Consider the following 115,993-nt stretch of genomic DNA (forward strand, 5'->3'; position numbering starts at 1 on the left):
CCGCAAGCAAGGGCCTTTACAAGGGAGCCTCCTAGACTGGGAAACTGAGGCCCGGAGAGGCCACACAATTTGAGAGCAGAATGCGGGCTCCCAGCCACGGCCACAGGCTGTTTTCCTGCAGTGTGGAGTGCCCCCCACACCCTGCTCCAGTAGGCCCAGGCCTCCCCCCAGCTGGGAACCTGGCTGTGCTGAGACCCCCAGAGGGAGCTGGCAGGGCCTCCTGTCCACAGCTGGGGTCCACATGCCGGTTGAGGGGGTGATTGGGTCAACAGCCAAACATCAGCTCACAGCGTGGGTCACAGCTGAAATGTCTCCCCAGGGAGATGGAGACAGAGGGTCCCCACCCTCTGAGGGCCCAGGCCAGGATGCCATGGGGGCGGCCCCTGTACAAGCACCCCTAGCCAGTTCCTAGTGCCTGTTGCACCCAAGGAGGTGGGGCCCTGGCCCTGGGAGGAGGAGCCTAAGACCCAGGGAGGGAGGGGCCGGGGTTCTCCAGGAGAGCCTGCAGAGCCCGCAGGCAGGGTGGGCCGGCCAGTGCCTGCCTCCCCATGTAGCCCTTTGCCCGATGCCAGGTCAGGCCCACCCTGCGAGGAGGCATGTATGTGCTGGGGGGATGGGGACAGGGTGGCAGTGTTCTTGGTCCCTGGGTCCTTCTCGCACCGACTCAAGAGGCTGACCCGCCTCCCTTCCAGGGATGAGATGAGGAGAGGAGAGGTTCTAGGACACCCCAGAAGCCCTAGAAGCCTGAGAGAGCCCCAGGAAAGGGCTGAGGGGACCTGTCCTCAGCCTGCTGTGTGGGCTGGCCCAGGGCCTCCCCTCTCTGCTGTCCCCCAGGTCTGCAGGCCACTATCACCGTCCGAGGGCTCAGGTAAGTTGAAATCTTTTCAGTGTCCAGGGCCTCTGATTCTGAGGGTAGGGGTCTGGGGTGGGAGGAGATGCAGCTGTGGGAGGCAAAGACGGGGACCGTAGGGAGACCGACTCACTTGCCCTGAAAGAACCCCTCAGCTTCATCGCCCCTTTGGGCCTCTCCTGTGGCTCTCCTGCCCCTAGACCAGGCCGGGGGTGGGGTGGGAACGCCACACCTCCACCTGCACCCCGGAGGATCTAATGTGTGGGGCTTGCCAGCCGCGGGGAACTCTGGGAGGAACGCCCCGCTCACCTGGTGCCACTCTGGGCCGTGGGCCTCTGGTAGGACTGGAGGGCTGAGGGAGGCAGGGGGGTTTCCTGACACTGTGGATCCTGTCCCCTGCCCCAGTGGGCTGGGATGGGGCCTGGAGGCCAGACAGGGACAGGCCTGGGTGGAGGAGGCTGGGCAGCCATCGCTTGGCAATCCCAGTTCTATGAAGTGGGGCCAGACTTCAAGCCTCCGCCCAAAACATGGAGCGCCTGGAGCTGGAATGACTCCTCCCAGGCAACTTGGGCCCTGCCAGGGGAGCTGGGGAGCCAGGCCAGGGAATCAGGGGGCTGGGCCCTCGTAGTATCGGGGACCCAGGCCCAGAGTCGGTGTGTGGAGGTCTCTGCCATGGGCACTGGAGGGGCAGGGAGCAAAGGAGAGCAAAGGAGAGCTCAGCCAGACCCCTGCCCAGCCCACCAACCTCTGAGCTCTGACCTGTGACCTCCCTTCCAGGCTACCTCCCCCCTTGACTTTTTGCTGGAACCTAAGGACTGGGTCTGTGGACATTTGCATGTAGGCCACCCGTACCCCATGTGGGAAAGGGTCTCCCCAAGGGGGGACCTGCCAGTTCCACACAGAGGGAGAGGCCGCAGGTGGACGGCGGGCCCTCGCCCCCTCCCTCCGCCTCCCTGCCTTCCTGGCCCTGGGCGGGGTGGAGCCCGGCCTTATAAGTGGCGGGCCTGGCGGCAAGCGAGCAGACCACAGCTGGTGACCGCAGACAGAGGGCGCCTCCGCAGGCAGCGTGTGCCCTGGGCTCCGCGGCATGGCCTCCTCGGTCTGGGCCATCTGCTGCCTCCTGGGGGGTCTCCTGCTCCGACCCGGCAGCCCCGGCCCCGGCCCCAGCGTGCCCCGCCTGCGGCTCTCCTACCGAGGTACTGGCCACCCTGTCGTGTGTATACCTGTGGGGCAAAGGCCAGCCGGGCAGTCTGCTCTGCCAGCCAGAGGGATGCAGTCCCTCCCCAGCAGCCCGGGGGGACAACTTCATGGCTGTGCCCAGGATGGGCTTGGCCCCAGCCAGCGGCAGGAGCCAGGGAGGAGGGCAGAGGTGGGCAGGTCCTGGAGGACACGGCCAGGGTTGAGGGGAGAATCAAAGAGACAGAGGGTGAGAGGCTGCAGAGAAAAGGAGAGATGGGCTGGACAGAGAGGGTGGGTCAGGAGGGCCGCCCACACGCAGGTGCATCCCGCGGTGCCCTCACCTGTCCCCACAGCCGTGCCCCCCTTCCTGGTGCGGCCCGCTTTACGATGCTGGCCTTCTCTCTGCCCTCTCCATCCCACAAGCTCCTCACAGCGCAGGGCATCCCCGCCCCCCCTCCACCCAGCCCCCCAGGTCTCCCCTGACGGGCTGAGCTGCAGTGGCTGGCCTCCTCTGAAGCTGTGGGGATGGTCTGTGGGGTAGGTCCCTGAGGCAGGCTTTCCACGGACTCTCCTTGGGGAAATTACTGTCATCTTCCTCGGGGAAGAGACCCAGGCCTGCTTTGGACAGGAGAGTCTGAGGGGGAGAGACATGGCCCCACTCTGTGTGGCATGGGGGACAATGTGGTCTCGCACTAGGAGTGTGGTTTTGGGGGCGAAGTCAGGCTACCAGAAAAAACCCAAATAGGGCAAATCCTCTCCACACTGCTGTCAGTCTTGGAGGGCTTCCTGGAGGAGGCCTTTGATGAGTGTTGGGGATGGAGTGGGTGCAGGGCCAATGATGAGCCTCTGGGAAGTGGAGGACACTCGGCCTTCCCAAGGGTGGCCAGCCCTCTTCCCCCCAGGCCCTGCTGCCAGCCATCACCTCCACCTCCCGAGGACCTATTTCAGGATCCTTGACACCTGGGACCAGCATCCCCAGACAGTCACCTTCTGTCCCTGGAGCCTGAGTGCATGGCATCTATGAAGGAGAAAGGTCACTTTAGCTACGTCCCTGGACCAGAGCAGCTCTGCCTGGCCGCCCCGGCCTCCCCTGCGCGCAGGCCTCTGCCAGGCGCGCTCTCTGCCGTCCGCGGAGGCAGCCTAGCGTGCTGCTCAGACCCACCCCCTTCCCTGGACTCTGCCAGCCCTGTGCCCAGACTGCAGTCCTAAGTCCTGTTAAGTGAGGAATGGGCAGAGGGTGGGGGGCCCAGGCCCCTGTCCCCCCCCCCAGGAGCCTTTTCCCTTCAGCAGCTCTGAGGATGGAAACACTTTCCAGACGTGGGGGGGGGTGAACACACAGCTGGGCCCCCCCCCCCCACACCTCGCCACGCCAGCGGGCTGAGCGAGGCTCTCACTGCTCCTCGCTGCCTCCTAGACCTGCTGTCTGCCAACCGCTCTGCTGTCTTTCTGGGCCCCCGGGGCTCCCTGGACCTGCGCGCCCTGTACCTGGATGAGTACCGGGACCGCCTCTTCCTGGGGGGCCGCGATGCCCTCTACTCCCTGAGGCTGGACCAGGCATGGCCGGATCCCCGGGAGGTGCGCTGGGCCGATGCAGGGGAGGGTCTGTTTGAGAGCTGGGCGACTCCAGATGGGGAAACTGAGGCTGTGAGGTCAGGGGTCAGCCACGCTGTGTTTCAGGTCCTGTGGCCGCCGCCGCCAGGACAGCGGGAGGAGTGTGTCCACAAGGGACGGGACCCTTCGGTGAGTGCCGTCAGCGGTGACCGCCTCCCAGCCCTGAGCAGCTCCGGCCTCAGCCAGGCCGCTCGGCTCCGTGCCTGCACTAGGGGCCTGCGGAGCAGATCCTGAGGTCTTGAAGGTCCCCGGCCCCTGCGACCCCTCATCCCCGGAGCTGGTTGGCCGGGCAGGGAAGGTGATGTCCCTCCTCCCCTGCACTCCTCCTCCCCCGGTAGATGGAGTGTGCCAACTTCGTGCGGGTGCTGCAGCCCCACAACCGGACCCACCTGCTGGCATGCGGCACCGGGGCCTTCCAGCCCACCTGCGCCCTCATCGCAGTTGGGCACCGTGGGGAGGTGAGCCTTGGGGGACCCCACGAGGGGCGGGAAGCAGTGGCATTTCCTCCCCGAGCCCGAGCCCGGGGCGGGGGCCTGAAAGGGGCCTTTGTGCCCTGCTCTGACCTCACTGGAGAGGCCCTGAGTGAGGGCTCCGTCCTCCCACCCCGACTCTGCGGCGGCACGCGATGGCCCCTGCCAGGCTGGGGGGCTGGGGTTGCTTCCCCAGGTAACACCCCCCTCCTCCCGCCCCCTCCCCAGCATGTGCTCCTCCTGGAGCCCGGCAGCGTGGAAGGCGGGCGGGGGCGGTGTCCGCACGAGCCCAGCCGACCCTTTGCCAGTGCCTTTGTAGGTGGGTAATGCCCAGGCCGGGGCGGGCACGGGGAGGGTGGGAGCTGGTCGGTGCCACTGGGGAGGGAGGGGGCCCGGCTGTGGGGCCCTGGCCCGACCATGCCCCCGCCCTGTCCCCAGGCGGGGAGCTGTATACTGGCCTCACTGCTGACTTCCTGGGGCATGAGGCCATGATCTTCCGGAGTGGGGGTCCCCGACCAGCCTTGCGTTCCGACTCTGACCAGAACCTCCTGCATGGTGAGCCCAGGGCCTGCTGAGGGCAGGGCTGGCAGGGAGGCGGGGAGCTGATGCTGGCTGGGGAGGGCTCTTCCAGCCTATCCCCACTCTGCTCCGTGTCTCCAGCCTCCAGGGGGGTCCCTGCACCTCTTCCCCATCTCCCTCCTCCCTTGTGAGCCCTCCAGCTTCACCTTGTCACCTCCCAGACCCCCGGTTTGTGAAGGCCGCCCGGATCGCGGACAGCTCTGACCAAGATGATGACAAGGTGTACTTCTTCTTCTCGGAGACTGTCCCCTCGCCTGACGGCAGCCCAGGCCGCGTCACCGTTAGCCGCGTGGGTCGTGTCTGCGTGGTGAGAGCTGTGAAGGGGCGGTGAAGCTCAACTCCTCACCCAGACGTGTCCCCGCCCACGGCAGTAGGGAAACTGAGGCGGGGTGTGCCACCCGCATCCGTGCCTCTCCCCCCGAGGATGGGGATGGCGGGGCAGGAGGGGCCTGTGTCTGGAGCCCAAAGCCAACTCTATCCCCACCTGCCCCAGAACGATGCCGGTGGCCAGAGGGTGCTGGTGAACAAATGGAGCACCTTTCTCAAGGCCCGGCTGGTCTGCTCGGTGCCCGGCTCCGATGGTGCCGAGACCCACTTCGATCAGCTGGGTAAAGGCTCAGCCGGGGCAGGCCTGGGTGTGGGGTGCAGAGGGCTCAGAGCCTGGCGGCGGGGCGCTGGTGATGGCCTTCTGTCTTGCAGAGGACGTGTTCCTGCTGCAGACCAACGCGGTGAAGAGTGTCGAGCTGTACGCTCTGTTCAGCACTGTCAGGTGGGCACGCAGGCCCCTCTCAGCCCCCGACCAGGGCCAGGCTTGCACCTCCAGCCTCCTTTGTTGAGCCTCTGCTCCATGTCCCAGCCTCACCATGGGCCCCTGCCTGTCCCTGTCTCGGAGGCTCAGTGGCTGTGTTCTCTGCCTCCCTCTCTCTGCCTGGTGTCGGTTTGGGGTCTCTACCAGCTATAGGCACCCTCCCCTCGGTCTTGCCCATGGAGTCAGGCTGCCTCCTTCCCACCCAATGGTCACCCCAGCCTGACTGTCCCTGTCTGCCCCTGGCAGTGCCGTGTTCCAGGGATTTGCCGTCTGTGTGTACCACATGGCAGATATCTGGGAGGTCTTCAAGGGGCCCTTTGCCCACCAAGATGGTCCTCAGCACCAGTGGGGGCCCTATGGGGGCAAGGTGCCCTTCCCACGCCCCGGCATGGTGAGTATCTGCCCGGAGCCAGGGCAGGCAAGAGGGCTGAGCAGGTGGCAGGAGGAACAGTGCCTGGCACAGGCTTTTGTCTGCACGCAGCCCCACAGGCTTCCCAGGGACAGGGTAGGGTGAGGCAGGGAGCAGAGCCCTGAACCACATTAAGGGGCCTCTCCCACAGCGAGTCATCCCTCAGAGGTTGGTGTGTCTGGCCAGCGCCTGGTGGTGGGCCTGGCGATGGGCCTGGAGGGAGCGTGCGGCCCCAAGATGCTTCAGCACACCCACTGCTGCTGCCCACAGTGCCCCAGCAAGATGACCGCGCAGCCGGGGCGGCCCTTCGGCAGCACCAAGCACTACCCGGACGAGGTGCTGCAGTTCGCCCGAGCCCACCCACTCATGTTCCGGCCCGTGCGGCCACGGCAGGGCCGCCCTGTCCTCGTCAAAACCCAGCCGGCCCAGCAGCTGCGCCAGATAGTGGTGGACCGCGTGGAGGCCGAGGATGGAACCTACGACGTCATCTTCCTGGGGACCGGTGGGTGGGCGGAGTGGGGTGGCCAGGCGGGGAGGTGAGCGGAGGCCCGGCCCTCCGCCTGACCCCTCCTGCCCTGCCTCAGACTCAGGCTCCGTGCTCAAGGTCATTGCCCTCCAGGTGGAGGGCGCCACCGAGCCCGAGGAGGTGGTCCTGGAGGAGCTCCAGGTGTTTAAGGTGAGGGGGTGACTGACGGGAGGGTCCCCTGGGTCTAGGCCTGGCTCTGGGGAAGGCCAGGGGGAGAGAGGGCTGCCTTCGCTGAGCTGGCAGGCAGGGCAGTAGGTGCTGCCCTCACGCCGCAGGGGCCTTGCTGAGGCTTCGAATGACTGTGGGGCCTGGAGACAGGCTGTGAGCTGAAAGCTGGGGAGCCAGGGCTGGGGGCCCGGGGCGATCATCCCCTGAAAGGCCCTTTGGGCTCAAGGCGCAGTGCGGGGGCGGCTGAGATCCCAAGTCCCTGAGTTGGTCCCTCTACAGAGACAAGCAGGGGATCATCTGGGGGGGGGGGGGGCTGTCGTGCCTCCTGACATGGGATGAGCGATTTGGGACAGCTGTCTCATTGCTGGGATGGGGCCGAGGGAGGGGACACCGGCGCTCTGTGCCTTCAGCCAAGCCTCCTGCTTGGAGGCCAGCCAAGGTGAGGGGACTTTTCTAGTGCCCCAGTGTCTGGGAAAAACTGGCTGGCCTCAGTGGTCAGGGAGTGCACGGGCCCAGGCTGGGAGACAGGTGGCTCCCAGTCAGGGGCTAGAGGAGGCAAAAAGCAGGGGTGCAGGGGAGGCCTCTCCCAGCCCACCCTGGCTGAGACCCTGCTCCTTCCCCAGGTGCCCACACCGGTCACTGAGATGGAGATCTCCGTCAAAAGGGTAGGAGCAGCCACCCCCTCCAGCACTCCCCCCTCCGCACCCCGCACCCCCTTGCACCAGCTGGGCTGCCTGCTCAGGCCCCGCAATGAGGGGAGCTGAGGTTCCCTAGCAGGAAACCCACATTCCAGGGAGGCCCTGAGCAGGCGAGGCTGTGTTCAGATGAGGGGAGACCTGCAAAGGCTGGCTCCTCAGGGGAGACAAGAACATGCTTGAAAACAAAACTCAGATTATACATCAAATAGGGAGCTACTTTTTAGAGGCTGGCTCTTTGTCCTTTTGCAAGTAGCAGAATCTCCCCAAGTTTTCCACCCCAGTTTACCTTTGGGTAAATCCTGACATTTGTACTGGGATTGCTGAAAGCAGAGTACACTAAGGTCAGAGGCAAGTCAGCATAAAGGCCATGGGGCTGAGGGCAAAGGTCAGCTGCAGGGAGGGCCTGGAGAAGTGCCTTAGAGAAAACCCACGGTCTGTACCATCCCTTCCAGGTCTTAGCACAGGGTCTGGTGTAGATCAGGTAGAGGATAAACGTTGCTACTGGAAGGCACCCGAAGGGTCCTGGAAGACTACTTGCAAACAGCAGAGGTCTCAGGAAACCCGAGGGAACTGAGGGCCTAGCCGGTTCTAGGTGGAGCCGGGCTCACCCGGCTCTATTTTGTCCTTCCCAGCAAACGCTGTATGTGGGCTCGAGGCTGGGCGTGGCCCGGGTGCGGCTGCACCAGTGTGAAACCTACGGCAGTGCCTGTGCGGAGTGCTGCCTGGCCCGGGACCCGTACTGCGCCTGGGACGGTGTCTCCTGCACCCGCTACAGGCCTGGCACCAGCAAGCGCAGGTTCCGCCGGCAGGACATCTGGCATGGCAACCCCACCCTGCAGTGCCTGGGCCAGAGCCCGGAAGGTGAGTGAGCAGGCCTGCAGCCCTCCGTTACCCTAGTGCGCAGCTCCCGTCCGTGTGTGCGTGTGGGCTCTCTGGACAGAGTGACTGGCTTCTGACTGGCCCATACATAGGCCCCTAGGTCACTGAGTTGGCGGCCCTGGGGGCTGCTGGTCCCTGAGCTGAGGCCACCTCCCTCACCTGCAGAGGAAGCTGTGGGACCGACTGTGACCCGCACGGTCTACGGCACGGAGCACAACAGTACTTTCCTGGAGTGCCTGCCCAAGTCTCCCCAGGCTGCTGTGCGCTGGTTCCTGCAGAGGCCCGGAGACGAGGGGCCCGACCAGGTGAGCAAGGATCCTGTCTCCTGCCTGCATGTGTCCTGAGGTCACCCTCCTCCCTGAGCCCCAAGTCCTGAGCCCTAGGAAGGGACTCCAGAGGGATCGTGCCAAGAACAACTGCAGAAAAGTGTGTATTAGGCCCCTGGGTCCCTAGAAGGAGGTACCCTTTTCTTGCCATCTGGGAACCCCCAGGCCACATGTGGCTGGAACTCATCCAATGGCAGGGAGTCCACCAACTCCCAGGCATGGGCTGGGCTCTGAGAAGTGGGCAGCAGAGAGGGAAGAGAGGGAAGGGGGTCTGGGTGGGCCAGGAAGCCCCTCATGCTTACATAGGGTTCATCTTTGAAGGAGTCTCTTCCCCCAGGAGTTCTTGGTCCTCCTCTGCCCTAGACCTGGACCCTTGATCGGTGGCCCTTGTACACTCCCACCTGCACACTGCCTGGCCCCACTCTCTCCCTGGAGCCCAGCTGTCTGTCCTGGCCCTCCCCTCCCCCATCCGGAAAGGTCTGTCAGCCCCAGAGATGGCTTCAGGCTGGGGCCTGGGGCAGCCGTGGGAGCGGAGGGGTGAGGAACCAATCTCCAGCTGCTCGGTCCAGGGCAGGGGAGGGAGTGGTTGATTATGGCAGGGGCTCTCCTTCCAGTCCGGGACTGGGGGAGGCCAGTCTGGGGCCAGCTGTTGGACGGGGCACTAAGGAGACTCCCCAGGGCCAGAGGCAGGGGGGCAACGAGATGGAGCCAGCCCAGCCTCGGGTGCAGATGTGCAGGCTGGGGCCCAGACAGGGTCCCACCTGGAGACACCCTCCTCTCCTGTGATGGGCACTCAGCCCACCCCTGGCTGGGGCTGTGGGCTCTGCACTGTCGGGGGGTGGGGGGTGGGAACAATGCAGACCAGGAGTAAGACAAGGAAGGTGTGTGTGCATGCATGCGTGCATGTGTATGTGTGGAGACTGGGGGGGAGTTCTAGTCCTGGAGCTGGGGGTATAGCTGCTCAAGAAAAAGCCCATAAATGTCCCTTCACCCCCTCCATTCCCTGGGAATGTGTGCCAGGGCCCCCCCAAGGCCAAGGTAGGTGGCTCAGAGCCTACCCAAAGCAGTCAGTCAACTCCCCAGCAGCTCCCTTAGCACGTGCTGCCCTGGCCTATGGGAAGGCAGTGCCCTGCCCGCTCTAGCTCACAGCCTCTCTGAGACCGAGCCTGCCCAGCTGCAGGGCCCCTCCTGGGATGGGGAGAGTGAGTGGCAAGTCTGGAAAAGCAGGGGGCAGAGAAGCTGGTAGTGGGTGCCCTGCTCCACACCCCCTCACACCCCCCACACCCCCAGCAGGTGAAGACTGACGAGCGGGTCCTGCAGACAGAGCAGGGGCTGCTGTTCCGCAGGCTCAGCCGCGGGGATGCGGGGACCTACACGTGCAGGACGCTAGAGCACGGCTTCTCCCAGACGGTGGTCTCCCTGACTCTGGGGGTGATCGCCGCCCGGCAGCTCAAAAGCCTGATGCCCCGGGAGCTGCGGCCGGAGGAGCCCCCAGCCCGGGGGGGCCTGGTCCCCACCCCTCCCAAGGCCTGGTATAAGGACATCCTGCAGCTCATCGGCTTGGCCAACCTGCCCCGGGTGGATGAGTACTGTGAGCGTGTGTGGTGCACCTCCCGGAGGGGCAAACAGGCCAAGGGTAAGGGCTGGGCGGGCCTGGAGCTGGGCAAGAAGGCGACGAGCCGGGTGCAGGCGGAGCGCAATCGGACGCCCCGGGAGGTGGGGGCTGCGTAGAGCAGGGCGGGGGAGCGGTGGTCGGGCAGCGTCCAGCATTGCCTACCCACCCAGCTAGGGCAGAGGGGCCCACATGCCCAGCTGCCTCTTTGAAATGGAAGTGTGTGCCCCCCATACCCCTATCAGGCCACCCACAGCAAAGGCTGGAGCCCAGTGGAGGGCCCTGTGTCTGAGGCCTTTTCCCCGACCCCTTGGTGCTGTCACTCCCAGGCTGGGGCCAGCGCCCTCTGGCCACTGGCAGTCTCAGTGGGCCTGCTGTTTGTTCTCAGAGATGGCCCCCAGACACATTTCCGGTTGTGCCCAGAGGCCAGAGGGCTGGGTGGTTCTTTCCCAGCCTGAAGAACAATGGCCCTTCTGTGTGGGTGTGTGGGTGCGCCTGAGGAGGTGTCTGGCAGGAGCCCCCACGCAGCCAGAGGAGGGTGGACATTGCCTCTAAGGTAGCACCCTTTAAGAGGACCCCCCTTGAGTTGGGAGGGAAGGTGGTGGTGCTGAGGAGGTAGAAGAGCAAGACATCCCCCGCTGAGCCCCGGGACTGGGGGCAGTTCCCGCCACTGCCCACCGCCTCTACTCTGTCTCAGGCTGCTAGCGCTCCCTGGGACCTGGGGGCAGTCTGGGCCTGAGGCCCTGCTTCTTAAACCAGAGGTGGGGGGGGTGGGGGTGGTCCCACAGCCTGACTCCCCTTCCCAGGTCCCCCAGTTGCCAGGCCAGGTTTCCTTGGGTGCCCACATTTCATGAGGGGATCCTCCCTCCCCACCATCAGGGTCTCCATGCAGGGAGCAGGGAGGGGTGGCTTGTAGAAGAATGCCTCTCCATCTCTGTGGACTAGAGCTGGGGAGAGGGGAGCTGGATGCGGCCGGCGGTGTCCTTCGCAGGGCAATGCAAGCACGCCCCCAGCCTGGCAGGTGGGAATGTGGCAGCTCCACGACCTTGCCTGGGGCCACAGGCATGGAGAAGCTTTGAGATGGGGAGACCCTGGGGCGGCTGTGGGGCTCAGGAGCAGGCCTTCTCAAGGACCCAAGATGTATCGATCAGCTTAGGAGCCACCGGGCTGGCCAGATGTTTCTCACCCTGGAATCCTTGGTTCCTGCTAAAGGGTGGGTCATGAACGGTTCATTTATGAAGACTTTTTTCTTTTAAGAGAAAAACACGTCGGGAAAAAAGCTGCTAAGTGCTGCAGGTTCTCGGGGTGAGGCTCAGGTGGCCAGGCACGTTCTGTCCGCACGGGTAGGGAGCTGTTTTCTGCCGTCAGCAGAAATGTGTTTCTCGGGCTGGGAGCACAGGAGGAGGAGGAGGACTAGTGTAGAGCTCCTCCCAGACTGCACGCGGAAGGGCAGGTCTGTGACGCACGAGCCGGCAGCAGGGACACAAGGGCATCAAGTCGAGATTCCCTCTCATCAAAAAAAACAAGAAGAAGAAAGGAGGGGAAACAAAAAAAAAATTAAAAGCAAAACGGGGCGTTCTGCCCACTGAACCCAAACCCAGACTGCGTCTGCCTTGGATCTTACCCGAGCCCCCATCCCACCCCTGCCAGGGAACTGGGATCTGAAGTAGGCCCCCTGCCCCCTTGACTGCGCAATAATTGACCCAGAGAACCCGACAACTCTTTGGGAAACCTGTGGCCCACGTCACGGTAGCTGGGATGTGAGCAGGTAAAAGCAGAGGAGGCAGGGCGTGGGGAGGCGCCGGAAAAGAGATGGAGGGGACCGTGGCCAGTGGGGAGAGCGCAAAGGCCGGGGCCTGTGTCAGAGCCGTGGCCAGTGCTGCCCCCGTGCCAGGGAAGACCAGGCCCTCGGCGGCCCCTAGGCCGGGCCCCGGTGTGGCCGTCCCAGGGCAGCGTCCTCTGGGGAAGTTACCCTGGAAAATGGGGAGAGGAGGAGCTCAAAATCCTGAACGGGCACCTGCACTGGGAGAATCATGGCCGGCTTCTGCCAACCACCCCCCGCATGGTACTGAGGGTTATTAATGCTGGAAATGCCTGTGTGTGTGAGTTCTGTTTTACTCATATGTTGAGATGTGGTTTCTCTGTCTTTACAAGCACACTTCTTGTAATTATTGTTGTTATTTTATTGTCACGACTGCCCTGAGCGCCAGTGAGAGGAGCAGAGTGTCTACTGCGCAGAACCCACAAGGACGGGGGTGAAGTTAACACTTACACATGTGATTCTGTCATCGTCTCTGTGTATTTCTGTACTAAGTTGACCGATTCCATCTGTGTGAGCCTTCCCTCCATTCCAGGAGGGAGAACCACCCGCCCTGGTATCTCCTAGACGGGGGGAGGTGGCACCAGGGAGGACAGAATCTGAGGGCTTCCTCTGTGAAGCTGAGATTAAGTCAGGAAAATCCTGCCCTGCGGGCTTCTGAGACTGACCTCGGAACCTCAGAAGGATCTCGAGCCAGAAAAAAAAAGTGCTGGCAAAGGGCAGCTGGGCACGTCGGCAGCCCTGCGCCTTTTCCACAATAATGCTTGACATTTGTAACAGCAACACTTGGCCTGGCGCCTGTCTCCATTCCCGAGCCACATACCAACATGTATTAAGGCACTGAGCTCTCCCTGGGGGCTGTGCTGTGCTGGGGGGGCTGCAGCTTCCGGGGAGGGGGCCAGGCCCTGGGAGTCGGGCCCACTGGACCTGCTGTGGAGGGCACCCCTGCCATGGCTCCTACTCCCCAGGACTTCACACTCCTGCCCATAGGGCAGGACCCCTGGTGCTGCGGGGAGACGGGAGGGACTCAACCCACTTCCCACAGAGATTAGCCTCTTGTTTGGATGGGCCCCTAAATCCATGCCACGGACTGGGGGCTTCACAGAACAGTCAGGCGTCAGCCCCATCTTGCAGCCCAGGCCCTGCTGTGGGGGCTCCTCCTCTTGCCCCCCGGCCCCTCTGCAAACACCCGGCCTGACCCAGCCTCAGACCCTCCAACCCTGCTGCAGGCCATCAGCACCACCAGAGCGGCCACGAGGCCAGAGTGCTGGGCTGGGAGGATGGGTGAGGCCCCCTCAGCCCCTCCCCGCGGGGCACAGAGGCTCTACCCCCATGCCTGGAGTCCCCTGGGGCCTGGACTTCTCTCCACTACTCCTCTCCCGCCTCCCATCTGAACACGGCTTCATGCCTTGGGGATATCACTGTCCTCTCCCCCAGCTCTGGAAGGGGCTCTGAGGAAGGGATGAGTGTCCCGTGGGGCAGTGTCCCAGGAGACCCTCGTGACGATGGTCAAGTGACGGCAGGATCCCACCCCAGCCCCGGAGGGGCCCGCCACGAGCTCTCACTAGCACTAGACTGCATGCCCACTGTGTGCCTCACCATTCTCTCAAGCTAGTCCTCTGTCCCTTTTTCCCACGAAGCACTTACCAGCTCATGTTTCTAATGTTTGAAGAGCGTACTTTGGGAAAACTCTGATTAATCCCCTCCCTTGGCACATGGGATAAATTTAATCTATTAATCTCTGCCTTCGAAACCAGTACACTCCCCAGCCTCCCAGATGGAACAGCCACATCTCAGCCTCCCGTGGCCAGCTAAGGCCTGGACCTGCCACCCAGGCGGGGCTGCCAAGACTCCAGCCTGCTGACCCTTGGGCCTGGACTCTGCCCTGCTTCTGGCCCCCCAGCCCACTTCCTGCTCCCTGTGTCTGGCATGGTGGTCCTCTGTGGAGGGCTAGGATTCACCCCAAGCCTGTGGCTGTCCTGCAACCCAATAGACTAGTTTCTGAGAAAGGGCCAGGGGTACGGAGAGGCAGAATAAGGGCAGAAACCTGCCCTTGTCACTTTCCCAAATGGCTCTGTGCTTCCCCGTCACTCAGTTAAGCCCAGGTCAGGCCTCAGACACCCCTAGAATCCCTCACTGGAGGAGGAGTCAGGCAGCAACCTTTAGGAGTCCGGCCTGCCCCCCGCCAGGCTGTCCTCTCGGAGCTGACGGGGGCCCCAGAGAACTCACTCACATGCCCCCGCCAGCACAGCTGACTGAGGCTCCCCAGCAGGCTACAGCTCCTCCTGAGAACCTGGAGACAGGTGCTCAGGAACAGCCCCATTCCTGTGCAAGCCGAGTGTCTGCTCCAGCCTCGCCCAAGGCCTGGTGTGCAGGGGCTCCACAAGGAGGAAGTCCACCCTGCACTGCGAGCAGATCCGCACGGTGTTCTGAGACAACAAACCAGGGCCTGGTGACAAGAGAGAATGGGTGGGGGTGGGTTAGGGGACAGTACCTGACAAGGAGCTCAGGGACTGCTGGGCCCCTCCCGGCCCCTCGTCAGGACTGCCCAGCCCCTGGTGCCCAGGTGAGGCCCCTGTCCCACTTCCCAGTGCCCAGCGTTTGCCCTGGTGCCTCTGCTGGGCCCCCCTCCCTTCGAGGCTGCGTCCTCATGAAGCCTCTCACTTTCCTTACTGGATTTCATTAAGGAAACTCCTGGTTCCTCGACACAGCCTTTTAAAAACCATTCTCCCAAGGATGGGAAATGCTGTGTCTCCAGGGAGGCCTTGCAAGGGCTGTCCACCCTGTCCCCACGCCAGGTCTCCAGAGCTAGCTTGTAGTTTGCACTCAGGGACTCTGCCCAGGGGGCCTCAGATGGCCAGTCGTGACCCCTTTTCCCAGGAGGAAGATGACTGGGATGTACCCCACTTCATTCCGAGGGCTCGTGTTTCATGCCATGACCACCTGTCATGCAGAGAGGCCAGTGACAGTTGGGGGCTGGGGAGAACCCCAAAGTGAATCAACAGAGGCCTGGAGCAGAGTCCAGGTGTCCACCATTAGGTGGAGGTGACCGCCGTGGGGACACCGGGAGCCCAGACTGGCCTGTCAGGAGGACAAGGGGGCTCTGCTCTCGCAGATAAAGGACAGGGTGACGTGGCAGACCAGCAGCTTGTTTTATGGACATGACTTCATCTGTTCAGCCCCAGCTGATAAGGATCCGGTGTGGTTTCCTGTGGTCCAAGGGTCTCAGACAATGGTGTGAACGGCTGGCCCCACTGGAAAGGACATTGTTAAGGGAAGAAAAAACAACCCTCCAGCACAAAGCCAGGGCAGGGCTGTCTAAACCTAAGGGCCTGTTTACAAATCCACGATTTCCAAGGGGCGAAGACAATGGGGAATTGTTTCTGCCGAGGCTGGAGTGCCCTCCAGAAGGCTCCTGGGGGCTGGGGATGCCTTTGATGGCCCGGACAGCTCTCAGATGCTCTCAGAGGGATGGACACTGATGGCGCAGAGGCCTTCCTGTTTACCAGAGGTGCAGGTCAGGGGCGACCAAAGACGAGGAGCAGGAGCTCATGCTGTCACGCTGCTCAGGGACCCCATGGGGGCCTGGAGGCGGTTCGCTGGGACCAGGTTTTGGTTTTTGTCTTCTAAAAAAATGTCAACTTTTTGGCTTATGGCCTCCAATTGCCAGGCAGCTTTTTGGGAAAAATGTACAAGGCATGAGACCCTTGCGAACAGCCAACTCCTCTGGAATGGGGCTCCCTGGCTTAGTCAATAGGGCGCCTTCTCACCCCCGGGGCCCCCTGATGCTGCCGCTCGCCTCCAGCCAGCCCGGGGGCCAAGGGGACATGCCGCCGCACCGCTGGGGCCCTGGCCAATGGAGGTACCACTTCTTACAGCAACCTCGTGCTCGCCACCAGGAGGGTGGCGCCTTTGACCTGCTAACCGGACGCCCTTGGGTGTGTGTGTGTGTTTGGGGGGCCCCTTGGGACTGGCAGTCCCCATATTTGGAGGTAGGACAATCCCTGGTATGGAGAGACTATTTGACTATGATATGTCATTAGTAACTTTTACAGTATCCCTAAACCCAACAGGGGGACACTTCATGAATAAACTCAAACGGAAGTATCAAGAACAAGTACAGTGCGGTAAGCTCAGTGTGATCCGCAAACAGAAGCAAGCCTGCCTAGGCCTTCTCCTCACGTGCTCGCAGTACCCTCTGCTGTTCGACAGGGACACAACAGGCTCGTGAGCTCAGGGGCGTGTGATCAGCTCACTAGACACCAGACTGCCCCTGACTTGGGGTCCCAAGCCAGCCCCGTGAGCGGAGAGAGGCGACTAAGACAGATGGTCCCTGGCCTTAAGGAGCGTCCACACTGCAGATGCAGGGCTAGCTGGAGAAGGTCGCGGGATATCGCAGGGCCCCATGAGAGCATCTAGGGAGGAAGAAGTGGCCTGTATGTTGAGGATGGAGGCCACAGCCGTCCAGCCTGCAAGGCCGTGCAGAGAGGCTTTGCTGTGGTCCCGGTAGGCACTGGGGTTGGAGCTGAGCACTGGATGGAGATGAAGGCAAACATTTGTAAAATAGTCACTTTGGCAAGAAAGATGGTAGTTGAACACAAAAGGGAGCAACAGGAGATGCTGAAGTTTCTGACCCTGGTTTCTGGCTCCTACAAAGATAAGGATTACAGGACAGAAAGCAGGTACTCTGGGGACTTTTTATTTAACATGGATTTCTACCCCTTCAAGGTGAGCTGTTTGTTCTAGGCCCTAAGTGATAAAACAATAAGTAATTCTAATAGACATCATTTGTGAACACAGATACTTAAAATACACAAGGTGAGCCTGGTACATCTTAAAATGCCAAAAAGCAACAAAGTGCTCAAAAAACAAAACAATACACACAATAATAGGGGTGTGTGAAAAGGACACAGGAGCTCCCAATGGCCAAAGCTGAGACAATTTGAGCAAGAAGATAAAGCAATGTTGGATTATAACCCAAGCATACCAGCCATATCCACAAGTCCACACTGATGCAAAGGAGTGAAAGAATGAGTGGCAAAGAATTAGCAACCGTCCCATACAGATGAGTTCCAAATAAGGCAGGTACTCTGTTCTCAGGGAGGGAGGGGACATCAATCCCCACTTACTAACTGTGGGCCACCCACAGCAGCTACCTTCCAAAGACACATATGGAAAAGGGCAAACGAGTAACTTTCCAGCAGAGAGATCTGGCAAAGACGACCTTGGCCGTCGATCAAGGCCACCATTAAAGGGATAAGTCTGGTAATGGTACATGACTTTGGTATGTTGTAACAAGCAGAGCATCTCACCTGCGTGCTCTTCCTGTCCCAAACCCACATGCCTGGTAAAAACATCAGACACATTCCAAGAGATGGGTACCCCAAGAAATGCCTGTCCAGCACTCCTCAAAACTGCCACAGTCATGGGAAACAAGGAAAACCTATTAGACTGTCAGGCCAAGAGGCACCTAGGGAGACATGACGCCTCAAAGCAAAGTGGTGTCCTGGATGGGGTCCTAGAACAGGAAAAAACTCTAGGAAAAAACTAAGGGACTCTGAATAAAGTATGGATCTTACTAATGGGAGACACTGGGTATGCAAGATAGGGGCACTCCCTGCACTATCTTCATAATTTTCCTGTAAATCTAAAACTATCCTCAGTTGAAAATTTATTTTAAGAAACAATCCCAGTCATTTAGTGGAGAATGACTGATTAGGGCCAGATGAAGAACAGATGTTTCAAAGTTGGATTTCCAGCCTACAAGGAGGGGGTTGGCTGTTAACATCAACGGAGAGTAAAGCTACAAAGACTAAGAAATAGTTAAGAGGGGGTGTGCGTGCATGCGTGCGTGCGCGTGCCCCGTTCTGCTAGGTGCCCACAGGGCCCACCGCACACAGAGGTCAGGCAGCTGAACGTCTGCGTGACAAAGCATCCCCCCTCCACACCCCCGTCACCAGCTCCTCTTCCCACCAACTGGGGCTGGAGCCCAGAGGGACTGTTAGGGGACCATTACTTCAAGTTAAGATGGCATTTCTAACCCTTGATTATAGACAAGTTCAAATCTCTTTAAAGGGAAAGATACTATCCTGGATGTCTGAGAGTATATATGCCTGGTGACCCAAGTTATAGAAACTCTAGATGAAGAAACTAAATTCTCGATCTTGGAATTATCTTTCAGTTATGAATTATCAGTGCTAGAGTTGAGACCTTAGGTAGATAAAACATTAGTGTTTGAAATGAAAACCCACAATTTAAAAACTCTCTTCACTTGCAGAGCTCTGGCAAAGTGTCCCTGGACCCCAGGTCAGGAAGCACGGCACTGAGTCATCAAACCCCAGAAGAGAAAATAAAGACAAAAGGCACAGTGGTGGGAAGGCACAGGTGACTGCCGCGCTGCAGGCCCTGTGAGCAGCCTGCTCAGGAGGGCTGGGCTCTAGAAGGCAGGCCTTCCAGAAAAGAAGTGCACCTCAGGGGGTCTGACACTGGATGCTGAAAACTGTATTTTGAGACAATTGATTATGTGGTACGTTTGGGGAGAATTAGCCACAGCTATACAGTAATTGAGCAGATAAAAAAGAGTCGGGTATTTGCTTCAGGGAAAAACAATTATACAGGAGACACAAAATAGACACAACACACTGCCTGGCTCAGTGGTAAACAGCATTACGTAGTCATAATAATGTAAACACTGAAGGCTAATTTAACAAGAATCGTGAAGCGATTATATCAGATGAAGGGAATGAGAATGGGGAAGTTCAAAGTGCTAGATCTTCATGTAACAGGAAGTCAGTGATGTCTAATAAATCAAGAAATTACCAAAAAAGTGGACAGTACTTGCCTTTAGGGAGTAGGATTGGGGGTAGGGAGCAGGGAGTCAAGACTATTTTCCTTTTAATCCGTTAACTACTTTCTGACTTAAGACTTTTTAAATTCTGTATTACTTTGCCTATACACTTTGACAAAAACAAAGACACAGATCTCCCTACCCCACGGTTCCGAATGCACTTGGCCACCTCGGGAGGAGATCACTGTATACACACCCAGACGTAAGCTGCCGTGGTAAGGAGCATTTGAACAGAGAACCCCATCCTCAGCCGTTACTGATGACAACGCAGTGAGACCCTGAGAAGTCACATCTGGCAATGGTCCTGAATTTACCCCACTAATCCAAACCCCACAAAGTCATTAAAAGGAAACGCATGTGAGGTTCTGTTCAACTTCCCACAAGACCTTCAGCCACACCTGTCCTAGCTGCCTTGCCTGACTGACTGACCTGGCATGGCTCTTACCAAGATGGAAACGCCCGGGCCACCAGGCAGCAAGGGGCTGAGAGGCGTGGGGCAGATCATGCTGCCTGGGGTGACCCGCGGTCCCCAGCCTGAGCCCAGAGCCCCCAGCCTTGCAGCAGAGGCCTATTCTCTGTCTGGTGTCTCCTCTGCTAGTCCCCCTCCCTGATGAGAGCCTGTGTGTTTATTTGCATGATGATGAAATCTGCGCCTGTGAAGTCAGTTTCCCTGCAACCTGCTTTCCTTCAAAGCAACATGTCTAAGTCGAAAGTTCTCCACTTAATTCACTGAATTTTATAGATTAGAAGGGTCAGTTTTCCTATTCCCTTATTCTACAGTCCAGGTTCCTTGGTATGCCAGATAAATCCCAGAATTTATGGGGAGACAGTAATGGAGAGAAAACTTTTATTTGCAGAATGACATACGTGGGTGGAATAAGAGGCACCTGAGAACCTCAGAGGTGGAATCCCGAGTCGGGAAAGGCAAAGAAAAGAGCGGCTGGGGATCAGGCGCGCTCCCGCAGCCGGCGTCGTTCTCTGCTCCCCTGGACCTCCCTGGCCTCGGCTCAGGCTCACTGCTGGCCCCTTCCCTCGTCTCACATCCCAAAGTGCCTCCTCCCTCAAAGCCGGTGGAGGAGTCCAGCTTTGGACCCAGATGTGCTTAGCAGCGATACTCAGAAGCCCTTACTTGGATTTTTTGTAGCTCTTGGTCATTCTGGCACCCTTGGGCTGCCCGGAGCGGCCCCGCCGGCCACTGGAGGACTCTGGTTTTTCTAACAAGGAAGGTCCCGGCCGATCAGTGCAAGGGCCTAGATGCTCATCCGGGCTGGTGCCTGTGCAGAAATGCCCAGAGCTGAAGGTGCTGCTGCAGCAGGGGGTGTCCCCCGAGTTTTCAGCTGTGCAGTCTGCGGTGAAAGAGGCGGGAGAGGAAAGCTCAGTCCCTGCCTCTGCCAGGCGCGGGCCCCGAAGCCCCTGCCTAGCCACGTGCAGTCCCAAACTAAAGGCCCCACGAGCCCCACGCTTAGGCCACACCATCCCGCCAGGCCCACCTGCGGCTTCTGCGGAAGGCGCGCAGTCCTCACACTCCCACGTCTTGCTGCAGGATCTGAGGGAGGAGCAGTGCCTGTGGGTCCCTCGGGATCCGCATGTAGCACACAGAGTGAGGCACCACCTCCTGCAGGAAGAGCCCAGGAAAGGTTGTGGGGACAGTGTGACGGTTCCCACTCTCGGGATGTTTGCTACGGGCCAGGCCCTTGCTGAGGGCTTCCCAGGCGTCTTCTGCTTTGCAGTTCAGCCACGACCAATGTGCGGCTGAGTACTACTCCCAGGACCCCACAGGCAGGCAGCCACTCGGAAGGTGGATTCGGGGAAGGAATTGGCCCTGAGTGTCTCTCCACTGGGCACAAGGAGAGGCAGACCCTGCAGAGAAACCGGTGCACCTGCACGTGAATGAGTCCTGGGTCGGTCAAGAACAGGACTCAGCATTGTGCTCACCCAGTCTGCACACGAGGGACCTTCTTGCTCCTAATAACTGTCAAGGTCTAACTCTAAGATGGTAATGACGAGAGACCTCTCTAGCCAGGAGCCTTTCCTACCCTTCATCCTCAAAGCTGTCTCTGCCTTGTTCATAGAGACAGACGGGGGCATCACAATGCTGATAGTGCTGATACAGCTCTGAGAAAGCCCCTGGCTCGAGTTCCCAGGCAGCATCTCTGCAGCGGAAGAAGAAACAGTGAGTATGGGACACAGGACCCGCCGGTGGGGACTTTGTTCACCTGGGAGGAACAAGGAGGAACTCAGGCTGGACGGCGAGAGCGCCACGGGCCGTGGCCGGGCAGCAGAGTGGCTGCAGGGCACGTGGAACACAGGGGGGCTCCTCAGTTCCCCACCGAAATTCAAGAACCAGCCCCCCGAGGAATTCCGATCCCCAAAGCACCCTTTCCAGAAACACGCCTGCCTACCCCCCTCGCTTGTTCCCTCCTTCCCCTCCGCCCTCCCTCTTCACCGGGTCTCGCTGCCTCGGCTGCTGCTTTGCTCCCTGAGCTCTCCTTGCACTCGTGTCCTCTAGAAAGCCCGGCAACCCACTCCCCAGCTCAGCTCCTGCTGCACAGTGTCCACTACCTGTCTGGAATATGAATCCCCATTCTTAGCATTTCTTGAGGAAACTCTTCTCGGTTGTTGCACTGTGGACATTTGAAGAAATGCTTTGCTGATGTGTGGGCATACTTCTGTAAGAGAAACACGGCAGCCCATTGCATTTGTAAAAACTCTACCTCTGATCACCTTTCCAGCCCACCCTCACCTCACAAAGAGGATGTTGCTAAGAGGGCTTGACAGGGGATTCCGGGCAGAGGGGTTCGAATGGGCTAGGAGAGCTGCAAATCCAGTTGTCGGACCAGGGACCGAAAGCTCAAGAACTCCCAGGAGTGCCTCGCTGTCAGCTCTGGCCAGGGGCTTGGCAGTGCCGGCCCAGCAGGGGCCAGGGGCCTGGGAACGCGCTTCCCCTTCCTTCTGCGGAAGAAGCAAGGCTGATCTTGAAGCTACTTGATTCACTCTAGGATCGGCTTGTTCGCTCTGGTCATCCTGAGGATTCTGGCCTAAATCTTGTCATGAATAAGGTACTCCAGGTCAAGAGTGGCCAGAGATGGAGCTTCTCTGCCCGCCCGGTCCCCGCCGTGTGGACAGCACCCAGCATGGAGCACAGAAGCCCAGGCTGCCTGTGCGTCCCCGTGGCGCTCTGACCTGGCAGCCGGGCCGGGCCCAGGGCGGGGCCCCACCTGTATGCACTCGCGGTGGTAGACAGGCCGACTGCAGCACGGGCTCTGGATGTTCTCAACGCTCGCTTGGGATAAGTCTTCACAGCACAAGACGCAGCTCTGCTCCCCCACCTGCCCCCGTTGGATGTCCTGTGTTGGACGATGTTTCCCACAAAACGACCTGTGGCAGGGCGAACAGACTTGATTTCTGGTTTGTCACTGATGCCGTTTTCCGGCTGTCGGGCCCCAGCGGACAGTCAACCACTCAGGCCTGTGCCCAGCAACCCTGTGCGTTTGTCGGTGGGGGGGAAGCCGGGTGAGGACCACCACATGCCTTCCCACAGCTGCTCTCCGCCGAGCGCAGCCTCCCGTGCCTCAAGCCCCACTCTCTGCTGAGCAGCCGAGAACCCAGCTGTTTGCAATCTAAGACGGGGCTGGGAAGCAAGGACCGACCCCTGTGAATTCGCCAAGGCACTGTTTCTCATTACTGGACAGAGGGACAGACTCACTGGTGAATAAACACAGGCCGGTGAGAACTGGGCTCTGATTTCTGGTGGCTAATTAGTAGCAAGTTGCCAAGGGCAGCTGCTCCCCTGCACCACTCACTTGTACTCTCCATAGAACTGTGAAAGGCAGCCCCTCTCCTGGCCACAAGGCAGATGGAAGTTTCTGGCGCACTGACCCTCCTGGCAGTTGATGGCAGCTCCCTTTTCCTTGCACACAAAGCAGGTCTGCAAATGAGATCCTGGGCAGTGATCAGGGCCCCGAGAAGGACAGACGGCCGTGGCACGGCACACCCCTCTGCGGAACGCGAATTCCGGGAAGAACGCCATTCCCTTTCCTCGGGGAGCCTGGGGCCCAGAGCCGAGCTTCCTGCAGCACCAAGTCCTTGTTTGCCCAGAATGCTGCCCCCTCTCCTCACTTAGGACACTACCCTCCAGGGAAGTGTGGAACTTAAGAGAAGGAACAGTTGGGAAACCCGAAAGCCCTTTGACTTCTAGACGAGCAATTAGGGGGCAGCTCTGAGATGGACGACGAGAAGGGTGTGAGAAGAGGCCGCCGCTGAGGCCCCCAGTTCAGAGGATTCCAACCTTCCTAGAAGCCCGGGCTGCCTCCTCTCTGATGTCTTCAGGCAGGAATCCATAGAAACCTCTGTTGGACCGGCCCCTCTGAAGCAGCTTGCTAGACAGTATCTGGGGGGCAGCAGAACCAGGCCATCAACACCGACGGCCAGGGAAGCAGCACGGTGGGGGGAGGACGTGACAGGGCAGGAGGGCTAAGGAGGAGTTTGTGGGTACATCCGCCTTTACAGGTGACATGCTTAACAAGGCTCACAGAACATTAACTATGTGTTGGGTGCTGGGCGGGCTTTTCAAATATTTAACTTTATCCTGTAAGAGCCTGAAGAGGTGGGTACTGTCATCGTCCCCATTTCACAGGAGAGAACCCGTGACTTGCTCAAGGCCGCAGAACTCCAGAACCCGGGCTGCACTTGCCCTTGTGCTCGGCTGCCCCCCACGGAGGACCGCCTCTCCGTGCTGGGCACTTCAGGGGACTCTCCCTGTGACCTTCGCCTCACAGAGGCGGCCACGGAGGTGCGGCACACTGAGCGACACAGCTGGGGTCACGCAGCGAGGGCGCAGAGCCGGCACTCACTTCCAGGCTCACAGAACCCACACTCTTACCGTGCCGAGGCAGTGCCCCTCGGTGCAGAATAAACTCTCTCCTCAGAGTGTATTCTCTGCAGGAAGGGACCCGCCTTGAAAATCTCCTGACTATAGTCATTCTGCCTTACAGGGAAAGGGAGAAATAGAACTTTTCGTAAAAACACACTTAAAAGGGCCTTTTGTTTCTGACAAGCCCCCAAAGCAGAGTCTAGAATGGAAACCAAGGAAAAAGAAGGTAAACTGTTAGGTCCCTACAAACACTGTATGCACACCAACTTGAGAAGGATGCCAGCACCCCAACCTCACCCTGCGACTCTTCCAAAAATATTGGGGAGGGTGCTGGATTTCCTGCAGCAATAACATGCGGTGTATTACGGGGGCTCTGGTTATTTTAACATTCTAGGAAGGTGACCCTTCAAGGTGAGATGACCTGATGACACTTGGATTACAGCCGTTATGTCCCCAGTTAGGCTTAAAATATTTTAATATTATTTTTAACACTATCTCAGGGCTTTAGGACCATATGAGTGATTTCTGTTTTATTTATGCCTTTGGGTATTATTAATGTTTTTTACAACAAGCATGTATAATTTCTATAAACAGAAAAATCAATAGTGAAAGATTAAAAACAACCTAAATGTCCTTTAATAGGAATGTATTTTAATACTTTTTGGCACACCCATAACATGGAATACCAATTAGCTATTAAAAAGAAAAAACTAAGCAATATGTTCTCTGTGGAAAGATCTTCATAAGTACATAAGATAAAAAAACCAAAATACAAAACACTGTGTACAGTATGTTTATTTTTATGTTGAAGTATATATACTTGTAAATGCACTGAAATTAACCAAAAACGGAACCCAAAACCAGACAAGACTTAGCAGAGAGGAGAATCACAGACCAGTCTTTCTCATGATCGTGGACGCAGAAATGAAATGAAGTATTTACAAATCGAATCTAGCTCCATATCCAAGGATAATACATCATGGGCAAGCATGGTTTACACCAGCACTGCAGGCCTAGCTTAGGGAATTCAACAGATATGATAATCACATTAACAAAGGCAAAAAAATCATGATTTCCTCAACAAATTTTTTTAAAATTGATAAAACTCAACACACATTCATGATACCTTCAGCAAAGTAGAAATAAAAGCGAACTTCTTCAATCTGATGAAGAGTGTCTATGAAAAACCTACTGCTAACACCATATCAGATGGTGAAAAACTGGATACTGTTCTCTGATGCTGCAAACAAGACAAGGATATTAAGTCACATGGCTTCTGTCCAACTCTAGATCGGAAGTCCTGGCTAGCAGAGGCGAGAAGAGGAGCTAGAGCATTAAGGGACTGAGAAGGAAAAAGCGGAGCTGTCTTTATTCACATGAGTGAGTGTGTGCACAGGAAATCCTCAGCCAGTTACAAAAAAACAAAAGAAGAAAAACAGCTACTGAACTAATATGCAAATTTAGTAAGACTGCAGGTTAAAAAAATGTGGGCAAAAATTGCACTTTTTCAATATACCAGCAATAAACTTGAAAATAAAATTTAGAAATACCGTTTATAATAGCATAAAAATCACAAAATACTTAGGCATACATTTAACAAAAGATGAGTAAGGCTTCTTCACTAAACAAATTGCTGAGATCAATATTGAAAGATCCAAATAAACAGGGAAATAGATCATGTCTATGGATAGGAAGACTCAATGTTGGAATTATCTGTAAATTCAATGCAATCCCAATCCCTATCCCAATGAGGCTTTTTCTTTTTTCTTCAAGAAAAACTGACAGGCTAAAGTTTACGTGGGGAAGGAAAAGACCTGACAGCCAAAATAATCTTGGGAAAGACTGCAGAACTTACAATACTTAAAGACACCATAAAGCCACTGTAATCAAGACAACACAGTATTTTTGTGGGGACTGATACACAGAGCAATGAGATGAAATACATCATCGAGACACACACATACACAGTCAATTGATTTTGACAAAGGCAAACTGATTTGAGGTAATTTAATGGATAGGCAAAGATTTCCTAGGATATAGTTACTAACCATAAAAAAAAACTGATAAACTAGATTTCATCAAAATTAAAACTTTTGTTCTTCAAAAGACATCATTTAAAAAAATGAACAGCAAGCCACAGACCAGCAGAAAACAGTCATCATAAACACATCTGAACAAGAATTTGTATCCAGAATATATAAATAACCTTTACAACTTGGTAAGACAAAACCACCCAACTTTTAAAATGGACACAATGAGTGTAGACACTGAACAAAAGAAAATGTGTGAATGGCTCGTAAGTACCCAAAAAGCAGCTCAACATCTGAAGAATTAGAGAAATGTAAATTAAAACCGTGAGATGCCAGTACACACTTAATAGAATGGCAAAAATAAGAAAGACTGACCAAGTCAAGTGTCGGCAAGACTACTGTGCAAGTGGAACGAACTCTCATAAATTGCAGTGGGAGTGTAAACTAGTATAATCACTTTGGAAAGCGATTTGGCAACTTCACATAAAGTTAAGCATATAGTTAGCATACAACCAATAACTCCACTCTTAGGCACTTACTTGCCCAGGAGAAGTGAAAACACGTGTTTACAAGAAGACTTGTATGTGAATATTCAGGGCAGCTTGATTCATAATACCTCCAAATGCCAACTACTCAAATGTCCATCAACAAGATAAATAAGCAAATTATAATATATTCATACAACAGACTACTACTAGGCAATAAGAAGGCAAATGCTACGGACACATGCAACAACGTGGATGAGTCTCCAAAACATTGTGTTGAGTGAACGAAGCCAAACACGAAAAGGGTACAAACCATTTGATTCCATTCACATCGAGTACAAAAACGAGTACAGATCAGAACAGTGATATCTCTGATGGGCCTAATGGAAGAAGGCTGGGGGGAACTTCCTGGGGTGATGGAAATGCTTATTTTGAATGTAACAGTGTTTATATGGGGATATGCATTATAGGTTCATCTAAATTTATCAAACTGTGCACTTAACTTGGTGCACTCTTATACCTAATAAAAAAAGAATATTGGGGAAAAAACTGGATGGATTGTTGACAGCATTTGCTTCTGGGTAGAGGACTGGGAATTCTGGATTGGGGAGAGACTTTTTATTGTACATACTTTATACTACCAGGATTTTATGGCAGGTTACATACAGTACTTTAAAAAAATTAGATTAGGAAAAAAAGCTATTAAGAAATATAAATAAACAGGATTACGGATCTGAAACTGGACTCAAAATCAGAGACCAACAGACTGAATGGCAAAAGTCAAGGGATAGTCAAAGCAAAGGAAGCCATATACTCACAAGACAGAAATAATGCACACTCAGATTGTCTTTCTGAAGAAATTCCCCTAATTTTTCGGGATCCCCAGGTTCTCGAAGGCATAGCAGGCAAACTAGAAGGGAGAATGTTCAGGGATCATTTTGGGGGTGTAACCATCTGTCCAAGCACGAGGAGTGGCATTCATTCTGACTAGCAGTGAGAACAGACGAAGTGTTATCTGATGACAGTCAGGCCTTTACATAAGTTTGGCCACATTTGAAGGCTTGGCTGCAACTGCTCACTTCGTATATTTTGCATTAAATAACTTGTTTCTGGAACTTTGAACATGACATTTAAAAATTACAGACCCTGAGCACTTCAGGATCTTAGTCTGGGAAGGAAGGACGATCAACAGTGAGGTGAGCAAGTCTGCTGCCACATGGGTGGCCTCCACTGAGGCCAGGAGGCAGCAGCCAAACAGACCTCCAGGCTTTCTTACCGGGCCCTGAGGACAGCTTCCTCCGGGTCGCCCTCCTTGTCTTGGCAGACTTTCTGTACAAAAGAAAGAAGAACAAGATGGTCTTTAAGGATCCTGTCAACACCCTTGGCAACATTTCCCTCAAAATGCCATCTATGGATCTGATGATAGATCAAAATAGCAAAAGGCTAACATATCAGGTTCTTTTTCCATTTCATATTGTTTGAATGTACAAAACACACCCACTGCACTGAATTATAGGAGATTGTAACCATTTTTCTATTCCCGTGCCTGTGTTGCCTATTGACTAAATGAATGAAAAAGCAAAACCCCTTTTATTCTCAAACTGTTTCTACCACCCTGAATCTCAGGTGGTGCCATGTTTACAAAACATATTAGACACTAACGGTGATTTTAAAATTAATTAATAATTTTCTATTGCTAGGCCCTATACTCTTGGCTTTTATATGCATTAGCTCAAGGAATCTACAGAATGCTCTTAAAAAGTGGGTACTCTTATGCACATTTTCCAGAAGAGGAAACATAAAGAAATAAAGTAACCTGTTCCAGGTCACCTAGCTAGCAGGCGTGAGCAGCAGGAAATGACTCTAGGCAGTAGGGCTCTCGAGGCAGCACTTTTGCTACTAGGGACCTGGGAGGAGAGGGCCCAGGGCAGCTTCCAGAGGACCACTAGTGCATGCTTCCATGCTACCCAACCCCAACCCCACAAAGTGCAGCATATATCACTGGCCAGCGAACAATTTCTCCCAAAACTCCCTTACATCATCTACTATACCTCAATACTTGACATTCCTTCTGGTCTTTTACAGTCTTCATTCGCTGCTGCCTCTCTCCCTCCTATCTTGAATTCTTCTACAATATTATGAGGACACAGGCTCTTCCAACTATAAATATAAACAGGGCTTGGTCAGCAACTTAATTCCATATTTGGTTTTCAAGTTCCACACGGACAGAGCAATGGTGCACTTCACCTCACAACCCATGTGAGAACAGATGGGACTCACCCAGGATCGATGCTAATAATGGCCAATAATTATATCGTGTCCAGACCTGTTCTAGGCATTTCCCATGGGTTAACTCACAAAAACTCCATGCAGTGGGTACCACTATTATCCCCATTTTCATGGTGAGGAGTCCGAGGCACAGAGAGGCACTTAACAAGGTCAGTTACTGCTATCACACAGCAGAAGAAGAACTTAGAATCATTGACTCACCTGGATAAATGGTTGTTTTCTTTGGTCCTTCGAAATGAATAAGGTGGCATTCAGGAAAAAGGGCTCCTTTTGCCCTCAAGTACAGATGCCTTAATTCTACCCAGTAAAAGCTAGGGAAGATAGCTTTTTCCTAGGAAAAAGGCGTTTGTGGGACTTTGGCTGCCTGACGCAATAACTCCCTCTAGCGGGAGACCAAAGGGTAACACTGACAAACCGGACCTCGGCTCCAACACCTTCCACCAGGCTCAGGTGGCCACTGAGGTTGGCCTGTTCCCAGCCTTGGTCTAGATCGGAGATGAGTAAAATGGCCAGAAGTGGAGGAGAAGACACCCTAACATGCCTTCGCCCACCACCGTCAGAAGACTGCAAATTCACAGTTCGCACTGATTACGTGGGAAACCCGTGAAAGTGAGGTGGTGGGGGGGAATAAAATCCATTCCTGAGAAGGAAGGACTGTGTCTAGTTGGGGAGAAGAGGACAGCATTTCTTAGAAGGGGAGACGACTGAGTCAGGTCACCCCAGGGGCATATGCTTCAGCACTCCTGTCCTAAGAGCACAGCGTGTGAACGCCTGCAGGGGCTGATGCAAACAACTACTGGGGTACTGGGTGTTCTGAAACCAAGGCTGCTCGTGTTCGCTCGCCTCCTCTTCTAACCCGGTTGCCCTTGCAGAAGTAATGCCCCTGGATGGCTTCTTACTCAACCAAACACCCGGCAGGCTGGAGGAGGAGAGACAGACGGCAGCCCGGCGAGCTGACCACTGAGCGGTTCCCCCTGTCGGGGCCATCCCCACCCTTAGCAACAGAAAAGAAACCTTGAAACGTCAGTTCTTCGCATCGCTGTACCACGACGATCCTTGAGCGGGTTCTGTGCACACTGGTAGTTACAGGAAGGCGCGACAATCTTCACAGCGGCTCGGTCCCAGATTTCCTGACCGAACGGATGCTCCCTTGAAACGGTTACCAAATTGTTTCACTGGATAAGCGCTGGGTAAAAGCTTGTTGAGAAAATTAAAAATGAATAAGCGTGTTCGGCCCCGCCGCCCCAAGAATAAACAATAGTATTTGGAAAATACCTGCCGGTGTGGCCGCAACAGTCCCCCGGAGGTAACAGTTGGAGAAGGGGCTCAAGGAGCATCCCGCGGATGGCGGACCAGGCTCAAGTCGCGCCTGCCGGGCGGGGGATGCGCGGCCGGGCCGGAGGGCGCCGCTGTCCCGGAGCTTTATCCGTTGTCACAAGCCGTGATGGCTACCTTCCGGGCGACCGCCCCGCGCGGCGACTGCGCCGGTGAAGGGGGCGAGCGCGCAAGGGAGAGATGGGTCACGCGCACTGGGACCCAGGGAGAATGCGGCCGCGGGGATCTGGGCAACGACGACCGTTGGCGGAGCCGGAGCACTAACGGCGGCGCGCCCGCCCCGCCTCTTCCTTTCGCGACACTGTGCCCAACATCGCGCTCGCCCCGCCCCTTCCTCTCGCGCCACCCACGCCCAACACCTCCTCCCCGCCCCTTCCCCTCGCCCCGCCTCTCGCGCGAGCGCGCGGGCGTCTGGAGTCCAACCCGCGGAAGACAAGCCCAGAGGCGGGGCGGGGGCCGTCGCGCCGTGGTGACGTATGCTGCTGGCGCGCGCGAGTGACGCTAGGGGCCCGTTGTCTGTGTGTGGGGCTAGGGGCCCCGGGGCGGCGGGGGCTCCCGGCGGGGGCGACGGTGGGTCGGGAGGGCCTGGACATGGCGCTGAGGGGCTGCCCCGCGGGAAGATGAATAAGGGCTGGCTGGAGCTGGAGAGCGACCCTGGTGAGGAGGGGGCCGGGCGGGCCGGGCGCGGGCTGGGGAGGTCGGGTGGGCCCAAGAAGCGCCTGCCTGACCACCACTCGCTCCTCTTGTCGCCCCATCCAGGCCTCTTCACCCTCCTGGTGGAAGATTTCGGTAAGAGCCTCTCCAAGCCCCCGGGTCCGGGCTGTAGTGGGGCCACTCCTGTACCCGTCCACGGCCGGGGGCTGCCCTTCCCGACTTCTTTCCTTCCCTAATGGCAGGTGTCAAAGGTGTGCAGGTGGAGGAGATCTATGATCTTCAGAGCAAATGCCAGGGGTGAGTGGCTTGGCCCCGGGTCAGCCCCTTACACCCCCAGGGCTAGGGAAGGGTGCCCCTCAAGAGAGGTAGTACGAGGAACCGCAGGTTGTAAAATCTCATAAGGAGGCCTCCTTCCCCTTTGGGTGCCCTCCTGGTCAGGCCGATGTTTTTGCTGTCTCCAGTCTTAACCTCAGAACTTCCCTTTATGTAGTAGTCCTCCGTCCCCTCCAGTACAAATCCTAACCATCCTTTGGAGAACAGTTCAGCTGCTTCTTCTGGTCGTGGGTCAGGCAGCCAACCCCTTCTCTTGACCCAGGTCACAGTGTCTTGTGCAGCTGTAATTTATTAAACCACTGCTTTAATGTGCCTGTGTGCCAGGGCTTTAATCTCCACGCAGAAGTCCTGTGTTGATTGGTTGGTGTTTGGCATCTGACAAGGCCCCTCCTGGGTGACCAGCCTCAGGGTCTTGCCTTGGTGATTCTGCAGAATAGAGGTATAAGGGGACTGCTAAGTGACTGAGCCAGGAAATCTGCTTTTGTTTCCCAGGAAAGAGGGACTGACAAGGGTGTTCATTTGCTTCACTGGGGCCCAGCCTTGGGGCCCAAAAGCGAGAACTAGTATTTACCTTCTGTTCCTACCCTGTCTTGAGCCATTAGTTCAGCTTTTCTTCTCTCATCCCCAAACCATAGATTCCATAAGGACACTGGGTAGACTCCCGGAGTGCCACAGCCAGAAGCTGATGCTTGACTGCCTGCGGCAGGCTTCTGGGGCTTGAGGGCTTAGGGCCGCTTGGGGCAGTGTTGAGAGGAAGCTGGGAAAGGTGCAGTCATGGGAAGGGCACCTGAGTGGTAACACAGAGCAAGGGAATAGGGGGAGAAAGGGGACGCTGTTTGCTCCCCACACTGGGCTTGTCTAGCTCTGCCACTTACTTTCCCCAGCCCTGTGTACGGGTTCATCTTCCTGTTCAAATGGATCGAAGAGCGCCGATCTCGTCGCAAGGTCTCTACCTTGGTGGATGACACATCTGTGATTGATGACGATATCGTGAATAACATGTTCTTTGCCCACCAGGTCTGCTGGGCTCTGTGTTCTGTCTGGTGGGTGGGATGATGCCACTGTCTGCCTGGAAAGTGGAAGTGGGAGAAGGAGGAGGAGGAGATAGGCAGATACCAAGGGCGATGGTTATAGAAGTCCCTCAGCAGAAGGAACTGAGCTCTTATTTACAAAAAAAAAGGGGGAGTATCTTCAGAGCAGGATGGCATGAGTCAGACTCCTGGTATTTAGTCAAATGAAGAAATGTTGGGCAGACATGTAAGGAGCTGATGAGGGTCATCCAGATATGACTGTCCCTCTCTGGGTCCCCATTCCCAATGAGAAAGGGCTTGTGGTGAGGGATGCTGTGTATGGGTAACTGTTCTTGGTTTCACAGCTGATTCCCAACTCTTGTGCCACTCATGCCCTGCTGAGCGTGCTCCTGAACTGCAGCAGTGTGGACCTGGGGCCTACCCTGAGTCGCATGAAGGACTTCACCAAAGGCTTCAGCCCTGAGGTAGGCTGCAGTGCCTTGATCCTGACCCTAGGGCCCCTGGCAGTGCCACCACATGGCATTTGGCAGCAGGAGGCTTTTCCTTTTCAGCTAATTGTTTACATTGTGGCCTTGAAGTTAATCATGTAAGACAACTGATTTTTAAGTCCAATTGTCAGAACACAGACCTAGAGAGGGAAAGATTGCTTATGTGACACCATGTTAGGCCTTTCTTTGCTAGGACTTTATCAGGCCGTGTTGCTCCCCAGTGTCCACTGATTACCATGCAAGACCACTGCAGCCCATCTCTTCGGGGCTCCAGAGCTCACTTCTGCCCCCTCTTGCCTTTCAGGAGAGCCATCTTGTTGCTTCAGGTTCCTGGAATGCCCCAGGCCTGCTCTCTTGAGCTTTGCTTCCCAGTGGTCTGCCTGAGAAATGTTTCAATGTGCCCTATTTTCTTCCCTTAGAGTAAAGGATATGCGATTGGTAATGCCCCGGAGTTGGCCAAGGCACATAACAGCCATGCCAGGTCTGTGGGACTTGGTGGGAGGTGATCAGGGTTGGAGTGAGGAAGGGAAGGGTTGCCCGTTCTGGGCCTTGACTATGTCCTTCCCTAGGCCTGAACCACGCCACCTCCCCGAGAAGCAGAACGGGCTGAGCGCAGTGCGAACCATGGAGGCATTCCACTTTGTCAGCTACGTGCCCATCACAGGCCGGCTCTTCGAGCTGGATGGGCTGAAGGTCTACCCCATTGATCACGGTAGGCACTCTGAACAGGGCCCATTAGGTGTCTCTGCTGCCTTGCTAGGGCTGAGGTCCTCAGGTGCTTGGGACCCAGTGGTGGGGCGGTGGGTGGGTAGGGGAATTGAGGACACCTGGCTCTGGCCAGATGGCACTGTGCAGACTAGCCCCTGACTGACTCTCTGGCTCAACTGCTTTTCATCCTCCTTCCCAAACTCAGGGCCTCCCACCTGCTGACTCCTCATCTTGGTCTTCCCTAGGGCCCTGGGGGGAGGATGAGGAGTGGACAGACAAGGCCCGGAGGGTCATCATGGAGCGTATTGGCCTCGCCACTGCAGGGTAAGGACCCAGTGCTTGCTCTGCCCTCTGGAGCTGTGCCCCTCTGGGAGGGGCAAAGAAAGGGAAACCAAGGCAGAGCGAGACCAGATGATTTGTGCAAGGCAAGGTCAAGATTAGTTCTTGGGCTTCCAACTCCTTGCCCTAATTCCCCACCCAAATGGCCTGTTTCAGGATAGGCTGAGGAGGGGCAGCCCTTAGGGGAGCCCTGGGCGCCCCGAGTGTGGTGGCTCGCTTCCTGACAGGCCACTCACACAGCTCCTTGGAAGGCACTAGCTCAGGTACCCAGTGTGAATGGCTAGCTGCTGCCTGCCTGCTGGGGTGGGGCCTGTACCTGTGGCTGCAGGCGTGACTTCAGGGCACCTTGCCGGGGTGTCTGCCTCACGTCCGGGGCTGGGGCTGTGACCGCAGGGAGCCCTACCACGACATCCGCTTCAACCTGATGGCGGTGGTGCCTGACCGCAGGATCAAGTATGAGGCCAGGCTGCACGTGCTGAAGGTGAACCGGCAGACCGTGCTGGAGGCGCTGCAGCAGGTGGGCACCCGTCCTGCGTGGCCCCTACCCAGTCCAGCCGCCCCCTCCTGGCTACTGGGGCATCGGTTTCTGGCTTCCCACGTCGCTCTGTTTTGGATCTGGGCTTCAGCTAACCACTCCTCTCCCTTTGCTCCCTTGGCAGGAGAGGGGGGACTTGGAGTGGGGAGGGAGAACAGCTTCTCCGAGGAGGTGTGGGTCCATTGGCTGTAGCCTCCCGAGAGGCAGTGAGTGGAACCGAGGCCCATAGCTGCCGGGTGGAGAGGCTTCAGTCTGCCTCTGCTCCTCTGAGCCTTGGGTTCTGTTTTCAGCTGATAAGGGTAACACAGCCAGAGCTGATTCAGACCCACAAGTCCCAAGAGTCACAGCTGCCTGACGAGTCCAAACCCGCCAGCAGCAAGTCCCCCCTGGCACTGGAGACAGCCAGGGCCCCGGCGGCTTCTGAGGGCACCCACACAGGTAACCAGGCCTGAGAGCCATCTCCTTTTAGCTTGACCTGGGAGGCCCAGGCAGAGCACATCTTCCTCTGTGAAGGCATTCAGGCAGTGGCTCCAAGGCTCCTATCGGAGGCCTGTAGCCTCTCCCCCTGGGACGAGGAGGAACAGTCCCTCCCTCCCTGAGGAAGGGCACCTGGAATGGGCTGCCGTCACCAGCGGCCCGCGCCTCCCTTGGAGTGTCTGTTCCCTTCCTGGCTTACTCGAAGGGCTCTTTTCCTCTCATCCTTCTCCTGTCTCGCCATGGGTCTTTCTGTCTCAGATGGGGTGGAGGAGGTGGCTGGTGCGTGTCCACAAGCCCCGACACACAGCCCTCCTGGCAAGCCCAAGCTGGTGGTGAAGCCTCCTGGGAGCAGCCTCAATGGGGTTCCCCCCAGCCCCTCTCCCATTGTCCAGCGGCTGCCGGCCTTCCTGGACAATCACAACTATGCCAAGTCCCCCATGCAGGTAAGCTGGAAGAGCCCTCACAGGGTCCCTCCAGGTAGCCAAGTCCCTTTGATACTCAAGAAGCCCCCATAACAACAGGGGCTTAGGAAGGCAGAGAGATCTCCTTGGGCTTTAAATCCATTCACACAGCTGTGGGGCTGAATGTGCAGGACATGTTCCTTGGCCCAACCCCATGGTTGGGTTCTGCAGGCCAAATAAAGGCACATGTTTGTGCATACTCTCTGAGAAGCTCTGTGTAGGCAGGTGGTGGGTGGTGGCGGAGGTGCGGGGACAGCAGCCTCCCCAGGAGGCCAGGGCAGACTGGGCCTGGGAGAGCGTTGTTAGTTTTCTTCCCATCTGTGAGTGCTGTGCCCAGCCTAGGCTGGCTGGCTCCCGCTCATGGCTGCCCTGGTTTCTGCCCCAGGAGGAGGAAGACCTGGCAGCAGGTGTGGGCCGCAGCCGAGTTCCAGTGCGCCCACCCCAGCAGTACTCCGATGACGAGGATGACTATGAGGATGACGAGGACGATGACGTGCAGAGCACCACCTCTGCTGTCAGGTTAGCCACAACTCTGTGCGGCTGGAAGCTCCGAGTGCCGTGATTGCTATCTGGAATATTCCAGCCTGGGTCTGAGAATAATGCCGAGCATCTACTGAGTGTAGAGCCCTGGGGAAAGGGCCGAGCACATTTAACGAGACATCAAGGCAGTAAGTTGGGAGGTAGGCTTTCAGCTAGGCCTTGAGACTGGATGCAGCAGGCCCGGAGCTGTGGTGGTGGGAGTAGCTTTGCTGGAAGATACAGCATTGGCCAAGGCCAGAAGTGAGGCAGTTGGAGTAGAGAAGGTGTCATTTGAGGACACCTGGCCGCCGCTGTTAGAACTCAGGGTGCCAGGCTCGGCATGGCTGGGTCGGGCTGCTGGGCCAAGAGGAGCCGTTGGGTCAGTCCCAAAGGCCAGGCTGTGTTGAGGCCATGCTGGGTGTGGTCACCTGGCTCATCCCCTTGGCTCGCCTCTCTTTGGGCACCCCAGGTACAAGCGGAAGGGGCCAGGGAAGCCAGGATCATTGAGTGGCTCTGGGGATGGGCAGCTGTCAGTGCTTCAGCCCAACACCATCAACGTCTTGGCCGAGAAGCTCAAAGAGTCCCAGAAAGACCTCTCGACTCCTCTGTCCATCAAGACAGGCAGCGGGGCCGGGAGTCCAGCGGTGGCCATGCCCATGCACTCGCAGCCCTCGCCCACCCCCAGCAACGAGAGCACAGACACCGCCTCCGAGATCGGCAGTGCTTTCAACTCGCCGCTGCGCTCGCCCATCCGCTCAGCCAACCCGACGCGGCCCTCCAGCCCTGTCACCTCCCACATCTCCAAGGTGCTTTTTGGAGAGGATGACAGCCTGCTGCGTGTTGACTGCATACGCTACAACCGCGCTGTACGCGACCTGGGGCCTGTCATCAGCACGGGCCTGCTGCACCTAGCTGAGGACGGGGTGCTGAGTCCCCTGGCATTGACAGGTGGGCCTGGGGCTGGCTCACTGGCCGCTTGGTATAGGGAAGAGGGAGATGGCCAAGGGACCACCGGGTGTCTTGCACTCTGATGGGTCTTCTCATGCCTTCTCTTTTCAGAGGGTGGGAAGGGTTCCTCGCCCTCCGTTAGACCGAGCCAAGGCAACCAGGCGTCCAGCGGCCTGGAGGAGAAGGAGGCAGTGGAAGCTGTGGATGGCAGAGAGAAGTCTGGGCTGGTCAGGCCCTGTGAACCCTCAAACGGGGAGAAGTACTCACCCAAGGTGAGCCCACCTTCAGCTCTCTTTGGATCCTGGCAGAGGCGAGGGCCCGGGGCACTGTGGCTGGGTGCTGGTTATCGATTGGAATTTTGGTGTGAAGTTGGTGGCTGAAGCCAGGCCAGGAAGCCTGCCTGGGTTAGGTGTTGACAGGAGCCTCCACAGGCTGCCTGGACTCCGGCAGCTCAGTCTGGCCTCTGGCTGCCCCCTGGTAGTGGGGTTTTGGTGCCGGCAGCCCCCGCCCCAGACACGATGCTGGGTTTTGGCAGGAGCTGCTGGCGCTGTTGAAGTGTGTGGAGGCTGAGATTGCAAACTATGAGGCCTGCCTCAAGGAGGAGGTGGAGAAGAGGAAGAAATTCAAGGTGGGTCCTCTCACCTGCCTGGCCCTCTGCCCAGGGCTGTCCTCCCAGAGGTGCGACCTCCTGGGGCCAGCCGGTGGCTGCTCTGGAGAGCTGGCTGCCACTCCTTCATCCTCTCTCTCAGGTCGACGACCAGCGGAGGACCCACAACTATGATGAGTTCATTTGCACCTTCATCTCCATGCTGGCTCAGGAAGGTGAGGGGCTTGCTGCTGGTGCGTGCCTAACATGCCACGCTTGGGACCACGACCCTCAGTGCCCCCTCTAGGAGCTCAGGGCAGGATGGGAGAGCCTCAGCTCCAGGCCCAGCACCGGAGCCCATCGGGGGGCGGCTGCTGGGCCTCCAGCCCTCCTCAGGGGCCTCTGCCTCTCCACAGGCATGCTGGCCAACCTGGTAGAGCAGAACATCTCGGTGCGACGGCGCCAAGGGGTCAGCATTGGCCGGCTCCACAAGCAACGGAAGCCTGACCGGCGGAAACGCTCACGCCCGTACAAGGCCAAGCGCCAGTGAGGGCTGCCGACCCTGACTGCGGCCGCTCTTGCCGCATGGCCCTCAGGAGGGCCCCCCTCTGTCCCACTCCTCCTTCCCAGTGTTACTGAACAGCTCCAGCCACAGCCCAGGCCTGGGAGTCAGGCCAGAGTTCCCTGCTCCGGGAGTTGTGCCTGGGGCCAGTTGGAGCCGGGCAGTGGGCTCGGGGGCAGCAGCTGGAGCTGGTGCACGGTGAGGTGCCACGGCCCCCTCCACAGCCGGCTGTGGAGCAGCGGGGCCTGGCCTCTCCCCTGGGCACAGAATATATATTTTACGTACAGAGACGTCTATTTTTCTGGGCTCTAACACATCTTGCCACCGCTGTGTTGACATAGCCAGCTTCCTGACTGCCTTCATTCTAACAGCTGTCATCCTGGTGGGCCCAGGTCCCTGCTTCGTGCAGGGATCATGACTGCAGGGTCACAATTGGGGGCTGGGGTCGGCATTGGGCTCTGCTGCCCTGGCCCAGCCACCACTGGTCCCAGTTGTGAGGGAGTCGGATGTGCTGTCTGTCCTCCTGGGAGAGCTCCAAACTCAGGCCTGGTGCTGGGCCGGGTTGCGAGTGGGTACCCCAGTGGGTAGGTGAGGGGGCCCGTGGTCTGAGTGAAGTGTTTGGTGGCCCTGTAGTCTCCCTTGTGGCTCCAGCTGGGCTTATCAAGACTGCTGTCTGCGATGAAGCTCTGGGCTCTTTGCCTTCAGTGTTGTGGCCCTGGCAGGGGGCCTGCCTTGGGCTCCTGGGCTGTCCCTGAAGCCTGGGGCTCAGAGGAGCCTCTGCCCAGCCCCTCAGTATTACCATGTCTCCTTGTGGGGATAGCAGAGACAGGGCTGCTTGCAGGAAGCTGGCCCCACTCAGCTCCCCCTGCCATGTCAGCTTCCCCAGCCTCTCCAGGCACTTGGGGGACAACAGGACCAAGACAACCAGTTGGAGCCCCAGTGTTCCCAGAGGGCCTGATGCCAAAGGGTAATGGGCCCAGCACTGCTTCTGGAGCTCTGGCCCCAAGCACAACCCTGTGGCCTCTGCCAGATGGCTCTGAAGGTGATCTAAGGAGACCCAATACCTGTACATAGCGACTAGGGCGGGGGAAGGCTGGCAGGCACCCTGTCTCTGTGCCAAGCATAGCTTGGCCCCTCTGGCCCCTGTAAATACTGGATCAGTGAATGAATAAAATTCTCCTAAAAACTGAGCCCTCCTGTTGTGGGCCTGAGGCTTGTAGGCTGGGCTGCAGTGGGAGTGAGGCCCCCTAACCAGACCCAGGCCCGGGGCCTTGTCACCAGAGAGGTGAGCAGCATGCATTCTTGGGCATCCAGCCTTCTGAGGCAGAGATCACTAGGACCCCAGGCCTGAGAGTGAGGACCTGAGCTGAGGGGGGGCGGTGCTCTGGTGGGCTGTGGAGCCGGGAGAGATGTGCAAGGAGCACTTTGAGAGGAGACAGTTGTGGTGGGCCTGGTGGCTGCCGGGTAGGTGCTCTGGCTCTGCACGGTGGAGGTGGGGCTGCCCCCCGCCTCACTGGTGTGCTGTCCGGGAGGGGCCTCGGACTTCGAAGGGCTCCCCCTCTAGTTGCCCCTGGGCAGTTCCAGCCAGTCAGAGCTGCCCTGTGCTCACGCTCTGGAGGCCACCACAGCCCCTCGCCCCCACCACTGCCCCTGGCAGGGAGCCCCACAGAGGGCCTGGTGTAAGCAGCTAGGCTTTAAACGCTCAGCACACTCAGCTTTAATGGCCCGAGCCTGCCTGTCTGAGTCTAGTAGTCCAGGGCACAGATGAGGGCCACGCCACGCTTTATCCAGTGTCGCTGGGGCTGGTCGGTGGGGATCTCCACAGCGACGACGTAGTTGGTGGAGTGGCCTGTGGTTGACAGTGTTCCTGGGGCAAAGAGTGGAGGTTAAGTCATCTACCACAAATAGAGCAGGAACAGGACAAAGACGAGGGACTTGGCACATAGTTGGAGACAAGGAAGGGCCCTAATTCCTGAGGAAGCCTGTCTGCTGAGTGGGTCTGCAAGGCTAAGGCTTGTCCGAGGCTGAGGGTAGGAGTGAGACGGCTGACGCATTGCTTGTCCCTGTTGGGGGCAGCTGACGTTGCTGCTCGTCCCTCCCTGCAGGTTTGCTATCCCCTCTGAACTTCCATGGGTGGGCTGGGGCCCCCAGGACCAAGGTGGGTCTGCTGAGGGAGGCGAGAGCATGGTGAACTCCCAGCCTGGGCCCAGCCCCTGGATGTCCCCTGCCTGCTGTGAACCCAGCTGTCTTGGCCAGGTTCATCTCAGGAGTGCTGACATGTCAGCCATCCTGTTCAGGTAGCCTGGGTCCAGCCTAAGTGGACCTGAGTGTGGGCTCCCCACCCTGGGCCCGTACCAGCTCGGGTCAGCGTCTTATAGATGGGGCACAGGTAGTGGTCCTGGTCCTGGGTCTTGCGGTTGGGTGTCGGCAGGAGCCAGATGACAGCCATCTCTGTGTACAGCTCCTTGGGCCGAGATTCAGCCAGCTGGAAGGCCACAGGGTCCCAGCGGGCGCCTTCCAAGAACAGTCCATGGATGTAGCTTCCCTCTCTGGGCCTCTCCTTGAGCTCCAACACTGACTGGCGCATCACCTGCGGTGGGCACACATGAAACCCAGAAGCTGGGTTGGGAGGCACAAATACCTCCTTGAGGGTTTTGCCTGCCTGTTGCTCACCCACCATTTCAGCTGGTTGCCTGCAGGCTGCGCCCTGCCCCTGGAGACTTCCCTGGGGTTTGTGGCCTCCCTGCCCCCCAAGCCCATCTCCGGTGTCTCCTGAGTGCCAGCCAGCTATGGCCTCAGTGTGCCTCCTGCCTGAGTTGTACCCCAACCTGTCACCTGACCTGGCCCTGACTGTGCACACCTTGAAATCGAATGAGATGGTGTCAATGGAGATGGCGGACTTGCGGGCAAAGTTCTGCAGCGTGCCTGTCAGGAAAGCCTGGGGGAAGAAGAAGCCACTGATCCAGAAGACAGCGGGGATGCCCTGTCTGATCCAGGCCTGTAGGAAGTCCACACGCTGCAGCAGGTCCCTGACCCATGCGGACAGCGGCTTGAGGGATGGGTAGGCCTTGGTGTTCCAAAGCTCAGGCACGGTGTTGTTGTACAGGTTGGCAGCCATCAGCTCCAGTGGGGAGGACATCACCACCAGCCCCTTGAGTGCCTTGAGCAGGTCTTTCAGTGTCCCTGTGATCACCTGCAGCAGCCGGTTGTACCTAGGGGGCCGTGGCAAGCAAGCAGGCAGTGGTTCAGGCCATGTGGCAGTGTCTACACTACCCGGCTGTAGGCCAGAGACAGAGAACTGTGGCAAAACATAGGGGCTAAGAGCATACAGCTGGGCTGGGCAGCCTGGGGACCAATCCCAACTCTGGCCCTTAGCAAATATGTGACCTTAAGTCACGTAACTGTTCAAGGCCTTGGTTTACTCATCTGCAAAATGGGAATAATAAAAATGTGGCTGAGTTAGAGGATGGATTTATTGCACTTGGCATGCGTGGCACCTGGCCCATAGTAGCTTTTGCTGTCATTTCTCTACAGTCCAAAGGCCACCAGGTTGTGGCTGGGGGAGGTGAGGGATTACCGAATGACCTCCTGTACTAGCACCGTGTTCATTGACTCCTCATACAGCACGGGGTACTTGGCCATGACCAACTTCAAATTGATGGGCTCAGGCACCTGGAGCAGAATGTTCTGGGCTACGTCCTCCACTACCTGTGGGAGCAAAGGGGCACTGGAGGTCAGGGCTGGCTCCCCTTAATCCTTGCAGGATTCCACATGCACAAAGTTCCTTCCCATAGGGGAGCAGACAGGATGGGGGTGGGACACTGGTCCTGCCCAGCTCTCAGGCCCCTTCCACCACCTGCTGCCACCCACCTCCTCTCGGCCCAGGCCGCCCACAGAGGATGATCTGGGTTGCAGCTGGATGATGGTGCCAAGCAGGGTGTACGTCTCATTCTGGGCGAAGGTGATGTTGGCATTGTCATGCAGGCCAAAGATCTCAGGCATGTCATTGAGAGGGAGGCCCTTGATGTAGGAGAGGTAGCCCTGGGGGTAGGAGGAATAGGAGGGTAGCCACTGAAGCCCCTGCCCACTCCACCCCAGCTGGGTGGGGGGGCCTCCAATTGAGCACAGCCCATTGTCACCCCTGGTTGCAACCCTTATGCATCTCCCTGGTCTTGGGACTCCAGGGCCTCTGAGGCACTGAGGGTGTCTTCTTCTCTTCCAGCCACATTCCTGCTGCCGGCCCTTTACGCTGACAACCCACACTCTGGAATGCCCGATCCAGGCCCTGACCACCTCTCCCATCTTAGCAGGAGGCTTGTTTCCTCAGGAAGCCCTCCCTGACCCCACCATCTGGGTGGGCTACTGCGGTTAGCTCAGGCAGCGGCTGGGGGGCAGGGGCAGAGGGGGGGGGGGGGCGGGAGGGGCGCTGCCCTGCCCGCGGCTACCTCTGGGGGCTCAGGAGTTCGTCCCCCAGCACCCAGGTGCTCTCGGCACCCCGGCACCCAGCCCCCAGCCTGGCCCGGGCCCCTGTGGCAGGCTGTGCGCACATGGAGGTCGTGGGTGGGTGGGATCTGGTGGTAGACGCCAGAGGTGCTGTAGCTGTGCTGCGGGAAGAGCACGGAGGGGCCGTAGAAGTCCTCCAGGATGCTCATGACACAGCGGCGGTCCCAGTCGTCGGTGACGCGGCCCCCGTAGTTGATCTCCCCCGCGGTGTACTTAAGGACCTACGGGGAGGGTGGGTGAGGGCCTGCGCGCGCCTGGCCTCCCGCCCCAGGGCTGCCCCTGGCCCACCTTGTAGGGGACGTCCTCATACTCATCCAGGAACATCCTGAGCTGGCTGATGCAGATGCGCAGGTCCCCGTCTGTGAACTCATAGGGGATGTTGAAGCCCAGCGGCCCAAACTTACGGCGCTCCAGCACGTTCCCATGGAAGAGGCACAGGGACAGCAGCAGGGACTTGAACTCCATCACCTGCCGGTGTGGGGCGGCAGTGAGGGGCGGGGTGGGCAGTGAGGGGCGGAAGGGGTGCTGTCAGGGCTGTGGCTGCCGCTCACCTGGTGACAGGAGTTGAGGAAGTCATCGCTGAGGCTGCTGTAGGACTTGAGCAGGTTGGCCTTGACGCCGCGTGGTGGCTCAATGGTCATCTTGGAGCTGTTCTGCAGGATGGACACTGGGAACTTGTTGCTGGGCAGGCTGGTCAGCCACAGGCGGAAGTCCCGGTGCACCTAGTGGCCACACCCCACGTAAGCATGCAGACCCAGGCTGGGGGCCACCCGCCCACCAGAGGCTGTGGGCCACGCCCACCCTGATCCACCCCTGGCTGGGCCTCGCTAGGAGCTTGGGGTGAGATCATAGCCTTGGGCAAGTCCAGGATCACTGTCTGTACCAGCTGGCCTTGGGCGAGTCACATCACCTCTGGCCACAGTAACTGGCCGAGGAGGTGCTGAGTGGGGGCACTGAGAAGCTTAATCTAGTGATGCGGGTTACACATGTCACTTCCGGGCGTGCCCTCCCCTGGCCCAGGGGTGGGGCGCATCAGCACTACTCCCTTCGGCAGGGGAGGCCCGGGTGGAGGCAGGCAGGGCACTGCACCTTATCAGGACTGATGTGCTCGATGAGGCGCTCCAGGGCGGGCATCCAGCTTGGAGCCAGGTGGCAGTTCTGGAAGAAGACCCACTTGCCCCTCTCTATGGAGTTGCGCATCATGGCTTCTGCCCGAGGGCCCTGTGGGGGCGGGTGCTGAGCAAGGGGAGGTGGGGGGGGTGCAGCTGGCCCCGCCCCCACCTGCCCCACCCTTACCTGGCCCTGGCCCAGGGAGATGGCAGAGAGCTTCTTGGAAAACTTCATCTCTTCTGCAAACTTGTAGAGGTCGGCAGCGGGGTCAGTGCCAGGCGACAGCACGAAGATGAGGGGTGTGGTGGAGTTGGAGTCTTTGAACACCAATGACAGGTTGGCTGTCTGCAGGGCAGGGACAAATGGTAGGGCCACCTGGGGCTGAGAGGCAGGGACCAGGGCAAGGGAGGGGGATCCTAGGGCTCCCAGACAGGGTCCCAGGGGGTCCTGGTCGGGTCTGGAACTTCCCAGAGCCTCTGGATGGGCACTGGGATCCGTGGCCTGGTCCAGGTGCAGCCAGGCCCCTGGGACCCACGGGGAACCAGCTCAGTGCTGGCTGGAAGCACTTGCCTGGGGCTCAAGGAAGCGTGGCTCCAGGTTGGTGGCTACAAAGTCCTGCATGGCATTGGTAACCTTGTCTCCACGCAGGCAGCGGAGGACCAGCAGCTTCTGGAACTGGTCCAGGTACTGGTCCCAGATGCCAGGCAAGGGCTCCCTGCAACAGTGCCCATGCGTCCCTAAGAGCCAATCTGTGGGAGGGTACTGGCCCCAAAGACTCTGCTGGCTGGAGGGCAAGAGCGAGTGGGGTGTCTGGGGTACGTGGCCGGGGACACAGAAGAGATGTGGCCACAGCTGCAGGGCAACCCTGACGGTCCCTCAGAGAAGGCTCCTGGGCTGTCACCCCTCCATGTGCCCACCCTGCTATGTATACCCTGGGGCCCACTCACCGGTGGGGTTCGAGGCTGTCAAAGATGGCCCGGAATTCTGGGAGGTGCTTCACAAAGTCAGTGGCGAAGGAGGAAAAAGTTGGCAGGTTCGAGAGCGCCAGAATATCTCGCCAGGCCCGGTCTGACAGCCAGTCCGGAGCAGGGTTCTCAGTCCCGACCTGGCTGGAGCCCCCAGACAGGAGGTAGCGCCACTCATTCTGGCAGGGAACAGGGAGAGGCTAGTGCCCAGACCCAGTGTCTGCCTCCAGCATCCCCCACCCACAGTGCCCCCCCTTCCACCCTCAGCCAGAGAAATGAGTCCTTGCTTGGTGGGGACAGCTGGATGGGTCGGGATTCGTGTCCTCTGGTCACCTTTTCCTGGCTGGGGGCCCTTAGGCAAAGGATTTGACCTCTCTGAACCTGCGTTTCCTCCCTTTGGAATGGAGGAAGAATCAGAACTCTGCTTCCCAGGGTTTCGTCGGGCTGGGTGAGAGTGCACTGGGGAGCCCGGCGCCCCGCGCGCGCAGCGAGGGCCCTACCCGGGGTGGCCGCACTCCCTCCTGGGAGCGCTCTCCAGCGCTCAGGGCTCGGGGAGGCCTGGGCCACGTTAACCCAGGGCCTCTGGGCTGCTGTGCGCAGGGGTTCCCGAGGCCTCGGCCCCTTGGCTCCCCCAGGCCCTGCAGCGGGCATTTCTCTCCGCGGGCACCTGGTCGATCTTGTCCTCATTGGTCATGATGCGGGCACACAGCAGGAAGGCGAACAGCAACTTGTGCTTCTCGAAGAGGCTGCGGCAGACGCTGCTGTACAGGCTGTAGGTCAGGTAGCGGTTGATGTTGGCAATGCGCTGCTTCAGGTTGTCTGCAGGGCAGAGGTGAGGGCAGCAACATGCTGGCCTGGCCCAGCCCGACTCCCTGAAGCCACGGGGCGGCCTGGGCATCCCCTTGGGGCGTTCGCGCTTCCCGGGAAAGGGGCCCTGGGTGGGGGCAGAGCAGGGGGTGTTCTTCTGTAGTGAGAGTCTGATGTGAGCATGTGGGCCAGGGAGCACGTGTGTGTCTACGTGTATGTGCCCACAGTGGCGACACGCCCATGGGTGTCCCATCTGTGCCGGGTGGCAGCCCAGCGTCTGTGTCACCAAGTCCGTGTGTGCCAGGGCTACCTGCCCTCTCTGAGTTGGCGATGCCCGAGAGGAAGATGCCGAGGAACCATTCGAGGGAGTACTGGTACATGGGGTCCACGTTGGCCAGGTCGGACACACAGAAGAAGAGGATCTGGGTGCGGACGGCCACGGGTATGTACTCCATTCGCATGAGGTCAATGTCCTTCTCCGTCTGCTCTGCGATCCTGACCTTGGCCTGGGGTGCAGGGTAGGGAGAGGCATCAGACCCTGGGAGGCTGGCAAAGAGCAGCTGCAGAGGCAGGAAGGGGCCCACCTGGATCTCGGCAGCCTTTGTCTTGGACGCCTCCAGCACCTTGATGAGCTCCGTGTCATCCACGGGGTTGCCCTGGGAGGAGCTGAGCCGGTACAGGATCTGGTCTTCAATGTCCTTCAGCTCCTGGCGCATCTTGGCATTACTGACAATCAGCTGGTTCCTGGCTTCTTCCAGGTCAGGCCGCTCCTCAGCCACTACCTGGCCCAGCAGCTGGTCTTTGAGGCCGCTGCCAGGGGCAAGGGACACCGTGTCTGCATCAGCTGATGGGCCCCGGGGGGCCAGCCTCACACCTGCTCCCCTATCCACATGGGGCTGCAAGCACATAGCATCCATGCCAGTGGCAGCCTGCCCTCTATTTCAGGCCGCAAGGCTAACACAGAACCTGCCTCAAAGTGACCTTTTCTCTCTGGGAACTTGGGCGGCAACCTGGAATCCCAGCAGAGGCCAGGCAGTTGCATGTGTGAGCTGCTGGGGTCTCTGAAAAACTCTGTATCAGCAGGAGGAGGCTGTGGGTGGCTGGGAAGGACAGGCCTTAAGGGCGGTTTCACGGCCTGGCCTGTGGAGAGCTTTGTGGTGGCCACCAGCGTGGAGGCCTTAGCACAGAGCAGGCCTGTGGGGCCTGTGGGTGCCTAGCAAAAGCCACTGGGCTGGGCTCCTGGCAGCAAGGGCAGGGACAGGACTTGGGTGCAGGAGCCAGTGTGTCCCACACTCAGGGCTCCAGGGCAGTCTGGGATGAGCTGCGGGAAGGGGGCCTAGATAAGGTACGGCTAGTGCCCAGGGAGGCCAGGGTGTCCCGGCCAAGGATCAGGACAAGTTGAGACGGTGTTCTTACGTGGAAATAGTGGCAAACGAGGGGAGTGGGTGGAGGGGCTAGAGATGGCCGGGGGTGCCGGAGCACCTGGGAGGAAGCTGGCCGAGGCTCTGAGTGGGGAAGACCCAGTGAGCCCCAGCCTGGAGGTGGGAGAGGTGCCGCCGGACAGGCCCGGGGCTGGGGCCGTACCTGGGCGACAGGGTGAAGTTGATGAGGGTGAGTTTGGTGGCGACCTCGGGCGTGTAGTGTGGGTTGGGCAGTTTGGTGGTGATGTACATCCTGAAGTCCTCGTGGTAAGGGATCGCCGTGTCCCCCAGCTTTAGCATCGTGCTCCCCTGCTGCTTGTACGTCTGTGGCAGATGGGGCGGGCACGGCTGTGGCCTGGGCTCTGCCAGTGCGGCAGGGGGAGGCACTGTCCTCCCCCCCGTCCAGGCCGCAGGCCACCCCCAGCCCCCCGGCCTCTGCAGGGGGCCCACCTGCTTGAGCAGCACGGGCTCCAGGGCCGGGTCCAGCTCCTCGCCCACATTCTCCAGAAGGCAAGGCTTTCCAAAGCGGATGGCGTTCTCCATGCTGCGCAGGAAGTCTCGGTCACTCAGCTTGAACACATCCAGCCCACTGTCCTTCTCCTGTGGGCACAGGGGACGAGTGGAGGCCCTGGGGGCTGAAAGCCAGCCTGAGGCTCAGCTCCTCGCCTCGCACGGCTAAGTCCAGCAGGGTCGGGCAGCGGCACCAGGCAGAGGGGCTCACCATGTTCTTGATCCATTTGTTGGCCTGGCCCTGAGGGTCGATGAAGTGGGTCCAGCGCTGGGAGAACTGGTTGATGACCCCGTTCTCCACTGACAGTGTGTCATTGGGGAGGCCAGCGATCTGTGGGGCACCGGGCACCAGACTGGGTCAAGCTCTCACATGAGAGGCAGAGAGTGCAGGGCCAGCTTCTCTTTCCCTTGGAGGTGGGGGCAGGTGGTGGCGGGTGCAGGGCCCAGCCCCCGGGACCTGGCCGTCCTCCTGCCCCTAGGCCGGCTCCTGACATCCTTCCTTGCTGGGCCTTCCTGCCCTCCCGGCCCCCGAGTGCCCACTCACTCGGCCCCTTGGTCCTCCTGGCCCCTGCTCACCCTTGCTGCTGCCCACAGCCTCTTGGTTCTCTCCCGGGCCAAGTCTACCTATCCTTCAGGGTTGACATCAGATGTGACTTCTTTGAGGGAAGCTTTCTTAAGTCCCACCCCAGCTGACTCACAGGCAGCTCTGCCCGGTTAGCTCACTGGGCCTGTGCTGCTCTCTGCCCACATCTCCTCTCTGACCCACCACCCTTACTGCTGGGTTCAGGGAAGGCAGCTCTGAGCAGACCCGGGAAAGAGGGCTTTAGGGAGGCAAGAGGCTCCGGCCAGCCGGGCCCATGCTGCAGGTCCAGCCCAGTCACCCCCACCCCTGGGGCTGCACCTGCCACGAGCGGATCTTCACGGGGTTCCCCAGCGTCCCCATGAGCGTGGACTCCGGGGTATGTGGGACCTGGTGGACCATGAGCTGCCTGACCCAGTGGTCGTAGAGCACTGTGCGGTACTGGCCCTGGAGAGATGCCGGACTCAGGGCCACCCCACCATGACGCCCGCAATGCCCACCCACCGTGCCCTGCCACCCAGCAGCTGGGAGATGTACACAGAGGCCAGGGCTCAGGTGGGAAGCCGCTGCCTCCGTAAGCCTCAGCCCCTCATCTGGGAAACAGGGTAATGACAGCAATGCCCACCTGTCAGGGAGGCTGTGCGGACTGAGGGATGCCCCCAGCCAGCACAGAATTGCGAGCTCCTATTTCCCACTAGTCCAGCCCTGTCAGGACGGGTTGCCTGGCTGTTTTGTGCACTGCTGTATCCCATGCTTGGAATGGCACCTGGCTCAGTCAGGGCGCCTTGAATGAGTGAGGGAAGAGCCACCCACAGGCTGCCCCTCATGGAGGTAAGGCCTAAGGCAGGGCCTCTTTGGGAGGTGAGGCTATCCCAGACAGGGCTGGGGCTCCTTACCGTGAAGGGGCCCAGATAGGCCACGAAACCGGCGGCCACCAGGACGTCACCAGAAATATTGTCAAGCATGTGCTCCAGATTCTCCACCGTTTCCTGCCAGCGCACCCTCTCTTCCGACAGCCCACTGATGAGCTGCAGAGGCAGCCCCACGGGGGGGGGCTCTGGGACGCTGGGCTGGGGGTCTGTGCACCCCTGCCCAGGAGAGCCCCAGGCTGCAGGGGAGGGGGTGCAGCCAGCCACCCCAGGACCACCTGACCCATACAGTCCCTGTCAGGGGCACCCACAGGCCCTCCCGAGAGGGCTATGCACACCTTGTCAGCACGGCCCAGCCGCTGCTCACACTGCTCACACTTGAGCTCCAGCTCCTCCTTCTTGGCTATGCATTCTCGGTACTTGGCCTGCAACGTGGCGATGCCATCCTCCACCTCGTGTAGGCGCTGCTTTGCCTCCCCCAGAACCTTCCGTGTCACCTCCAGGTCGTCCTGGGCCTCCCGCAAGGCTTGCTGCAGGCAACAGCATGGGGCCAGCTTATCAGGTGCTCCTGGGGAGCCCTCGCCTCCCCTGCCCACAGCTGTACCCAGCCCTCACCCGCTTGGGCTCCACAGCCTTGGCCACGAAGTGGTACTTGTGCATGGCGCGCACCCACTGGCAGATGGAGGTGCAGGCCTTGGACACCTTGGCGATGGCGGCCGGCTGGAACTCCTCATTGTCAATGTATGGCTGGATGGCTTTGATCACAGCCTCCCCGATGTTGTCCTGGGGATGGGAACCGGGGGCTTCAGGGGATGCTTCCCAGGGAGGATGGGGGCAGGGGTCCTGGTAAGGAGCACCCAGTCCTGCTTCTGTGCCCCATGCAAGCCTCAATACAGGTGTCCTCCTCAGAGAGTAAACATGACCCAGCAAGGCCGGCCGAAAGAGCAACTTATGTGTTCCATGATTTCAGATAATACGATTGGAGAGTTATTCCTCGAGAAACAGCCAGTTTCAATCTGATCCTATACAGGCCCCATTCAAAACTCATTGAGAGGTAAGGGCTGCTTCCCAGCAGTTGTGGATATGAGTGCGTAGGTCAAGGGTAATACTCCCCACCCTGAGAGCTCACCACACCCCGGGGCTCTTGCCCCACCCTGCGAACGTCCAGACCCATAGTTCAGGATGAGCCCAGGAATCTGCATTACTCATGAGCTCCCAGAGAGCTCAGAGCCTGGGACTGTGGGCACCTGAGCACTGGCTGTGAGCACTCCTGATTTGGGCTTAATCAGGCCTATGGGCCTCTGGTTTCTAGTGTGTTGGAAGAGGAAGAAGGATGGGGGATCTATAGGAATTCCAGCGGCCTATTGGCCATTGTCTTCAACCTCTCAGTACAGCCTGGGAAGTGCCCGGTGTCCCGATATTGACACATGGTGGTAGTGGGTGGCCTGTGTGGGACATGCAGTCGCTCCCTAGCCAATTTCTGGGCCAAAGAAGGTCCCTCCAAGAGGGTTGTGGGCTCCAGGCTGACTAGTCATGAAGCAGCCTCTAAGAGAGCACATGCCCGTGGACACTGAGAGCTCCAGATAGACAAAGAAACCCAGAGACAGACAGCCGGAGCTGAACTCTGGAGCTGAAGCCAAGGGAGAGGCGATGGTCAAGGCTGAGATGGTGATCTAGGCCGAGAACGTGGGGGCCGCAGGGGGGTAAGGGCACAAGAGGTAATCTCCAGGCTGCAGAGCCGTGGAGCGATGTATGGAAGCCTGCCTGTCCTGACTTCCTCAGTGCCCATCTGTTGACAGGTCTGTTGTCGCCCCACCAGCCGGACGGCTCCTCTGGGCCAGGGTCTGGCCCAGGCAGCATGGCCTCAGGACTGAGTGTGCTGCAGGCAGAGAGGCAGGACCAAGCCCCCACTGCTGGGCCCTGCCCTCTCTCGCTGGCTGGCCAGGGCCCTGGTGTGCTCACCTTGTCGAACTTGAAGAGGTTCTCGAGGAAGCGGCCAGGGTCCTGCAGCAGCCCCTTCCCAGGCTCCCAGTAGTCGTCCACCTTGGAGCCAGGCTTCTCTCCAGGCACTTTCTTGGGCTTGATGCCCTTCATGATGCACACAGCTTCTATGACTAGCTTCACACCTGGAGGCGGCCGCTGCATGGCACGTACCTGGGGGCCAGGCCGAGCGTGGGCAAGGGAAAGGCCCATCGCCGAGGACCCTGGGCAGCGTCAGCTGCCAATAGGGTGGGCTGCCCCAGCCAAGTCCCTAGCACACAGGCAAAGGGCATACCCAGAGACCCCCTGAGGTCTGCCTTGGCCTGCGGCTCCTACTGCTCCCCTACACACCCAGCCTGACCATGAGGTCTGGCTGCTCATTTCTCTGGTTCAGAGCTCTCCCTGGGTGCCTGCCTGGGCCCTGTGGCTGGTGCAAGGAGGTAGGGATAGGCGGATAGGGAGGGCCTGAGGGCCGGGGCTCGAGAGGCACCAGAGAGCAATACCGGGGGAGCTCACCCACCTCAGTCACGTCATTCTTGTTGAGGTTGCGCAGGCTGGCCAGGGCAGCGTCCAGAGCAGGCAGCGCTTCATCCAGATCCTTCTGTGCGTCGTCGGCGATAGCTTGTGCCTTCCTGGCCTTCTTGTTGGCCTTGATCTCCTCTGCCTGCACTGAATTCCGGGTCTCCTCGGCAATGGCGGTGTCCACCTGGGGAGTGGAGGCAGGGAGGGCCCCCCTGGTAGCCAATGTCAGGGACAGGTGTGGCCTCCTCCCCTTTGTCCTCCGCATCTCAGTTTCCCCAGGAGGAAGGGAATGCGGGTTGGGATGCCCCATTCTCCACAGGCCCTCGCGGCTGTGACAGGCCGTGGAGCTGGGGCATGAGGAGCCCCTTCCAGGCCCATTGCTCCCTGTGGACCTGGCATGGGGCTCAGGGCTTTTCATGCTTGAGCATAACTGCTCCACGGGGCAGGATGCCATGAGCCCACAGGACATCTCCCCACAAGACAAAAAGGCGCTCCCTCCGTGAGCTACTTTCTGTCCATCGGCTGGAAGAATTTTCAATACACTGACTTTGTAGCGCAGGCTGTGACTACTTCTGCCAGAAACCTCTCATAACGAGTGTGCAAATCTGTGATGTCTGCTGTGAGGACCAGGCCCTTGACTGCCGGGCCCTCATGCAGACTCAGAGGATCTCCAGGGAGACCCAGGCAAGTTCTGCAAGGCTCCCCGTGGCCGCCCCGCCACCTGGCCTGCGCCGAGAGTGTCAGGGTTCAGATTTGCCTTGCTGTTCACCACAGCCCTGCCAGTGTAGAACTGGGCACAGACAGGCTCGGAGCGAGCATTTGTTGAATAAACAAATGACTAGTGAATGAGGAAACCGGGCACAGGGAGGCTTAGCAACCCAGAGAGGTCGGGTAGCTAGTGATCCCAAGATTGCAGGGCAATGCCGAGCCCTCACACGTGGCCAGACATCACGGAGGCGGCCACAACCTTGATCTGCTCCATGGTGAGCATGGTGTCCTTGGCAGCCTCCTCCAGCAGGGGGCGCATGATCTCCAGCTCCTCCTGCATCTTGGCCACGTCTTCCGAAGTGCGCAGCAGCTGGGCAGGGGGGCACAAAGAGGAACTCAGTGTGACAGGGACCTGAGCGGGAGTTGGGCCTGCAGGGGCCAGGGAGAAAGCCCTACAGGCTCCCTCATTCATGATAGAGGCTGTGCCTGGCAGCTTCAGAGCCCCAGGTTGCTCAGCGGACCCACTCTGGCCTTGCGCTTGGCTGGCAGCTTTTGCTCATCTGGAGAGGGAGGAAGCCATCCATTTATACACTGTGGGCTGCCAGCTGAAAGGCTGGGCTGGGCCTCCCCAGGCTGAGGCTAAGATGAGCAGGACGGCGGGCAGCCTGCCATTGCCCCCAAGGCCCCACCCTGGCCCACCTTATCCAGGCCACTTTCCATGCGGTTCTTGGCGGTTTTCAGCTCCTGTTTCTTCTGCCTAATAAGGATGGTGAAAATATTGAGCAGCTCCAGGTAGCTCTTGGGAGTCACGTAGTTGTGGCGGGCCAGCTCGGCCACGTACTCAATGCACTTCTTGGCCACCGACTGGTGGATAAACACACAAACCTGGATCTGTGGGGCAGGAGACCACTGATGTCAGCCTTGCAGAGGCCCCGTCAAAGATGGGGGGCAGGGTGCACTGGGGCCCTCAAAGCTACTACAGCCTGGTTCCGAGGAGGCTGCCACATGCAGGGACCTCAATATCCCTCATACTCCCTTTCTCCTGTGACCCTAGTAACCTCCAGGTCAAGTCACCCATTCTGCAGATGAAAAGCTCATGACCCAGAGAAGTCAAGGGCCTTTCTCAAGTTCACGCAGCTGTCAAGGGCAGAGCTGGCTTAGAACACGGACTCAGGTGTCTCCCTGCTCTTGGCCCAGGGCCCTTGTCACGGCCCCCAGGACATGCCTTTCTCTGAAAGTCCTAAGGGGGCGCCCCCTCGGAGGCTGGATCTGGGGTTGGGAGGGTCTAAGGCCTCAACCCAGCCGGGCAGGGAAATGGGCCCCCAAGTGAGCGTCACGCTCAGGTTGGACCAGACAAATCTAGCCCCCATCCGCAGTCTCTGGGTTGTGCTAGGGCGCTCTCTGAAGAATGCTGCCGTGAAGCTCTTGGAATAAAACAAACAGTGACTATGTGACTTGCGTGTCTGATCTCCTGTGTCACTATGATGACCGCGTGGCACTCCCATTATACAGATGATGGAACTGAGGCTTAGACAGGTGAAGCTCTGCCCAAAGGCTTTTTGGCAGCGTCGGGCCCCAGAGAACCCCAGCCCAAACCTGAACTGCTCCCCCGATGGCTTGCTCCTCACAAGACACCTACCAGTCCTTCAACTACTTCAGGAGTTACTTCCAGTTCTGGGATCTCGTTCAGGAATGTGGTGGCCACAGACTCCAGGGCCTCTGCTGGCCACTCGTTAAACCAGTCGATGGTACAGCAATTGACCAGGGAGGGGAACTGCCTCAGGCGAGCTCGGAAGACCTCTCCAATGGGGCTGAGGGGGCAGGAGGTCAAAATGAGGCCCTGGGATACTGATTGACACCCCAGCGGCGTAGCAGCCAGGCCCAGGCCACTCATCCTCATAGCAGGCCACCGTGCACCCCACCCAGCCCCGCTGCCCCATGTGGCCTACAGCCATCTTACCTCATGCACAGCACCATGTGGATATTGCTGCGCACACACCCAGTGTAGGCAGCCATGAGGTTGGCTTTGGTGGGCTGCAGGCCCTGCTCCTGGATATAGGGACGCATGGTCTTGACAATCTGGTCCTGCTCATCCAAGGTGTAGAGATTGGGAATGTCACCCGAGCTCAAGACGTTGTTGATGTCCTCCAGGAAGGACTCATTCTTGATCTGGGGAGGGATGGGGTGCAGGAGTTGAGACCTGACGGTGGCCCCAGGGTGTGGAGTTTCATTCATGGCCACAGTCTTACTGGACCTCACAGCAACCCCGTTATAGACCAAGAGGCCCAGGGTCACACAAGTGAGATCACAAGTCCTGCTCTAGGACTCATACTCAGGCCTATGCTACTGCATGCTCTGAATGTCCCCATGGGGCTGTGGGAGGGCCCTGGGCCCTAGGGGGTGGCATCTTCCTCACTTTCCAGGCCTGTTCCCTAAACCAGGCCACAGGCAGAAAAGGTCCTCACCCATCTATGTGGCCAGTGCCTGCCAGTGCTAGAGGGCACCCTTACTTGCCTGACTACATGAGGGTAGCCAGGGAAGAAGCAGGGCTGGGAGCAGAGGGCCCCTGCCCAGGGTGGGGTACACTGCAGGCCTTCAGCCTTAGCCCACCCCTGACCCCCAGCCAGGTTTAAGCACTACTCTATTTGTCTTGAGGTCCCAGAGTGACAACCTCTCCTTCTCTGAGATGTGGGACAAGGCCTTGTCTAGGGAGCTCTGAAGGGAGCAGCCCAGAGAGGGGAGCCGAGGGCACAGCACCTTGGCATGAGGCCTGTGCTCCTTGAAGCAGGAAGCCAGTGAGTGTGGTGCCGCATGTGGTCATTCACACTGCTAGGAACCCTCTTCACCCTCAGGGTGCAGTAATGATCTATACCCCCCTAGCTCTGATAGGCTGGGATGGCCCCATGCACCTGACGCACCCGTCTGTGGCCTTCCTGATACTAGCCATCCCTCCAAGACCCACCCCCACTGACAGTGACCTGGGCATGAAGGGCTGGCACCTTCAGGATGCCACACTGAGATAGAGCAGTATCCAGCCCACCCTGGGTGCTGCCCTGGCTGCAGTGTTGCACCTGGGTGTCTGAGAACAAGAAGGTGATGGGCAGGCTGTGCAGGCCGGCCTTGAGCAAGACCTTCTTCACATCTTCACGCCACTCCATCATGCCGTAGTTCTTAGATAGCTCGATCTGGAAGCACTCGTACTCAGCCCTGTAAATAAATGCCAGAGGTTGAGGCCAGAGGCTGAGGGGCTGGCAGGCGCCCACGCCCCACCCCAGCCATCCGGGGTCTACTCCCATTCTGGGCAGACCTGCAAACTCTCCAGGCCCTGAATCTGCTCTCTGGCCTCCAGACCTTTGTGTGAGCTATTCCCTTGGTCTAGAAATACTCCCTTTCCATCCTCCCAGCTCTGAGTCTGAAAGCAGGCCCACAGCTGCCCCCTTCAGGAAGCCTTCCTGGATGCCTGCAACTACACCCCCTCCCTGTAGCACCACAGGGCATTGCTGCTGCTTCTCTATAAAGCCCAGGTCTTGTTCCCAGTCCTCCCACAAGCCCACGGGCTGGGTGGGTTTGTCTCGGGGTCACCCCAGGCTCCCAGCACTGTGGAAGAACATGGATGGAACCAACACAGTCTGCCACCAGCTGTCCACTGTCCACCATGCCCGGGGTCCTCACATATGTGAAGCAAGCCGTGTGAGGGAGCTGCGGCCACTGCCACCCACTCCCAGCAGGAGCGCATTGCCCAGCGCCTGGCGCAGGGTCCGGCTGATGCGGCAGATGTGACTCATGGCATCTATGAAGAGGACCAGCTTCAGCTTGGCTGTGTTAATCTGGTTGTAGTCCTCCATGAACTCCTCGATCACCTGCATCATCTGGGGGCCAGGGAGGAAAGCAAGACCAGAGTCCTCCCTCTGTCCCCATGCACCAGGGCCCCTGACAGGCATGCACCCCCACCCGTGGCCGTCCCTGCTCCTCTGTGCATGGAAGGGCGTTGGGCCTTAAGAAACCAGGTTCACCTGACTGAGGCCTGAGGGTCAGGGTCAGGGTCAGAGCCCAGCCTTTCCCTCCAGGGCTCACCAGGATGTGGTGACCTGGGAGCCTGGCAGGAGCTGCTGGAAACCAGGAGGGATGTATGTGGGGGGAAACCAGCAGGGGACAACCCCAGCCAAGAGCTCAGGCCACTGACAAAGCTGTTTCCCTGCCTCCTGGGGGTCCTGGCAGACTCTCAGTCAGGGGTGGGGGGGCTTGCCCTCTGCAGGGGTGATGACAGCCCTCAAACGGGCACAGCAAGTCCCTGTTCACAGGGCCTGTCTCTGAGGCACTACAGGCTTGCCCTCAGAGGTGGCCAAGTAGGGCCTGCTGCCCCCGTCTCACAGGCGAGGAAATGCACTTAGAGAGGCAGGTGCTGGCCTGCAGTCCCATCCCGGGGTAGCCTTCTAACTCTGGCCTACGGTCACAGTGCCGTGTCTGTGAGCAGTGGCAACAGAGGGTCTAGGTCCCCGGGCAGAGAGACGTGGGCCCAGCGGGGGCAGAGCACCAGCCAGGCCCCTCACCTTCTTCTCGCTGGTGATGAGCTCATAGGACTTGACATCGGAGCCTGGCGACATGAAGTCCCCGTAGAGGATGGGCTGGTGGGGGCAGACCTCATTGAAGGCCACTTCCCAGGGCTCCATGTGGCTTTCCAGGAGCTTGTCGAACCAGTGGCGGTCCTTGTCATTCACCAGGCGGTCGCGGAACACGCGGCAGCTCTCGTGGTACCACAGCCGCAGCAGCTGTACCTTGTCCTGTGGTCGCCTCATGTCAGCTCCCGCCCTGGCCTGCCACTCCACAAGCTCCAGGCTGGGAGGGCAGGTGGGCACCCCACCACCCAGGGCCATGGGCAGGCTGCTCCCAGGGGCACCCACCTAGGACCCAGCCTGCGAGGTGCTGCCCAGTCCTCTTCACCCCAGCCCCAGGCCCGGCCGGCCAAGTGCCTGCTGAGCACCCAGCTCCTTAGCTGGTCGTGGCCTCTCCTATCCCAGGTCCAGGAGGGATGCCTGATTCTCCTTACACCTTCCCGACACCCCACAACCGACCACTCGGTGAGCCCCAGTGACTTGACCCACAGACCCCCTGACTCTGCCCCATCTTGGCCTCTGCTGCCACTTCCAGCCCAGCTGGCCCACCTCTTCCGGGACGCTGGGCCTCGGGAAGCCCCTTGGCAAGGCCAGACCAGCTTGTCTGTCTCCCTGGCTGTGTTTGCACGCATTGACTTGCCCATCTCCCATTCCAAAGTGCACATCCATCCCACTCCCCCCATGCTCCCATGACCTCCGGAAGTCCCCACCACCACCACCACCATAGTCTGCCACAGCCGCCACACACCTGATGCCCCTCTCCCCACTCCCCTTCCTGGAGGGCCCGCGCCCACCCCGAATCCTCTCCCAGGACCTCCTTCGGGGACACCTCTCCCCCTCGCCTTGCCCTGGCTCCCTCCTCTTGCATGACCCCCATCCCAGCTGCCGTTGCAAACATGGATCTGGCCTTCGGATGGGACTCAGCTGCATGAAGGCAGGGCGCGCCATGACCCAGCCCTCCTCAGGGCCTGCCCAGATCTGTGAGGGGCCAGGGGGCACTGGGAGGCACTAGTGTGTGCCCTCCTCCACTGGACGCTGCGGAGGGGCCCACCAGATCCTCACCTCCACCTTGGCTGGGTCTGCCATGAGCATGCCCTGGAAGACCTTGGAGAGGTCCCTGAGGTTGAAGGTGTAGTGGGATTTGGCTGGGGTGGGCAGCAGCTGGGAGGTGATGGTGGAGTACACCATGATGGTGGCTTCTACCAGGGGGTCCGTGAAGTGGGCGATGTTGGGGGCCCCAGCTGCGGGGACAGGAGAGTAGCCTGAGCCACACAGGTGGGAGCGCCCGTGCAGCCTTGGAGATGTGGAGATATCACACTCCCCGCCCCCCGCCCGCCTTTGCTAGGACTGTGCTCCCCTGCAGACGCCCCTGCCCCGCCCACACAAGCTCCTCTCTGATGGCCCACCTTGGGGGGGAGGATTCTCCTGCTCTGAGCTCCCCCGCGCCCCCCCGCCGCCCGTCACATCCTTATTACCGAGTTCACCTACCTGTGCACTGCGGCTTTGGGACACAGTCATGGAACTGGGGACACTAAAGGGGTCGGTGCTGGGCGGGGGCATGACTGCCTTGCCCTATGGGGCAGTGCAGACCCTAAACGTGCCATCTCTGAGCCCCATGTGGGGAGGGTCACACGGTCCACACAGGCTACAGGAGTGCATCGTGGTGCACATGGGGACCTGGAGCTCAGCCGTGACCTTCAGCGCTTACTGCCTTTGGAGCCGTTGCAATCCCCAGCCTGTACCATTACCTCTAACGTAACCTACTTGCAGCTGCTTTGAAAACTACCCAATTCTTTGCTGGAAACTAGAATTCCATCAGCGGGGACTTGAAGCAGAGGTGGCCCCCAGAAGTGGAAGAAGGTAAAGAAGGAGCAGGAGGGCTCACAACCCCAGGGCAGCCCTCATTCTTCACTGGGGTTTTCAGTTCTGGGCACAGAGGGTGACCCCAACAGGCACACCCCTCACCCAGCAGACCCTCATTCTTGTGGGGAGGTGCGCGACTGGCAGGTGGATGCAGAGGGTGAGTGCACAGCTCACAGGTGCAGGAAAGCACTAGGGGCAGGCTGGCAGCACTGGCAGGTTCTGGGAGAGCCTAGGTCAGGAGTAGTGATGCTGGGAGGCGGGGCTACAAAGCAGAGCGTGAGCGCGCCAGAGGGGACGGCGGGGGTGGGGGAGTGGGCAGCAGGCCTGCGGCCCGAGGACCAGCAGGGAGGGGGCGCCTGGACCTTCCCACTGTGGGGACTCAGGCTCCTGCCTGCAAGAGCTCCAGCAGAGGAATGTGACATCTGATACGTTTGAATGGTCCCACTGGCTGCAAGTGGAGGGCAGACAGGGAGATGCAGGGGGTAAAAGCAGACGCAGGGCACCAAGGCAGGGCCGCTGCCGCAGGTGAGGATGGGGTGGGGGCTGGGGAGGGCCCTGGCAAGACAGCCAGCCCACCTCCTGAAAGATGATGGCAAGAGAGAGAAACAGGAGTCCGGATGACACCAGGCCTGTCCTGAGCCACTGGAGGGATGAAGTTGCCACCGCGTGGGATGAGAGCAGCCGGATGGAGGTGGGTCAGGGTCATGGGCGCGCTGATGGAAGGGCCCATGCAGAAAGGCATGTCCTCAGGTGGACAAGAGGGGTGGGATTCGGGTTGACAGGAGGGCTTGGCCTCACACAGGTGCAGGGAAGCCCATTCCCAGTAACGGGAGAGAAGACGGCCCGAGGGAGGCCTGGGCACAGGTAGCACTGGAAATGGAGGCCAAATGCGGGCACTGTCTTCCGCCTGTTTTAGCCGCGGGGGGGGGCAGAGGAGGTGGTGCGGGTGGGGGCGGCAGTTTGAAGAGGGCCGTCGCCCAGCCGCACTGACCTACAGGCCCGTAGGGCTGCTCCTGGCGGGGGCCGGCCCTCTTCAGAGCCTCCACTTCCTCACACAGGTGGGACTTTTCTGGGCTCCGTTATTCACCCACAACTCATATTCACTTTGATTCTACTACGGGTTGGATAGCAGGCCAGGCCCTGAGAGACCAGCTGCCCTACGAAGGGGCCCAAGGCCCCCATGTGAGCCTGAGAATGGGTCTCTGGGACGTGGGGGCCCAGCCCCAGCCACACCAAAGTGGAGCTCAGAGCTCACCTGGGGCCAGTGCCGCCCCCCAGGCCTGCACTTACGCACGGGCTCCCGGTAACTTCTTTCTCCAAGGAGTCCATCTAGAGGGTTGAAGAAGAGACAAGGGGCTCAGAGCTAGGGTGCGCCCACCCCCTGATGGCCACACTGGTAGAGGAAACTGCATCCTGGGGCAGACTTTCCCCCAAGCCCCATGGAAGAGCAGGGCCATGATGTCCGTTCCATCTTGTGGCTCTCCCTGATTTATAAAGGTAACATCCTTCCACCGTGCTTCTGGGCACGTTCTAGCGTATATGTGTGTACTTCTGCGGGTGAATGCATATGTGTACGTTTGTGTAACTTATGTTCAGCGACCACCACGTGCCAGGCTTCATGCACTATGCTCCACATGCAAGGTCTTATGTAACTTTCATGATTTGGGGTGGTGGGCACTAACATCATCACCCATTTTACAGATGGAGAAACTAGCCTCAGAGAGGTTCGTGTGTTTGCAGAGGTAACACGGCTGAGTAAGGGCTGAGGTCAGTGGCTTTGCAGCAGCTGCCCAGCTGGCCCTGGTGTAGCTTACCTGCCTAGGCTCTGCCTCTGCCCAGAGCCTCCCCCACCCACCCAGTGCTCACCCATCCAACTGCCCAGGATGGTGGAGAAGATGCGTTTCTTGCTGATGTCGTCCATCTCAGCAAAGGACAGGTAGTTGAAGTGGCGTGTCAGCCGCGGGGTGATGGCATTCCTGCCTCCCCCTGGGGGGCCCATGGCACAGACAAAGTTGATGTCTACCAGGTTCTTGAAGGCTCCTGGAGTCGGGGGCAGGCAGTCAGGGGAGGCCCTACCCAGGGCTTCAGTATGAATGCTGGGGGCCCTAGACACTTTCGTGGGTCTCCTCCTCCACTTTTTTTTTAATATTAAAAATTATAATCTGTGACAGTATTGGTATAAAGATACATTAACATTACACATTTAAAATATTCTTTAACTACAAGCTCATTTTCCCCTATTTTAAAAGAACGTAACTCTTTCCTGTGGCCCCTCTGAAAGCACTGTGGCCTCAGCCCGGGCCTGCCCTACCTAAGGATGAGGCGCCCGCCCTGCCCTGCACGTGCAGCCTGCACGCTGCTGGCCCAGGTGGCTGGCACGCACCGATGATCTTGCGATCATACCAGCCGCCATGATCCATCCACTGGCGCAGCAGCTCGATGGGCGGCTGGGCACCATATGTCTCCAAGGCTGGCATGTTCAGGTCATCGATGAAGAAGATGAAGTTGCGCCCCAGGGGCGGCCCGAACACACCCTTCCGCCTGCAGGGAAGGCCTGTGTTAGCCTAGGACCCACGGGTACGGCTGGGCCTCTCGACAGCCCTCGTCCCATTCTGAGGGTCCCAGATGTGCCTGGCAGCCCTGAGTCTGGGCCCCCTCAGGGTGAGTCCTGACTCCCAGGCAGATGGATAACAAGCCCCACCTGAGCACCCAGCCCAGAGCACACACCCCTGGAAGGGCTCAGTCTGAATTCCTAGTGAGAGAAGGCTCCAGGGCAGCCTGCAAAGGCCCCCAGGACGTTTCTGGCAAACCCAGGAGCCTAACTTGGTGGGGAGCTGAGGCAGGCCTGGGCCATGGGGCCCAGGGAGGATGGAGGGCCACCTGCCTCTTGTCCAGCTTGCTGTCGATGAGGTCCTGGGTTTGGTTGGCTGAGGTGCGGGCTGAGAAGGTGAGGAAGTGGCTGATATACTCTAGCGGCAGGTTCCTGAGGAGCTTGTCGGAGATGGTGAGGGTCTTCCCAGTGCCCGTTGGCCCAATGCACAGCACCTGGACAGCAGGCCATGGGTCAGAGCACATCACAGGGCCGGGCCCACAGGAGCTCCACCCTGTTAACGTGGGAGGCCAGCCGCCCCAAACAGGGCCTTAGCGTGGGGTGAGGTAGGCGTGGTGGGGCACCCACGGGCTTGTTGTTGGCGAGCAGCATGCCGAGCAGGTGGGACATTTGCATGGTGTCCGTGGTGGGCACGATGAGGCTGCAATAGCTGGTATCTGGCTTCATGGTGAACGGAGCCGAGGAGTCCATCCACTTCACCCAGGCGACCTGCAACCACAGGAGGCTCAGGGCTGGGCCTGGAACCCCTCCCCGCCCTCCCCTAGCCAAGCGCACCAGAGGACACGGCTGCACTGCTGGGCCTTGGCAAGAGCATCCAGGAGGGGCTGCTTCAGACGGAAACAGGGAGCCCCATGCCCCGCTCTCTGTACAGGGTGGGAGACTCCCAGAACAAACCACCAGGAATGGGAGGCTCTCTGTACACAGCTGCCTCTGGTGGGGTGGCAGTGGGAGGGGTTCCCTCAGGACTGCTGGTCCCTGGGTCCCTGCATGAGGGGGGTGCTCTGGGAATTGGGTGACCCAGAATACAAAGGTATTTGCTGCCTAGTTTCAGGCATCCCAAGAGTTGCGGGAGCCAGAACCATGAGTGCTGGCGTCACCTCGACGCTGACGGGTCGCCTGGCGCCATCTCCCCCCACCATCCCCACCTGCATGAATCTCCACACCCACAGCCCTGACCAGTGGGCAGGCTGCCCTTGATAGGGACTTACTATGGTCAAACCAACATGTCCCACTGAGGACAGTTCTGACACTAGGCTCAAATGTGCCCTGTGACATTGTCAGCAGGATCCTGCACAGCAACCATCTCTGCAGACACTTCCCTACCCCTCCTCCTCCTGGACGGGGGTCCTGATCCTGGACTGAGGGTGGACTCAGGGAGCCCTTGCTGGCTGACAGGAGGGAGGGGGACACGGAGGCAGGCCATGGGGACCGCTCCCCCACCTGGGGGACATCAGCCCTTGGGCTGGGGGCTTTAAGTAGAACTGAGGCGGCCGTGCCCGGGCTCAGCATCAACATGGAGAGGCAGTGTGGAAGCTTGGGAAGGGAGGCAGGCGCTCTGGCGTCTCCCGGTCCCAGACTCCAGGCCAGCTCTGCCACTGACTAGCTGAGTGTGAATATTCTGAGCCTCAGCTTCATCTGGAAAATGGGTGTAATAATAACCACCTTGCAAGGATTCATGAGATAATGCAAATAACCCCGGCCTGAAACCTGGGGCCATCACCGCAGCTCCTCTGTAGGCAGTGTCCACTGAGGACAGCCACCCCCCGAGGGGGCCTCCCCACCCTGTCCCCTCGGGCAGGCCTGCAGTCACCCTGCCCTCTTCCTCCTCATCCTCCTCGTCGCTGGCACTGCTGATGCCTGCGTCCTCCAGCCGGTAATCAAACACCAGCCCCTCCTCCGGGAAGTGCATGGTCACCTTTGAGGGACAGAGGGACACCAGGCTGTGAGGCGCAGGAGCCTGCGCGGCTGTTTGTCCCTGGGGCCTGGGCCCAGGGGATGGCCCCAGAACGCCCGGGGTTCAGCCCCGCGTCCCAGGGCTAGGAGCTCAGCCCGGCGGCAGCTGCGGCTCACATTCTCTGTCTCCATCTTGATCCTGAGCCAGTGGTTGAAGCTGATACGGCTGGCACTGTCCCCTGTGGCACCCACACTCCAGATCAGGGAGAAGATGAACCAGGGCTCGATCAGCTCTGGGACGCGGCTCAGCTTTGCAGGGGGTATTTTCTTGCTGCCCTGGGGACAGAGCGGACAGCATCGGGCCAAGGCAAGGGCAGTCCTGAGTGGCCTAAGGAAGCCAGGGGGTGGGGCACATCCCTTGGTCTCTGCTGCAGTTCTGTGCCTGCAGCAGACTGGACAGGGTGGTCCTGCGGCCCACGTGAGCCCATCTGATTCTGTCTTCCAGAAAGCTGGGCTAGGATTCAGTGCCCGTAGGTAGCCCGGCAAGGAGAGAGCTGGGCAGGAGGAACTGGCCGCCAGCCCACCTCTCTGAGCCGCACCTCTTTAGGCAGGAAGGGCTTGAAGAAGCAATCAAGTAGCTTGAGGAGACTCATGGCCAGGTTGCTGTTGGTGGAGGGGACTGCCTCCTTCACCGAGGACCGGACAAAAGTGACGGATGCCTGCAGGTGATGGGTGCCCGGCTCTTACGGCTGGTGGCCACAGCACCCTGCTGTCCCCCTCGGACTGGGCATGCTGTGGCCTCACTCACCTCCAGGAAGCTGACAAAGAGGGCCCGGAACTGCTCCTTGTGGGGCTTGAGTAAGGCTGGGAGCCTCCTCAGCCAGCACTCAACAAAGGGCATGAGCCCCAGGACGCTGGGCTCCAGGTACACCATGCCACAGCGGGACACTGTGGCCGGAGAGGCCGTCACCAGGTCCTGCACCTCGAACATCATGGTCATCGCCTGGCGCCAAGATGAACTGGGCTGAGTGGACAGCCCCTGGCCCCAGGGAGGGGCTGCCCATCCTGCCACTGGGCAGACCACAGGGCAGGCTGTGGCCCAGGAGCAGTGCTGGGGCAGCTGGGATGCGGGAACCCCTTGGCCCTCCCTGGAGCCCAGAGGAAGAGCCAAAGGCAGGCGATTCCTGGGAGCTCTCTGCCCAGCCTGGGGTCAGGGCATCTGGGGATCCCTGAGCCCTGGGGGTCAGCCAGTGTGGACGTGGTGAGTGGCTCTGATACCCAGGCGCTAGCCCTCCTCTTGAGAACTGCCCCTCACACCCCAGGCAGCTGTCCTTGTGGCCAGGTCTGTACCCCTTGTACCAGGATGCCTGACCTAGCCTGGGCCAGCATGGCTGAAAGCAGGCAGTGGCAGCTGGGGAGCAGTGGGGTGGTCGTCCTGGCCCAGGGCTCAGAGCATCCCAGAAAGTGGGTCTGCTGAGAGGATGGTGCCGAGCAGCCACACAGGACGTTGCCAAGGTGCTGGAACTGGGCGGGGAGGGGCCCAGGGAGCTGGCTCTCGGGTGGGCAGCCACCCAAGATGCCACTGTGGCCCCCAGGCCCCGGCCAAGGGGAGGCGGGGGGGTGAGGGGCAGTACCTCCGTGAGCTTGATGATCTCCCCAGAGCTGAGACACAGCTTCTTGTTGTCGTCCAGCACCGTGTTCATGCTCTCGATCCAGATGGCATCCACGGGCCCATCAAACATGTACCACTTCTTGCTGGCGTCAGAGGCAGTGGCCCCCGTCCGGATAAGGGAGGAGAAAATCCCGTCTGTCCTGCAGCCACCAGGGAGGAGAGGGCTGCAGGCGCCGGGAGGCCGGATAGTAGGCTGGCCCTGCTCTGCTTGTTTTATTTTCTTCATTATCTTCATTCACTTAAAAATTGTAATAGGCAGCACGGGACTTTTTGGTGCAACATAGTGTAATGAAAATGTGTGCTTACATACCCCCTGTGGAATACCCACCAAAGTTACATTAAAGGAAGATAAAAGGTAACATCCCAGGAAGAAAAAAAAAAGGAAATGGGGAAGGAGGTGACAGCAGAAATGGAGGTCTGGAGAGGACAAAGGTGGAGCAGGGGTAAACAACCTAGCTGAGAGAGCAGGGGCTGGGCAGGAGGGCACCTAACTCCTGCCACAAACCCGGGGGGCCCAGGCTTCTGAGGCACTGAATGCCAGGAAAGGGAGTGGGGGGGGGCATTCTGCTGACCAGGTCCCCAGGCCCCCCACCTACCCACACAGGGGCCTCGAGTGGGTGTGCATGAGACCCTTCACCAGAAATGGGGAAGCAGCACAGGCCCATATGTGGCAAGATGGGTGACTGCCCCTCTCTGGTGCCCATCCCCAGCTGGGTTCCCAGAGCACTGGAGCCAAGCAGATGCCCCAAACAGGACGGGAGACTCCCCCTGGAACAGAATCGCCTCAGAGAAAGGTCCCCAGGGGCTGAACTTTGGAACTGACCTGCCAGCTCAGTCCCCTGAAATGCCTGGCCACAGAGGCCCTGAGAGGGCCCGCCAGCCTCTCCTGGGGCAGGGATTGCGGCCCACGCTTGCTGTGCCCTTATTAAGTGCCGCCGTCGGGGCATCTCCCCGCGTTAAGCTCACTGTCTGCTTACCGCCCCAGTGGTGGCTTTATCACCCCCACTCTGCAGAGGACGGCGCCAAGGCCCGACGGGAAGGTCGCTTAGTGAGGACCTGCCGTGGTGGCCGGGGGCCAGCATCTGCTTCCAGAGGCGGAGCTGCCGACCTCCAGTGGGCTGAGGGAGGGAGAGGGGCCCACAGCCTCCAGAGGCCCGGGATCAGGGCGGTCCCCAGAGGCAGCTCAGGGGCCACTCACCACTCGTGGGTGAGCAGGTCGAACTCCCCATACAGCTGGCCCATGGTGACGGACTTGGGGTTGAGCACGTGGTAGCTGACGGCCTCGTACACGCCGCCGCTGGTGGACGGCTGCCCTGCCAGCATCGTCATGGCTGCAGCTAGGACCCTGTAACACTGGGGGAGGCAGCCTGACTGAGCCTCCCGGCTCCCTGGAGGGCAGGGCTGAAGCGGGCTGCAGGCCAAGCGGGCTGTCCGCCTGGCTCCACTTACACTACTCTTGCCCGAGCCTGTGGGCCCGACGAGCATGAGGCCGTGCCGCACCACCGTGGTCTCGTAGAGCTGGATGCACTTGGTCAGGAAGCCTGGAGGACACAGCAGAGCACCCGGGGGTCAGGGTACTGGCTTGCCAAGAGACCCCAGGAAGTGAGGACAGTGGCAGTCCTCACGGGAAGAGCAGGAGCAGCCCTCAGCACGGGAGGAGCTCTCTGCCAACAGCCAGCCAACATTTCCACTGTGACTGTCACTCCCTAACATCCACTGGGCAGGTGTCCAGCAGCACCGGCCTGCTCAGTGTCAGCTGTGCCGGGCCCCAGAAAAAACTTCAGCCCGGAGCTACTGCCCAGCCTGCCGAGAGCACCGCCCCGAGTCAGTGCTGGCCGTTGAGAGGCAGACCCCAGGCACAGGGTCCTGGGGCCAGCCAGGAGCTCTGACCGAGACCAGAGCTGCAGGGAAGGTGGCACAGACCCGCACGAGGAGGGAAGCCTGGAGTGGGGGCAGGGGGTGGGGGCTGCAGCACTGCAGGTCTAGGGGTCCTGCCACAGGGACAGGGCCCGATTATTCAGGGGAAGCAAAGCTGCCCCAAGGGCAAGGGGAGAGAAGAGTTGTTTGAGGCTTCATTCCACAAGCCTGCTGAGGCCTGCGAGGCGAGAGGTGGCCTTAGAGCCACGCAGGGAATGACGAGCAGCAGAGGACACAGGGGAGGCCTCAAAGCACAGCAGGCCTGGCCCCAAAGGAGGCTGGGGTGGCCGGAGACTCCCGCCACCCGACAAAGGACAGGCCAGGAGGCGCAGGAGAGCTAAGGGTCAGAAGGGTAAGAGCTCAGGCAGCATGGCCACGGGGCGGCTGGGCTGAGGCCCCCACCTCCTGTCTGGGAGGAGGGCTGGGAGGGTGCCCACTGGAGGGTGACTTCCCTTCCAGCAGCATGGTGGCCTTTGCAACAAGCAGTTCTGGCAAGGGTCCAAACGCTCCTGGGCACAGTGACGCTTGTCCCACAGGACATTCTGCATGTGGATGGAGCCCGTCTCCAAAGGCAGGGGCAGGGACAGGCTACACCTTGCCATCTCCTCGGCCAAGACAGAAAGCCCATTCCCGCCAAGCAAGTGAGGATAACGGGGGGCAGCAGACCCAGGGGCTGCTCCTCACCAGGGACAGGGTGGCACCTGCTTCCCCAGTGTGAAAGAATAGCCATATATAGCTGTCTCGGCCCCACTTCTGGCACAGAGCTCCCAAGACTCGGTGATTGCCTGAGTGCCAGGTCCATCTTCTATGCTAATGAGGTGGGTCTTGGTGGTGGGCTCCTGGGTGGGGGCTGGTCACCAGAAGGGCCAAATCATGATTAGAAGCTTGGCACTTTCATGCCCACTTCCCATTGTCTGGACAGGAGAGAGGGGCTGGCAGTGGAGTTAATTGCTGCTAATCCCAAAAGTACAAGCTTTGGAGAGCTGGGCACAGCCCCGTGCTAGGGGGATGCACCCCAGGCCATGAGCACAGACCAGTCCCTGCGTATCTCTTCTCCTGGCTGTTCATCGTACCCCTTACTACATAACAAGCCAGTGAACACAGGTGAGGGTCTCCCCCAGTTGTGAGAGCTGTTCTAGCAAATGATCAGGCCTGAGGAACCAAGTGGGCCAGGGGACATCTGATCTGTGGCCAGTCGTCCAGAAGCCGTGGGCACCATGGGAACCTGCCACTTGTGACTGGCATCTGAAGTGGGAGGTGTCTTCACTGCACCCTTAACCTGTGGGGTCTGGCTCATTCCAAGTAGCGTCGGAATTGAACTAAGTTACAGGACCCCCAGTGGGTGTCGGAGCAGTGGTCAGGGTGGGCAAAGGGTGCACATCTGGTGGCAGAAGTCCTGCAAGGGGGCAGGAGGACGGGTTTTCCTAGACAGCCGTCACTTGAAGGGTTCCCGTGGGCACAGGGCTGTGCCACCTGCCCTCCCCCTGGGCTGCTTGGCAAAAAGCCCAGCCGGTGGCCCACTTGCCAGCATGTGGCACCCTGAGGCTCGGCAGCCCTGCCTGCCACCTGCCCTGGAGCCAGCCCTCCTCAGTCGCCTCGGGCTCACCATCCACGTCCTGCAGGTTGCTCTTCTCGCAGGCCCCACGGATGGCCTTGTCCAGGATGCCGTAATCAGTCCCCTCCTCCTTGATGGTGGGGAACAGGTCGCAGACAATCCCCGAGAAGAGCTTGAGGTCCTCCTGCAGGAACTTGGGCACATTCACGTCTCGGATGGCCCGGAGGCAGATGAGCTCCTGCAGCAGAGGCCGTGGAGCTGTTAGACTGGCCAAGCCAGACAACTCCAGCCATGCTGGAGCCCTGCTCCCCGACATGCCCAGAGGGAGCTCACCTCGTTCATGCTGGGGTGTTCTCGCTTCAGGTTCCCGGCCGCCGAGATCACGGTCTTCACAGCCCTCATCCCGAAGTCATAGTGGTCCTGTCACCGGCATACGGGAGGAGGGGTGGGTAGACACAGTCCCTCTCGGGGCTTCTGCCTGGAACACCCTGCCTCCCACCTGGTACCTGGCCCACGGCTTCCCCTGCAGGCCTCTGCGACCACCTGCGTGCCCCCACTACCAGGGTCCTCCAGTGGCCTCTCCTTTGCCAGGTTACTTGTTCTCACCCCTGCTTGGCTCTCAGACCCTTGGGGTCGATCAGGGCTAAATCCCTGGGGCAGAGCACCAGAGTAAGGAGGTGCTCGTGCCTTGTTTCATTGCAAACATGAATGGAGGAGTTTCCTGTCTGCCCCCAGCGGGTCAGCCTCCATGGCTTTCGAGCTTCCTTCTAGCATTCTCTCAGAACATCTCCCCGGACCCGCCCTGTCGGCCCGGCCACCGGCTCTGCTGCTCTGCATTATGCAGCAGGTGTGCTGCAAACGGCCACGTCTAGTGCTCTGCTCTCTGACAGTAAGAGTCATGTCTGGACCTGACCCACAGGCCAGCACATTTCCCGGATATCCTGGACTTGGAGCTGGGTGAACAGTCTGGGCTTGACTCTAGGTCATGGCCACCTGGGAAGGGTTGAGTGCAATTCCAGAACCACATGGTGAAGGTGAAAGTGAAAGGTTGAAAGTGGAAGGTTGGGTGTGCGAGGTGCGAGCACCCTGGGCAACTGTGGTGGACAGTCACTGCTTCTCCCAGTAACAGATGGCATCCCTCCAGCCTGCGGGTTTCAGTGGCCCACCCCGCCGACCTAAGGCAGTGCGGTTTCCCTCTGGCCGTGGCAATTCGTGTTTGTGCACAGCAGGTCACCCAGAGAGGGCCCATGAGGGTGATACCAGGGACTTTTTCTGGACCTATTTGGAAAAAGAAACTAAGCTGGAAGCATGTAGTCCCAGAGGTGGGGCTCATCTCTGCCACCGCAAGACAGCGCCGGCCTGAGAATGGAGCCAAACGGGAAAGCCGTCCACCCTGCCAGCACCTATTCCAACAGTGTCTGTGCTGGAACCGGGGCTCAGCCCCGAGGGGAAGGCCCACGGTGGTGGGAGGCTCGGGGTGGGGGGACTGGTGTCCCACTCCTGCTCCCCAGCCTGAGGTTGTGTGGCTCCTGGCCTCCTAAGGGCTGACCCTCCCTCGCACCTGAACAGCCCAGGTGGACACCTGCTCCCACTCCAGCTCCAGCTCCCTCCCATGTGCTGCGTGAGCCTCGCCAGGCTCTCAGCTGCTTAGGACCTCGGTGTTCTCAGCTGAGCATGAGGATGTAATTCCTTTTCCATGGGTCACTGGGGACAGGCAGCAGCTCTGAGCCTGGAACCTGGCTGGGGCAGGGCCTCACCTGGGAGCTGAGCTGCTCGGAGGACAGCTTGAAGGTGGTTGTGATCTTCTTGGCCAGCACACTGGCCTCGTTGAAGCCAAAGGAGTAGAGGGAGATCTCGGCAATCATGGCGTAATCCGGGACCATCATGGCCACAGGCCGGAAGAGCGCCTGGGGCACGTGGTGTGCATGTGGAGGGGAGGCGGACCTCCTCTCCCAGAGCACCACCCACCCTCCGGACTGGGATGTGCAGAACGCAGCCTCTGTGCTCTCCTCCCCCACTGCTGCTCGGATTCGCCTCGGCACCACGCCTGCCATGCTGAGGCTCACACTCCCGAGCAGGACCACTCTGCCCGTTAGATTCTGTCCCTTGACTGGGCCTGCCCTCCGACTTCTCCCAAGCCCTGAGGACGAGCCTGGGGCCTCCTCTCCGTGGCTGGGCGGGCCTCCTGGACCTGAACTCACCTTCAGGTTATCGGGCAGCTCAGTGCGGCCGGCGTATCCCGGGTTCATGGTGATGAACACGGCGCAGGAAGGCACGAGCGGGATCTCAACGCCTTCGAACACAAAGCGCTCCACCTAGAGGGAAAGGTCCGGCTCACCGCCCCTCTCCGTGTGGGCCTCTGTCCCACTGCTGCCCCTGTCCTGGCTATGGCTGGCCTGCCTGCCCTGGACCCTTATCGTGGGCTGACTACCCTCTCAGGAGCTGGCCTTAGGCCTGGGGTTCCAGGGGCCCTTCAGGCCTCGGCTGCCTGAGGTGGTCTATTTCCTGATCCCCACTCCTTCCACCCCTGACATTGATTTTCCCTCAACCTGGGCAAGTTCAGCTCTGACCAGGACCCAGAGCCCTACTGGGTAGCGCTGGGGCACCTGCCAGATTCCAGCTCTTGTCCCCAGAAGAAGGTCTCTGAATACTCTGAGAGGAAGAATGAGTGGCTGGGCTTTCCATAAGGTCTGGATGTGGGGAGGAACCCCTTCACCCACCGCAGCTCAGCCTGGGCGCTGTCCCAGAGTGCGGTGAGGGTGTGGGCGCCCTGCCTGGCGACAAGAACCCCCAGGGGCAGCTGTACAAAGTGGGGGAGTGCCAGTCCCCAGTCCCCCGTGAGATGAGAGGGCCGGGCTCAGGGAAGCCTGAGAGCCTGGCTTCTCACCCTGCCGGCATGGGGTCATGTGGCAGCATGGGCACGGCGGGCACTGTGGTGAGTGGTAGCCTTGGGGAGGCATGGGGTGGCAGCCCCGAGGCTCACCCGCTGTTGCTGTGCCTTCTGAATGGTGGTGATCTGCTGAGCCACCACAGACAGCACCTCGACATCGATGCGGTTGAACTCGTCGAAGCAGGCCCAGGCCCCAGCACTAAGTGAGGGGAGGGCACCAGCAGTGTGAGCACAGAGCCCACCTGGCGCCTCCAGGCCGACTGCGGGGGAGGAAGCCCTCCACAGCGATCCCTTGCAGCTCGGCCACAACCCCACGGCCTGCCACCCCACCCAGGTGCCTGCCCGGAGCGGAGCCTCTGACTCCTGTGAGCCCGTCCTGTCTCCTCCTCCATCCTGTGAGGCTCCTCTCTGGCCATGTCCCTGGGGGAGCTCTGCCTTCCTACCCCCCTGTGCCGCCCTCGCGCCCAGCCTCACCTGGCCAGGCCCTTGAAGAACTTGCCCATGGCCATGAAGTCGAGCTGGTCAGAGCAGTTGAACACAACAGTCTGGATGGCCAGCGCCTTGCCCAGGTCTTTGGTGGTTTCAGTTTTCCCTGTGCCAGCTGGGCCAGCTGGGGCGCCCCCAAACTTGAGGTGCAGGGCCCCAGTCAGGGTCAGGTAGCACCTACAGGAGTGAGAGGAGGCAGGCATGTGTCATGCACCTTCCTCAGGATTTACACACACACAGGGAGGGAGAGCCTTCCCCCTTTAGGCCCCGTGGGTGGGGCCTCAGTGGGCAGCTCCTGGCCCTGTCTCCCCTCGGGGGTCCAGGTGTGCCCAGCACAGGCTGCTGGGGTCAGGATTGGAGCCAGCCACCTGCCAAGTGCTTCCTTCCCTAACCCCATGGCCCTGCAGAATTTTGTTCAGGAACCTGCAGGGATGGCCAACCTGAGGCCATACCACGTTCGTATTCAAAACCCAAGTTGAAAATCTAGCTGCTACTAACTATGGAAATGGGTGATTGCTGTAGAAGAGAACTGTGCACTTTATGACAGGCCTCACCCATTAGTTCTCTCAAGATCAATTCCTCTGGCACATTCAAAGAAATACCTGATAAAATTACTAAAGCTCACATCCATTAGATGCTCCCTGAGAGCTTTATGCATTAGCTCATGAAACTCTCACAACTCCAACTCCCTAAGGAGGCAGCAGAGGAAATTAAGGCACAGAGAGTTTATCCCCTGCCCATGGCTCCTCAGGGCAGGCAGAGCTGGTTTTGAACCCACAGCCCATGCTCCTAGCCCTGCACTGCTTTGCTGGACTGGCTCGTCACGGGCTGACTGCGCCCTGTGGTCCCTGGACTCCTGGGCTAGCTGGAGCTGGAGGGAGGGTCCTAGTGGGTGGGAGGTGAGGAGGGGGCCTCACCTGTCGGTGAGGGGTGTGATCACCAGCCTCCCGCTATTGCCTAGGTACTCGTAACCATAGATGAACTCAGCATTCACGGCCCGGATGGACAGGTTGTTATTCGCCCAGTAGTACCTGGCATGGCAAGGAGATCAGTTCCCAGGCTATGGGGACCCCTGGCCACTGGGTAGGGTAGGGGGCTGAGGAGAGGTGTTTCTTTTGGGTTCTCCCACCAGCTTGTCCCAAAGCCGTGGGGGCCGGGGCCAGCCTGCTGCGGACTGCCCCACCCTCGCCCCTCCTGTTGCTGCCCCAGCCCCGTTCACAGTCAGGCCAGGGACCCCTGCATCCTCACCTCAGCTGGGAGATCCATTCGAAGTCACTCACACTGGCCACACTCTCCCGGATCAGCTTGCTCACCACATCCTTGGCGTGGACCTCAATGACAATCAGTGCCGACAGCACGGCCCGCTGCATGCGAGACAGCTTCCCCCTCACGAGGGTCACCAGGTCACTGAGCTGCACAAGTCAGGGGACACCATCAGAGATCAGCATGGTCACACTCAGGTAGGCTCCCTGCCCCTTGCACAGGTGGTGGGCTTCTGCCAGGATCGACCCCTCCATCCTGGGGGTTCTGATGGTCTGGGATGCACTGAGCTCTCTCAGTGTGGAGGATGTGCAGAGAACTGATGATGACCCCCTGCCTCCCACCTGCTGGGTGAGCTGGGGGAACAGCTGGTCACTGAGGCTGCTGGCCTCCAGGGCTTCTGCCACCTCCATGGTCCAGTATGTCTGGCACCCAGCAATGGTCACCTGGCCAGGCCAGTTCAGAACCCATCGGGTCCTGGGCATCTGGGAAGAAAACACAGGCAGGTTGACCCAGGCAGCTGCCAGCCCTAACCCTGCAGCTTTGCCTGCACTTCTGGGCTCAAGTTGTTAATTCCACTTAAGCAGAGAAGCCCTTAAACTCGGCTACTGGGAACTGGGCAGTCTTCACTTCCTCAGCAGAGGAGGCCCTGAAGCAGAGGGGTGGAGGCCCAGGATGGCGGGGACACAGTGCTGGGGGTGGGGGCCCTGGGGGTGGGAGCCCAGGATCGGGGATACAGTCCAGGGTTCAAATGCCAACTGCCACAGTGGATCACACGTCTTTAGGCAGAAAACATCTCTGAGCTGACTGGCTAAGGCTGAACTCCCAGGCCAGCTGCTGAGTCTGGGCCAAGAGAGGGAATGTGGGGGAAGGCCCAGCATGGGGCTTCGGTGCACAGCGAGCCCCCGAAACATCAAAACAGGGACTGAGTGTCGTTAGGAGAAAGTCTTGCTTTCCAGAGCATGTTTGCACATTCTGCCCTGAGCAGGCCTCAAGGACTCCTGCCCCTGGAGACCCCAGCAGTCAAGGCTACAACCTGAGGAAGAGGCAGGCAGACGGCCCAGCCCCAGCGGGGCAGCGGGGGCCAGGGGGCGTGCTCACCGTGGGGTAGGCCTTAATGGCCCTCTCAATGATGTCCCGCATGCTGGCCTTCATGCCGTGCTCCACCCCCCGCAGCCAGTCCTCCATGTTGCCGGACGGGTAGATGGAGGCGGACAGCTCTACCTCCTCCCCTTCGGCTGAGTACATGTGCGTGATCTCCAGGTCCTCCTGGAACAGCAGCTGGGGGTGAGGGGAATCAGGGTTACCCCAGGCGTGCCCGCAGGCCCCACCTACTGCAGCCCAGTGCTGACCCCAACCTGCCCTCCACCTTCCGAAGGGAGCTCGCGTCAGGGGCCCCTCCAGAGCTCATGCCTTGGCTGGGCCTTCCCTCACTGTGTGCAGGCAGGGGGGTCTGCCTCTGCCTCATCCCTGCCTGTGGCCCATTCAGGCCACATGCTTGTCCCCCTCCTTCACAGGCCAGTGTGGCCTCCCTTGTAGGTGAGGATAAGGACAAGGACAGGAGTTCCTGGCCTCGAGTTGCTCAACCCATCGGGCACCTCAGTGTTCCGGGGGACAGAGCTTCCCCGGATGACTGGACGTCATCCAGTTCTGAGCTGGGCGTCCTGAAGCTGACCTTCCTCTCCAGGCCAGGAACCTCAATAACTTGCTGCCTCATTTCCTGCCACAGGGACCTGGTGAGAGGAGGGCTATCTGCTCTGGGAAGGTGCCCCTGCTCCCAGCCCTGAACCCCAGGCTGCTACCCACCCGGGCGATATTCTCGAAGCACTTGCGAAGGTGGGGCTGCACAGCTGTGGGGTCCTTCGTTTGGGACAAGATCTCGAGGAGTTCATCGTCTGACAGGAAGTAGAATCTGCCAGGGGGTGGAGGAGTGGGTCCCTGCGGCCAGCCTTGTGAGCTGGCACTGACAGAGTGGGCAAGGGCCAGGCAGCGCCCACCTGGGGAAGGCACTCCGTTTGGTCTCCAGGTACTCGCTGAGGCCCTTTTGCACCATGTCCAGCAGCTTGTTGCAGTCCCGCAGACTGTCCAGCAGCCTCTGGTCAGAGCACACATTGATTACCTGCGTGGCCCAGGCCAGAGAGAGATGGGAAGTGAGCACGGTCCAACTGGGAGGCAGCAAGGTGGGCTCAGAGGGCACCCCCACCAGCCAGAGACCCTCAGTGTGGGGCCTGGGAAGGAAGGGGGTTGGGAAAGCCAAGTGCTGCATCCAGCACTCCTGTCCCACAGAAAAAAGTCTATGGTCAAAAAAATTAGGGCAAAACAAAGCCAAGCAGTATGATTTTTTTTTTCTGCAGGACTTGTCAGGGCCTTTAAAATGCTAATATGGACTGCAAATCCAAGAGGAATACTATCAACTATTCCGTTTCTCAGGAAGGGAGAGCCCACTCAGGGACACAGGCCAAGACCAAAGCCTTAGACGTGTCCTCCAATCTTTCTCAGTCGGGAGGCTGTGCACAGTGTGGTCGGGGCCCTCAGCGGTCCCAGCCATGCGTCCCGGGGGAGCTCGCCTCCCGGCTCTCGTAGGCATTCCTCATGATCTTTCTCCAGATCCGCTCCATCGTCTGGTAGCGCTTGCTCTCCACGGGCAGCTGCTGGTTGATGTCCTCGGAGCTGAAGATGGGCTCCAGGTAGAGCCAGGACCGCTGGCAGTCCAGCCACCGCTCTAGCACCTCCTGGATGGGGCATGGATGGTCAGGGACTGGAGTCCAAACTGGGTCCTGTCCCTCACGACCCAGATGTTTCACCTCACGGGACTGCTGGCTGGAACACTGGGCACCAGAGCCAGTACCTGGGGAAATTCCCAGAATGCTGTCAGTCACAGGGCTCCAGGGCGCAAAGAGGCTGCACGGATGCCTGCCCTCCAGGGAAACCCCAAGCTCCCCACAGGACGCCCTTGCCTCCAGCAGAGCTGGGGAGCCACTCTTTCCCCGCAAGAGGCTGCACACAGACCAATGAGCTGTGAAGTAGCAGGAAAAGAGCCAGTGCACGGAGATCAAAGCAGTCTCCTTCCCGGGAGGACTTCAGGTCTGTGACCCTGGGATTCCCTAGGCTGGAGATCCCCAAAATATGCTTGAAACATCAGTCCAAGAGTGAGACAGCTTCAAAACAGGCCACTTTCCCTTCTGCCTCCAAACTCCCTTGTCAGGATTTACATTTGGTCTTTTCCTATTAAAGCAAACTCATCCATTCATTCATTTATTCAGCTTCTTCCTCAAGAGATATGTGTCATGTCCTGCTCTGTGCCAGGCACATGTGGGCACCAGGAGAAACACAGGGAATAGGATGTGGTCGCCGCCTTGAAGAGCCCACAGTCCACTAAACGTCCAGCTCTGCCTTGGAATCACCAAGCGCCTGATGTGTGCCATGCTCCGTAGGAGGCACCGCCAAGGGCCCCGACAGGCACAGCCTGCGGGCAGGTACAAGGGAAGCTGGGAGGGCTGCCTGACGCTGGGCCTTGGGGGAGAGGGAAGGTGGAAGTCTCAGGGCAGCATGAGAAAAGAGGGAGACGGGGACAACAGTGACAGTCAGGCATCTCAGGGTGATCCTGCGAGTGTGCAAACCGACTACCCATTCCTGGCATCTGGCCTTCATGGGTGGTTTCTACGCAGCTCCCAGGAAGGCCCCGGGAAGGAGCTGTCTGAATCACACATAGGCCTGACCTCAGGACAATCCTCTGCCCCTCTGCAGACCCCTGCCTGTGGCACTGAGAGCTGAAGACAGGAAATCTTCAGTGCCCTGGCCCCCTCATCCCGAGCCAGCAAGTGAGGCCCAGGGCAGAGCAGGAGAGGGCCTTGAGGAGCCCAGGGCGTGGTGGAGTCCAGCCCAAAAGTTCCGAGACTGCAGGTCCCAGTTGTCCCAAGCCCAGGCAGCCCTGCAAGGTCCATGGGCAGCTCTCACAGCCCAACTCCGCCACAGGTTGGGAAACAGTTCCAAGCTGCCCCCCAGCAGAGAGAGCATATCCCATTCTGTTGCCTCCTCTGAATGAGGGGCCCATCAGATGACTGGGAGCTGCACAACCCAGGCAAGGCACCCCAATGCTCGGAGACCCTGGACACCACAGAGGAGAGGTGCACGAGGGCAGGGCAGGGCCAAGGAGGGCCCACCTGGGTCAGCTTCAGCTTGCTCTCCCAGGAGTTGATGCGCTGCTCAAAGGGCTTCTTGTAGGGAGAGAAGGACATGCTCTGGGTCATGACAATGTGGTCGTCCAGCAGCTGCGAGGCCTCGTCGGGGCTCTTGAGGATATAGGTATCCGTCTCCTTGTAGGGCACCACGTTGAACAGGATGGTCGACCATTCCTTCTCCATCTTGTCCAGGGCCTGGGGTAGGGGGTTGTCAGGCCAGGTCCCGGCAGCCCTGGACCTTCATGGGCCCCTCTGGCAAATACTCTCAGCTTGTCTGGTCAGCAAATTCCCCACAGGCCCCTCTGACTGCATGGCTGAGTGGCTCTCACATGTGCGCTGCATGCATACAAGATGCATGTGCGTGTGGGAGGCAGCCAAGGTGCCAGGCAGGCCCTTGCTGGTTGCTGAACCTCTCTGAGCCTTAATTTGCTCTTAATTATGAGGGCAGTGCTACCAGCTCCTTCCTGGGAGAGGACATACCTCGAGAGGAGTAACCGAGTGTGACAGGGATGCTGGACGCTGCGCCAAGCCCACCACACTGTTAACTCATGGAAGAGAATGCACCCCAGCCCCTGGGACTGCTGAATGGCCCCGGGGGACAGAGCCCAGCACTGTCCTCCTCCCCATCGGGCAGAGCCTGCACGGGGCAGGGCAGGCCTGCTGGTGGCTGCCCACCTGCTCAATGGCATACTCCTTGCCGGCCACCTCGGCCACTTTGCTGATGTTCTCGATGTGATCCTGCAGGTTCATCTCGAGGCAGCGAGCGAAGGTCAGGTTCGCCTTGGGCCTGACATTAATGTTGATCTCATTGGATAGCATGTCCCAGTGCCGGGTCTGCATGCCAGGGTTGCGCAGCCCCTGGATCAGCGGGATGTATGGCTTGAACTCCTCGATGCGGGCCCGGATGTCTAAGGCCACGTCCTGGCAGGCTGCCGGGCAGGGCAGGCAGGAATGAGAAGCAGCCAGCACAGGAGAGGAAGGAAGGGCTAGGCCAGCTTGGCTGCCTACCTGGGATGTCCTTGAACTGCTTCACACACTTGTGCATGGTCTTAAAGGACTCGGTGACATTCTTCTCCAGCTGCTCAGCATCAATGGCTGACAGAGGGTCGTTCATCCAGCTCTCAGACCAGCGCAGCCAGTCAGAGGCTGTGGTCCAGAGGTCCAGGTAGGGCTGAAACTCCTTCACCATCTGGGTCAGCTTGTCATACTGCAAGGGCAGAAGAGCAGGGCTGTCTGGGGAGCCCCCCATGCTGCTCCTTCTTGGGCCGGGCCCTCTCTGCCTCCTTGCACTGGCTGCCGTCCCTGATCCTGACCCCATGGCCTCAGGCCTGCCCTCTCTTCTGCCTGCCCCACACAGGCTCTGGGCCCTGAGTGGCTGAGCAAAGCCTGCACTGACCGTCAGGCCTCCTGTCTGTTCCAGCCAGGCTCCTGGCCCCGAGGGCCAGGGGTGGGTTTTCTCTCTGCAGCCTGTTTAGCCCTGCCCCTCAAATGCCAGCGCCCTGCCACCTAGGGTTTGGATGTGTCCATAGATGCTGGGGCCCTTCCTCAAGCCCAGGGGTCGGGTACACCGCAGGAGGCCTACGCTTGTGGTGGGCAAGCCAAAGATGCGCTCGCGGTTGTTGTAGAGAGCAGCCAGCTGCTGGCAGTCCTTCAGCTGCTTCTTGACCCGCCGCACCTCGTTGGCGATCTCGTGCGCTCGCAGAACCTCCATGTGGGTGGAGAAGCCAGCTACCACCAGCTGTGGGCCAAGGAGCACGAGGTCAGGGGCCTCAGTGGCCCCACCCATGCTCAGCACCCCATACACCCAGGAAGCCCTAGGCCCCCAGGATCCCTTCCCAGTTCCAGGTTGAGTAGGCTCCTGGCCTGTCACAGGCAGGCCAACTGCCCTGTGGGAACACAGTGAGATTGGAGAAAGACCCAGTGCCCTAGGCACTGTGCGCATTGCCTACCAGGGCAGGGGAGACAGAATGAAGAGGTGGGGTCCTTTGCCGCCCAGGCACCCCTCCAGCCTTTCAGTTCAATCCGGTAGCCATTTGTTCACTCATCCACCAATTCACCCATCAAACACTAACACCACCTCCTGCAGGCCTGAGGTGAGCCCCGCCCTGGAGAGTGCATATTTGTGCGGGCGGGCGTGTGTGCGCATGTGTGCATGTGGGCGGGCATGTGCGTGTGCATGCATGCTGGCCTGGCAGAGAGCACATCGTAGTGGAGCCCTCAGCAGCCGCACCTGCAGCCCCTCCAGCTTCTCCTGGAAGTTGTTCTGATCCATGATCTGGATTCTGCGGAACTTATCCTCTTCTTCCACATGCTGTTGCCGCACCACCTCCACCTGCCCCAGGAGCTTAGAAGGCCAGTTGGTGGCGGCCCACCTGGGAGGGGCAGCAGTGGGGTGGGGGAGTATCCCAGCTGCGATCAGCAGGTGGGTGGGGCAGGCAGGGAATCCCGTCTGAGCTGGGCAAATGCGTCCCAGGCATAGGCTGGGAGGCAGCTGTTGGCACATCGGGGTGCGGGCCTGCCTGGCAGAGGAGGCCATCCCTGCCCTGGGGATGCAGATCCAGTGTGCCCTGTACAGTGATGGGGCCCGGGGGAGCAATGTCCAAAATGAGAGGAGTGAGGCTGAGCTCCCTCTTACACCCCAGGGTCTGGAGGGGCTGCCGCTCAGAGGAGGCAGAGTGATAGCCTCTAGTCTGCAACGCCTTGGTGACCAACCAGGGCCACCAGGCCAGCTCCCCTCTCCCTGGAAGATGTGGGCATTCAGGGATTCCACCTGCAGGTGGCTTGGGAGCGCCAATGCTGGGGGCCACCTTCACCAGGGTGCTCTGTGAAGCCAGCGCTGTGGCTCCCGGCCTGGGCTCCCAGGAGACAGTGCTGGCCTCCCCCAGGCCCTGGCATCCTGGAGGCACCTCAGTAGGGGGTCTCTGCAGCCTCAGCCAGGCAGCTCCCGCCTGAGGCTGCTACCCATGAGGCCTTCCCTTGGCGTGCCCAAGGACAACAAAGAGCCACAGTCACAAACAAGGGGACCTAGGCCGGGGCAAACAGGTGTGTCTGACTGACAACGCGATAGGGTCTCTAGGCCAACAGGCCCAAATGACGTCCTCCTGCCCAACTGGACACCTGGCTCTGGAGCCATGGCCTCTGGCATCTTCAAAAGGCATTTCTGGTGTGGCTGCACAGCCTGTAGCCACTAGGATACTTGAATAGAGCCGCTGCAGCACCTGCCTTTCACCTCTGCTCCCTGCCACCTGGGGTGGAGACCAATCTCCCACTCACTTGTCATTGAAGTCTTCCGTGCTAAGGTTGTAAAGGAATTCGTCCATGACCTGGTAGTCTTCCATGACCTTCACAATCCGTTCCTGCACAGACAGATGTAAGAGCTGCCGGAGTGCCCAGAGGAGGCGTTGACTGGGACTGAGCTCCCCAAGTGGTTAGGAGCTAAGGAGAGGCTGCTCTCTTCCAGACAGGGGAGGCCAGGGGTGGAGAAGAAGGCATGGGGTGCCAGGCCAGCATTGGGCTCAGGGCTGCAAGAGCCATGGCCACCACACCTCCAGCTCCAGCCCCTAACCGATACTTTCCGCCCTCCTGACTTCCTGAACAGCCCAGCTCTGAGCCCCCACCCGCACCCAGCCTTATAACCCTCCTCGCCACCTGTCCTCTGTGCATCTACCTCCCCCAAACCCCTTGCCCCTGACCTCCTGCCCCTGCTGGCCCCCAGCACCCAAACAGCAGCCCCATGCCCCCCAGGTTCCGTGCGCCTCCTCACCTCCAGCCCCACCAGCTTCTCAGGGATGCCCTTCATCCAATCGCGAAGGTCAGCCAACTCCTCAATGCTGTTGGGCTTCTCGTAGATCTTGCGGCTGATGCTGTGGAACCCTTCACAGATCTGCCGTAGGAGGAGGGTGCTGGAGAGGCCGCATGCCCTCGCTTGCCCTCCCTGGGGCCTGCTGCTCCTCCTCCACCCCACCACATCCTGCAGCCAGCTCACTGGGCAGCCGGGCCTTGTGGTAGGAGGAGGGCATCACCTGGCCCACTTTCCCCAGCCCTCTGCACCCAGCTGACACACACTCCAGACCTCTCGGGCCTCTTAGCTCCCTGAAATGACCCACCCCAGGAGGTCCTCGTGAGCAGTTCCCAGATCTTTACAAGTCTAGGGAAGGAGGCGGCAGCTCCCACTTCCTGGGACTTCCCATAGGGGACAGCTCCCCACAGATAGATAGGGCCAAGTCACAATGACTTTCAGAGCCTTCCACTGGGCTGGGCATCTGCAGACAGCCCTGCTCCTGTCTGGGGACAACTTGCCCACATACATGAGGGTGGGTGTGTCACTGCAGCCACTGGGGCTGGGCGAGAGGGCACGTACATCATACACCTCCTTGTGCAGATTCTTGGCCAGGATGTCCAGCATGGAAGTGGCCAGGGCCTTGCACTTCTTGGATAGGCTCTGCTTGACGTTGTCAACATTGATGTAGAAGGGCCCAATGATGATGCTGCTAGGCAGCGAGCTGTCCAGGACCTCTTTCTCCTGCAGGTGAGTGAGTACCACCCGCCGCACCTCCTCAGCCGATGGGCACTGCGTCTGGTAGGCCCTGTGGACGGCGGGCACAGGAGGGGCTGAGGGCATGAGCGGGTGGGCGGGGTCGCACAGACAGTGCAGACACAGATGCAGGCACGCACTTGAGGAAGGTGGTGACGTCGTTGTTGTTCAGCTCCAGGTACTTTCTGTACTCCCTGGCGTAGGCCTGCAGGGGGACCAAGGCCTGCCGCACAGCATTGGCGACCGTGCCACGTAGCTCCTCCACCAGCGGCTCGTGAAGCCCCACAGACTCCAGCAGGGGGTTGCCGCTGATGAAGATGTCCTCCATCACCAGCTGTGGAGTCAAGCCCAGGCCTGAGAGTGGATGTGCCATGGGGCAGGAGGGTGGGAGGGCTGGAGGCGTGACCCAAGGCTGAGTGGCAGCAGTGTGGCATGGTGGGGTAGAGGTGAGGGTTTGCTGTGGTGCCTCTTGGAGGGGACCCAGGACTAATACAGGGGCGGCATCTTCCTCTGCCTATGCCTGCCTCAGTCGAGAGCCAAGGGAAGGAGCAGACAGGGTGACCAGCAAGGGGTGGGGGAGACGGCTGGAGCTACAGAGGAATGGGCTGGGCATGGCAGGGGTGTGAGTGGGGATTTCTGACAAGGGCTCCCAAGTGTGGAGGTCAGTGTGTCCACATGTTAGCTAAAGAGACAGGTCAGGTGCTGGGTGGGATCTGGGGAAGACATGCTGTGGTGGGAGTGGACGAGTGAGCCCTGGTGGAAACACAGGTCTGACACCCAGCAACGGTGTGACCTTAGGCTGAACTGCTCCAAGCCTGACTCATGGGCATGTTGATGGTCTCCAGTTCAGCTCTCGGTGAGGAATGAATGAGGTATTCCAGTACTAACAGTGCTGAGCACACGGCCAGCCAGGTGGGGGCCCACGGAAAGGCTGCACTGCTCTAGCACAGGTGCCCGGGCTTCAAGCTACAGCTGTACCTTCTCCAGCTGGGGCACCGCGTGGGTGGCCAGGATGCCCTTGTCAAAGAGGTTGAGCAGAGATGTCTCAAACTGCTCCAGCGGTGTGCTGTAGTGCACCCCCGAGCTGTCCAGCACCAGGTCCACGGTGAACAGGGGGTTCTTCCGGGGCCTGCAGGGGGGGGTGGTCAGGCTGACCGTGGACAGGGTCTGGGGAGACCCGGCCCTCTGCCCTTCCTGCCAGCATGATGGCTCTTGAGCTTCTCCAATTGCCTCCTCCCTCCTCCCAGAAAACTCCAAGTTACCAGAGAGGAAGACTTACACCAGCCAAACAGGCTCCTCCATTTCTGCCACTCACCCAAAGATCTGTGGGCCCCAGGGACAGGGAGGAGCCCCACTCAGTCCTAAGGTCATCAGGGCATGTTGGCTGGACCCTGGGCCCTCAGGCGCCCTCACTCTCCCTAGATGCCCACCATCCTTGGCTTCATATGCCCACTACATGTCAACAACCCTCAAGCGTGGATCCCAGCTGGGTCTATGATCTGGATTGCCAACCACCTGCCCCCTGGACCTCTAATGGTTATCTCAAACATCCCACGTCCCCTGACTCCCTCCAGCTCCCCAGGGCTCGGGATGGCCCCTGCAATCAGCCTGGTCTCCTAACACCCTTCTGCATCCAGGCCCCACAGCACTACTGCCCACACACTGCCCCACCATGTCCCCACCCCTCAGCACTTGTCTAGACAACGGCAAGAGCCTTGGTCGGACTTCTCTTCTGCCTCACTTGTCCCCACAAATCCAGAGCACCATTTTGGAATGTAAATCATATGGTTAACCCCTGCGATGGCTGCTGACCACCCTTAGAATAAGTCTGGCCCCAACAATGACCCCAGGAGGCCCGCGTGCTCTGGCCTGGTCCCTGCGGCCTCTCCCACAGGCATCCTGGCCAGCCTCCCCACCCTCCCACTCCAGCCACACCTGCTGGCCCTTCCTCCCTTGACAGCCCTTTAGGCCTCTTGCGCTCCGGCCCCTCCACCTGGTGCACCTCCCCTGTGTCTCCTCAGGCCTCAGGTCTTGACTCAGATGCCACCTCTCCCTGGCACAGCCCCTGCCAAGACTGCCGATGACTGTTCACCTGCATGCGTCCCCCTGTGAAAGCAGCCGCCGGCCGCCCTGCTCCCCTGGAACCCACACGGCTTAGGGCAAGTGCTCCTTTAGGTCCCCAGGAGAAACTCAAGTCAGAGCCTGTGAGGTGCCACCCGGCAGCTGGGGTGGGAGCCGGGCTCTCCGAAGGGCTGCCCTGGTCGCCACCCCAGCAGCTGTAGCCCCTGGGGGCCTGGCAAGGAACAGCTGCGGGACACCAGGTGCCTCGCCCAGCAGGGCCCCACCTGTAGGGGCTGTTGATGTGGTCCTCGCCCCAGGCCATGTCCCGCGGGCAGTGCAGCACACTGCAGCAGGCCTCGCTGATGCAATGGGCAAAGCTGCTTAGTGAGTCCTGCACCAGAAAGCGCAGCGAGTCCTGCAGCATGTACTTGATGAGCTCCATCAGCCGGCGCAGCTTGGATGTGAGGTACACCTCCCAGCTGGCCTCGTACAGGTTGTACCAGCCCTTGCTCATGTCGCGTAGGCTGCTGCGCATGGCCACCTTGAGCATGCTCACCCAGCTGTCCTTGAGGAACATCTGCACCTGGAATGGCCAGGGGGCATCACACAACCACCCAGCCTGCACCCGCGGCCGCCACGCTCAGGGTTCCAGGCGCTGGGGCACTGCAGCAGCATCAGGAGCAGATGCCCACAGAAGGACCTGCCCTGCCGCAACTTACTGCCGAGCCCCACTCACCCATGCCCTCCTGTGACCCCGGGATCTCAGGGCTGAGAGGGAGGGGCAGAAGCAGGCCACGGGGGAGAGGCAGGGAGTGGGGAATGAGGCAGAGACACGAGCTCTTCTTGGCCACCGGCGCCTGTCTCCAGGGGGGCCACACCCCTCCTCCCTCACAGTCCAATCCTCAGGCAGGTGTGCCGCACATGGGGCTCCTGCTCCCCTTTCTGAGACAAGGGGTCTGCTTCAGAGGCCACCAGGGTTGGACGGAAAGAGACTGCAAGGGAAGCCTACCTGGCCATCCTCTCCAGCGATGAGCCACCCCGAGGCACCCACCCCACCTCCCGCAAGGTCTGGGAGGAGCAGGTCTGCTTTTCAGATGGAGCTGGGGCCCCTGGCCTGTGCCTGTCAGCTGCAAGTCTCTGGCTGCCGCCCCCTGTGCCTGCTGCCCACGCACCTGGGAAAAGGTCTGCAACTGGATCTGCTCAAACTCTTCCAGGCGGCTGGACTTGGAGAGGCTTGAGTGGAACAGGGACATGGTGGTCACCTTGTTGCACTCGGCTCGCACCTTGCTGAGGGCCATTATGACCTCCGGCTGCATGAGCAGGGACGCGAAGGTGAAGTCCTCCCTCTGCTCGCGGAAAGGGTACTCAGGGACAGTCACCAGCCCTGTGGGGGTGGGGGCCAAGCGCCAGTGTCAGTTTGCCTGGGGCATGCCGGATGAGGACAATCTACAGGGTGCTGAAGGAGGCACGTAACTCCCGCCTCCTCTGCAGTAGAGACACCATGTCCCCAGATGCCCTCGTCTCCCACAGCCTGCCGGAGTGGCCCTAAGGCCTAGCAGCAAGGTACCTGCTCTGGGGTGAGTGAATGCCCTCCAGTACCCTCTGGATGCACCTAGGGGTGAGAACTTCGGATTCCGTCCCCTCCTGCTCACTCTGCACACAACCCCAGGGGCCTGCCCTGGAGCACTAAGGAAGCCGTTAGCACCAGGCCCCATGTCCACACCCCACCGGGCTCTGGCACTTCACGGAAGCTGGGTCCAGGCAACGGAAGGAGCAGGGAGGGGGAGCCCAAAGCAAAGGGGCCAGAGGACCAGCGGCCTCCCCTGAGAAGGCACCGAGTCAGTGCTAAACGACCCTTGCTACTGGAGGAAGGCAGAGCCAGGTGTCCCTAGGGCGGGCACCCAGAACTCTGTGACCCTCTCCTGAACAGCTGCCTTCCTGGCACATGCTAGCCTGGCTCCTACCTGATCAGTCTGTCCGTCTGCTCTCTTTAAAGAAGGCTTTCCCGCACCTCACCCCCAACCTGCCCAGCTCTCCAGGCAGTGGGGAAGAAGGGGAATGTGGGGACGGGGCAGGTTCAGAGACGACCCTAGAGGGAGGACTCTGGCCCAGTGGACAGCCATGGGGCCTGCCTTTGCCCAACCACCCTCACCTTGGTTGGGCACCTTCTCCTCCTCCTTCTGAGGCAGGGTCACGTAGGAGAATGTGTTGGGCTGGGAGGAGATGACCCGGTCAAAGTTCATCTTGTTCATGCTGCGCTCGTAGTCCAGGTTCACCTCCCTGGAGAGGCTGCTGAGGTGCCCCAGAAACCTGCCCATGGGGACCGAGGTGGGGCAGTCAGGGCCACCCTGTTGCCTCAGCCCACATCTGCCTGTTTGGCTTCTCACCTCCCGATGGTACCACTGTCCTGCCTGCACCCCACCCCTGCCCGTTCCAATCCACTCCCACAAGACTCAAATTTGATCACATCCTATCCTTCTCTTGCTTAAAATCCATTCCTGGGTCTTTTGGATGCTAGGATAAGCCAAAGCACTTCCTGGAACCCGAGAGGCCCTACAGGCTGGCCCTGCCCTCCCCACAGGCCCTTCCCTGCCCACACCCCCAGCTCTAGCCACCAGCAGCCTTCGAGTCCCTCCTGAAGGCACCAAGCTCCCTCTCACCTCACAGCCCTTGCACACACCATGCCCTCTGGCTGCCACAGTCTTCCAGCCCCTATTTCAGCCTGACCAGCTCAGCTCCTCCCTTGGGGTTCTGTCCCGGGCATCTTTTGCCCTCTCTAGATGAGGGCAGGCCCCATTTATGCCCCCAAAGGGCTTCCCCTGTCTCACCACCCCTGCATCCAGCTGGTCAGTGAGCACAGCGGGGAGCAGCGTTGATGCTATGTCTGGCTTGTGGTCATTTCTGCACAGGCTTGCTCAGGGCCTGGCATTGCAAGGGGCCCCCATTACACAGGTTTTGAATGCACACATAAAGGGATGAATGAAAGCCATGTCCATGGCTCCAAGTTGTACGTGACCAGCAGTGAAGGCCTTGGCAAGAGGTTAGCCATGTCACCCAGGAGGCCCTCTCTCCACAGGGGCACCCTTCTCCCAGGCCCTAGCCCACAGCTCTCTTTCTATGCTTCTCTGTTTCCCAGACAAGCAGGCTCAGCTCAAGTGCCACTTCCTCCAAGAAGCCATCCCCGACTTCCACCTCTTGGCTCTGGGCTGCAGCTACCCTCTGCATCTTTGCCTCCCTGGTTCTCACATCCCAGCTGGGACGTGACAGTCTGGCCATTCACTGCTGGAGCAGGAGTGGGCCCTCCATGCCTCAGGCTCCTCCCTGGAGCAGTGGGGGGCCGGTGCCCAGCAGGATCCCCCTGAGGGTCTGCTGGATAAACAGTGAGGCAGTGAAGATACTTCAAGTCGGCTGTGGGGTGTTCAGAGAGGCCTCTGGTAACCCACATTGGCTGCTCAGACACTGTCCAACAGCTCAGCCCCTTTGCAGCCTGGCCACCAGCCCCTGGCTCTGATGCTTTGTCCCTGATCAGCAGTGTGCCCATTTTCTGTTGCTGATGCCCACCCCGAGGAGCCCAGGGCAGGCCCCAGAGCAGTGGGCAGGGAGTCTGGGCCCGGAGCCACCAAAGGGCTGCCTGCTCGCTGCTCACAGCCGCCTACCACGCGGTAGCTCAGGGCTCTGCAGAGGACGCCGGTCACTGAGGCACACTTCCTTTTAGCAAATGTTTACTGGGTGCCTGCCATGTGCCAGCACTTGGAAGGCACTGAGAACTCAGGAGAACATGAGAGCTCAGACATCACGACTGGGCCCAAGGGTGGGTGACCCCCCAGCTGACCCCTAACCTGGGCTCAGATCTGGAGGCAGCAGGCAGGGTGGGCCTACACACCGTCCACACTCTCCTCACACAGGCAGATCCTGCAGGCATCTCCCTCATTCTCCCTGTTGTTCCACTTACCGGAACCCTCTCCTCCCCTTACTTCCAAATGTCAGCACCCAATGAGCCACCACCACCACTGCTGGCCACCTAAAGCAGCCCCTCCAGGACGCCCCTTATCCTACTCTGTCTTCACAATACCTGCCAGCTCCTCAAACCACTGAGCTTTTTCCCAGTCGGTCTGCCTGGTGAGACTGAGCCCAGAGGGCAGGCCCCTGTTGGGTGTACCCACCACCGTGCCCTGTGCCCGGCATAAAGCAAACTCGCCATGCATATGGCTGGCTCCCTGCTGTCCACCTCCGCCTGACTGCACCTCACTTCTGCTCCAGAACTCCCTCCGTTCTCACTGACTTGGGAGGTGCCGACACACCCCCAGCTCCTGGGCAGTCTCCCTAGTCTGAGCTGACAGAGGTGAGCTGGCCCTGACTGCTCCCTGAGTGAGGAGCGGGAAAGTGACCCAGTCATGACCAGTGACAGCTGCAGAGACATTAGATCAGGCTCTCTTGTTGTGTCTCCCTCAGGACATATGCTGTGGCATGTCATTCATGCCCCGGAGTCCCCACGGGGCAGAGGCTGGACTTAGACCACATCTCTGCCCAGCAGCCTCCTCTATCCAGTCCTGCCCCTTCACTCCCTGAGTGGACTTCATCACTAAATCCCTTACACAGGAACGCCCAGGAGAGGCTCTGCTGCTGGGAGTGGGGGCAGCGGCAGGACTCTGTGGTCGGGGCCTAGAGTGTGAAAGAGCTGCTGCCACCCAGCTGTAAGCTGGCACGCAATGGGGACATGGCCTGGTGTGCCAAGCCTGGAGTGCCCTGCACCAGACTTCTGGTATACGACAGTAGTGCATTTCCTGTCTAAGCCAAACTGAGCCCAGCATATGTGTTGCATAGAACCAAAAACATTCCAAATGATATAAAACTCAAGAAATGGAATTCTGGACAACCAAGGTCATGGTGGCTGTATCAGTTCACATCTCCCAGCACACGCTCAAAGAAAGAAATGAAAGACAAAAGCCAGAACACAGAGCACTGCCAAACCCACGCCTTTAGCATAACCAGACAAGGGGAATGCCCGAGCTTCATGCTATCTTTAAGTGGAGAAATAAACATCAAGTCTCAGTGAGCTATTGCTCACTCCTGTTGCAGGCCTTCAGAGAGGACAAGGGCGGGCCGGGAGGAATGGCACAGAACTGGGGAGCCGTGGTGGCCTAAGATTGATTTCAAATCCTGACGGAAAGAGAAAGCCCACCCAACTGCAAAAATACAGAGCAGGAGTCCTGGAAATCAGAGCACCTATCATCAGAGAGGACCTTGGGTGCATGCGCCCAGGAGGGCGTTCTCGGAAAGGCATGACTTGAGGGGGAGAGAAAAGGAAAGAGGAGGGATCCCCTGGAGACTGGAAGGTGACGGGGAAAGAAGCAACGGAGTCCTGCAGGATGAGAGAGAGCAGGAAACCTGGCGACACACAGCCCCTCCCCCCCGCCCCCGCGCGCGCACGCGCACGCGCACGCGCACGCGCACGCGCATACACGGCCGTCAGTAATTGCCACACGGACAGAAGAGGGCGCCCTAAACTGGGAATCTTATAAACCGACCCAAACCCGTGAAATGAGCAGGTGGAAGAGGACTACAGTTACGTAAAGCTGCTGTGAGAACCAGCAAACGCCTCAAGGAGGGAAACCCCGTCCGCCGCTCAAAGAAACAAAGACCCTGGAGAAAGAAACCAGCACAGCCCTTCAAACTGAGCTGGACCCGAAAAATCACCTTGAGTGTGAAATTCAAAAACAGAGCGCAGAAGTGGGCAAATAACAGGAAGGTGAATAATTAATTGAACTCGGGGAAAAAATGAGAGAAACAAAATTATCTCAGAAAAGGAGGCTAAGTAACATTGTGCTCAAAGCAAAACAGAGTCAAATAAAGAAAGGCAATAAACTGCATGGAGACAGGCAGGAATATAACCAAGAGAATGGAAATGAGAGAAAGAAAAAACCAAAAAGGGCAGGGAAGTAGTTTGCATTAGAAACGGGAGAAGAGACAGACACTAGGCAGGTAAAGGTGGAGATACATAATGGCACCGCTGGTGAAGAAGAACAGAACCGTGGAACAGAATCGATACCGAAAACTATAATCCAAGGGAAATTTCCAGAAATAAAAGAATATCTGAATCTATATATTTTAAAAGGCCCATTGTGTACTTGCGAAAACTGACCCAGAATGATCAACACTGAGACATAATGCTAGTAAAATGATTAGACTTTAAAGATTTAAAAAAAAAAAAATCTCCAAAGTGTCCAAGCCACAAACATCAACTTACAAGGGAGACTGGCATCAGACTTCTCAAACAAAAGAGAAACATTTTTAAAAAACCCTCAAGGAATAAAGGTGTGAACCAAAAATTTTATATCCAGTCAAACTGTCCAAGTTTCAAACATACAAGAACTCTAGGAACACTACATGCCTGAGCCCTTTAGGAGGAATCTACTAGAAGAGGGGCTTTATCCAGCCAAGGGATTGATAGGGATCAGGATACACTGCCCCATATATGGCATCTTGGAGTAGTGAAGGTTTTAAGCTGGAGGAATTTTGAGAGAGGGGAGGCGCAGAAGGACTTGCCCTACACCCAGAGGAGAGTGACTTCCTTAGCGCCAAATCGGGGCCCCACCAAGAGGACTCCAAAGGAGTGGGCCTTGCTGAGTCCCCCCGGCTACTACCCCCGGCGCACATCCTCTTGTCCTACCACATTTCCCACACTTCCCAATCTTCACTGGACCAGCATAAAAATGCTCAAGTTTAACCTCTTCAGTCTTCATTTCCTTAGAAAGGCTCCCATGTCCGGAACATGCATTCAATAAATCAGTATGCTTTTCTCTTGTTAATCTGTCTTTTGCTACAGAGCCCCAGCTGAAAATCTAGAGGGACGAAGAAAAAAGGATTTTTCCTTCCCCACAAGGTGATAGGGGAAAATTCAGAAAAAAGGCTGACATACTTAATATATTTCATTGTAGATTTAAGACTAAAACAAAGATAGAGATGAGAGTGCAAGAATACGATGTTAAAATATTAAGTAGAAAAAAGCAACTAAAACTGGGAGGATGAAGGGATGAGGGAAATAGAATAAGATCAAGGATTGTTGCTCAGAAAAAGGATGGGAAGTGGAGGATTCTATTAAAACCTGTAAACTGGATGTTAGATGGCTCAGCAGGAAAGCAGGGGATTGTGGGCACTACAAGAAACCACTAAAATAAAGACACAAACCTTCCTAAATACCAAAAGAAATCTAATAAGTGAAACAAAGAAAATTCATCATGTAGAAAAATAAACCCAGAATTGAGATTAAACCTATCAGCTCTATCCATAAATGTGAATGGGCTTAACTCACTTATTACAAGAAAAAGACTTTCAATTTGATTACTCATGAAGTAAGGTCTGACTATATGATGATAACAAGAGGCCTATCTAGAATTAATATCGTCAAAAAGGCCATCTTGCCCAAAGCAATATACAGATTTGATGCAATCCCTATCAAATTACCAGCAACATTCTTCAATGAACTGGAACAAATAATTCAAAAATTCATATGGAAACACCAAAGACCCCAAATAGCCAAAGCAATCCTGAGAAAGAAGAATAAAGTAGGGGGGATCTCACTCCCCAACTTCAAGCTCTACTATAAAGCCATAGTAATCAAGACAATTTGGTACTGGCACAAGAGCAGAGCCACAGACCAGTGGAACAGATTAGAGACTCCAGACATTAACCCAAACATATATGGTCAATTAATATTTGATAAAGGAGCCATGGACATACAATGGCGAAATGACAGTCTCTTCAACAGATGGTGCTGGCAAAACTGGACAGCTACATGTAGGAGAATGAAACTGGACCATTGTCTAACCCCATATACAAAAGTAAATTCAAAATGGATCAAAGACCTGAATGTAAGCCATGAAACCATTAAACTCGTGGAAAAAAACATAGGCAAAAACCTCTTAGACATAAACATGAGCGACCTCTTCTTGAACATATCTCCCCGGGCAAGGAAAACAACAGCAAAAATGAACAAGTGGGACTATATTAAGCTGAAAAGCTTCTGTACAGCAAAAGACACCATCAATAGAACAAAAAGGAACCCTACAGTATGGGAGAATATATTTGTAAATGACAGATCCGATAAAGGCTTGATGTCCAAAATATATAAAGAGCTCACACACCTCAACAAACAAAAATAAAATAATCCAATTAAAAAATGGGCAGAGGAACTGAACAGTTCTCCAAAAAAGAAATACAGATGGCCAACAGACACATGAAAAGATGTTCCACATCACTAATTATCAGAGAAATGCAAATTAAAACTACAATGAGGTATCACCTCACACCAGTAAGGATGGCTGCCATCCAAAAGAAAAACAACAACAAATGTTGGCGAGGCTGTGTAGAAAGGGGAACCCTCCTACACTGCTGGTGGGAATGTAAATTAGTTCAACCATTGTGGAAAGCAGTATGGAGGTTCATCAAAATGCTCAAAACAGACTTACCATTTGACCCAGGAATTGCACTCCTGGGAATTTACCCTAAGAACGCAGCAATCAAGTTTGAGAAAGACCAATGCACCCCTATGTTTATCGCAGCACTATTTACAATAGCCAAGAATTGGAAACAACCTAAATGTCCATCGATAGATGAATGGATAAGGAAGATGTGGTACATATACACAATGGAATACTACTCAGCCATAAGAAGAGGGCAAATCCTACCATTTGCAGCAACATGGATGAAGCTGGAGGGTATTATGCTCAGTGAGATAATCCAAGCAGAGAAAGAGAAATACCAAATGATTTCACTCATCTGTGGAGTATAAGAACAAAGGAAAAACTGAAGGAACAAAACAGCAGCAGAATCACAGAACCCAAGAATGGACTAACAGGTACCAAAGGGAAAGGGACTGGGGAGGATGGGTGGGTAGGGAGGGATAAGGGGGGGGAGGAAGAAGGGTATTAAGATCAGCATGCATGGGGGGGTGGGAGAAAGGGGAGGGCTGTACAACACAGAGAAGACAAGTAGTGATTCTACAACATTTAGCTATGCTGATGGACAGTGACTGTAAAGGGGTTTATAGCGGGGACCTGGTATAGGGGAGAGCCTAGTAAACATAATATTCTTCATGTAAGTGTAGATTAAAGATAACAAAAAAAAAAGAAAGAAAAGGGGGATTACTCCATGATAGGATGCTTTAAATATCCTTAATTTTGATTACTTAAAGGGTGTCAGATGATCAGCTATGGAGGTACACTTTTCTGATAATATTCCTTTCTCTTAAAAAAAAAAAAAAAGCAGTTCCTGTGTGGTGACCTCCAATGAGTTCTACACAATGGTATAAAGGGCAGATCAAAGTGTGGGCAAACGGTCTGTTTGTGTTTATACAGAGGATCAAAGCCTAATTTGGCTACCCAGAAAATGAACTAAGATACAATATGAAGAAGAACTTCCAACATCAGCACTCTCGGGAAGAGTCATACCAGAAGATGATCATCAAAAAACCTCAACAAAGATCCAGGCGATGCTGCAGTTGTAGCTGCATTCATCCCACTGGTTCCTGGACTTGCCATTGGAATGAAGAAAGAGATATCTAAGCTGGCCTGTGCATACAGTAAAACAACAAATTGGACTGGATCTATACTGTTGGAACTCAACCAAGAATTAGGAGAAGTGCAAGTTGTAGCGCTCCAAAATCTTACAACTACAGACTATCTACTGTTAAAAGAACATATGGGATGTGAACAGTTCCCAGGAATGGGTTGTTTTAATTTGTCTGATTTCTCTCAGACTGTTCAAGTACAGTTGGACAATATCCATTATATCATAGACAAATTTTCACAAATGCCTAAGGTGCCTAACTGGTTTTCTTGGCTTCACTGGAGATGGCTGGTAATTGTTGGTCTGCTTTGGTTATGTAGCTGTATTCCTATTATGTTAATGTGTGTGCACAATTTAATTAGTAGTTTAAAACCTATACATGCTGAAGTTACTCTACAAGAAGATATGTCAAAGAAATAATCAATCTTCCCATGTTTTCTTCCATCTGTTACCTCTATAGCTTTTCTTCTTCCTTCCTAATTACAACCCTTAAATAGAATTCGTGCCTCATATCGAATTCACCGAGTATCATAACTCCTCCAAGTGCTAAAGATACCTCAAGACAAATGCTGGGCATAGAAGCCACAGGGCATAAATCTGCAAAGAAGTAAAAAGCTAACCTTTTCAAACAATATGGCTTCTCTCTCACTTACCAACGTTACATCTCCCTGTATGGCCCTGGAAGATGACTGGTTAGCCAGAGACGGGTAAGATTCCTCAAGGGAGGAACAACCTAAGACAGGCACAGTCGCAGGGGGGTCATCAGGTGAGAAATTGGGTATCAGCAGAGGTGAGGCTTAGAACCTCTCCCCTCCTGTTTTGAGAGAAATCTTCTGCATCCGTGGATGTTTTCTTGCCCTTGTCTAGCCTGGATTAACACAGTCTACAGGCACACACCTGATCATCTACATTTGCTCTCTTACAACACTAAACTAAGTTTTCTACCTTTATCTTACATCTACCTACCACTTCAGCATTTTATTGAAAACAATAATAATAATAATAATAAAGGGAGAAATGTGGGATCCACATATAAATCAAGTATAAAAATCAAACGAATATTCATATTTGACCTGATGGTTTATAGTTCATAATGCGTGATCAAAACCGAAAGTTTCTGTGATGACTGCCCTTGCACTGTTCACCATGTAAGAACTTATTCACTATGTAAGAATTTGTTCACCATGTAAGAACTTGTTCATTATACTTCAGAAGATTGGAGACTGTTGAGAATTAGGCTTGGGGTTGATTAATGATTGTGCATTCAGTCCCCTATACAGAATTTCATTGTTGTTAACAACCATTTGATCAATAAATATAAGATATGCCCTCTCAAAAAAAAAAAAAAGAAAAAAAGAGGCCTATCTAAAACAAACTAATTCAGAAAGGCTAAAAATAGAGGGAGGGGCAAAGATACATCAGGAAAATTAAAACAACAAACAATCCAGGTTACAATTCTGATAGCAAACAAAGCAGGACTCAGGTCAAAAAGCATTAGACCTGATCAAGGACACTTTTAATGCTAAAAGCCACAATTCATAATAATAACATATACCATACAACTCTCAGGGGACAAAAGTAAGTGAAGATAGAAAAGACATACAAAACATAATCAATAAGGTGGAATTTCTGAAATCTCCCTATATAAAAATGTATACCCTAATAATAGGAATATACCTCTTCTCAAGTACAAATGGAACATTCACAAAAATGGGTGATATATTAGGTCACAAAGAAATCATCACAAAGTTCTATATAGCAGAAATATAAATATCACTCTCTGATCCTAATGCAATAAAACTAGAAATTATTAAGAAAACATTTTAACAAGACCTTTCCCCATGGAAAATTTTGAAACCTTCTATTAAACAACTCTTCAATGAAATGGGGAATAGAAACGAAACTTTCAGAATTAAAAAGAAAATACTACATATCAGAATCTGTGGACTATTTTTAAAGCAATTATCAGAAGAAAGTCTATAGCCTTAAACAAATTTATCCATAAGAATGTAAGTGAATTAGTTACATATCCAAAAGAAATTAGTGAATTAAATTCCTAGCACCCGCACACATACACACAAACTATAAATATAACAAAACATAAGCCAAAAAAGAAAGGAAATAATTAAAAGTAGAAATTCATTAAGTAAATGTAGGAAACAGTCAAATTAATAAATTTAAATCTTATTTTTTTAAACTAACAAACAAAACAAGTCACTAAGTAACTAAATAAAGCCAAAAAAAAAAAAAAAGGAAGAGAGCATAAGTCTACAAAATAAGGAATGACAAGGGGAAGTCAACACTGACACAGAAGAAAATTTTAAAATCGTAAGAGACTACTTTGTAGAAGCCTATGAAAATATATTTTAAAACCTAGCCAACATGGATAATTTTTTGGAGAAGCAAAGTATATCAGAATTGACCCCATTAGAAACAGAAAGCTTAAGCACACCGATTTCCTTAGAAAACTAGATAAAGTTACAGAGTAACTATCCCTACAGAAAAGCACCACATCCAAAGGGTTTCAGAAGGGAATGACCAGACAGCCACAATGAAAAGTAAATGGTCCCCAAGGACTGATAATGGAGGAAAACATCAACACTCCTTTTATGAAGCAAGTATGACTTTGCTTCCAACCTGATAAAGACATACAAAAAAATTACAGATCAACAGCATTTATCAATACAAAGGTTCTAAACAGCACCTTAACCAACAGAACCCAATACTCCATTAAAAAGGTGACATACCTTGGCCAAGTAGGATATATGGAAGGAATACAAGATTGTTTCAATAGCAGGAAATCAATTAATATAATACGTCATGTTAATATATCTAAGAAGCCAAATCACATGTTTATCTTCATAGGTACTTTAAAAGCCAGTGACAAAAAAACACTTAAGAAAACAGAAATCAATGAATATGTTATTTAATAAATAAAGTCCCAAAGCTAGCATTTTCCTAAGGGGGAAACATAGAGGTATTTCCACTGATATTAGGAACAAGATAAGGATGCCTATCATCTCCACTACTATTCAGTATTATACTAGAGGTATTAGAAAATGCAATTAGATAAGAGAAAGTAATTAGAGGAATAAGAATTAGAAAGAAATAAATGAAACTATCTCTACTTACAGATAATGTGTACTTGGAAGGCCCTAGAGAATCAATGATAGAACAAATTCAAACATTAGCTGAATTCAGTAAGGTAAAAGGATTTAAATTAGCACACAGAAATCAATGACACAGTAAGAGAAAATATCATTTATAACAGCAACAAAGAAGGTAAAATACTTAATAAGAAATATGCAAAATCTACATGAGAAATACTTCAAAGACCTCCAGAAAAAAATGAAAGTAGACTTGAACAAATGGATGTATGTTCTTGTTCTCAGACAGGACAATTCAAGATCCTAATGATGTCAACTGTACCTACAGTAACTCAAAATATAATATAATCCCAATAAAACTGTGAAGTGCTTTTAAAATAGAGCTAAAGAGGTTGATACTAAAGCTCACATGGGAAAATATAAGCATGCAAATTCCTGTCAAAATCCCAACATTTTTGCAGAAACAGAAAAATCTACAGAATTCATATGGAATCTGAAGGGACCCCAAATAGCTAAAATAATCTTGAAAAAGAATGAAATTGGAAGCCTCATGTTTCTTAACTTCAAAACCTACTACAAAGCTGTAGTAATCAAAACAGTGGGGTCCTGGCATAAGGTTTGACACATACACCAATGGAACAGAATAGACAGCCCGGAAATAAAACCTTACCTAAAATGTGAGTGTTGGCAAGGATGTGGAGAAAAGGGAGCCCCCCCACACTGTTGGTGGGAATGTCAATTGGTGCAGCCACTGTGGAAAGCAGTATGGAGGTTCCTCAATAAAACTAAAAATAGAAATACCATTTGACCCAGCAATTCCACTCCTAGGAATTTACCCAAAGAAAACAAAATCCCTGATCAAAAAAGATATATGCACCCCCAATATCTATTGCTGCATTATTTACAATAGCCAAGATATGGAAGCAACCTAAGTGTCCATCAATAGATGAATGCATAAAGAAGAGATGGTACATATACACAATGGGATATTATTTAGCCATAAAAGGAAGAGAAATCCTGCCATTTGTGACAACAGGGATGGACCTACAGGGTATTATGCTCAGTGAAATAAGCCAGGTGGAGAAAGACAAGTACCATATGATTTCAATTATTCGTGCAATACAAAAACAAAGCAAAACACACAGAAGGAACAAAACAGCAGCAGACTCACACAATGAGAGATGACTAGTGGTTACCAAGGGAGAAGGGCTATGGTGGTGCAGGGTGAGGTGTGTGGGGAGGAGGAGGGAGATGGGGGATAAATGCGCACAATAATTCACAATCACAATATAAGCTGATCACAGGAACTGTTGAGCCACTGTGATGCACATTTGAAACCAACATAAGATTGTATATTAACAATACTTAAAAATATATATATATATATATATATGATTAAAACAGTAGAGCAAGCACCTAAGTAGACAAATGGAATGATAGGAGTCTAGAAACAGACCCAAGTGTGTATGGAAATCAGTATATAATAAAGGTGGCATCCATCTCAAATCACTGGCCAAGATGGAGGTTTTAATAAATGCTGATGGGCACTGAATAAACCATTTAATAAATGCTAGTCATTTGGAAAAAAATAAAACTGGATCCATACCATGCGTAAGGATGAACCAAGGATATAAAAAGTAAAACATGAAACCATACAAGTACTAGAAGAAAACCTCAATAGAGGGAAAGGCTTTCTAACTGTGACACAAAATCCTGATGCATTAGAAGAAATGATTAATAGAACTGTTTATATAAATATCTTTAAGTCACATTGCAAAAATTACCATAAGCAAAGTCAAAATACAATGGACAAACCCGAGAAAATATTTACAACATATATCATAGATAAAGGACCAATATCCTAATATACAAAGAACTCTAAAATTAGACAGAAGAAGAGCTCAAAAACCTGGAAGGAAAAAAATGGGCAAAAGACATGAATAGATAAGTCACAAAATATATAAAAATTGCCCTTTATCATATGAAAAGACTGAAAATATGTTCAATTTCACTGATAATACTTACAGACTTCCTTACCTTGCATACTAGCAGAAAATTAAATAGTATTATAAACATGCTCTTGGCAAGGCTGTAGGAAACAAGCATTCTCACACAGTGCAGTGGGTGTGCAAAGTGACACAGCCCTTGCGGAGGGAAATTTGGGGCCATCTCACAAAACTAACGTATGTACTTCTCTTTTGACTTAGCAATCCCCCTTCTCAGAATTACCCTAAGCTACACCTCCCTTAGTATGAACATACAAATGCACAAGGTTATTCACTGTAGCATTATTTGTAGTTGCAAAATACTGGAAATGACTTAAATGCCTATATGTTAGAGGATAAACCACAGTGAGTGGTACATCCACATAACAGATTACTATGCAGCTGTAAAAAGAACAAAGAAAATCTTAATGAACTAATACGGATCAATTTCCAGGCCTGGTTTGTAAATGAAAATGGCAGAGTGAAAAAAGTATGTATAATATGCTAGTATTCATGTAAGAAAAAAAGGATATAAGAAAATATACATTTGTCTGCTCATTTGTGCAAAAATAGAGACAGAAAGGGTAACTCAGAAGTTAGTGATATCAGCTACCATGGGCATGTGGAAGGAACAGGGTAGAAAAGATGGGAGATGTGGGTAGGAGAGGATGAATAAGGGGTGTGGAGAGTGACAAATGACTCTTTTTTTAGTAATATATATTAGTGAGTATAGTATATATAGAGAGAGAATATATACAGACTGTATACACATACGCTGTACATACATGTGTATACATTCTGGCCCAAGCTGTATTCCACCAAATGAACCTAACCCACAGAAGGGGGTGGCAAGAACTAAACCAAGTAAATTTGAACATGATATTTGGACTACATGCCCCAGTCTAAAGAGACAGAGAACACGAAACGAATATCAAAGTCTATTCGGTATGGGTTTTTCTTTTAAAGGGTATGGAATGGCAATTTGAAACGACGTTCTGTGTCTAGGACTGAGCAAATAAGCAAGCCAGGTTTCTTCTGGAGAACAAAATAGGAAAATGCACAAGTGAGAATAAGCTAAGTCAATTTGAAGGTATCACTATGAACTCAGGCTTTTTAATAGATAGGCCAATAGACAGAAATAGATGAGGATGTGTGTAGAAGTTACAAGTAATATGATACAATATAACGTACTGTAGTGCAATGATGTAATAGTATCTTTTCCAGATTTTTCTGGTCTAAGAGCCTCAAAGCAATGAATTCCTAGTAGCAGTGAGCAAATCTAACGCCCAGATCTTGGCTTCTAAATACCACTGCCCACTAGGAGGGACCAGGGCTCCAGCTAATTTCGGGCTGGGACTGGGAAAGTACAGGATAAGCCAAGGATTTCTTGCTGTGCCATAAAGACGTGCTCTAAGAACAATGGAAACGTATCAGAAAGACACAGGAATCAGCTTGAAGAGGCTCCCACTGGCCAATTCTGGGATGATTTGATCATAAAAATAAAAAATGATAGTAAGAGATTATAGCCCCCTTTCAATAAAATAAGATCCATGAGACTATATTGATAATGAGAAAATTGGAGATGAACAAAGAATGGTTTGGGGCCCAAGAAGTCCACAGTGCAGTGGGCTCAAACAGATGAGCATGGAGGGACCACCACCTCCCACTCCCTGGGCAGCACAACTTCCCCACTGGAGGGCTCCCTGGAGGAGGTGATGTTTGGGCATGGGGAAGGGTTTGGCAGGGACTCACGAGGGCCCTTTGCACATCCGGGGTGTGCTCGTGGCCCACTGCTTGATCTTGCTCAGGCTCTGCTCACTGATGAGCTGCTGGCCCTCAGAGGGCATGCAGTCTACATACAGGTTGTAGAGCAGCAGCGCTTCCGTGTTCTTGCGCAGGGCATTGGCCTGGACCACGCGCTGTGTGAACACACGTGGGTCCTCAGCACAGAAGAGAAGCTGGATCCGCGGCACCCAGTACTGGCAGACCAGGAGGGGTGGCGTTCCTGCAGTGGGGTGGGTGGGAGAGAGAACACAGGTGGGCTCTCTGGACTACAGCACCAGGTTCCCGCCTGGCTCTACCACTGAGGCATGGTGGCCCTGAGCAAGTGGTTTCCCTGCTCTGACCCCGTCACATCTGTGAAATGGGTACGACAACAGCCCCTGCTCTGCCCACCTCACAGGTTGCCAAGGATGGAGTGAAAGTGCTTTGTAAACTGTAAAGAGCTGTGCACAAACAAGGAGTTGAACAGGGGTGGTTGTTCAAGTGCCATTCCTCCATGCCACACCCAGGGCAGACACTGCTAAGTGACAGGCTTGGAGTCCCCCTCAACACCATGCTGATGGCAGGACTGTCTGCGGCTCAGAGTTGACATAATCAAATAATGGCTCTTTGCCCCTCCTGGAGTCTCTGAGCATTGGGTCCTCTGGTTTTCCCTGGTCAGGGGACAGATGGCCACGGGACAAACAGAGCAAGAGAGAATTTAGACCTGAGCTAGCCATGCCCTGGGTGGAGGTTGGCTTCAGTGACAGGCTAGGCCTGAGGCGGGGGCCTTCCGAGGCAGGGGCAGAGAGCACGTACCTTCAGGGATGACCCCTCCTTTCAGGATAGGCTTCCCCATCCCGTCTCGCCCCAAGCCACTCTTGTCCATTTTGTGTACCAGGTACAGCTTCTTCTCTTTGTCGTAGTCCAGGACGCCAACATTACACCATTCGTACTTCAGCTTCCGACTTTTGGGGTCCTCTGAAACAGGAGGGGAACCCACCAGTGCTCCCTGCCATGGAGTAGGTAGAGGCCTCTGAGCACACGGGCAACATGTACTAAGAACGGGTCTCGGTGGTCACTAGTCTGGCCTCTCTCCCACCAGGCTGACCCCCTCTAAAGCCCTGCAGACTGGGGACACTCCTTCGTCCCAGCTGAGCTGACCTCTGGGGGACTCCTGGTGGCAGGAGGAGCCAGAGGGATCAGGCACCCTGCCCGTGTACTCTGCATGACCCCATCAGGGCAGAGGGACACCCAGGCCAGCAGGGACGGGTTAGGAGGCAGGAGAGCCCCAAGCAGACAGACTCCTTCATTGTTGGAAAGCGTGTTGTGTCTGAGCTGGGCCCTCCAAGCTCACCAAGGTCAGGTGAGACCCTTCCCATAGGCTGGAGGTGGCAGCTGAGCCCCTGGGCCCTCCTGTGAGGACAGGCAGGGCAGGGTAGAAGACTGCTGCTGGGCAATGACCTCAAAGTGGTTATCAGGGCCTGTCTGGTCGGGGTGGGCCTCCACCCACCCCCTGGGCTGAAAGCCTTTGCCTTCCCAGGCTTACCTCCTGCCCCTGCCCCTCACTCATTTCTTTCCAGCCACACTGGATGCCAGGCTCTTCCTGAAACTTTGGAGCTTGCTCCTGCCTCAGGGCCTTTGCATTGGCTGGGGCCTCTGCCTGGAACGGTCTTCACTCAGGTCGCCTTATTGCTGGCTTGTTCCCTGCTGAGTGGCTTCTCCTTAGAGAAGCATCTCTGCCTACAATAGCACCTTTGGCAGAGGCACTCTCTGACCTGTCACCCTGTTTGGAGCCTAAAGTCACACACGTGTGTCTCCTCACACTACTATCAGCTCCCCAAAGGCAGGAGTGGCTCTCCTGGCTTGGTCATAGCTGTGCACCTGTACCTAGAATGGAAACTGCTATGTATCAGGAGTTCAATAAACTTTTGCAGAAGGAAGATACACATGGCATGGTGCCCAGCAGAGGAGGCTCCAAACACACTGGTGGGTTCAGGAAGGAAAAGGTGTAGGAACTCGGAGAAAATGCCTGGGCTGCTTGGCACTGGGTAGACGAGCAACGTCGTTTGCCGTGGTAGATACCTCACCAGCTCTGGGTCTGTTCTGCTTTTCCCTTCCCTCCCTATCAAGTCCCCTTTTTGAAAATGCTGACTTTGTCTTGGCTCAGCTTAGACAAAAAGACATCATGAGAAGCGCCGGGGAAAACCAGAGGTCTCTGGCTGAGGGGCTCCCTGCCTGCCCCTCCTCCCATCAGGGCCCAGCCCAGAGCCAGGGGTGTGTGAGAGCGCAGGCAGAGCCCTTCAGGGGGGCTGGGACTCGGTGCATGTAAGGATAACGTGGCCCCAAACATTCTGCTTTTATCACCAAGAATTGGAGATCTGGGAACAGTTGAGTTAAATTATTTTTGTAATTAAGTCCAAAGTAAAGGGAACATTCTGGGCTTCTTATCTAGTTCAGAGAAATTAATTCTAGCATTAACATGTTTTTAAACCAAAAACAAACATACAGCCTGCTCAATGGACTCACTGTTGAGTTCCCTGGAGCCTGAGCAGCTTAAAACCAGCATGGCTGTCACCATCCGACCTCCCAGCTGGGCGCTAGCCCACCAAGCAGTGGCGTGACCGCCCACAGGGCAGGGGGACAGCCACCTCCGCCTCCAACCTCGTGACCCAGACCTCGCTGAGATGACCACAAAGACCCGCACATGGGCCGGGCGGCGCTGTGCAAACTGGCGAACACTCCTCCCGACAGGAGCACCCCACGCATGGGTGCAGACACACGGCACAGCAGGGGCTGTGACTGGGTGGCAGCAGGCGCGTGAGTGTGGGTGTGTGGGATGGTGTGCGTGGTGTCCACACAGAGGTGAAAGCCAAGCCCAGGCACAGCTGGAGCAGTGGTGATTTCTGGGTGGTGGGATGGGAGGGCTTGGATCGTGCCCCTTGGTACATTTTAACATTTCTGACAAGCTTGAATATTTAAGACCAATAAATCAGAGGTCTTTTTAACACTAGACACCATCCAGTTGTCCCTTTCCCAGCCCTCCTATCAATGGCATCCCTGGTGCCTGCAATTCCTGCCTCTTGTGTGGCCAGCCCCGTGACCTATATTCCAGCTGGGAGGCCTCAAAAGCTGGGGGCCCTCACCTCCCACAGCTCCCAGGCCCTCGGCAGCCCAGGAGTCCACAGCTGAGCTGCTGCTGGGATGGGACAGTGCAGACCATGATCCTGCCCCCGACTATGCTGGCCCTGCTCACCATGCCCCAGGAAGTCGTCAGTGGGCAGCAGGGCTCTTCCAGGAACAGGTTTCCTGTCCTGAGACCCTGGCTCCAAACCCAGGTTGATCCATTCACTGGGGGTTTGGCAGTCAAATTCCTCATTGTCAAACACCTGGAAGAAAGCAGGAGATGCCTGCAGGGGAAGGCTCACCCTTAGCAGGGCCCCAGGGGGCTGGGCATGCCAGAGGATGGAGGGCAGGGGGCTCCTCCCCAAATGCAGGAGCTGCAGGCTGGGGGCCAGGGGGCTGAGCGCCTCTTCCTCTGCTCATAGGGGTCTGCGGGGTCAGGCTCTGACAGCCTGGCTCCCTGTCCAACCAAGCTGCCCTGAGGCTCAGGCAGAGGGGTGTCAGGACTCAGAGCGGAATGTGGGCCCTCTCTCCAATGCCCAAGGGAAGAGGTAGCCCTGGATCTTCCTGGGCACTCCACCCAGACTGGGGGACAATGTCAAGAGGCCACCCTCAGTAGGGTGCTGTGCATCTGGATTCAACTCTTCCTCCCCACAGGGACCACCGGACAGAGAGGTTCAGAGCCAGAGAGAGGAAGGGTGGGGTGGTGGGTGAAAGCCAGAGCAGGCTAGGCTCCCTTTCTCCTCCCTGGGCTCAGTTTCCCCATCAATACCCCAAAGGGATCATGATAATGCCCTCCTCCACCGCAGGTCTCCCCACTGCAGTGAGCCCAGAAGCAGAGGCCAGGGAGAACTGTACCACAGTCCAACTGGCTGCTTCTCGGTGCCCATCATGGGTGGGGCGGAGGCAGAGGTTACACCCACTGGCTGCCCAGGCTCTCAAGGAAGCAGCAGAGAATCAGGCCCCCGGCTATCCCAGAGCCCCTCCTGTCCCAGCTGAGAATGCCCGAACGCCCTGGAGGGGTCCGATCACACTTGCCCACTTTGATGAGTGAGTGCTTGTGACTGCCGTGGGGTCCCCTTTGGGGTCTGAGTCCTTAGCTGGGTTGCTGCACCCCCACCCCCAATCATCAGCCCTCCACAGAAGCTGGGCTTACCTGCAGTGGGAGATAGATGGGGAAGAGTGGGTCATGGCCCTGCTCGATGGTCTGGGGGAAGTGGGGGTCTGGGTGCCTGGGCATGAGCTCGTTGGAATCGATGCCCTCACAGGCCAGCAACTGCTCGATGTCCAGGCTCAGGTACAGCCGCTTCCTCCTGGCCGAGGGAGGCGAGGGGATCTCATGATGGCTCAGCTCATGCAAGGTGGCACCGTGGGTGTCAGCAAGGGCCCACTGGGTCTCAGGGATAGGGCAGTGACCCAGGGCCTTCCACCCCTGGGGGACTCCTCAGGAAGTGGCCTGGCGGCTGGGGCTGGGGTCCTGGGCCCCAAACACTCTTGCATTCTGCCTTCCCACTGCACTGACCTAGATGCCGCCCTCCCCAGTTTCACAGCCAGGAAAGCACTTTGTTTCTATTAAGAAACCAAAGGACTAGAAGATTCGATCAAACACTTGCACACAGACCCATTTTAGTGACAGCTGCTGTGAGGATGGTCACCCAGTTGCCTGCCACCCCTCGCCCCTTGAGTAGGATGGACACTGCCCCCTGGGGGCCAGACCTCCCATAGGCCAAGTACATACCTCTCAATCTCAATCTTGCGGGGACACTGGCCTGGCAGTCCCACAAAGGGCACCTGCACCTTGGGCTCGTAGGCCTGAGGCAGGAAGTCGGTTGGGGCGAGCACCTGGGTGGTGGGCCAGAGGCGCTGCTGCTCCAGACGCTCCTCGAAGTCCTCAGGGACCTTAAAGGTACTGACTGCAGGCAGGCAGGGGTGGCAGGGCCTCAGGCAGGGCCAAGACCCCCAGACACAGGACTAGACAGGTACCGGGTGCACATGCTCTGGGACAGGAGAAGCTCAGATCCCACCGGCGGGCGGGCAGTGCCAGGGAGAAGCCAGACGCGGCAGTAGGCGCCCACGGGAGGGCCAGCCTGGAGGGACCAGGGCCTCTGGAAGGTGTGTTTTGGTCCTGCTGCCCTGCCCAGAGCAGGCTTGCTCAGTCATCACCCTCCACGCCACCCACGACCCTGGCACCAGTAGCCTTTGCTCAAGCCAGATGCTGAATCCAAGAACCAGCAAGGACTGCCAGCAGACAGAAAGGCAGAGCGGCTCCCTGCGCGTCAGGGTGGGCCCTGCCCCCGTGCCGGAGGCCCTCCCAAGCATGCCAGAGTCTGGATGCCAGCCACTCCCTGGGCCCGCATCCAGCCTCGGGCTGTCCTGGATACTACAGGAGTGGGTGGCACCAGCACCCTGGCTCCGGGGGACCCTCAAGTCACAAAATGGCCACCCCTGCTTACACAACCGGGGCAGACAGAGGCTTCCATTCCAGCTCTGGGCGCAGGGGGCTGGTGGGCAGGGACCCTCTAAAGGACAACCACTCCAGTTTGCCTGGGAACAACAAGATGCCTCCCAGGACTCAGGATGCTAAGTGCGAGGGAAAGTTCAAGGCAGATGAGATCATGGTGGGGAAAGGGGTGCTTCATGAGACAAGCCGCCTTTCCCAGGGGCTAGGTGGGCTCAGCGCAGCTCAGTGATGGCACCCATCTATTCTTCCAGAGTCAAGAGGTACTCTGACTGCGAGAGGGCCCGCCTTGGGGCTCCAATAAGACCCCAGAGGCTCAGCAGAGGCCACCTGCTTTGGCGCCCCCAGGCGCCCTGGCCCTCAGCAGCCCTGCCCAGCACCGTGCCCTCGCCACAGCTCTAAGAGTGATGATGAAGCAGTGGTGGCTCACAGAGCTCTCACTGTGAGCTAGGCTTGCAAAACACCTTATGAGTTGTTAGGGACAAGGTGGGAAAGACCCTCTGACAAGAAGAGATGATATTCCCAAGGCCAGAGGCCCTGCTTGCGAATGCACACGCTCCCCCAGGCCTCTTGGGCACTAACCTTTAGGAGTGAACTTGTCAAGGTCAGCCTGCCGAAGGAGGTTCTGCTGCACACAAGGGCCGCGGCATACTTCCTGAAACCAAACCCCAGAGCCCTGAAGGGGACAGGTGGACTTGGGGGGGTTCCTGAGGCCAGGTGTCCCCACTGCCCACCAGAGAGCACCTCAGGGGCATGGGGAGTGGGGATGGGGCAGAACCTGTGGCCTGTTCTTCCTCATTCAGAGGCCACACCAAGCAACAAACTTTGGCCTCCTGGGACCCTCAAGGCCACACCATTGTCGTCCAATACAGCTGCCCTCCTCCCACGGAAAATACTTTCGGTGTGTGTCCCAGGGCTGAGCCACAAGACAGAGGTGCTGCCAGGCCAGCAGGTGCGCCTGTGTGCACATCCCCCACTCTGGCACCCCAGGCATCGGGCACTCGCCCTGTCTCTCCTGGCCCCTCCCTTGCCTAAAACCTTCCCAGGGTTGTCCGGGACCTCTGGGCTCTTTGAACCAACCCTGGTCATCCCCTCTCCATCCTCCCCCTTCCCGGGGCCTCCATCTCTCCTCTCACACTCTCCCCTCCTCCCCAAATGGGCCATGGTCTCTGTCAGGGACCCCAAGCTTTCATACCTTCTCTTCCCCTGCCTAGAGCACTCCTGCAACCCCCATCTTGTCCCACAAATGCATGACCATCTCTTAGACCTCAGCAGGACGCCTCCTTGTCCAAGGATACCCTCCCTCACCAGAACCACTGCCCTGTGACAACAGGGACATGAACGTCTCCTCGCTGTCACCAGTGTTCAGTCCAGGGCCTGCCACACGGTAGGCCTGTCATCAGTAATGAACTGTTGAATGCACAGACAGGTGGATAGACCATCAGAAGGATGGATGAATAGGTGGATGGACAAATTGCTAGGCAGACAGATTGAGAGATGGATAGACAGATGGATAAGTGGACAAATGGAAAGATGGAGAGATGGACGGATGGATGGAAGGATGGGAGAATGAAACACAAGGAGGGTTCAGAATTGGGACACTCACCCCAAGTTGATCCAAGGATCCAGGGCTGAGGATGTCGGAGTAGAACCCCCGCTGCCTCATCAGGGGGTACTTCTTATCAGTGCCTGTCAGGGGCAGCATCCAGGGCTGCCCCAAGTCTGAGGACATGGGTGAGGCCAGATGCGAGGATAAAGTTGGAGGATTGGGGTCAGGGCCTGGAGGAGGCTTCTGGGTCCCAGACGCTGATATCAGAAGAATCCCCTCCAGTTTCTCTTCCAGGTTGGCACGAATATTCCTCAGATTATATTCCTGGCTCCCAAGAACACTGCTGCGCTCTGGACCTGAGGAGGCCCTTCCGGGGCTGCAGCTTTCTCTGTTAGGCTGCTCCATGCTGCTCCTCAGGATGGTGCCCACTTCCTAGGAGAGGATACTGGGTACTGGGCGCTTGCCAGCCTCTGCTCAGCCCCCAGGGGCACCAGGATGCAGATGTCCAGTCTGCCACCCAGCAACAAGCCCCAGGCCCCTTCACGGGAGTGGGGTGGGAGGGGGGTGGGAGGGAGGGAGTGGTCTCCTAATTGGGACACAGTGCCAGGAGGGTCCCACCAGGAGACAGTGGGGCCTTCCCACGATGCTCCAGGTAAGAAATGAGCCCTGAGTAAAGGGCTGAGTAAGGGGAGTCTGGGAAGCTTTACTGGTGGCCCCATACCAAAGCATCCTTCTGCCTTGCCCAGCTGCTCCCCACATTAGAGAACAAGGTCTGGCTTCTCACAAAGGAAGGCAAGGAGGCTGGCCCAAGCTTACTCACTGAGTAAAGGGCACTGTTTAGTTTTCCCCCAAATGACTTTTGCTTGTAGACAGCCTTGGTGCCCCCAGCCCACCCTGCTGGACTGACCTGCCTCTCCCCAGGGAGGGCACTGAGTCATGCCCCCCTCCCCCTCCCCAGCTCATTGCCCACCTCCTGCTATACCCCAGGAGCCAGAGGACTAAATGGCCTCCCCAGAGAAACCCTGACCCTCCGATGGCCCACAGATTTCCCTGCCAGCAACATAATAATATTCAGCTACCCTGGCTCTTGGGGTCAGCCAAGCTCATGAAATGTACACCCTCCTGTCTCCCCAAAGGGAATAGCAGATGCACCATTGCGTTGCATGTACATCCACCATCCCGAGGACGAGGGTTTAGAGCTCTTATGCAGGATGACCAAGCCCTTGCCAAGCCACTGTTGCTTTTGTCTACCTCAAAGTGCATCACAGGGGGAAATCCTCAATCAGAGATGCATTACAAGAAATTGGACAAAGATATGGGGAAGAAGAGGCTTTGATGCAATGCCGGTGCACTTAGCCGCCTGGTAGGACTGGCTGGTGCTGGCCCCCTGTTGGATCGTGGCAGGGGAATCTTGCCTGGACCAACCTGAAAGGTGAGGGCAGGCAGGGCTGTCTGCAGTGAAGCTACCCAGGAGTCTGAAACAGCCTGCAGCGACTGAGTCCATTTCTAAGAAGGGGGTGGAGAGTTGGCAAGACTGTTTGAGGGACTGTGAAAGGCAGATGGGGCTTTGGCAGGAAGCCCCAGACTCGGAGCCCAGAGGCTGGCCAGCTTCCATCCAGTCAGGCGTGTTGCACAGGAACTCTGCTCCCTGGGTCCACATAACGGGAGGGAGCTCGCCTGGAGCACTTCCTTCTACCCTCCCAGGGCAGGTGCTGAAAACAGTGCTGACAATCACCAGCCCTCCCCAGAGCACCCTAAAGGACAGAGGACCCACCGGGGCTTAGCCTCATCTTTGAACAAAATCAATAGACAGACAGAGCAGGCCTTGGGCAGGCCGGGGTCCCTGCTCGCCAAGAAGGTATTCCATCCCCAGCTTCCCCAGCTCTCAGGTGGGCCTGAATATGCTTGGCTGCTTCACTGGTGTGTTACAGCTCTCAGCAGAGATAACAGATGCAGAATGTCCAGGAAACTGCAGTATCACCTGGGGCAAAAGGAGCCTGTGATGGAACATCTGCTGCCCCATGAACCCAAGCCCTCTGAGCAGGGGGAAGATGCATCCAGGCATGTCCCTTTCCTAGGTGTGAGAGTGAGCTGCAAACTCAAGATCCTGTTTCCCCTCCACCCCTCTGCTTTCACAAGGATGCAGGCTCCCTTCCGGTCGGTCCCGTATCAACTCTGGGTACCTGTCCATTGCCAGTGTTCATAGGACCTGTGACAGATAGGCCTATCCCCTGTCATAGCCCTATGGGTGATGGTGGCCTCTGCATGGGATGAGCATGGCTGGCAAGAGGGAGAAGACATGATTTCCCGCAAGGCCTCTGCTGGCCTGTCATTTGTGTGCAGGAGCTGCCCAGTAAGATGGCAGGGGTGGCCCTGGCAGGCAGTGTCAGGAGTGGTGAATGCTAGTAGGAGCTTAGGTAAAGTTCATGCATCACCTCATTTAAACCTCTGAGATGGGAACTGAGACAATCCTCATTTCTCAGAGGTGGGGAAAATGAGGCTCAGAGAGGTGAAGTGATCTGCCCAGGGTTACCCAGCGAGCAAAAGTCACAGGGGGAATTTGAACCCAAGCTCTTTCTCCCCAGTCACATCAGCTGGGAGCCCTACTGGGTTGAGCTGAATGAACCTTCAGTTTGGATTCACTGCAATCCCATGTGACCCACCCACCCACCAGGCACTGGGCTGGATGGACACAGACTCACGAGAATACTTGATCCTCACAAAAGCTACAACTGTTGTTACCAATCCACAAGCAAGGAAGCTAAGTGTTAGGCAGGAAAATAGATATGAGCAGGGTGGAAAGAGAAAAAAGGCCAGAAAGTCCACTAAAAAAAATCCAAAATTAATCAACTAAAGCTCAAAAAGCCAAGAGCAGCTTGACCTGGAATGTTTGAATATTCCCCAGATAAAGGAGGGAACTTCAGCAAAGCCCATGTCTTTATTGTTAATCATGCAGGCCTAGCGGTAAACAAGATAGTAAAAGGCAGGAAGGATTCCATCTCAAAGATTGTATTTTAATACCCAGGAAATTGAGAAGATTCTTTACTTACTCTTTAGCAAACAGACAATTCGGCCCACCTTGGGGGCTGGGCAGGCAGTCTGTTTGATCTGCTCCCAGACCAAGACATCCCAGGGAGAAATCAGAGCTGGAAGGTCCTTGTGTTAAGTTAATTCTAAGTATTTAAAGACCACTTAACAGGTCTGCACCCCCAGGCCTTAGTCACATTCCTGAATAATCCTTAAAAGGGGGAACCCCCAGCCTTTCTGGGCGCTCTACTCTCTGAGGCCGCCCACACTTTCTAAGTGTGTAACCTTTTAATCTTAAACTTTCTCTCTCCAACCATTCAGGGCACTTCTTGCTGAGGTGGCCTGTACTTTTTCTCTCTTTAAGTAACTTTAAATAAAACTTTTACTCTGCTTCACTACTGTGTCTCTGCCCTTCAATTATTTGTACTGGCGGGGACAAGAACCCAGGAATATACACAACACTTCCCAAACATAAGGTTCAGAGAAGTCAAGAAACTTGCAGAGGACACACAGCCAAGAACGGGCAGAACCAGAATGGAAACCGAGGTCTTCGCCTCTGACTGACCCCAGGTCCATGCTCCTAGCTTCACACAGTGGTTCTCCAGCTGTGTGCTGAGGAGCCCTGAAGTTCTGCCTGCAGGGAAGGGGCCTAAGGAGAAGGGTTTCTAGGCCACCCACCCCTAATTCAACAAGGACCTTGCGCCTTTATCTGGTTCACATACCAAGTTGTAAGGTCTTGTCTGACAAATGGATCTGTGACTTAGCAGGTTTTGAACATTGTCTCTCAATCCTTATTACCACCAGGGAGTGGTAGTAATCCCACAGCTTGGGGTTGTCTTCACCCTTTTAGAGTCCTCATTTAATGTGGCCTCTGTGTGTTCCCACAGCTCTCTAAGGCTCTTTACTCCTTTATTTCATGTGTACTTCTGTGTCCCCTGCCAGGTGGGCATGAGGGCTGCAAATGCAGGAATTTTCAAGTAGTGTTGCTCTCTGGAGCCTTGGCACCTAGCACAGGACTGGCATGGGCTTGACACACAGTAGGTTCCTGGAAAGTATTTGCCAGATGATTGTGTGAATGGATGAACGAACGAAGGCAGTGAGTAAAAAAAGGAAGTTGATGTCTGTGACAGCCCTGACACAGGAGCAGCAGGGCTCCACCAACCTGGAGAAAATGGGGACACTGAGCAGTGCAGAGACAGGACACCGTGGGGTGGGAGGTAACCGCCTGGCTGATGAGGACATAGGTGCCTTTTCGGCAAGGACCTTCTGGGTGGGGGAGGTGACTGCATTCTCAGTGTAACCGAGGAAAACTGAATTAAATCCCTGGGTTTAAAACTGAACACTAACATTAACTTGAAAATGAACTCAAGTAGGCCCCCAACGTTGTAACCATTAACAGGTGGAAGGTTGTTTTTCTCCCTATTTTCTGAATCTCAGGGTCAGAGGTAAGGCAGAAAGTTGATTTTATGGAACTCAAGATGTCCTGCTCCAGGGCACTGGGGAGGAACCGATAAGAAAAACAAAAAGCAATTGGAATCGGCTAAGATTGTGCTAGGATCCTAGCAAATTGCTACTTTACACACCTGTGGTCAGGAACACCACAGCCTCTTCCCCACGACTTCCCCTTTAAAGCCCCAACTGCCGGTGCTTCAGGAGGACAGTGGCTCTTTAAGGCAAGAGACTGCCACTCCCTCGACTGCTGACAAATTAATAAACTATTCCTTTCCTTTACTCAGAACCTTGTCATTATGTTTTGTGATTTGACTTCCGCGACAAGGACCGGTTTTCATATCATCAGCATGAAGCTGGAGCCCAAAAACCAGTCGGTGAGGACCAGACTTGTGCACATTGTTTAAAATGCGCCCCACTCCGTTCCCACTGGCCCGGCTCGGGACCTGAGCGCGCAGGCTGGGGCAGAGCTGTGGACTGGCGCCGGGAGGGCGAGCTCCCTCCTGTTATCGCCCTCTGCGCCTTATCGGCGCCCCCAGCCCACGCGCGGCCCGCCATTCCCGAGTCCCACCAACCTACCGGCTGCACCGCACGTCTCCAGGGAGAGACGCTGGGCCGTTGCTAAGGGGCGGGAGCCAGTCAGCGCGGGGGCGGGGCTTCCGGTGGGATGGGCACGGTCTCCCGCAGGGGAGCTGGCTCCGCCCTCCCAGGACTCCGCGCCTGCGCGCCTGGGCCCTGGGCGCCGGGGAGGCGCCGAGATGGGTTGGCCCCTTCGGGCTCTCAATCCGGCTGCGTTACCCATTTCTACTCCCAGGCTCTTCTGGAAGAGACAAAACGGCCAAAAGGAGTGCGAGAACGTTGGTTAATCCTAGTTTTATAAAAAAGCCGTGCGAATATCTGTGGGGAATGATTGGGTAAATCTACGAACTGGAGTTCGTATTTAAGCCACAGCTGCCGCGGCTGTTGATCAGGTCACCGTGCAAAGGGTCGCCCCGGTTCTGCCGAGGCTCCGCCCACACAGCTACACCTGCCCTCCCGCCGTGCAGCAACTTCTCCGCAACCTCCTCAGGGGGGCTGCGGGGCGCCCATCCCTCCCTGGTCTCGGGTGCCCCTGTGCTCCAGTGACCTGGCGTATCTTCCGGCTCTGATCCGTCTGTCCGTCCTGGACATTGAATTTTTGTTAATTTTCTCATTTGTGATAATGGCATTGTGGTTATATAGAACTATCCTTGTTTTAGCTGATGTGAGCTGAAAAGTTTGAGGACAAATGTCAGGATGTCTGCTGCTGAGACTTCCTTTCAAATGGTTCAGCAAAATTTATATGTGGATAAATATAGAGAAAAGATAGAACAGAAGTGTTCCAATACTCACAGATACGGAATCTCAAGGTTTAGATGTCCTCTGAACCAGTCTTTCCATTTTTTTCTGAAAGGGTAAGAGGTGAGTTAACAAACCAAAGGAAAATTTAAAAACCATTCCACCCCAACCTGAGAGCCCCTACCCCAGAGCCTTCTCAGAATTGGCCCCATTACATAGATGGGGAACCTGAGGCTTGGTAAGACAGGTTAGAACTGGGGGCAATAGCAGGATCTGATGTTCATCATGCAAATGTCATATTTTATTTGACATTCTGGTAATGCTTGCTTAGTGCCAAGCCTGTGCTGGGTACTAAGTGTTCAGATTTGAACTGGATTCTGTCCATACCATAAATTTCTATTGAATGGGACAGCCAGAGAGGCCAGGCTACAGGGAACCTTGAGGTGGGTGTAAGCTGGGGTTGGAGATAGTGATTTGGCCTCTGCACAGGCTTCTGCTTCCTCTGTCCAGAACACCTCTCTCCAGCAACTCCCACTCCCAACCAACTCCTATTCATCCTTCGAGACCCTATGTTGGTGCAACCTTTCCTAAGCCAAACTGGTTTTATTTGCTTTTCTTGTTGGCATTCACGTAATAGTTACTCAGTGACCACTGTGGAAGGAAGGAAGGAATGGGAAAGGGATTGGAGTCGAGGGTGGCTGCAGCTCTTCGAGGAGACAGAGACACCCAAAGCCCCATTTTTGGGTAGCATGGCTACTCTGTGGTTCTGGGGATAGGCTGTGTACACGATGTGGAGAGGTGCCTGTTTCCCCACTTTTTCCTGGCACTTCCCACTCTGGGTACAGCTGTCCAAAAAGCTGCAGAACCCACCGGGTTGCCAGGGCAACATCAGCCCATGGTGGGACTTCAGGCAAGACGGGGGCATAGCTCTAATCCTGGAAAGTTACCAAGCAACACAGTGGTCTGGTGACATCACAGGGGCAATGGCTGCTAGCCAGAGGGACACCGCAGAAAGGGTGTCTCAGAGGTGGGATGGTCACTGCCACATTCCTCCAGCTGGAGGGTGGGCTTCAGGCGTGGGGGCCGGAGGTGCTGCTCCCCCAGCAGTCCTGCGGTTCTCCTTACCCCTCTACGGGTGGGGGCATGGATGTGACTCCTTCCCTCCCCAGAAGGGGACTGTGGGTCAGTCCTGCTCTCTTGGGTCTCCAGTGTCTGCTCTCTAATGCTCCCATCCTCTCCACGTTTTGGAGTAGGCTCAGGCTTTGATCTTCCTGCCCTTCCCTGGAGGCCACTGCGCTCACCTGTTCCCAGGGAGAGAGAGAAGTGGCTGAGCCATGACCCGCCCCTGGGCTACTGCCCCTCCTGTGGTGGGAGGACAGTCTTTTGCCCTACATGGGCTGGAAGGGACGGTGGCCTTTCTCTTGTTGAAAGGTGATGAGACTGGATTCCTGCAAGAGTTTGTGGGTAAGGGTCCTCTACCCATCCCTGGTGGCCTGGGAGCTCGGGGCTTGGGCGACCAGGCTGCTTAGGGCGCACTTTGGAGGCAAAGGAGCTGAAGCCATGGCAGGCCTGGGCTCCCTCTCCCCTGGGCCTTCTTGTTGGCAGCGCTGAGGCCAGAAGCAATGCTTCACTGGCTGCAGAGATGAAAGCCCCATGTGAACAGGCTGCAGAAGGGGCCCTTCATGGGGCCAGCCAGCCACAAGACAGTGCAGCAGGTGTCCAGGTGGGAACTACCCGCTCCCCATCTGCCCCTGCCGGTCTCTTGGGCCCCCAGGATCTCCCTCTGGTTTGCTAGGCCAGGGGCTCTGAGTTGTGCCAAGAGAAACCAAGTCACAGGCATGGGGGTGGGGGGTTTCAGGACTGGGAGAGGTCTGGGTATCACCGTCTCCCCAGGCCACCCCGCCCGTCCTCTTCTCTGCCATTGGCCAGCTTGACCAGCATTTTCTTTGAAGAATAAAAACTGATACAAATTAATTCTTCTTTGATCCATGTGGTCAGCTTGACTGACAAGACTTTAGAAGCAGAGAGCTCAGGGAGGAGGAGTGGGGAAGAGTTCCTGGGGGCTGGAAAAGTGAGGACCACTGGCCCATGAATGCTCAGTCCTCACCCCAGCCCCTAGCTCAAGGCCATTCCCACCTGTACTCCTGTGAGCATCCCAGCTGGGATTTCCTCCCTCTTTCAGTATTTTTTTACAACTTTCCATCCCATCTCAAGCTATAGCTCCTCAGGAAGCCCTCCCTGATTGCCTCAGGTTGCAGAACACACTCACACCTTCCTTAGGGGCCCCACAGAACCACAGCCAGGACCACTTGCTAGGCAACCATACAATGGTCACTGCTGTGTCCCCAAAAGAAAGAGTGGCGGGGACCAGAGGGTGCTGCTTGTCCCGGCAGCCCTGCCAGTCCATCGGTCCTGGAGGGACCTTTAGGAAACGACTAGGGGACAGCACCCACATCAGGAGCACCACCCTGAAGATGGTGGCCACAGACTACAGCCCAGCTGCACATTCCCCACCATCACACCCTCATCCCCAGAATGCCACGCTGACCTTTTGCCACCCTTAGGTCTATGAACAGAGCAGGAGGCCTGGGTTCTGCCACCAACTAAGTGAGTCTCGTCTCTTGCTAGGCCTCAGTTTCCTCATCTGCACAGTGGGGAACACAAACCTTGCCCAGCACTGCACTGTAGGGCCACCCACAGAACAGTCTGAGGGACACCAGAACTGTTACCGTGCCCCAGATACCTCCATTCCTGGCAAAAGCTTTGCCCTTGCCAGACCCCTGGGAGGAAGTGTGTAAGAAATTCTACACAGGTTCACAGGGATCGTTTGTTCAAGAGGGAATTCCACATGACCAGAGGCGGGGCAGCTGTCAGTGGCCCGCCTGTGAAGGCCCGGTGGTGTCCAAACAGCTGGGGCAGTGACTGGGGTGGACCATCTCTGGCAGTCTGCTCCCACTCCGGTGGGCAAATTGAGGTGGCAGAAGGGAGGAGCCTCACCCCTGGCCACAGCACATGACGGGAACCTGGAGCTGTATGGCAGGGCACAGGGAGCCACTAGAATGTGAGCCACAAGAGAAGATCACATGCCTTAAGAATGCCCTTCCTTTTCCACGGTGCGCATCTGCCAGGGCCTCCCACTCCCCCTGCCCTGTCCCTCCTCCAGCCACCATCTGTTGATGGAGTATCAGAGAGCCAGACATTGGCAGTTCCCAGGATCTCAGCTTCCCCACCTGAACTGGACTGCAGGGTCACCAGAGACCCCCAGCCACCTCCTGGAAGCACTCATTCTCCCCAGAGGGGGTCCCTGCCCCAGTGTCCTACTCTTCCCCCAACACTGACAGGCCACTCAGGAACCTGGCACTGATAGGCTCCCTGCCCAGCTCCCCTGTACCTTTGAGGGGCCTCTGGGAAATGTCACCTCCACCTCCAAGCTGTGCCCCTTCAGGATGAGGAGGCACCAGGTCTCCCTGTGGTCAACCGGAAGTGCCCCAAGAGAGCTTCTCCTTTTCCTAGCCTAGCTGTACACCCTGACCTCACATCTCCTTCCAAGCACAAAGTTACTCTGAGAGGCCCTGTGAGCAGGAATAACTGCTCCCGTCTGAGAGCTGAGGAGACGGAAGCCCCAGAGTGGAGGCATCGTCACGGGCACACACACTGCTGGTCAGGCCGTGCTGGCTTGGCAGCTGGACGTCATTCCTCGGCCAG

At 56.9% G+C, this 115,993-nt stretch overlaps 4 protein-coding genes across 12 annotated transcripts; 2 read left to right on the top strand and 2 right to left on the bottom strand.

Moving 5' to 3' along the window:
• Window positions 1-474: 474 nt before the first annotated feature.
• On the top strand, window positions 475-18,736 carry SEMA3G (semaphorin 3G). Of its 6 annotated transcripts, none has more exons than XM_057486808.1 (17): window positions 475-598; window positions 693-868; window positions 3,444-3,604; window positions 3,707-3,769; window positions 3,979-4,098; window positions 4,339-4,429; window positions 4,549-4,665; window positions 4,851-4,996; window positions 5,183-5,297; window positions 5,389-5,458; window positions 5,744-5,888; window positions 6,177-6,408; window positions 6,491-6,582; window positions 7,224-7,265; window positions 7,931-8,159; window positions 8,343-8,482; window positions 9,794-12,400. In XM_057486808.1, coding segments are annotated over exons 1-17 (2,382 nt in total). In that variant the 5' UTR covers window positions 475-596; the 3' UTR covers window positions 10,235-12,400. The 6 variants fall into 6 exon arrangements, with proteins under 6 accessions (XP_057342791.1, XP_057342800.1, XP_057342787.1 ...); XM_057486814.1 differs by lacking the exons at window positions 475-598; window positions 693-868 and adding exons at window positions 1,910-2,046; window positions 2,932-3,062; XM_057486817.1 differs by lacking the exon at window positions 9,794-12,400 and adding an exon at window positions 18,212-18,736 and having other exon boundaries at window positions 598-868.
• Window positions 18,737-19,614: 878 nt separating this feature from the next.
• PHF7 (PHD finger protein 7) lies at window positions 19,615-30,101 on the bottom strand. Of its 4 annotated transcripts, none has more exons than XM_036877667.2 (12): window positions 29,734-30,099; window positions 29,473-29,655; window positions 28,221-28,329; window positions 27,446-27,498; window positions 26,988-27,079; window positions 23,070-23,171; window positions 22,585-22,691; window positions 22,000-22,159; window positions 21,344-21,450; window positions 20,818-20,934; window positions 20,272-20,396; window positions 19,615-20,127 (listed from the first exon to the last, which is right to left on the bottom strand). In XM_036877667.2, the coding sequence occupies exons 3-12, from the start codon at window positions 28,259-28,261 to the stop codon at window positions 19,907-19,909; spliced, it is 1,125 nt and encodes a 374-aa protein (XP_036733562.1). In that variant the 5' UTR covers window positions 28,262-28,329; window positions 29,473-29,655; window positions 29,734-30,099; the 3' UTR covers window positions 19,615-19,906. The 4 variants fall into 4 exon arrangements, with proteins under 4 accessions (XP_036733562.1, XP_036733561.1, XP_057342816.1 ...); XM_036877666.2 differs by having other exon boundaries at window positions 22,585-22,709; XM_057486833.1 differs by lacking the exon at window positions 20,818-20,934 and having other exon boundaries at window positions 22,585-22,709; window positions 29,734-30,101.
• A 184-nt stretch (window positions 30,102-30,285) lies between these two features.
• On the top strand, window positions 30,286-38,624 carry BAP1 (BRCA1 associated protein 1). The gene is made up of 17 exons (XM_036877792.2): window positions 30,286-30,450; window positions 30,553-30,582; window positions 30,690-30,744; window positions 31,665-31,797; window positions 32,156-32,275; window positions 32,719-32,780; window positions 32,869-33,011; window positions 33,253-33,331; window positions 33,740-33,863; window positions 34,172-34,319; window positions 34,617-34,801; window positions 35,205-35,338; window positions 35,808-36,286; window positions 36,398-36,558; window positions 36,822-36,914; window positions 37,036-37,108; window positions 37,289-38,624. The coding sequence occupies exons 1-17, from the start codon at window positions 30,414-30,416 to the stop codon at window positions 37,420-37,422; spliced, it is 2,190 nt and encodes a 729-aa protein (XP_036733687.2). The 5' UTR covers window positions 30,286-30,413; the 3' UTR covers window positions 37,423-38,624.
• A 122-nt stretch (window positions 38,625-38,746) lies between these two features.
• Window positions 38,747-112,283, bottom strand: DNAH1 (dynein axonemal heavy chain 1). The gene is made up of 78 exons (XM_057486850.1): window positions 111,551-112,283; window positions 106,553-106,927; window positions 105,529-105,601; window positions 104,227-104,401; window positions 103,645-103,801; window positions 102,622-102,754; window positions 100,185-100,346; window positions 99,357-99,609; window positions 85,098-85,255; window positions 84,118-84,329; window positions 83,230-83,528; window positions 81,863-82,013; window positions 81,025-81,218; window positions 80,711-80,936; window positions 80,114-80,233; window positions 79,624-79,706; window positions 78,581-78,722; window positions 77,933-78,088; window positions 77,359-77,557; window positions 77,026-77,279; window positions 76,333-76,545; window positions 74,737-74,901; window positions 74,167-74,288; window positions 73,976-74,081; window positions 73,271-73,450; window positions 72,514-72,654; window positions 72,158-72,321; window positions 71,827-71,940; window positions 70,898-71,086; window positions 70,517-70,622; window positions 69,735-69,848; window positions 69,291-69,440; window positions 67,867-67,953; window positions 67,585-67,771; window positions 65,511-65,602; window positions 65,260-65,414; window positions 64,024-64,201; window positions 63,198-63,392; window positions 62,989-63,108; window positions 62,567-62,725; window positions 62,307-62,411; window positions 61,064-61,204; window positions 60,770-60,930; window positions 60,269-60,426; window positions 59,752-59,925; window positions 59,176-59,214; window positions 57,085-57,263; window positions 55,960-56,190; window positions 55,082-55,278; window positions 54,481-54,616; window positions 53,370-53,578; window positions 53,049-53,220; window positions 52,109-52,300; window positions 51,669-51,779; window positions 50,700-50,885; window positions 50,162-50,353; window positions 48,815-48,982; window positions 48,538-48,729; window positions 48,227-48,358; window positions 47,652-47,777; window positions 46,962-47,081; window positions 46,691-46,840; window positions 46,404-46,564; window positions 45,404-45,629; window positions 45,130-45,325; window positions 44,680-44,831; window positions 43,995-44,191; window positions 43,614-43,762; window positions 43,234-43,388; window positions 43,027-43,158; window positions 42,489-42,659; window positions 42,226-42,405; window positions 41,982-42,158; window positions 41,305-41,475; window positions 41,012-41,142; window positions 40,295-40,646; window positions 39,790-40,024; window positions 38,747-39,301 (listed from the first exon to the last, which is right to left on the bottom strand). Exons 2-78 carry the CDS (start codon window positions 106,898-106,900, stop codon window positions 39,180-39,182), a joined length of 12,810 nt encoding a protein of 4,269 aa, XP_057342833.1. The 5' UTR covers window positions 106,901-106,927; window positions 111,551-112,283; the 3' UTR covers window positions 38,747-39,179.
• Window positions 112,284-115,993: the final 3,710 nt, after the last annotated feature.

This window comes from Manis pentadactyla, chromosome 1 (assembly GCF_030020395.1).
Source record: "Manis pentadactyla isolate mManPen7 chromosome 1, mManPen7.hap1, whole genome shotgun sequence".
NCBI classification, from domain to species: Eukaryota; Metazoa; Chordata; class Mammalia; order Pholidota; family Manidae; genus Manis; species Manis pentadactyla.

What these genes read in the sequence shown, in the direction of transcription:
- SEMA3G (XM_057486808.1), top strand. An exon ending in ACAAGGGACGGGACCCTTCG is followed by an intron (nt 3,770 to 3,978) that starts GTGAGTGCCGTC and finishes CTCCCCCGGTAG; the next exon opens with ATGGAGTGTGCCAACTTCGT. An exon ending in CCTTCCCACGCCCCGGCATG is followed by an intron (nt 5,889 to 6,176) that starts GTGAGTATCTGC and finishes TGCTGCCCACAG; the next exon opens with TGCCCCAGCAAGATGACCGC.
- PHF7 (XM_036877666.2), bottom strand. Translation starts at nt 28,261, where the DNA reads ATGAAGACTGTAAAAGACCAGAAGGAATGTCAAGTATTGAG. An exon ending in CAGCCCGGGCTTCTAGGAAG is followed by an intron (nt 22,710 to 23,069) that starts GTTGGAATCCTC and finishes TCTCATTTGCAG; the next exon opens with ACCTGCTTTGTGTGCAAGGA. An exon ending in GACAGCTTTGAGGATGAAGG is followed by an intron (nt 20,397 to 20,817) that starts GTAGGAAAGGCT and finishes CTCTTCCTGCAG; the next exon opens with GAGGTGGTGCCTCACTCTGT.
- BAP1 (XM_036877792.2), top strand. Translation starts at nt 30,414, where the DNA reads ATGAATAAGGGCTGGCTGGAGCTGGAGAGCGACCCTG. An exon ending in GCACATAACAGCCATGCCAG is followed by an intron (nt 32,781 to 32,868) that starts GTCTGTGGGACT and finishes GTCCTTCCCTAG; the next exon opens with GCCTGAACCACGCCACCTCC. An exon ending in TGCTGGAGGCGCTGCAGCAG is followed by an intron (nt 33,864 to 34,171) that starts GTGGGCACCCGT and finishes TTCTGTTTTCAG; the next exon opens with CTGATAAGGGTAACACAGCC.
- DNAH1 (XM_057486850.1), bottom strand. Translation starts at nt 106,900, where the DNA reads ATGGAGCAGCCTAACAGAGAAAGCTGCAGCCCCGGAAGGGCCTCCTCA. An exon ending in AGATCATCAAGCTCACGGAG is followed by an intron (nt 63,393 to 64,023) that starts GTACTGCCCCTC and finishes TCTTGGCGCCAG; the next exon opens with GCGATGACCATGATGTTCGA. An exon ending in CCTATCTGGGCCCCTTCACG is followed by an intron (nt 47,778 to 48,226) that starts GTAAGGAGCCCC and finishes GCATCTCTCCAG; the next exon opens with GGCCAGTACCGCACAGTGCT.